Raw genomic sequence first — 143,384 nt, 5'->3', positions numbered from 1 at the left:
AAAAGTTTATATATCCGTTAGTCGAGTTACATTATTTTAAAAACATGCATGAAACATGTTCTATTATTCCCAATTGTCAAAACCCTAAATCATGCATAGAAATCTTAGTAGATGAAGTTGTTGCATGTTGAATCGGTGGGTTTGCATTTGATTAAATTTAGCATGGATGTTAGTGCTAATCTTATTTGTGAATGTTACTTTTATACTGTTATATCATGATAATAATGTTTTAGATTAAGAAATGTAAAAGTAGAATCAAATGGTATCACCGTATCAGTGCAGACCTCTCCCAGTACAGTGTGGTTCGGGGACGAACCAAGCGGAAGTTAGTGGGCATGTAACACCTAAGGCTGATGAGTGCGGGGAGTGGTCGTCGGTGCACAAGGCACGACAATGAGCGGTTCCCGACAACTTCTAGAACAGTCGAATCACACCGGAATGAGAGGGATCCTTAGGTCGTGTAGGTATGAGACTACATGGTTGAAGAAAGACTTATAAGAATTGTTTAGTACTACTTATATCAACAAGATGCATCTTCTTTTTGGTAGCTCATTCCATAAGAACTCCACAGTTAAGCGTGTTTGACTTGGAGTAGTCTTTGGATGGGTGACGTACCGGGAATTTTCTCGGTAAGTGTGCGAGTGAGGACAAAACACGCTGAAATGACTTGTGTTGGTTTGTAGGGTTAGAGGGCAATGTTTAAAGTCGTCTAGGATGTTACAATTATGCCTTTTTTTTCTTTTTAATTTTTTTTTATTCTTTTACCGGAATAAAATAGTAGTATCTAGACATGACAACAAAATCCGTATCCACTCAATTGCATCCCAATTGACGGATTTTCCCCATTTTGATTGAGTTTAAGTATGGGTATGAGTTTGCGTTTTCCCTATTTCGGAACACATGTATGGGATGGGTAACAGACATATAAGTATCCACCCCAAATCCGTACACTAACCCGTCTATAATGTAAAAATTACTTTGTTTTGATAGATAAAAAATAATTACTTTGTTAGTACTTTTTAAATAGAAACGCAAATTGTAAACCATTTCACTCACGCAGTCGGAGTGTCATACAACACTCAATCACTTTTCTGAGTTCTCTCTTCTCTTTATATAAATTTTCAATGAACAATGATGTGATTTGTACTTGTTTTGATAATTCAGATAGATCATCAGTTAATTTAGAAAATTGATATTTTGGTTATATGATAATATCCATGTTATTTGGTTTGATAATTATCATGTTATAAAATATGTCTTTAATATTTAAAGGAGCAGTCATATCATTTAGTCAATGAAATATTAAAGTAAACATATTGCTAGATAATGCATTACAACATTGCCTATGGGACTGGAAGAAACTTATTTTTTTCATTTAAATATAATAATTCATTGAGGAAATTATGATGAAGATAGGTAATGTAAAACTCTTCTCCGTCTCTCCATTGCCATGTTCAGTAGTCTCTGTTTATTAAAAAAAAAAGGAGTAATGCATATTTTCACACATTATCCTTTTTTCTTGAATAGTTTCACATATTATCTCATGTATACCTCTAACATGATAGGAGTAATGCATAATCATCATTCATCAATACATATGACAAAAAAAAACTCAAAACTGGAGCCTTACGGAAACCACGTGACAGGGTGTTAAACAAATTAAATGAATTGTATTTTTTCAGGCATGCATGTCCATTAATTTGGGTAGGAGAGATTATTAAACCTCAATGAATATATGTGAGATGTTACATGGTGTGGTACTACTCATAATCAGAGTCAACAAATAGCAGTGTAATGTGTCTGTCAAGAACAAAGGAATCCATAAATAAGAATGGAAACGTTTCAGAGGACAGGATCCCGATAGTGATATCTTGGTCTGGGACTTTGTTGGGCATGTCAAAAATGGCACAGAGACCCTTAGAAGTCGTGGTAGGGTCAAAATGTGATCATAATCATAATAGAAAGGAATTGAGGAAGGTAATTAACCAATTGGTTGTTGCAGGCTAGCTGCTATCCCTTGTCCCTCGCTGCAAATGTGCCACGTAGTACAAGACTATGTGGAGAAAACCTTTTAGTAACAACCAAGTTTTAATCTAAAAAATCAAGGTTTGAAAAAATGTCAAATTTACTAGTAGGAAAATTATTTTGTGGTGGAATTTGGGGACCAGTAATATCCATTACAATCGAATTGCCTCATCACAAAGTTTAGTGAGAAAATTAGGATCTCACATTTTTTTTCCGCTACTTTTCCTTTTTGAAATTTAAATGTGAGTGTTTAATGATACATTGACGACTATGAAAAGATGAAATATTAGATATATAAAATAAATAATTCATATATCTAACGTCTTATAATTTTGAATAAAGATTTGATGTCAGTATCTATTAGGAGTCATGACGTTTAGTTCTTTGTTGCTCTCGGCAGTTCTTGGTCTCCCTAACACAACGAAATTTGTAAACAATGAATTATTATGATATACACATCTTTTTTATATATATATAACAATTGAATGATTATATTCTATACATAAAAAATATATGAAAATATATTAGGAATCTGGAAAAGTCAATATTAACAAATAAAATAAAGATTTCTTTTTAACTCTTCTGCATACATGTATGGGTTAAATATGTTTTTCGTTCCTATAAATATATCAACTTTTCGTTTTAGCTATAAAATTTTCCTTCAACTTTTAGTCCCTATAAAATTTTCAATTATTATTTTTTGTCCCTCCTTTAAAGTAAACTCATATTTAGAATTCACATTTTTAAATAAAATTTTACAGAAAAATATATAATATTATAAGGATCTCTCCTAAAAATATTTAGAAGTTTTTACCAAAACATGAATTAAATATGAATTTTTATATTTTTGGAGGTAAAAAATTCATATTTGATTCATGTTTTGTTAACAAATTCTAAATTTTTTTGGGAGTGAATTTTACAATATTCTATACATTTATGCACAATTTCATTAAAAAAAATACAAAAATTTACTTAAAAATAGGGACCAAAAGTAGTGATTGAAAATTTTATAAGGTTTAAAAGTTGAAGGAAAATTTTAAAGAGACTAAAACAAAAAGTTGACATATTTATAGGGATAAAAACATAATTAACCCTACATGTATTAGGTTGCTATTTTTAAAATTGAGAGGGCGATTGAATGTGCTTTGCTGTACAATGGAATTAGGTCGAATTTTTGGCAAGGTCGAGTGTATTATGTATATAGTTTGAAAAGTTAGAATTGTGTGTGACAGATTGTACAATATGGATAAAATAAAACACCAAAGCTTGTCGGGGAATCAAAGCCTAAGAAAGCGACCAAGATCAGTAAAATTGTTTGTACGTATATAGGTAAAGGATTATTACTAAGTTTTACACATACCTGCATTTTACAGGGTTTAGCTAGGTCACACATGCAATGTTATGGTCTACTAGTACCTTTAGGAACAGAACCTTCTCCTCCTACTCTTAAAAATTTAAATTTTAGGTGTATAAGCTTAGGGTTGGGTTGAGTAGGGTTGGTGGATGGAGAGAATCAAATTAGGATTAGACAGTTGGTTTGTTTGTTTCATATGCCCTACAATATATTACATTACATGTGGTTTCCAAGATTTTTGTCTTGTAAGTTTTCATACCTATGTCCCACTACTCCATATATCAACTTTAATCTATATATTCTTTATAATTTAAGTTCATTTTTTTTTTTTCTTTCTTTGAAATAGTTATATCTACGACCATGTTGGAGTTTAAGTAAGAGTGATTAATTCGATGTTGAAATGAGATAAATAAAAGACATTTTAAAAGTGGTGACTCATATTATATCTTATGGTTTTAGAAAGAGATATAGTGTTTTGATCTTTTTGCGGTGCCAATTTTTTTATGTTTTACTGCTTCTTATGTTCTTAAGAATTTTTTTAATTGATTTTATTTTCTTCATACACATAAGTTAAAGATTTAAGGTTTGAGTCTCTTATCGCTTAAACCGGCCAAATTGATGTTTGTAAATGCACTTTTTATTAATTAGCAATAGTAGTTGTACATCATTTTCAACATTAATTATCGAATGATCTATAATTTTTTTTGTCATTAAGAAAAACCATCAGAAACTCGATCTATAAGCATTAATGCAACTTTGTCTTTAAATTTAAGCAAAAATAGACTTAGAATATTACGTGCAGAAATAAATTTTTACATTTAACTTTGTATAGATACATTTGTAGTTAATTATTAACAGTCCAATTGAAGTAATATTAAAATTTAGGTTCAACTCTTGAAAGCATGAACATGGATCTTGTGTGGGGTGGAAGGGAAGGGAGAAGAACTTGCCACACCAATACACCATCCCATAGAATAAATTTTGCCAGCCTAAAACAAATGGTGACCTTGACTTTCATAATTTATATCATTTTAGGCTAAAATTTGGTTTTGATCCCTGCAAATATGCCTCATTTTGGTTTTAGTCCCTGTAAAAAAAAATTATTGTTTTTTGTCCCTGCAAATATGCCTCATTTTGGTTTTGGTCCCTGGCTCTACTTTTGTGATGATTTGCACACGTGGCACATGATGACTGAACCCATTTATTAGAGAAATAGTCCCTGCAAAATCTTTTGATTTTGAAAAAGGTCCCTGCAAAATATTTTGTTTTTGAAAATAGTCCCCCTGCAAAATATTTTGTTTTTGAAAATAGTCCCTGCGCAGGGACTATTTTCAAAAACAAAATATTTTGCAGGGACCAAAAACAACAAAAAAATTTTACAGAGACTAAAACCAAAACGAAACATATTTGCAGGGATCAAAACCATATTTTAGCCATGATTTTAATAGGGCGATTGTCATGAATAGGGTTCGGGTTTAATGTCACAATCTGATTCTCTATGGTGAGAGTCCTTAGGTCAAAATATGGATGTTGGAATGACACTATGCCAATTGTCGTCCAAGAGAAGGATAACTGATGTAAGGTGTGTAGAGCTGGTATTAGTAGGACTTGGAGGTGGTTTTTAAGTGCAATGTTGATGGGTTGGTGCTGAATAGTAGCAGAGTCGCTTGTGTTGGGGTCTTAAGAGATAATAATCTTGGCCACGGATGGGTGGTTTTGTTCGCAGTGTAGAATCGTCTAACGCTCTTATGACATAAATATGGGGTTTGGTCACAATTGAGACCTAACTCACCTAAACTTTTTCCTATAAAATAAAATTGAAAGTTATTATATTATTTCTTGAAAAGTTCATCTTAATTATATTTTTCTGAATCCGTTGTAATGGAAAAAAGATTATGTCCGGTGCAATTTCCTCATGTTTTTCATGTGGTACAATATATACCATTAAGCCTATTTTTTGTATTTTTTTAAAAATTTATAATTTTAAATGTTCAAATTTCATTGGACTCTTTATTCACTTAAGAGGATCCAACTCGTTATTTTTAGACTATTGTGATGGTATATTTTTAGACCATTAGATCAATATTTTAACAATTATTTTTTCTTAAAATAGTGAACAATTAGCCAATATCCTCTCCAAAAAAAAAACTATTAGCTAATATCATTTGATCAATATTTTATAGTAAGTAACAACATGCACATCAAATTACTTAATTATTTACTACTAAGAAGAATTAATTTACTTGTATTTAAACCTTGAAAGAAGCTAGCACTATTGTCAAAGTCAAACTAACCTTTGACCAAAAGATTTAGTTCCACATCAATATAAATTCAAGAATACATAATGACTAATAAAAAAGAGTAATGATACATAGACATCCTTAGATGGCAATACATCATTTGACACCCACATAAAAATCTAATATGTGACCATGTGGACCCTGCACAAACACACTTTCTCTTTCCTATCCTCTTCTCTCTTCCTAGTTCATGAGATGTATAAGGATGTATGAGAATAAAAGGTGTATATGTAACATTTTCCAATAAAAAAATGTATTGATACCAACTTAAATTGAAGGTATAACTATTTATTTGACTTTTTTGGTTTTGTTTTTGACAGCCTCTATTTATTTGACTTATAAATTCCTAAACAATATAACTCCTAGGCAGTTGTGGCATCCGCATAGTATATATTGTAAAAAATACATTTAGATACTATAAAATACGCATCGAGTAAAAAATACAATTAGATAAATAACACTTTTTGTGTGTGGGTAATTTCATCATAAACATTTTTTATAATTAAGCTATTGTGTGTGAATATATATGTCTAATATAATTCTCAAATATTAATTCTCTTTAGCATTATGTATGTTTGTAGACAAGCATTACACATCACTAAGACTTTTAATGGGTTGACCTTGTTATTATGGATTCAAAAAGAAAAGAAAAAAGGTACATAAAAAAATAAAAAATAAAAAGTCAAACTTAATTGGCTTGGCAAGATGTATTTAAAATCTATCACTTCTTTTGAATGGCCATTATCATATAGGATTTGCTCTGCGGCACAAAATCTTCTCATTAAATGAAGTAACCAAAAATCCACTGTTTATGAAGTCGTTCACAAGTAGTTTTGATAATTAATTGAACAAGTTGACGCTATTTAAACACTGGCAGCTAATCCTCAAACTAAAAAACTTTGATCTTTTGGTTCCGATTTATATAGAATAATGCATTTGAAGATGTTCCTATGGCTCTAAGTTAAAATGAAAAGAGAAGCTCTCCTTGCGTTTGGCATGGACAAACACAAGATTTGTGCACCATGTAAAAGTTGTGCATTTTTAAGCTGAAAGCAATTTTGAATTATTGATATATTAATATTAAATTCGAACGGTCAGGATCTGTTGGAAAAGTGGGTATGAGATGGGTGAGCTAAAAGTAATTTTAAGTCATTGATATATTTAAGCTGAAGTTTTTTTTTTTCTTATAAAAAAATGATGGAAACGTTTCCATTTTTGTGCACAATAAATGTTAATAATCCTTAAATTGCTTTCATTGATATATTTTAATACCAAAACAAGATTATTAAGATGGGTTTGATTTTCACAAGAAGTCAATAAATTTTGAAACCTAAAAATATGAAAAAATGCGAAAATGAAATAATGAATTAAAATTTAGTAGAAGTTGTTTTAATAAATTGTACGCAGTTGAATTTTGTTTTTTTGGGGAAAATTAGAAGATGAATACATTGTGTATAATATTTGGCTAATAAATTCACAATATGAGTTAGGGTAAGAGTTGTGAGTTTCATCAATTGTTCTGAAATTTTGGAAATAGTTTAGGTCGAAGAATCTTGTCTTTAGGTTTAGAGTGGTAAGCTTGATTAGTTTGTGAACAATTTGATTATTCAATGAACTTTCATCTAAGTACTTTCACTGTAAGATTCTTTCAGTTAGGGTAAGAGTTGTGAGTTTGATCAGTCGTTCTGACACATTTGAAGTAGTTTATGCTGAAGAATGTTATCGTTAGGGTGAGAGTGGTAAGCTTGATTAGTCGGTGAACAATTTGATTATTCAATGAACTTTCATCTAAGTACTTTCACTGCAAGATTCTTTCAGTTAGGATAAGAGTTGTGAGTTTGATCAGTCGTTCTGACACGTTTGAAGTAGTTTATGCTGAAGAATGTTATCGTTAGGGTGAGAGTGGTAAGCTTGATTAGTCGGTGAACAATTTGATTATTCATTGAACGTTCATCCAAGTACTTTGACTACAAGATTCTTTCAGTTAGGGTAAGAGTTGCGAGTTTGATTAGTCGTTCTAACATGTTTGAAGTAGTTTAGGCCGAAGAGTCTTGTTGTTAGGGTGAGAGTTGTAAGCTTGATTAGTCGATAAAAAGTTTGATTAGTCATTGAACATTCATCCAAGTACTTTGACTGCAGGATTCTTTCAGTTAGGGTAAGAGTTCTGAGTCTGATGAGTCGTTCTGACATCTTGGAAGTAGTTTAGGTCGAAGAATCTTGTCATTAGGGCGAGAGTTGCAAGCTTGATTAGTCGATAAATAGTTTGATTAGTCATTGAACGTTCATCCAAATACTTTCACTACAAGGTTTGTTCAGTTAGGGTAAGAGTTGTGAGTCTGATGAGTAGTTATGACATCTTTGAAGTAGTTTAGGTCGAAGAATCTTATCATTAGGGTAAAAGTCCTTCTACTAGGGTTGGACTTTATTTGATCTTCCTTTTAATGTAAATAATTATAGGAGAGTAATATTGTTACTTGACCAACAAAACATATTTGGTCACATCCAATAAAAACTTGACAACTCATAAATACTTAATGTAAATAATTATAGTAAAGAGAGAAAATTTGTCTATAAAGTTAAAGAAAAATCTATAAGAAAAAAAAGTAAAGTGTGAGTAACTAGATCGTTGACCACATATCACGGTCGTGAACATGTTTTCCTCTGATAACCCTTTTTCTTTGACCACTTTCGGTTGTACAAGTTTAAAATTTGGTGATGTACCCAGAGCTAAAATCACGACTGCACTTACTTCTCTTTTGCCCACCAATGCAAGAAAGGTCATCGTCTTGATCCCTTCAAATTCCATTACTCCGACGAAGTATTTCCTGGTTACTGCCACAGAAATGACGATCTCGAAATCTCTCTCACCTTTTTTGATGGATTTCTCATTAATTTAATAGACAATTTTACTTTAGAAGTTTATGAGTTTGTCAAAATTGGATGTGAACAAATGTGATTTGTTGGTCAAGAGACCATGTAAGAATTACTCGCTTAAGCATGACTAGGTTTCACTCAATTAATTTTATATAAGTGTTGGCCTTTTGTCTTAAGAATAAAATTCCAACCTCAATTGGTATCATAATCTAATTTAGAATACGAATTATGATTGTTCTATATTGTATTCATTTTTAAGGCAACGGATCGTGTGTTCATTATTAAGAATATAATTACGTATTTTTATAATTAAACCCTGTTTTTATTTTATTTTATTGATTTGACTGTTTTTATTTATTTATTTATATAAGAAAATTCAGAGACAAGACTCTCCAAACCAATTAATTATTGGCTATTTTTGCAATATTTTGATCATTTCCTGATATGTCTTCAAAATAAATATATGAGTGAGGGGCCATTATTCAAGAGTCAGATAGATGAATGATGAATATTCAATCATACATTCAAATAGTAGAATATAAAAATTGGTATGATCTTATCAAAAGAAATAGTATGAACATTTGACACTTAGATTGAAAAAATGACATGAATCAAGGGAAAAAAAGTAAAACAAAATGGCGTAGTATTGGTCATGGTTGCGTAGCGTGGCTATAATGGATGCAAGAAAAGAAAGAAGGAAAAGACACCAGAAGATTTAGGTTAATTGGACCACTAATTAGTGCATTTTCACTTTTTCATTTCCTCACATGCGCTCTGTTTTTTCTCTCTTGAACGTCAATAGGTTCATATCATCCATTTTACAAGGAGAACAAAAAAAATTTGGTAAAGATATTTGAAACTAATATATCATAGTAATTTTTTCGATATAACATTAGACTCAGATTTATTAAGCAAAATCTCGTATTCGAGTTTTATGAAAGTAAAAAATAACCCCATTAAAAGTGATTTATCATAGTTTTCATGCATTATTAGTCACAAGCGAAGTTAGTAGATGTTTTACACCTCTAACATTTGTTAGCGAAATTTTTTATTTATATCAAGAAAAGACTATGAACAAACATACAAATGACGGTATTATATAAATTATGAATAATCATTTTTTTAATAAATATAAATTATGAATTATGAATAATCATTTTTTTTAATAATTATAAATTAAGCAACAACTCTCAAATTTACTAAAAAAACAAATAAATATTTTTTTTTTTTCCTTCAAAAAAAATTTGTTTGTTTTTTTAGTAAATGTGAGAGTTGTTGCAACAAAATAAAAATAGATAGGTAACATAACATACAACATTCAAAAATAACATAACCAAATTGAGTGAGACATCCACAATAGTTTTGACATCCAATTCAAAGATAATATTAAAAAATCTCATCTATATGTAGTTTTCTTTCTTTCTTATCACCACTCTGTTTTTCAAGAGAATATCCGCGTATAATTGAAATTTGATATGGATGCAAGTAAATAATAATTGTTTTTTATCATGATTTAAATTCAAATTCTTTTAAACGATTTGTATTTAACTAAATCTTATTAAACACTTAAGTTCGTAGTGTTACATATAACTCTTCTGAAATACATTTCTCCTTAATTGAACCAATGAGTTATAGTGAAGGTCCTTTGACTGTTGTGGGAGACAATTACATTATACAACTTTACTATGATGTTCCACTAACATTCAAAGAATTAGAAGTAAATCATTCATTGTTTGACAAAAGAAAAAAAAAGAGCTATTCAACCACATAAATAACAAATCCAACATTCAAAAAATCAATGTTATAATGAGAAAGACTTTTTTTCTTCCTTTTGAAAAAAGAATCAAGATGAGAAATGGACATTAAGCTGACCATAAGTTAAAAGAGCATGACCCCATAAGTTGAGTGGGAATAAGTGGATATGTTATGTAGATGTTTATGGCAAGAATGAATGATGGTTAAGATGCATGAATGATGATGACATACATAGATGGGTGATTATGGGCATGGGAAGCAAATCTCAAAAGGGAATCAAAAGAAATTGGCCTCTCTTTGACACCACTCTTCCCCACCTGCCTAAGATATGGTAAGCTCCACATGATTTCACACCTAAGAGGGAAAATAAAATAAAAAGGGCACATTGCTTACCTCACCTGTATCTCTTCAAAGGATTTTTATGGGTCCCACTGACAACTCTTTCTCTTTCTCTCTCTATCACATTCCTTTCTACTTTTGCTTTCACCTAAACTTTCTAATTTCACCATTCACATTATTTTCTCACTCTATCTCTTTTCATTTAAATGTAGACTTTAGACTTAGACTTATTATATATATATATATATATAAATAAAAGGTCACTACTCTCAACATCCTATAAAAATATTCACTAGGATTTATTTCTTTATTTTATTCATTCATATTATATATATAGTCTTTATCTTATAATAATTTTGCATTGCTTGCCATGTAATTCAAGATCAATTTGGAAAATTTGCAAGATTTGGGATGAAATCTGGTCGGATCTTGCTTTGTGGGATGTGGATTTTGGTGGGTCTTATTTTTCTACAAAGCTCATCTTCCAATCTCATATTCCTCCCATAAACACAAAAAATAAACCCATCTTTTCCTTCCTCAAGGGTCAAGAGAAGAACAAAAAAAAGAAAGTTCTTTCCATTTTCCATTTCTTTGCTTCTTTCACTTCATTTTCAAATTTCATTTACCTTCTTTTAGTCCTTAGTTGGAGAAAATGGGAATGGCTGCAGAGTCACAGTTTCATGTTTTGGCTGTTGATGACAGTATCATAGATAGGAAGCTTATTGAGAGACTTCTCAAAACCTCTTCATATCAAGGTAACCAAACATAGCATAATCTGATAAAAAAATTTGGATCTTTTCCTTTCTTAAACACATAATCCATTCTACTATGTTAATGTTTTTTTGGACACTAGTACTATGTTAATGTTTTTCTTTTGGACAAATACTATGTTAATGTTATTATAAGAGAATGAATGAAATTTTTGTTTTCTCAATGGCAGTTACTACAGTTGATTCTGGTAGCAAGGCTTTAGAGTTTTTGGGTTTGTGTGAGAATGATGAGACCAACCCAAATACACCATCTGTATTTCCTAACAATCATCAGGTATAATTTTGTTGTTGTACTCAAAAAAATGTGACAAAATTTTTATTTTTTTAATCACCTTGATGCAGTAACTTTTTCAACTTTATAATGTTAGATTGTTTTTTCTGGGATTCTGAAATTCCTTGGATTTTTGTGTTTTATAGGAAGTGGAGGTGAATCTTGTTATAACAGATTACTGTATGCCTGGCATGACAGGCTATGATTTGCTTAAGAAAATCAAGGTAAGCTTTGGTTTCCATTCTTGACTCATCCATATCTTTTTATTGTCCACTTTAATCACTCTTTCTAGCTACAAGATTGTTTTTCCCTTTTCTCAAACAACATAGTTAGATTCAAATGGTTAATAAGCTCTGGTATAAGTCAAATCGATCGGAAATATCCGAGTTTGGTCTATGCCTGAAACAATTATTGATCATGTGTTACTTATTTCTTAGCTGGAGTTCAAATTAGCAAATCCCTTTTGTCTGAGAACAAAATAATTACTTTTTGGTTTAACCATCTGGTTCTCATAGGAAATGAGTCTTTACAATCTGGAGTTCAGCCGGGAATTAAGTCTAGTTAAAAATTGGGCCAACTAGAATTCGAATTCGATTTCTCCTAGACAATATACGTCTTTAAATGGAACTTTGAGAACATAAAATTTAGAAAGGAAAAAAAAAAAAAACAATAGATTCATTCTAATTTGGCAATTTGTTATTGGTGAAAGTTGTCAACTTGGACTAGTTTTATTACATGTACTTCTTCAATAATTCACCTGAATGCTTTTCAGTTTTCCACCCAAAACAAATCAGGTTCAATAGATCATCAAAAGATTTTGTTTCTAAAAAGGGAATACTTTTGTAAATAGTAGTAACTAGATTTGTTTTTTATTGAAGAAACTGTTTGAGAATATCTGAAAATTCTGTGCAACACTTATTCAACCTGGAACCAAAGACTTATAAGATTCTCTATGATATTTCAGGAATCATCATCATTGAGAAACATACCAGTGGTGATTATGTCATCTGAGAATGTTCCTTCAAGGATTAATAGGTAATAAAAATTTCAGTACCTTATTTCATTCTATTTTTATTTTTCCACTTAGGTCATTTTAAATTTTAATTATATCAGAACTAAGTACTAATGAATCTGTCAAATGTAACAGATGCTTGGAGGAAGGAGCAGAAGAGTTTTTCTTGAAGCCTGTTAGGTTATCAGATTTAAACAGACTTAAACCTCACATGAAGAAAACCAAATTGAAAGATCAAAATCAAGAAACAGAACAAAAAATAGAAAATTCAGAAATTCTTGAAAATGAAGAACAGCATCAAGCATCAAAATCTCAACATTCACATTTAGAGTCAGAGTCACAAACACAGACACAGTTACAAGCACATTCAACTATAGATCAACAGCAACAGTCACTACAACAAGCCAACAATAACAAGAGAAAGAGTGTGGAACAAAGTCTTTCATCTGAGACTGACAGAACAAGACCAAGATACAGTGGCATTGCTACTGTTGTATGATTGTTAAATCATTTGGCAAATAATTTTCTTGAATTTCAAAGTGTAATTCTTATTTAACTTTCTTTAAAAATTAAATATTAACTTGGGTGTTGGTTTATATAGGCTCTATAGGAGTGTAGTGTAGAGTTGTTCACTGTAAACATTTCCTGGAAATATTCCCTTCCAATTTTGTTTCATATGAAAATGAAAAGAAAAAAAATTGAATGTGTAAGAGCATGGTTGTTTTCTGATTAATTTTGGTGCTAACCTTACATTGTCAACAGAAAATGAACTTTGATCATATATTTAATAGAGGTTTGAATTACCTGTGCCCGGTGAGTTTAGCGACATGATTTTATGAAACTCCAAAATGTAGCTTTTGCCAAAATCTCGGTGCTTCATTGTTTCTCTTTCAATGTCACCATCAATTTAAACATGCATTTGGTAAATTATTTTTAGTCTATTTATAATTATAATAGTAATTTTGTCTTCAAACTGAAGTGTTCCAGATTAGGCCTGAGCCCATTCCGTCAACGGACTAGATCAATAAGAAACATGCTATGGGGCTGCACTGCACTGACAGCATACATTAGCGGATCAGTTGATGTTATCAGCTCCATGCGATGAAGATCAAATGTTGATTCATAGATCACACCGGATTCCTTCAATTGGCTTACACCCTATAACCTTGAAGGTCACCTACACAGGAGAATGGTATATTCACTTCTAATCATAAAACCTTTCAGTCACTAGATCGTGAACTAAATTGATCATTAGACTGCTTGTAGGTACACCACTCCCGTCGAAGAGTTACCATCATCCTCTGCTGCATGACCTCAACTCCAATCGTTGGTCTAGATTCATTTTGAATCATTGGTGCCGTTTGAGGACAGATTCCTACAATCTCACCACAAAACCCTTTGTTATAGATCTGAGACGGCCGGTGCAAAGCGCGGTACTGTTCTACATAGAAAGGTTGTCCCGTCGTGGTTCATCTTCCCTTATGTTTGCTGAGGACACCACAACGTCGTCCTTGCCAATCGTCTCTCTGCTCAAGGATCAACGTGGTGGTCTAGAAGGCGAGTCTATACGCCACAACCTAATCACATTGGTTAAAAAACAATCACAAATGATAGCCAAACACAATCAACGGATTGCTTGCATTGAGGAAAACCAATAGCAGATATCTGCCATCATCACCACTCAGCTTGAATAGCAGCGACATCTCGACGAATGGCATCAGCCCCCGCAGAAACGGTTAGATATGCTCCTCAGTCCTCATCACAGAGAGGTCAAAAATCTACGCCTAAGCCATGAAATCCTAATAGGAAGAAACAGTTAGCCGACCTTGGGGGTACGTCGAGCTTCTGGTGACCTTTAGGAAGAAACAAATGAGGAAAACCGTGAAATCCATTCTTGGTGATTGATTTCAATTTGATCTTCAATTGTATCATCAACCGGCTCACACTCGCTGAATGTTGCAGTATCTTTGTCAGTTCATCTGAACATGAGCTACCATGCTGTGAATGATGAAGTAGCACAATTGATGGTGATCTCAAGGCATAACTGGTATGCTTTATGAACTATCTAAAAATCAAAAGATACAAGAAAAACTCAAGGTCATCAACAAGCCAAGTAGCTCGAGAATATCAGAAGTTGCACCTAAACCCCAAGGCGTTGTCAAAGTAAACTAAGGGGACTTCTACGCTCGCTTATAGCCAGAGCTTAGTGAGGAAGTCAACAATGACGAAGAGGTGTTAGGCCCTGAGGCAAGAATGAAGCTAAAATGACAAGTGCCAGACAACTGAAAAAGACTCTGAGAAGACTGAAAATTGGGGTCAATCTGGCTGACATCGTCAAACGACAGTTGACTTCCAGTCTCTAGGGAAACACATGCCTCTTTGCTGGGACAACCACTGATATATTGGGGATTGATTTAGTGATCGCTTGCGATCAGCTAGTCGTGAATCAGTGTGTTGGAAACAATCTCTGGACAAGGCAGATGCCACTAAGAATGGCACTAGTCAACCATATGGTAAATTGGAATTTCCTCAATAACCGCCTTTAGAGAGAGTCACCCTCCCTGCAAATGAAAGTTCGGATGTTTTCCAAAGAGAAAGCTTGGACTTAACTTTGTCGATAAGGTCTTGGTTGTTAGATCTCTTAGGATCTCGCCCGATAAGAGGGACTCCAAGATGCCTTCCCTAATAACGGACTTCGCAAAAACTAGATTGTCTAAACAAAATTAGCACTAAGATTATCAAATACTTGTTGATCAAGGGTGGTAAAAGTGAAGGGTGTTTGGAACCAATTCATATCATCTGAGAATAAACCTTTATAACGAGAGTTAACCATGTTCTTAAGATAAACTTCATCATAAGTCCAATCACCATCAGAATTCCTTAGCATTTGAATTTTATTTTTCCATTTGCCATTAACAATTCTCAAACAATTTTCAAATGATAATGCTTGGAATTCATGTCTCCATCAGTTAACCATATAGCTCTAGACTTTTGGAACCAAGTCAGTTCCTCCTTGTAAAGGACATTGGCTACGTTTTGCCTATAACCAAAAGTAGAAAATTTCCATTCCTGCATTATATTCTCCAAATTACTCAGATTCTTGGTCACCTGAACATCATTCCCCGAACAATTATGAACAACTTGATTACAAGATGAGTCAACCTGACCTAGTCACATAATTCGCAATTCTCGTTGATACACGCTACGGAACATCAGAAGAATTTGGAAGTATCACGTATAGAGATATGCATCGGTTCAGAGTATTAGTACTACGTATTTACGCATAGTAAACTATCAATAAATTTTTAAGAAAAATATTTCTTTTTAGAGCCATGCTAACATGTGTCTGCCCCGGCACAAGTTAATGAACTAAAAAAATAAAATAATAAATAAATTTTGTATTGAAAATAAAAATTATTGAATTTTTACAACATTCAATACACAAAATTTCAAGAAAATTCTTCTATCTTTAGTTTTTTAACTTGTGCCTTGATGACACAAGTTAGCATTTCCCTTCTTTTTATTAGAATTTTTAAACAAAACTTAAAATTTATTAGTAATCACAAAATATTTACATACTAACGAATCTTTCCAACTGCTCAACACCATCTCCGTCCTGGTACTCAAATCCTCTTAATATTTAATTAATTAAATTCATTAATAGTGCAAAAAAATTAAAAGGATTATAGTTGCTCGCTGCTGCAACAAACTGGTGTCTATTTTCAAAAACCTTTTTTTATATTCACTTTTTTTAATAGCGTTATTTTGCAAATGATGTTCTATTTCTTCAAGCTTCAAAAAGGTTTTCTGCGAAATTTATTTTCTCCGTTAGAGGGTTTTTCTTTCTCTTTCATCTCCCACTCAACTTCTTCTTCTTCCTCTTTCTTCCATCTTCACAAACTTGCATCAATTCATCGATTTCCACAAATTACAAGAGAATTTGTGTGAACCAATTTGCAAAAGTACCACCAACTGATACACACGTACCAATTCGCGGTTCAAAGCAAGTCAAAAGAATAATATGACTATGAACTAGACACATTCAAAGACAAAAAGAGAATGCATGTAAGAAAATGGAGAGCCATGAGAGCAAACTAAAATATGATGATAATAACAAAACAATGAAGAACATGATGAAATCATTAGGGAATAAGAGCCTTCAATCTAGTAATGAAAAACTCTATCAATTGGTGGGGTTGGGTTCGAACAGTAAGTCGTAACTTATTCACTTTAAAAAAAGTGAATTCTAACTACTAGGTTAATTTACAAAAAAAAAATAAAAATAGATTGTACATCCACTATGTTGTGATATTTTTTCTAAGGATGATAAAGCGGGCCAGCCCATCCCGTTTAGGCTCGCCCTGTCTAAATATGCGTAAAACGGGACAAGTCGAATCAAATTAGGTGACTGAGACCAAAATATCACCATACCTTGTTTAGTGGCGGACATACAAGTTGGAGGGCCGGCCCGCCAAACAAAAAACTTTTTTTTTTAGAAAAAACAATTTTTTTAATTGTTACAAAAAACTAAGTCACATTTACCTTAAAAAAATATAAAAGAATATGCCTCGAATAAATTTGTGGTAAAAACAATATAATTAACAAATTGTTGAACTCAACATCATATAATTAATAGCAAAAAAAGGAAAATCCGCCCACATAAAACAAAGAGAAATGATATTTTATACAACCATTTTATAACAACCTTTGTGATAACTTTCCCTCTCATATTCACATTATATTTCTCTCTCTCTCTCTCTCTCTATATATATATATATATATATATATATATATATATATATATATCCTTGATTTTCGTGTTATTACATACTTTTTTTTAAAAACATGGTTGTCTATTTGGTTGTCAAACAAGTAGATGTTAAAAAAACACTTCTCTAAAAGAAATCCTAAAATAAATCAAATAATCAAAAGAAATCAAAAGGATAAAATAAATTTAAAATAAACGGTCAAGAATATGTCCAAGCCAATGACATACCTCATCTTTAGTTGGGGCATTGAATAGTTTAGTGACTAATATTATACCTATTTTGATTATTTTCTTGCAAATAAGCGTTGTGAACCTGAGCATGGGTCGTGTGTACAAGTGCAGCTAGGAGGATATGAAAAATTACGGAGTATCCATTTTTTTTTTTTTATTGAAGATCACAATATTTAATGTATTTGTATTTTTTTTATGAGACACACTCACAATTAACTCTTAATAACACAAGTTTATCAACTAGTGTTCTTTAGCATTTGTTTGGGATTGTTTTTTATTCATTACTATTATTTTTATTTATTGATTGGTAATTTAATCCACTTATGTAAACACTCCTTCCATGTGTATATCTTAAAATTTACTATAATTTATAATAACATATAAGACCCGCGTGTCATACGGGTTGGCGAATTTAGTTATATACATAAATAGAGACCTTACATGTATCTTATTAATTATATATAATAAGTCATAAGGAAAAAAAAAAAAAAAAAAAAAAAAAAAACTGCTCAAAAAATAAAACAAAGTTATATGAAAAACCTTAATAATGCACGAAAGAATGATGATTAAGTTTAATTTAACCTATAGAGAGGGACTTACATGCATCTTGGTGAAGGCAAATGAAGGAGCATACCTTAAGAGTGTGTTTGGATGAGGTAATTGAAAATTTTTAAAGAATTTAGAATTCTAGGCAATTTAAATAATTCAATTAAATTACTTTCATTTCTCAATTCTTTTGTTTGGATGGAGTAATAAAAATATTCATTGTCATCATTTTTGGGCAACTTTTATAAATTTTAATTTTTTTGGGCCAAATTTGAAAATTGAAATTAGGGGTCAAAATGTAAATTTCAAAAAATTGAGGGGTCAAATTATAGTTTTCGAAAAATTTGAGGGACCAATTTGCAATTTTTTGGAAATTTATTGGGGTCAATTTGAAATTTTTGGAAAATTTGAGGACCAAAATGCAAAATATGAAAAATAACAACAATGAAGAAATTTGAAATTCTTAGCTTTTAGGTGTCATTTAAAATTCTCTAAATTTAACTTCAACAAAATACTTCATAAATTTCCATCATTTTGAAAATGCTTCAAATTATTATCCAAACAATGGAATTTACCCCAAAGTATTTGAATTCCCTTAAAACAATACATTCCCTCAAAACATTCCCCCATCCAAACACACTCTAAAGAGTTGCCACATCCGCTTAAAGTGCACACGCCCTACCTTGAAATACCTCTTACATGTGGCAAAAAATTGAATCAAAACCTACAAACAAACCTTACATGGAGAATTTAGAACACGGCTTCCTATTAATCTCCACATCCTACGGCGCCACATTGATTTAACATTTCGTACATATTTGTTATAAATATTGCATTGCTTCACTCATTTGGACAAACATATTCTCTACATCTCTGTCTCTTCACTCTCTTACTCCTCTGTTAATAACAATTCTAACAACAACAATTAATTAATTTAAATTAAATGATTAGTAACTAATAATTACCTATGTGTGTTTCTTTATGAAGTCTGTAATGTCGAGTTCGAGCCAATGACCATGTTTGTGAAATAATTCCTACCTTATGCTTATCAAAATGCTTTTAAATTGTAGTAATTAAATTTGCGAATTTAATGCAGAGATATAGTGCATTGCAAAGCCTCTTCAAATGCAACATGTCCACCACATTCCCATTTCCCAGTGTCCATGAGTTGGGCCAAGCCAACGATGCACCTCTGCTTCAGCTGTGGCATTAAATAGACATGTGACAATACAAGAAGGTGTATTTTGTAATTTTCCATATCCTCCTTGTTCCATGCTCATCATCTTGAACATCTTTTTGCAAAGCATATAAGAAGAAAAAGGATGATATTGTTACATTCCCATCATTGTCTTTGACATAGTTTTCTCATCCTTGCTAATTTACTCTGTGATTTCTATGTGCAATTAACTTTTCCATATCTGTATATATATGTAAATTCGTGTGATTACTTGTTAAGATGTTGCAATAAATATAAATTAATTTCAAGACATCCATTTCGTATCTAGCCCTGCTCTTTTTCCGATTTGGTTGCAATAAAAACGACAATAGATATATTAAATTTCATTATCTTGATGCTCCATCACCACCAAATTCTAATAGATCACGAATCCATGATTGTAAATTTCTTTATACTTTCTCATATTGAATGCAACTCTAATATAACATGACGTGCTCAAATGACAGAGACATTTCTTAACTTGTATGTATTATTGCCAAAATTCAAAATACATATTTACTGTTCTGGAGACTTAAAAAAGAAGAGAACTTATCTTCTTTATTATTTAAAGTTCAATTGTAATATTTTTTTTCCGACTGAACCAAGAAAATATTCTATAAGGTTTGGATTCCAGTTTACCTAATATATCAATAACGGTGGATTATCATTTGGTATGGTTGATAAGTCTGCTCATGGAGATATTTCAAGCATTCCCTTGTAATACTCATAACTCAAACATGGGTCTAAAAAAGGAAGCAGTGGGGCGATGAGCATATCAGAATTTTAATATTCAAGTTTTTCTCTCCTCACATGTTTGGTGTTGATGGAAATATCATAGAGGCCAGTCGAAACATCGATGTTGCTTCAGCGACACGAGTCACTTCTACAAACCCAACTCACAGTTTGTGAACGAAAGTAGTTCTGAAAGTTGCAGACACTGTACTTTCTAATGAACTTTTGAAACCTTTAGAGTTAAATGTTGACACTATTTGATCATTGTTAACTTAGATATGTGTTTTACTTTTAATTTTAGGATCCAAATAGGAACAGGCTTCTATAATATGTTGTTGATATTACTATGATTCTTCTATCATGCTTTAGAATAACTGTATCTTAGTATTTCTAATTATCCCATTTTGTTTCTCAATTAGCTAACTGTACTTGTGTAATCTTGTAGAGTGAAATTTAACCCATAGGTATTTAGTTTTTGCTGGATACACGTATAGTTTCAAAAATAGTAATTATTTTTTCATTGGCACAAAATTGACTTTACCTTTTTTCTTTTCTTTATAGTAGTAGTATTTTGCACATGAATAAAATATAGCCAATTTAAGATGTTGAATATGAGATATAGCCGAACAATGAGTCCCTTTTTTCCCAAAAACATTTTTTTTTATAAATATTTTGAGTACAAAGTAAAGAACAACTTTATTGATCAAGAGTACAAGAGATATACTAAACTCATTACAAAGATTAGAGCCTACAAGATTTGCGAGCAGTTCTGTCACAAAAAATAAAAAATAAAAAAAAACATTTACGACCCCTCTAATTTTATTGAGCCTCTTGTTATTCCCCCATATTTGCATCAAGCCGTGCTATGCTTAAAATGGTTAACATAGTCAACAAATTGAACAAATTCACCACCTACCCACATATAAACTTTTCCTCATACCGTATTATTAAAGATTGAAGTAAATATGACAAAAACTTAATGGCAACTCCGCATTCTCATAGAATTGGTCAAACATTGTCCTCACTCCATTCTTTAAGCAAAAAATATTCAACTACTTACTTATAATTATAGATAAAAGGTTCAACCGACTATTATTTAACATCTACTTTCAAACTCACCATGTCAGGAAGCATGGAGGGTTTGCCAATCAAACAACAAAATGTAGTACACAATAATAAATAATATAAACCCAAAATATATAATATTCTAAAAAAATATCTCTCAAACTCTAAAAATAAGAGATCAAACAAAACTAATTAACTAATATTATAACCAACAAAAAGGAGCAACAAACCAGATGAAACATCATAGAGAGGAGCATCGACCTATAAATTTGTCAAGTTTTTCATTTAGTTCTTATAAAAACAGTTGAATGTTTAATTCGTAATAAAAAATTTCAGCATGAAGTTTTAGTTCATGTTTGAATTTTTTAATGACTTTTTACAAACTTTTTTAGAACCTTATAAAAAGTCATTCCGCAAACAATTATTTTTAATATAAACGAATTAAATATAAATTTTTTAATTTCAAAGTTCAAGATAAAAGTAATGCAGTATGGACTAGAAATCACATGTTAAGTTTATTTTTTTACAAAGAGATATTTTTCATAATGTTATAAACATGTATGAAAAAAAAAGAGTCATTCAAAATTTTAAAAGTTTAAAGAGATTAAAAACTTATTACATTAAAGGAACTTAAATTACATGTCACTTTTTTTTTACGAGGACTAAAAACAAAATTTTATATATTTATAAAGATTAAAAACTTATTTCACCCTTTTTAAAATGTTGGGTAACTCAACTATGGATAAACCCTAAATTAAATTTGTTTTTACAAAACGCTAATTTACTTTAGAGAAATGATACTTGAACATCCATTTGGTGATAATTTTTGTGACAACTTTCTCTCTCATACTCACATAATTTTTTACTTTATCTCTCTATTGCTTTGATTTCCGTGCAAATACCTTCTTTTTCTTTATAAATTATGGTTGTCACACAAGTTGTCAACCAGATTGATTGTTCAAATAACACTTCTCTTTACTTTATGAATAAAAATTTAATCCGGTCTCTCACAAATTTCCCGCCACTCAATTTAGTCATCAACACCAAATAATAGAGCAAATTAGTAACTTTTCTATACGAGGAAAAATTAATCTCTATTATAAAATTATTATTATTTTAGGGTCTTCATATTAAAATATTACGTGGTAAATATTTGTTTTTGTTAAGGCCCTTAAAAAAAAGTTTTTTGTTTAGGATAAAAAATGGGCCGCTAAACAGGGGGGAAAAATAACTGCATATACCCTAAAAACCCTAACTAGGCACACAGCAAATAATTCTGTTCTCCCTCCTCTTCACAATTTTAAATTCAGCTCTCTCTCCCTCTCCCTCTGGTAGGTCACTATTTTCCCGCTTTTCAATATTATTCCGATTATAGGGTTCCTTACCGTCGTCTTTTGTTCTATTTTCATCGAATCTCACTCATGAATGCAGCTAAATATTTGAACTAATATGATCATAGGGTTCTTGATTATTACTATGTTTTCTTTTACTTTCATCGAATCTTTTTTCTTTTTGAAGGATACTTTCATCGAATCTTATTTATACACTTTAATTTATTTGAATGAATTTGTTTTATATATGTATATCGTTAGCTGTGTTTTACAGTGTTCTTTTCATATTCATCGGTATTCTTTATGATTGATTTCATGTTTTATTCATGTCATCAGTTTCAAGCGATATGGCAAGAAAATCCGTCAAGAATGTTACGTACAAAGATATTGAGCAGGTAATTAATTTGTCTCTTTTTAATGTTTTGAATATGTGGTTATCGTTCTTTGTTCATCTTTCTTCATTCTTTCTTGCTTTAGAAGTAATCTTTTTTATAAGTACGGCAATAAACATTATATTTATCTTTATCGGCTTTCTTTGCTATGTTCTTTTGATATTTGTTTTCATTATTAAAACTAACTAAAGGGAATGTTATTAGGTTTCATACCGTACCTAGTATTTTATAGGAATTAGGTTAATTTTGAGAAGTTGCTCAAAAAAAAAAAAAAGTTAATTTTGAGAAAAATACCTCTTAAATAATACATTATAATTTTTTTCCCTCATAAATGATGAGTGCGACACACATTAATTATGACTGTTAGGCTTAAGTTTGTTGGGGCTTTCTTATACACTGTACTATATACAACGACCACAACAAAACGGTATCAGCCGTAGTGCCGTTACCGTTTTAAAGGAATTAATGAAAAAAAAAATCACAAACTCAATTGATTTATGGGTTAAAAGAGTTGGAGGTTTTGGGTTCAAACTCAAACGAATGAGTAAATATTAATCTAACAACTAATTATTAACATTTGTCACTTAAAAAATACAAATAATTTTAATAAAATTCGTACAATGTTGTGATTAATTCACACCGCAACAATGGCAATCCGTAACAACCGAAATCACAAAATTCTTAACGCGACCTCGAGCGTTATTTAAAACCTATTTCATTAAGGTGTACTGATTTATTTAGTATTTTGATAAAAATGAAAAATTTGTATGGATTTAGCAATTGGTATGATGATTAGGCTATAAGTCGTTAGCTTTAACTGTTTGGGATTTTTATTGAATGAGGTTTTTATTTTTAATTAGTAGTTAGCATTGTGAAACTAGTTGCATCATTATTCATTACCTAAGGATTGCTATTAGTGTTGAGTTCTCTCTTTTCCCTCCTTCCCCTCTTCCAAGTTCTTGCAGTATTCCATCTTCTATTCAGCTGACCTTACATGTACTTGCTAACAATAATTTTTTTGCTTCATTACAGATGTGAAATCTCGTAGAACGATGCATACTTACATGGTTACATGTACTTGCTAACAATAATTTCTTTGACTCATTACAGGTGCGAAATCTCATAGAACGATGCATGCAATCGTATATGAGCCCGAAAGAAGTAGCGAACTCACTACTGAATGAAGCAAAAATAGAGCCTAAATTCACTGAACTAGGTAATGCAGTTTCTTTCTTCTGTTTTTTGTCTCATCTTTACTTGGCCTTGGCCTTGGCCTTAGACTTTTTATGTATTATGCTACAGTATCTAACTTGATTGAAATTTCAGTTGTTATATTTGTAATATTCATTTGATTCTTGATATTTTGTTCTGCTGAATAAAGAAATCAAAGATTCATGAATTATGATTAAGGTCTAGTTATAATTTAGCTATCCTTTTTCCATGTGCAGAGTTTAACCATACAGTTGTAGTACAAAATTGGGGAAATTAGTTTAGTTTGTGTCCTCCCCAAAACCCTTTATCAAAGATATGTTTTTTTCCTGAAGGTCTAGTTATAATTACTATGATCACTTATTAATTAAGTTGTTGCAGCAGTTAATAGATTCATTTCAAGCCTTCCATTCTCTATTACTAAGTTTCTTTTTCCCCTTCATCTTTTCAGTTTGGCAAAGGCTTGAAGAACAAAATCCAGAGTTCTTCCAAGCTTACTATACAAGATTGGCGTTGAAGAAGCAAATAGAGGAATTCAACAAATTAATGCATAAACAAAAGGAATTAATAGACTCAGAGCAAGCTAAAGTTGCATCACTACCTACCTCTAATGGATTTCATTATCATGATGTTTCATCGCTACCCACTTCTAATGGAACACCTACCCCCGCTAGTAAGTTTCTACCTCCAAAAATATTGTTTTCACCGTTTTCACTAGATTGTGTTTTTCATCGGTATCAAGTCCTTTTTTTTTTCACAAGTATAATAATTTCTGAACTGAATTTCATTAAAATTCTCTTTATTTATCTCTGGTTCTTATGTGCCACGGTGCGCCTACCATAAAAGAGTATGATGACTTTTTTCTGCTTGTATTCGTTTTAATTTCTATCATTCTGAAAATTTAAAATACATACTCAATATTCTATAGACATGATAAAAAGATGTAGTAGTTAACAAGATACACAAATGAAATGAGTGAAGTTACAATCGCAATCTTTATTATTCTAAACTTGATATTGAAAGCTCAATTGCAATCTATTTTGTTTTACAGCAACTGAGAATCCAGCATGCTATTATGTGTCTGTGCAACCTGCTGAAGGTCTGAACCCAAAAAATATGCAACATGGGTGGGAATCCAATTTATCTTATGAGTTGAATAATGGTGGATCATCGTTTGGTATGGTTGACGTGTCTGCTCAAGGAGATTGTTCAACCATGCATTATAGTCAGAACACGAACATGGGCTTTCAACAAGGAATTAATGAGGGAATAGCCATATCAGAACCTGAATATCCAAGTTCTTCTACTCGCATGTTTGGTATTGATGAAAATGTCCTGGAGGCCTGCCCAATTGTCGGCAATACATCAGCTACGCCAATCTTTAATAACGGTACTGGATCACCATTTCGTATGGTTGATATGTCTGCTCATGGAGATTTTTCAAGCATGCATTATAGTCAGAACTCGAACATGGGTTTTCAACAAGGAATTAATGGGGGGATGGCCATAACAGAACCTGAATATCCAAGTTCTTCTCCTAGCATGTTTGGTGTTGATGAAAATGTCATGGAGACCTGCCCAATTGTCAGGAATGCATCAGCTATGCCAATCTATAGTAATGGTGGATCATCATTTCATATGGTTGAGATGTCTGCTCACGGAGATATTTTAAGCATGCATCATAGTCAGAACTCAAACATGGATTTGCAGCAAGGAGTTAATGGGCAGATGGCCATAGTACAACCTGAATATTCAAGTTTTCCTCACATGTCTGGTGCTGATAGAAATGCCGTGGAGACCGGCTCAAATGTCCGCGATGCTTCAGCTATGCCAATCTCTGGTATCGAGTCCAACTCAGATTCTGACAATGAAGCAGTTATGGATTTTCTAAACACTTGTTCTAGCTTTCCGGATCTTGTTTCTCTGTTTTCTGGTATGTCCTCTCTCTTGTGTTTCTGTGGGTCAATGTGCATGTTTAAATAAAATGTTCAAAGCTTAGTTTGGATTAATCATAACCAGTACTGATTCTCATCTCCTTGTTTAACAGGTGAACCTGACGACGATCCTTTTGGTCTTTATAACATTCCTGAAACTCCTGATATGCTGACTTCTAAAGTCAATAGTTGACGGTCTTTGATCATCATTAACTTAGGTATGTTCTTTACTTCTATTGTTAGGACCAAATTAGGAAGCCACTTGCATGATATATGTGTTGCTATGGTTCTTCTATTATTACTATAGCATGGTTTGTAGCTTTGGTAACTTGTATTGGTATAATCATGTAGAGTGCAATTTAAGCTACGTGAGTTTTTAATTAGTTTTTACTACATGCACGAATTTTTTTAATTGTTTATCTTGGCTGCAGGTTTAACAAAATGCTAGAACAGTGTTGTACATAAAACCATAACTCATGGATGAACACATGCTTTGATATTTTAATAGTTTGCTACCTCCAAGTGAAGACAATGTAATTTGAACACTTCCGTGTGATGGTGTAGGTGATTATGGGATATTTTTTTTATCTCAGTTTCTTTCAGCAGAGATTAACCTTTTGTCATGTGTATTTGGTATTTTGGTACTTCGTTTTGAGGATGATTTTATTTTATTTATGTTCCATATTCCATAACTTTATTAGTATAGTACTCAAAATCTAATCATTTGATGTCATGTTACTTTATATATATTATCCATCAAAGTATTCTCCTTTACAACAAGTGATACATTCCCTCCAATACTTGTATGTTTCACAACAGGAAAATATATTTCAATGAAAGCAATGCATTCTCTTTGAGTGAGCCCCTTAGCCACAAGTCTTTATTGTCATTCAATCTTTATTTTTCAGGACTAGCTATGACTTTTTTGTAATTCATGCGATCATTGTCGTCATTATCGATTTCTATACTTCCTGTCAGATGCTTTGATCTGTTTCTTTTTTGTCCCTGACCAGGCTGTGATATAAGCTCTCAGAATCATCTTGTGTTGTTTGTTGCTTTATAGGTTTTGTATCATTTTTTTTTTTTTAAGTTGGCTGCTCCACCTCCAAATGAATTCTCTGATTAGTCTCAGCTTTCTCTTCAACTTTTACCAACATTTCCTCATCTGGTAGTATAACTCTTACAAACAATCCCTGGAGCGATTTCCTCGTGTAATTTGGTTATGTCAATGAGCAATTGCATGCGTTCTTCCTTCTGTTCAGGAGGTGGCAGTCGAGTCATCGTAGGAATGATTGTTCGTGATAGGGAAAAGGTTGGTGCTAGCGTTTCATGCAATGATGAAGCTGTTCTATGTTCTAACAATGACGCTCGCCAACGTATGAGATCACTTAGCTGCTATGGTTTTGATGATACTTCTAGGCATTTTTTTGCATTAGTTAGAAGGTAAAAGATGATTTGGGAAACCGAGGTTCTTAGAACTTCGTTCCCACAAAAGGCGCTATTAAATGTTCTTGCCGGAGAAAAGAAGTATCAGCCATAGGAGGTGCAAAGCAACTTTAACTCCAGTTGACGGATGTCCTTCCCCAATGTCAAGGGTGTACTTGCAAAGACACTCAAACACTCGAGTCACCAAGGTTTCAAGGTGATTTCTTGGAATAAGGGTGTGTGCCTGATTTCATTGTGGTCTGCTCTACTTATAGACCCTCGAAGTGGATAAGTCGATTATACCCTTATGACTCGATAATCGGGTGATGTTTGATCATATGGTGTGATCTGAGCACGTTCTCTAGTGCACGGGGGCTCTTCATCAATGCATGTTGTATGCAGCTGCAGATGATCATCTTACTAGGCCAAAACTGGAATAATGGATTACGGGTTGTTAGGATTATACTTTTAAACAATTTTTTCTATAATAAAGATTGTCGTTGGTAAAAATTTACTATTTTTTTTTGTTATATTGTTGGTGTCATTGAAATAAATTAATCATAGTTAGTTTGGTTTGTTATAATTTGAAAGTAACAAACATTTACATTTTTAGTTTTAATTAAAATCAAAATTTCACAAAAAAAAACATCGTTCATAATTTTAAAACGTTAGTGAAATAAAGAGCGGAATGACGGGCACGTGAGTGTCCGTCTTTTCGCTAGTATATATAACGAAAATTATAAACTAAAACAAATAAATATGATTTTGAGTTCTTTCAAAAAAAAAATTGATTTTGAGTTAATTAGGAACGATTTTTGTATATTTAAATTTTTTTAAGGAGTATATTTAATATTTAATTATTTGTAAGGCAAGTTTTTTTAAAAATAAATAAAATCTGATTCTATTTTTTTTTTTACCAAAACAATTATTAAAATCCGATTCTATTATATTAATTAAGGCAAGTATTTTGAAAATTAAATAAATCAGATTCTATTATCTTAATTAAGGCAAGTTTTTTAAAAATAAATCCAAAATTACTGATTTAATCTAATTAAAAATAATGCAAAGTTTTATTTCCTATAATATTAAACATGAATTATCATTATTTTTTTATTTTTTTTGGTACAATGAATTATCATTATAAATAGAGAGCTTGAGTGAATTGGCAGAAAAATCGGCAGAGAAGAGAGCTCGAGTGAGAGAAAAAAAGACTTCAAGACTTGGAAAATAGGTACACGTTTTTTCTTTTCTTTTTTCTTCTAGTTTTCTCATCGATTCATACTTATTACACAATTTTTATGTTTTTTTTTAAGGGACACAATTTTTATGTTTTTTTTTTGTTTTGTTGATATTTATATGTTGTTATGATTATAACATCTAATCTTTTTTTTTATCAAACTACTTATTTGAACATTTGTATTGTGATTTTTATTACTGTAACATTTTTGGAGAAAATTGATTATGATTATTGAATAGGAAAATGCTAGATATCAAGAATGATTTTATAAGAAAAATTCAAGAATGATATGACACAATAATCACCTTTAGATTTCAGTCTCATTTATTAATCTTTCATAAAAAAAAGATACATAACACCTAGGGGTGGCAAAAATACCCATGCCCATGGGTACCCGCGGGTAAAATCCATCACGGGCACGGACGGGTAGCTAAACGGGTATCCATGGGTATAATTAACGGGTATTTGACTACCCATTATTATATGAATACGGACACGGATTTGATGGTACCCATACCCACGGGTACCCATACCCAATAATAAATTAACTTAATTACTAAAATATCCTTATATATCTTATTATTAACCTATTTTTAATTTTTTTTAATTTATATTATTAAGTTGACAGATTAACTCATTCAATTTTGGAAGATATGGATGGTGATATTGACATAATTGGTGAATGACATTGTTAGTAAATGTTATAAATTTTATTTCAACTATCATTGTCATGTTGATTATTTGGATTTTTATTTAGAGATTTATATGTTTTTATTGCAGAAATTGGGAAGTCAAATGAAGTTATTGAAGTTTGGAATGCATGCAAAATTTAGATGTTTATTTGGATATTTTGATGTTTTTATTTTACTTCATGAATTTGTATGAATTATGTAAGAATTATGAATTTTCTATGGATTATGATTTATGAAATTTTGAATAGATTATGTATGGATGTTTAAAAGTAGTTGAAGTTTTTTGTTAATTAAAAAAAGTTATTCTTTGTTCCAAAAACTAAATAAATTCAAAAATCCATGGGTACCCACGAATACCCATGGATACTTCAATACCCATGGGTACCCACATAATGGGTACCCATGTGGGTACGGGGCGGGCATGGGTATCATGTTTATCCAACGGGGCGGGCACGGGTATCATACTATCCGTGTCCATGGGTATCCATTGACATCCCTAATAACACCCACCATCCCATGATTTTCGGCCAGGCTGAGATTTTATTGGTTAACATTAATTTCAGAACTATTTCTTGATAAAATCTAAGGGTGATTATTCTGCCATGTCATTCTTGAAATTTTCTTGAAAAAATCTTTCTTAATATATAGCATTGCTCTATTAAATAACATAGTAATGCACCTTATACGCTCTCCAACCTATATGTTTTTCGAGTGGATTAACTGCACTTTATTTTACTTCACATGATGATCGGATTAGCTGCACGTTTTACTTCACATTATGACTTTAAAATGAAATTGTTATTAATCGGGTTAAATATCACATAAAAAAGTTCACGTGAGCATGACTCGGACGGACGTCGCGTTATGCAAGAGTAGGGGTTCGAATTTTAGCTTATCTATTTATTTACTTAAAAATAAATTTTTGGTCACCAGACTTTTTAACAAAAATATATATATCATGTAAAAGTTTTCATGAGTTTAGCTCCGTTGATATGAACAATGCATAATAATATGCATGGTCGAGGGTTTGAACCCTGCCACCACCAAAAGAAAATATATCATGTAAAAAAAACAGCTAAATATTATATTTTTCATTCGAATATTTGATTTAAAAACTTAACTAATTTCTTTCGGTATTCAAAACTTAGCTAATTCAAATCTTTATTTTTTTTTTTTTGTAACAGTTCAAATCTTTATTTATTTACAAAGGAATCTCTATTTTTTATTTGAATAAGTAATTAAATAGATTTCTTAAAGATATTTTAGATTAAAAAATCAAGTTGGCTATTTTTTTTATTTGATTATGTGTTTACTAATTTTTGTTATTTGATTTAAATTTTGATAAATTTCAATATATTAGAGGCATAATAATATACTTTGATAAGTGCGTAAGTTATCGCATGAATCCGTGTCCATTCTCTAATTATCTGCACGTTTTTAATTCTCAAATCTATTTTTCTTCTTGTATAGTTTTCTGTCAGGTCTTAAGGACAAAAAACAATTAAAATTTTAAATTCATTAAATAATTGATGTATCTGACATATATTTCAGACTAGATACATCAATTATCTAATAAATCTAAAAAGTCAAACTGTGAATTAGAATATCTAAATAAAAATGTTATTTATTCAAAAAGTTAAATAATTTGATTTTGTACATTGAATATATAATTTTATAAAAAAACACTCTAAAATTTTCCTTATTATTTTACCTTTGAAATTTTGTAACACTTTAACTTTTCTTTATTTTGTTTGACGGAATTAACTTTTCTTTGTTATTAATATTTTTTATTTATGTCTCTAATTAGTTGTTAATATTATCTCTAATATTTGCGATACGTCAAGTGGATCCGCAATGCATACTCTTATTACTCGTCAAGATGTTGACCAGGTAATTAATTGACCTCTCTCTAATGATATGATACACTTCACTCATTGTTGATTTAGAATAGAATTTTGCGAAAATAAACAAAGGAATCACCTTTGTTCTTTACCTTTTTTTATGTTTGTTTTGATAATTGTTTTCAATATGAAAACTAATGGGATTTCTTTAGGATTTTGAAAAAAGTGTATATTTGTATAGATTGCATTTCTTCTCGTGGTTTTATGCAGTTGGAAATTTTGTATAGAATGAGGTTTTATTTTTTGATTAGTAAATAGTAGATAGGGTTTGTTTGGTTACAAAATGCTAAAAATACATATATTTATTTAAAATAAGTGGTTAAATAACATGTAGTTTTTTTATTAATGAAGTAGTCAAAGTGATTAATGAGATATATGTTAAATAAGTTGTTAATAACATATATTTTTGTGGTTAATGAAATAGTGAGAGTGGTTAAGAAACAATCTTGTTCTTTTGGCAGGCTGAAACAATTTTGTATTTGTGTTAGAAATATTGTTGGATACCCAAATGTCAAAAAATATGTTTGAGTAACATTTGTTTTTAACAACTACCTCACTAATTTCAGCTTACCAAATTAAATAGATATTTTGGAAACCAAATTCTTGTTTAATTATACGAAGTAGAACAAAATAAAGTAAATTCAAAGCCCTAATAACAAGTTCCTTCTCCATCCTCTGTTGAAAAAAGAAAGAGAAAAAAAAAACAGAGAGAATGTTCTTCATGTTGGTGTTGTAAAAATCAACACAATTTTGATCTCAACCATTAAATCAACTTATTCCATAAGATAATGGTTTGACAAAGTTATAAGAAAACTATGTGGAACTGTGTTATTTTTTTACATAAGCAAATCCTTGATGGTTTTCCCTCTCCCCTCTTCCAAATCTCTTCACTATTAGTCTATTACATGTTCAGTTCACATTTTACAACTATGAGATATTTACTAAAAATAACTTTTTTTGTTTTGGATTACTTGTCTTCTACAGGTACAGGATCTCATAGAACGATGCATATTGTTGTATATGACCCCGAAAGAAATAGTGAGCACACTGCATGAGAAAGCAAAAATAGAGCCTAAGTTTACTAAAATAGGTAACTTTGTTTTGATAAACATTCATTTTGATCCTTAAATATGTGAAATGCCGTCATTATAGTTTATGAATGTTCAAAATTGTAAATGCATCCTCCTCAAGTGGCTTTTTTTGTTAGTAATATTAATTAATTTTACACGAACATTCAATATAAATCAACTATTTATCCACGGCATACTAATAAAGTATGATATAACTGGGAAATTTAGCAAAATACATAGTTGTTATTGGATGATGGTGTAGAATTATTTTACACCGATAATGCATGTTCTATTTTCTCTTATAATTACTATGGTTTAATAATTTGAACTGACCTTCTAAGGAAGATAGTAAGTTTTTCCATTGATACGACGCAACTTGAGCTTAATAATATGTTGTGATAATTTTACCATTATCTTTAAAGATATTTGAACTTTGTATGTTATGGCCGCAAGGTTAAACTCTCACCAGTGATCTAACACCTTAAGCGTAATTATTTGTCAAGTTACTAATGCAGTTGATGGTTTTATTTCAAATCTTCCATTATTTCTTTTTCCAGTCACCTTACATAGTTACATGCACCCATCTTTTGGTGTTTTCAATTACCAAGTAATTTACCCTCTCATTTTTTCAGTTTGGCAAAAGCTTAATGAACAAAATCCTGAGTTCTTCAAAGCTTATTATACAAGATTGGCGTTGAAGCAACAAATAGAGAAATTCAATGAATTGTTGGAAAAACAAAAAGAATTAATGGACTCACAAACAAATGTTGCATCATTACCCAATTCTAATGAATCACATATCCCTGCTAGTAAGTTTCTATCTCCATTATTATCAATAATAGGACAAATTTCTACCTGTATTCTGTTTAACTTGTATCATTCTAAAAATTCAAAATACATAGTTACTATTCCAAAGACATGATAAAAAGATGTAGTTGCTTGTAAGGGATGATAAAATAATGTTGTTGTTGACGAATAAATATATGTTACATCACATTTATTTTTTTTTATTTTGGTTCTAAATGTCATTTTTATGTTACAGTACCTGAGAATCCAGCATATTCTCATGTTTCTGTGCAAACTCCAGAAGGCTTGAACTCAAAAAATCTGCAACATGGTGTGGTATCCAATTTTTCTGATCTGTTTAATAACAAAGGATCATCATTTGGTATGGTTGATACGTCTGCTCATGGAGATATTCCAAGCATGACTTTTACTCAGAACTCAAACATGGGTATGCAACAAGGAGTTAATGGGGGAATGACCATATCCAAACCTGATAATTCAAGTTTTTCTCCTCACATGTTTGGTGCTGATGGAAAAGTTGGTGGTTCTTCAGCTATGCCATTCCCTAACTTTCTTAATCGCGGTGGATCATCGTTCGGTAAGGCAGATATGTTTGTTCAAGGAGATATTCCAAGCATGGCTTATACTCATAACACAAACATGGGTGTGCAACAAGGAATCAATGGTGGGATGAACACATCAAAACCTGGATATTCAAGTTATTCTCCTCACATGTTTGGTGCTCATGGAAATGTTGTTAATGCTTCAGCTACTTCATTCACTAATGCCGAGTCCAGCTCACATCATGGGATTGAGGCAGTTCTAGGTCATCCTACTTCAATTTTTCCTAGAAAATTTAGCTTCCCAAATGTGTCTGATCTTTTTCCTATGGGTTTTGGTATTATATCCTCTCACTTGTGTTTATATGGGTTAATGTGTGTATTTTAATATATAAATGTTTTTCTACATCAATAAAGCTTAATTTGGATTAATCATTAGTGGTAATAATTCATCTACTTGTTTGACAGAAACACTTGACAAGTTTTATGGGTCACCCTTCATAAATTTGGGTGATAATAACTCCCCTCAAACAAGAGAACAAGGTAAGAAACTATCTCACTCTCCCATAATATAAAACTTTGCTTTGTGCCACAATTCTGACACTACTATTTTATTGGTCTTATAGGAAACAATGATAAGCCGAACTTTCAGAATTGATAGTTGATACTATTTGATCATCATTGACCTAAGTATGTTCTTTACTTATATTATATTGGTAGGGTCAAATTAGGAAGAGACTTGCATGATAAGTTATCTCGTTATGTTTCTAGATGGGCTACCTGTACTAATGCAATCATGTAGAGTACAATTTTATTGCATGTGTAAATAATTTTATAATAATAGTAATCATTTTAATTGCTTATATTGCCTACAGGTTGAATCATATGCTTAAAACAGTGTCATACTTGAAACCTTAACTCATAGATGAAAATATGCTTTGGCATTTTGAAAGTTCGCTCACCTTCTTCAGTGATGAGAAATGCAGTTTGGAACTCCTCTGTGGCAGGAATAATTAGTGGATTTTGTTGTTTTTATTTTTGGCATTTTGATACTTTTCTTTGTTAGGTGATTTTATTTATGGTGACAATTTCCTCCGTACTTATTGGTTCTTATGGTTATAGTACTCAACATCAGATCATTTTATAGTACACTACTTTATTATCTTCAAGTAAATTTAAATTATAGGTTAATTCTATGTTATGGATGCCAGTACCCCATATTTTTTTCGTGGATGATAAAATTTTTCTTTTTATTATTTCATTGTCTATCACCTTGATTTATTTGATTTTCAAGAGTTATACATACAATATTATAGGTAGACAATGACTATACATTCTTTCTTGTAAACCAAACCACTGAGTAAAAAATTTAAGAGACAAGCGATTGTGATAACTCATTTACCTATTAGGGTGGCTCTGTTTATGCCTATTTCTCGTTTATTGCATTTCATCCCCATTTGAATTGTATATGTCGATATACATTGAACTGCTTCTGTGGGGAAAAAAAATACAAAACACTCCAAAAGGTATGAATGACCAACCATACTCAAGAGACCGTGACAATATCATAAAATTGTAAGACAATGAAACACAAAAGCACGTACTCTGTTTGAAAGCCTTTCTTGCAAGACAACACACTGTTTGTCTAATTTTGAACTTATTATTATAGGTACCCTTGAAACAATATGTTTGTATGAATTTTTTAAGCAAGATCTAAAGATAGGAGATATTAGAGAATTAATGTGATCCAAGCAACCATATAATTATATCTATCTATCTATCCTAGTAGTTTGATGACGATTTATGAATGATGATGAAGATGATAATACCACAACAATGTAAACCAAACCTGTTCCAGTCACTTTAGGTACAAAAGCATGGAATTGAATGCAAACTCCAATTCAATCCTAATCTCTTATTTAATCACTTTAACATTTTAGAAGTATGGTTTATGTTTAAACGAAATAAAGCATAACTAACAAACAATAATGGATTTGTCCAAGTAGTAGGGGACTTCGGACGTTTAAGCAGTGGTCAGTGTTCGAACCCTAACTTTTGTATATGATTGGGAGGGGGAGAACACACCTTCTGCACCACACAAATTTCCCGACAGTGGAAACTTTCATACAATAAAATGGTAATCTAAAAAAACATAACTAATTGGATAAAACTGTACACCGGAAGTCTGGAACCCAGAATTAAACACAACTATGTTCCATTCCAGCTCAAGGATAGCTGGTTTATTATGTCCTCAGTATCAAACTGATAAACAGTAAACATCTATGAAATGAGTAGCTGTAGCAATAAAATGTGTATGACATTTACATACCTTGAATTTTGTAACCGTCGGCTAAATCAAAATGGTATGAGAGTTCAATGTTTTTATATAATTTCACACATAATACGTAATGGCATCCTTCAAATATCAGTTTATCCCTTTGTACTTCTTTTCCCCACTTAACATGGTTATCTTATCTTAACTCGTAGAAATAAATACCCTCAAAGCTCAACATTATATACAGAAAGTGAGAAAACCATTTTTATGATAGCTTATGGCCTAACTCAATGCAGCTAGTACTACACGACAATATTCATTTAAATGCTCAATGACTATCATATTTAACAATCTGCATAAAATAGGACCATTGGCATAAAAATGACTAAACTTAGTAAATCACCGCTCTGTTGCTATCCATTGACCATAGATGAATTTAAATTGCCAATTTGACTGAAATAACTCCATCACCTAATCAAATGAGAACCAAAGGATTGTGTTTGTAAATTGAGTTTATGAGTAAACCCCTTAACAGCATATACTACTAAGTAATCTGCTATTTCAAATAACCTTAAACAATTTACCTGATTAATTCCTCAATTTATGGAAATCCCACATAACAAACACATCCTCCACTAACCTAAAACACAATTTCCACCTTGAAACACACTAATCACACATAATGCATGAAAACAAGTATAGATTCCAGGATAGTTGTAAACTAGAAAACTTGGAGCATACCTAGTAAGTACCCATCTTGTGAGATTTATTAATGTTCTCATATCAATGTCATCTTTTATCTGTCATATTAACCTCTATTGCCACAATGTCATCTTTTATCTGTCATATTAACCTCTATTGCCACAATGTCACAGGGTCCCTATTTTCCAATGTTGGCTAGTAATTGGTTACTTATGTACAGAGGAGTTTTCAGGTGTCTTTATAAGCTGAAGACAGGATTTCAAATTCAAGCGGGAGACTCTAAATAAGTTGGTAACCATTACTAGTTTTAAAACTTGGAATCTATCTCTTGTTAAGCCCCATATTGAAGAAGTATTACAAAAAAATAATACAAAAGCTAGTAATAAAATAAAGGCTTAATTGCACTTTTGGACCCCTATCTTTCCAAAAGTTGCGGTTATGGACCCCTAACTAATTTAAATACAAAACAGCCCCCTATGTTTTGATTCTTTGGCAGTTTTGAACCCCCAAGGCAAAAAAAAAAAAAAAAAAAAAAAAAATTGACATGTGGCACCTCACTTAGGGTGCCACGTCAGCGTTGACCGAGTCAACAATGGACTGGGGGTCCAAAACTGCCAAAGAATCAAAACATAGGGGGCTGTTTTGTATTTAAATTAGTTAGGGGTCCATAACCGCAACTTTTGGAAAGATAGGGGTCCAAATGTGCAATTAAGCCTAAAATAAAATCAGCAGCACCTCTCAAATCATACCTTTCTAGGTCGTTAGGCAAAGATGAAATGCATTTAGTATTTGTGCTTATCAGTTTAACATATAGGTGAACAAACACAATATTAAATTTGCTTTTGTAGAGGGAGTACTCCTAACAATGAGTTGAGATTCTCTCTATATCTAGAAAGAATGATAGGACTCTATTTAGGCGAGAGAGCTAAACACAAAGCAATGTTGGCGAGGATTTTCTCGAGGTAACACATATGATGTATCGCTCATTCATTTTGTCAAACTAAAAAATGTAGCACCTATACTTTGTCTTACCTATGTTTGGTAGTTCAGTAAAAGATCTATGTTCTGTTTTTAGAAGTAATAATGATGCCATTAGTGCAGGGAATTACACTAGAGAAAAGTATCTAATATACACAATATGTCAAATACTATTCTGAAATATCAAAGCAGATTATTGATCAAGATATTTTCTGCCAAATCCTTTATTATTTTCAAATCAATTTGTAGGATTTCATTCTTTTGAAATCAATATCAGGATAGCTGTAAACCTGATATCTACAAATGACAAGTACAATTTCACACTTTAACAAAGCTGGTTAAATAAATACAAAGGACACTTCATTTAGATCATGTAAAGATTGCAACATTTTCCCTTTCTTTTGAAAAGGTCATGAGTAAAGCAACAAAGTAGATGAGCTGAGCCAGCTACTGTAGTCTTTAGCAGCTCATACCTGCTTAGCAATAATGGCCTTGTGGTGTGGTGGTCCTGCTTAGCACACACTAGATGAGTAAACTTAATAAACCACCACTCTGAATCTCTGATTATATCCATATACTCTAGTCACTATTATAAGTAAAAAACCACTTTTTAGGTTCATTGAATAATTGATGTATCTAGTATATAATATTGACCAGATACATAAGTTATTCAATGAACCTAAAAAAATGGATTTTTTGCTTATAATAATGATCGGTGTCTATGAATTTAAATTGCCAATTTGACTTACATAACTCTATCACCTAATCAAATATGAACTACTAACAAGTTAAGAGCTGAGAATAAAACAATTGCTTTTGTAATTGAATTTATGAGTAAACCCCATAACAATATACACTAACAAATAACCTAAAATGCTGTAACAAATAACCTTAAACAATTTACCCAACTAATTCCTCAATTTAAGGAAACCCCAAACAACAAACACATAAACTACCAACCTAAAGCAGAATTTCCAACTTAAAACACACAAATGACACACACCCAATACATGAAAACAAGTCTAGATTCAAGGGTAGTTGTAAATTAGAAAACTTGAAGCATACCCAGAAAGTGAAATTGATTGAATCAACCAACATGGAAGGGACCAATATCACCAGAGCGAAGAGAAGTAGCGAATTCATCAGCAATAGTTAAACAAGAAGTGATCCAACCACTGAGAGCAATCCAAGCCATCTTTGCGATATAGAGAGCAGAGTTAAGTGCCATTGCCATTGAAATAATTGGAGTGATTTCAAAAAATACGTGGAGGTTGAAGTTGAAGGGTACCCATTAATTGTTCAAGAACATGACCTTCCTAGAAGGAAAGTAGTTGCGTAGGTTGTGCTCAATTTATTTCCCTTTTCTTTCTAAATAAATAATTCTTAGGTACTCAGTTTTTTGGTGACGTGCCCTTTAAAACCAAACAAGGAGTAAGCAGTCAATTTTCCCCCGAAATTGTAAAGTTCGTCAATTACCCTTGAAATTAACAAAACTTAAATTACTCCCTTAAAATTGTATAACGTTAATCAATTTACCCCTCCGTCAAATTTTTCTGTTAACTGTTTATGGTTATGATCAAATATTCCCCTGAAATTTTACACTTATGTGCAAAATGTCCCCTAAATTTAAAAATTTAGATTTTTTTCTTACCAAAAATCATACATTTAGTTTTTCAAGTAGTATATTGTACTTATTGTCATAAAAATTCTATTCACAAGAAAATGAATGAATATATGCCAAAGAAATCATGGTTTTGTCATCTGCAGTCTTTTCATTCATATTTCATATTTATCAACAAGGAGTAAGGTAAATTTTTTACAAAGAAGGTAAAACTAAAAATCAAACATTAAAAAGATATCAAGCTGTTGAAATAAACCAAGACAAGAATGTCACAGCAGCGGAAAATTGATATCTATCACATAACTTTGTAGTACAATGTGATTTACCGGCTTCATGCATAATGTCTACGACATTATCTATTTAATATGTTGCAGCTAATAGATATGGCATTTTCTGCATTATAAAAATTATTACATTAATTAAGTTGCAAATTCACAAACCTAAGCCTTTCTTCATCCTTCTGCAGATATTAACCTATGAATTTTCTTTATGCACACACAATTATCAAAGATTTGTGTATTTTATGACTGCATACTCTAACATAATTACCAACTTGTGTAAAAAAAAGTCTTCTATATATGTATATATTTAAAACACATGAGAGTAACATATCTTCCATAAAGATTTATATGACCAATAGCTGCATAAACATACATTCCATAAAGATTTATATGATCAATAATTGTTAATTGTTTGCCTTTATTATCTGTTGAAACACTTCCTCCAAACAAAAAGGATATCGGTAGCAAATGGGTGTATCGGATTAAATACCATTCAGCTGAGGGGTTATCTTGAAACTTTGCTCTTGTTGTGAAAATGGCCAGTGACTGAGTAAAGCACTTTCGTAGAACCAAAGTATGGATGACGGAAAAAAAATATCACAAAAACTTTTAGTTTTTCCATTGCAATTTCGAGTTGTGTGGTAATGGAGTAGGCAACTTCTCCATTGGTTAAGAAAACTATGAAGAAGGAAACTCTGAGGAAAACATCTTTTGAAAATTAGTATTTTTATCTTGTTTGGAGAATTTCTTTATCCACCTTATGTTTTTCTCACGCATTCTATAAATTCTCATTTGTCCCATTGAGATTCTATAATCTGAAGTATTTTTATATTATTTCGGATTATATAGTTGAAAATGTCCATATAACAAAACATCTGCAGATTCGATTTATAGAGATGACAATTTAAATGCGGCAACAAAAAAAAAATTTGGATAAAAATGCGAGAACAAAATTTAAAATTAAGAACACAACACAATTTTATTAATTCAACAAGATTTCATAATCCATTTTCATTAACATCGTAATCTGATAAAATCTATACATATATCGAATAAATCCTATGATATCAACACAATAGAGAACTATTGCATAATTATTAAAGAACAACTGATGTTAAATATGTAGTACAAGAAGACGAAGGAAGAAGATGATAATGCAAAGTGAATGTGAAAACTAATCTGAACAATCTCAAATCCAAACTGATGACATGATGTGGGACAACACACTTTTGTCAATCATACGAACCCCGCAAGATGACATGATGGTCTTTGTTGATCGTCGTATTATCCCCACAAAACAGTTTTTGGCATAATGTGAGTGTGCATCAATGAAACCATGATATCATAACTATCCCAAAAGGAAAATAAGAAACACAACCAAAAATGAAAGAATGAGTTTTAGAATGAAAAATATGGATGAAGTATGAGATATTTTATGGCAACGTGCAAAACTTTTTAAATTGACCCAAATTTGTTGCTAGTCAAACCTCGTCTACAACGATGTCGTTTAAGTTTTGGGCATGTTTCAGATTATATAATCTAAAAATAGTAATTGAGTGGTTTGGATTATATATATCAAAATATGCCCAAACCGTGTAAAACCTTGTGTATTGAGGTGTGTGGCATGATTCGTATTATATAATCCGAACGAGACAAATACATCATTGTTTTGTTGTTTTATGTGGTCCACAATGCACATAATTTGTTATCAATTGGTGTGTTTTGTTCACTTCCGAACTACGCAATATAACCATGAACGCTTATCCAATAGATAGGACCATTAAGCTAGATGTAGTGTACTACAACAATGGAAAACCTAATCTGGTTGGGATCCATGTTGATGTTACATTGTTTGTTTGAAGGATCAGCTAGACCAAATTAATGATCGTCTCAACCACGGAGATGCAAGAAGGGTGGACAGTGTGGAGTATTGTCGTATGGTGATTGACTTAGATTGACGCGTTAGGTTCACCCAAATGAATCTTTAGAACAACGACGACGTGAGTACCATGTTCTCTATATTTGGTAAGTATAGTTTGAATCAACCGATCAAGTTAGACGCTTCCTTGGTGATGTCTTTTCATGATATTCCATAAAGTTTGATTCAATCCATGGCCTAGAAGAAAACTAGGCTTTCATGGATAGACGCGATGAGAAATTTAGTTTGCCTGATCTATGATCTCGTTTGTGTTTAATTATGTTGTTGCAAATATTATTGTTGTTTAACGTTGTTGTATTATGTTGTTGAAATTGTTGTGATTTAACTTGACATATTTTTCTCTTTTTTTGTTCTGAACACGTTCGAATTATATAATCTAAAATACTCGAAAAACATTTTGGAATATATGATCTAAACGGAGTAAAATGGTCAGATTAAAGGGCGTGCAGGTAAAGAGTATGATGGGAAAAGAAATTTACTATATGTTGCCTACTGGCCCAAAACCTGTCACAATGTTAAACTTAACTCTTAGATTTTTTATGTGCGTTATTCATTTTATAACCAATACTCCCTATACACCTATATATCGAGTATCAAAAGATTTTGCATTAAGTGATGCACTCTCTTCGTTTTAAATTATAAGTTATTTTGACCATTTCATACGTATTAAAAAAATACAATTAATTTTGTATGTGAAAGAGATATTATAATTTGTTTTACAAAATTATCCTTAATAGATGGTATGAAAAAATTAATTTAAATAATTGAAAGTCGATAGAGTAATAAATAATTAAAGGTACAGTAAAAATAATAACATCAATGTACATTGATATTGTAAAACAACTTATAATTTGTGACAAAAAAAATATTCAAAGAGACTTATAATTTGGAACCGTACTTAAACCAATCAATTTCTCGAACCCAACACCTCACATAATTATTAAATGGGTCCCAACAATTCCTCTTTATCATTAAATTTTAACAAGTATTTATCTATGAGAAATGAAGTTAAAGATAGTAATTTTTTCTTGAAAATTATTTAATCAATGTTTTAAAAGTTTAAAATATATTTTCAGTATAAAATTTATTAAGGCACAAGTTAGCATATCTAATTTTTAAATATTAAATTAATTCAATTATAAATTATAAAAAAGTGTGCAATTTTTTTTTTCCAATTTTATTAAAAAGTATTAAAAATCAAAAATTTAAAATGATGAAAATTTATACAATTTTAATAACAATCAATCTTGTCGACTATCACTCCCAAAACATTGTAAGATATGCCCTAGAAGATCCTGTTGAAGTTGAAGATAGATTGGTCTATCTTTGAATATGTGTTCTTCTTTTATAGGTATGGTGCAAAATTTGGATGAGGATCATTATTTATGTCCATTGTTGAGACATCATTATTGGAATGGTCATAGATTAAATTACCAGCATATATGTGCTCTCATTTTTTGCGAAAAGATGAACTATATATTGTAGTAAATGGTGAATTTCAAGACACTTGACGATTTGATCATTAATAAAAATGTAAGCACAAATGGTTTCATTATTTCATCCTCGTGAACATAACTCAATTTAAATGGATATTACATGTAATATATAAGGGTAAGGTTTGAACCTCGAAATATCATATTTATCCACCTTAAATGGTGAATTTCAAGACACTTGACGATTTGACAAAAAAAAAAACATTTACATTCATTCTTTAATTTACTTTTTTAGTATTAAAATAATATAACAATTGAGCACAAAAAATTACTTTTATAATTTATTATAGATGTGACCCACAAAAATTACTCTATAGTTTTCAATTTTTGTTTTTGATAAAAAAAAATTATAATTAATTCTAAATGTGACTCAAAAATAATACTTTATGGTTTTCAATGTTTGCTCATGATAAAATAAAATAAAAAATGATAAAATGGAAATGAAAAAAAGACGAATTTGTCATTAAATCCATCTCTTTTTTTTTTTTTGTGGTGTTTGAGGTTCAAACTCCATAACTTGCATATATTATGCATTGTCCTTACCAAGTGAGCAAATCTCAAGGGAACATTAAATCCATCTCTAATGTAATATACAAGGGTTGGGTTTGAACCCCATAATATCTCATTTATCCACCTTGAATGGTGAATTTTAAGACACTTGACGATTTGAAGAGGAAAAAAAACATTTACATTCATTCTTTAATTTAACTTTTTAGTATTAAAATAACATAACAATTGAGCAAAGAATAAAAAAAAATTGAGCAAAGAAAATTACTTTTATAATTTATTATAGATATGACTCACAAATACCTATAGTTTTCAATTTTTGCTTTTTTTATTTTATTTTTCAGTTTTTTTTTTTTTGAATAAGAAACGATATTATTAATTCAAATTATCTTGAAAGTACAAAGAAGAAATTGCTATAGGCACCTCCTCAATCCAAACCTTGTTAGGTTCAGAATGGGCTAGTTGGGCCAATCTATTAGCAACTTTGTTTCCTGATCTAAAAGTAAACTGAAATTGGCAGATGTCGAATCCTGATTTGGCTTTGTGGATTTCCTATAACATTAACCCAAGATAAGATCTATTTTGAACATAGTCTTCTCTAACCATTTTCATCAGCTTCTCATTATCTCCTTCGAAAACTACTTTTCTGAACCCACAATCCTTGGCGAAGCGCATCCCCGTAAGCAAAGCATAAGCTTCGGCCTCTAAAGCTCTATCATTGCCATCTGTTTCCCACGTGCTCGCCGCCATAACCAGCCCAACTTCGTCTCTGATGATGATGCCTAAACCCCATTTTCCATGGTTTTGCAAGTTCGCATCAGTGTTGACTTTTACCAGTCCTAGATTTGGACGCTTCCATTTGGTATTCTTAGCTGGACGATGCTGAGACCTGGGGTCATAGCCAGTTCGAGCCATAGATGGAGGAGCCTGGGTATTTGCTTGCTTATAATCAGATATACAATTCGAAGCTCGCTGAATGATGTCCATCTCAAGTATCGTTTGATCCTCCAAAACGCTTAAATTCCTAGCATGCCATAAATTGTATATGATTGCTGCTATTTAGATGGTGATACATTCATCCTTCTAAAGAATAGCCTCATATAATCAATTTATGAAATTGGGATTAGGTAAATTGTCAAAATTTATGCATAAGTTAGAGCCAAACCAAACTCTTTTTGAGAGAGGGCAAGACATGAATAAGTGAGTGATAGTTTCAGTTTTGGAGTGGCATCTAGGACAGAGAGGGTAACACTGAATTCCCCTTTTTCTTAGAGAACTTCTAACTGGGAGAGAGTCGTTTAAGATTCTCCAAAGCAGCACCTTGTGTCTGGGAATAGTGTGCAGTGACCAAATCTTTTTCCATATGAGGGTCTCATCACTACTAGTTGATGTATTATTGATTTGTTGAGTCTGCCAGGTTCTTAAAGTATTATATCCACTCTTAACAGAGTAAATCCCAGTTGGGTTATGCATCCACATGAGAGAATCAGGGTTGGTAGTGTTGACAAGTGGAATATGAGAGATTTGATCTATGTTAATACTTATAAACTGATCTTCAAGGATTACTTTGTTCCACAGAGACTCCTGATTGTTAATTAGGTCCTTAACTCTATTAACAAAGTGGTTAGGCCCTTTAGTTGTCATGACTTTGAGCCCCTTATAGGTAGGTACCCAGTTGTCTTCCCAAATATTGATTGAGCCTCCATCACCAATCCTCCAACAGCTTCCTTTAGAAATAACCCAGATAGCATTCTGAATACTTTTCCATGCATAACTAGGGTAATTTCCTACTTTGGCTTGGAGAATGTCAGTGTGTGGATAATAATTAGCTTTAAAACATTTGGCAATAAGAGAGTTAGGATTAGTGTAGAAACGCCGCACTTTTTTAGCCAGCATAGCTAGATTAAAATCCCTTAAGGTTTTGAAGCCTAAACCTCCTGAATGCTTAGATCTGAACAACTTCTTCTTGGACACCCAATGCATCTTTTTATTCTTGTCTGTTGTACCCCACCAGAAGGAGCATATGGCTTTTTCTATTTTAGTACATAAACCTTTAGGGAGCATAAAGCAGCTCATATAATATGTGGGTATAGCTTGAGCTACAGCCTTGATAAGAACCCCTCTCCCTTCAAAGGATAGGCACTTTTTCTTCCATCCTTTATGCTTTTTCCATATTCTCTCCATAATAAAATGAAAGTCTTGCTCCTTTGATCTTCCAAACTGTGTTGGCATGCCTAAGTACTTTTGAATACCATCACTGATTTTGACATGGAGGTGCTTTTGGATTTCCTCCTTGAATTCTTGAGAAATGTTGGGGCTAAAAACCATCTCAGAAAATAAGATTGAAGACGAATCTGTCGTTAATTCCATCAAATATAATCAATGGTATAATTAATGACACATCCTATCTTCTACCCTAACTATTGACGAAAAGTTGCTAATATATAAACAAATTATTTGTTTTGAGTCCCAACGGTGTGGGACTAAATTGTGTTTCAGTTGTGATGTGATACTCGCTTTCGGATTTATGTATGATAAACTTTTATTCCGACTCTTGATGCTATTCCACTTTTCTAACACATTCGGTATCTTTTATTGTAAAATCCTTTGATGCTCGATATATAGGTTTATATTGATTTCTTGGTTCCGGAACAAGAGGGACTGGATAAACACTTCCAAAAAAACCTCATAATATGCTTTAGTTGATCAACCTTCATATATTGTTATACATTCAATAAGCCCTTTCAATATATTTGGATTATATTATTACCCCCTTTGATATCCTAACAAAAGGTATAAAATCTAGATGAATTAAGCAAGTAGTTTGTTTTTGGCTAGATTAGTTTTATACTTAGAATTATGAATTCAATCGATTTACAATTTTCATCAAGTGTTTCTTAAACTGGAATTTTAGTGTATGAATTTCTGTGTCTGCAGTCTATGAATTCAATGGATTGTATTTGAAATTTATAGTAGTTGCACTTGAAATTGGTGGTTACCTATATGTTGTTGTTTACTTGGAAATTTAGGCGATCATAGTCTAGTTAGTGATTTGGGAGGAAAATGAGTGTGCTAGTGCTAGGTGTGTGTTCTGTTTTTGAAATTGGTGGTTACATTTATTGTGACTTTATTAATCGGTGAATTAATTGTTAAAATTTTGACAGGTACCTACCAACCCTTCATTACAAAGACAATGTAAAATTTTCAATCGGTTTTTGTTGGTCTACCCTGCCCTACTTTGGACAAATTTATGGTAGGCATGTTGTCTAGATTTTTCGTCCTTATCAATGTTTTACTCCCTCCGGTCCTATTTACAAGAGACAATTTACTTTTTAGATACATTAAATAATTTATGTATTTGGTTTATGTTTTTGACTATATACATACATTATTGAATGTATTTAAAAGATCAATTTTATCTTATAAATAGGACCGGAGGGAGTATAACACACTTAGACCAGTTGGTCAGATCAGAAACCATACATATTTGCGATCCAAGGAGATGAGAAAGTTGTCACAAAAATTGTTAAAAAATGGTTGTTTAAATATGATTTCTCATATTTAAATCTTGAAATTAAAAGGAAAAAAATTTAACTACAACAATTGAAGAGGGATAGTTATAAATTAAAAACAAATTAATTATATTCAGTGTCAAAAATCCAACTCGATCCTTGGAGTGTAAATGAGTTATATAAACAAATGATTTGATTTGAGTGCTAGCGGTGTGGGACTAGAAGGTGAAGGATGTTTCCGTTGTGATGTGAATGTGATACTCGCTTTAGGATTAATGTATAAAATGCTTCCATCTCTTGATGTTGTTCCAGTTTTCTAACAAATTCGGTTTCACTTAATGCAAAATCCGGAACAAGAGGGACTGGATAAACACTTTTGGAAAAAAAACCTCATATTCTTCATATCTTAACAAAAGGTATAAATCTAAGATTCTAGATGAATTAAGCAAGTAGTTTGTTTCTGGCTAGATAATGCACAATTATGAATTCAATCGATTTATTTTTTTCATTAAGTGTTTCTATTGATGAAATTGTTGCATTGTGACTTTTCTATTACTTCTAGCAATTGAAAAACAATTGAGGTTCAGGGTGCAGTCAATACCAACTGCTGCACTCAATCTACTGTTGCAATCTCACTGAATATAATATACTAATCAATCAGTCTTGCAATGCTTGTATCATTAAGTGGTGCCTACATAATTACATATACTAATCAATATCATGAAAATTGTTAAAGGATAATCTCCTTTATAAAGAAATGTTGTGAAACTAAATTGATGTCTTTTTTAACTCTACCTAGATCCTTGCAAAACTAAAAAAGTAGTGTATGTAAAAATCATGATAGTTGAGGGGCTTGAATGTGGCTGGCTATGTGTTAACTCCTCTAACTGTCTCAATAGGCCAATTTGCCAGAAACTGAAATAAAAACTTTAGATTTTTCCGCTGCAATATGGAGTATGCATCTTCTCTATTGGTTAAACTTTGAAAAAGGAAACTCCAAGGAAGTAGGAAACAAAGGGGACCTAGTCCCCCTTTTACTGTTTTATAAATCAAAACACATGGTCACGACCACACATCACAATCAACAAGAAGGGGAAATTCAAGTTAATCAATGCCATTCCTTTCTGTAAAAATTTGGTGTCTATTATAGTTGACTCTGTCAGACATCCCTGGCCGAGGCTGAGATCGATCCTCTACAGCACAGATGATGTCTCAAACAGATGCTCTCCGCGTTAATCACACGGAAATCAAAGATACACTTGTATGATCCTAAAAAACAGATTATGTTCAAGTAAGGTTGTGTTCATCGATCGACGCAAGTTATACAAAGACTTGAATTCTTTTGATTGTTAGAAATGTGGGATTAACTTCTTTATTTTTTGCTGTATTGTAACTCTCACTTTCGGATTTGGATTTATATGTAAAAATGCTAGACTCGTCTAATGTGGGATTAACATGTTATGTCGCATGCATGATCTAATTTTAATTTGGATTGGTTGTCTAATGTTTTACATCTTCTCTACATTGAAAATATTGTAGTTTCTCTGATTTTTTTTTTTTAGAATTTAAAATTTGATTTCTAATCTTGTCTTGATGTTATACATACAATGATGCACATCTTTAATCTTGTCTAGAAAGTTAAATTGTTCTGCATAATGAAGACTGAATGCTTGCTAAATGTTGACATTCTCTGACAAAAGGAGGACCAGGTCTCCACATCTGTTTTCTTGCAAATACAATGTCCTTTGCTTTTGTTTGGAATGAAGTGAGGGCTGAAACAACCAAAATATATCAAATATGAAATAATATTCTTACACTGGATTTTTATTTTTATTTTTATTTTTTGGCTCAAGACATATGCATTTACAATGTAAACTTTTTTACACAGGTTATCCAATCATTTCTCATTATAATGATACTTTGTTATAATACTTTATAAAATATATGATCAGATGACACTATCAGTGCATAGTTCTTAAACCCTGATATATTTTGATATTAAAATCATTGAGTATCCCAACCTATCATACATTCTTGAACACTAGTTACTAAGAACAAACCTTTCACATCTTGTCTCATACACTTTTGCTTTCTTGGGAGCATTAGTCCTATTTTGAAATGAACTTTTTAAAACACTTTCTGTAGACACTTTTGATGTAAGTGCTCTTAGCATAATTACAGGTCCCCTTTTTTTCTTTTTCTTTATTATGTGCTTGTCACCTTACTGGCCTTGTTATTTTCATTGTTGGCTTAGCGTGCCATGTAGAAACAAAACAACAGGTAACTTCTACTTATTTTAGATTAACATATGTAGTGTACATGAGTGATTTGAATTTTTTTGAATTCAACAATCTTTATATATTATACTCTTAAATACCAAATTTCATTATTTAAGTAACATATATACATATACTTTTTACGATTTATTTAGATAGATGTTAACCGGTGCTCTACAGACATTGGTTAAGCAACTAAAACAAACAAAAAAAAATTAATAAAAAGTAGTGTAGTCGTTACTTGGTCAAATGCCTAACTTACACTTTTCAAGACAAAATTTCTATTTATAAATTTCTTAACCAAGTCTCTGGAACACTGGTTAGCAAGAGTCCTATGAGTTTCTCGTGCGCCCTAATCGAATTCTAAAATCTGAAATATTTTAACATATTTTGGAGGTTTTTATGCGATGTTTATGCCGTTCAGATTCTATAATCCAAACTACATAGGACGCACGAGAAATTCATAAGATGATAAAAGAAGGTATCTTTATATATATATATGTTCGAAAAATCGATGCTTAGCTTCTCTGGGCTGGATAGGCCCACTATTTCTTTTGGACCTACAATGTGTGCTAACGTGTTGCTTAATCACTCTCCCAAATCTCTCAGTTGATCAATGAAACAAGTTAATTGGAGGAATGATATGAGATACAACAATCAGTTTCTGTACAAATTAAGGGAATATAATCAATAAGATCATGGAACATTTGTTGGATATCATAACACAAACGGTATGAAAGAGGAAGAGGCCATCACATGATACAAAAAAACTAATGTAATGGTGAAATTTGTTAATATTCTCTATCCTTGTCATCATTAATCTGTCATATTATTATATTCTATTGTCATTTGCCACATTTGTCACACTCAAAACAAATCCATAATTCTAACATGGTCCTTCCTTTCCACTGTTAATCTTGGCTATAATTATATTTTTGTGATGTTTTGCTTTTGGACATTATAGAGTTTTGAAGTCCATCTTCTTTATAAGATGAAGACAAGATTTCAAATTCTAGCGGGAGACATTAAAAAAGTTGGTAATCATTTCTAGTTTTAAAATTTTGAATTTCCCTTTTTTGTTAAGCCCCACATTGAAGAAGTATTACAAACAATAATACAAAAGTCAGGAATAGAACAGAACAATCAGCAACTCTCCATTCCTATCTTTGTCAAACTTTTTTTTTTTTTTTGAGGTACCTTTGTCAACCTTTTGGTTAAAGATTATATGCATGTGTATATTCTTATCAATTTAACATCTCATATATAAATCATTCGTTATATAAAGTTGAGATACTTTACATTTTATTCAAAAAAGATATACAGTTTCATTTATGAGAGGGAGAGATATATCTCACAAGATATACAACACTTTCTTGTTTTAAACTAAAAATATAGCACCATATATTATGTTTTTGATATTGGGTTTAACTCAAATTTATGTAACATATTTGCAAGATAAGATGTGTCACTTTTTATAAATTCATTTTTTTCAATACACCCTCTCCCACTCAGTATTATTGGTCTTAATGCATGGATATATAAATGGTGACATATCATGTTTTTATATTAGGTTTAACTCATCTTATAAAATCAACTTATAAGATTATAAATTGATCTGCGATTTTTTTTTATGTGTGACTTGAATCTTTTTTCCCCAAAATATCTTACCTTAAGTTTGGTAGATTAGTAGAAGATCAATCATCTATTTTAGGAAGTAATAATGGAATTTTTTTACTATCTTCCATCCCAAAATAGATGTGTTATTGCACATGGCCTCAAAATTTTGAGGGTCCAAATCTATTTATGCATGGATTACAATAGAAAAAAAAAAGTATATAATATACACATAAATGTCAAATACTATTCTGAAATATCAAAGCAATTATTGATCAAAGATATTTTCTGTCATACCCTTTATTTGAAAGCAATTATTAGGATTTCATTATTTTGAAATCAATATGAGGATAATTGTAAACCTGATATCTACAATGACAGGTATAAATGTAATGTCACCCTTTAACAAAGGTGGTTAAATACAAAGGGCACTTTATTTAGATCATGTAAAGATTGTAACATTTTCCCATTCTTTTGAAATTTTGAAAAGGGTTATGAGTAAAGCAACAGAGTAGATGAGATGAGACAGCTACTTTAGCAGCTCATAGCCATATAACAACAATGGAGTTAGATGCCTTGAGACGTGGTGGTCCTTAACATTTTATATGAAATGTCCATTTCAATCTATTTTGAGGTAAAATATTATTACAATATCTTACAAAATTCAGTTTGTTTCGATCATTTCTTAACACATCACATGGTTATTTTTTTGTCATTGGCCTCAAAAATATGTGTAACTCCTCACACCTTTTGCACTGTATCACGTTATTATTTTTATTTTATTAAGGTGACCTCATTCATTTTTTTATTTATCTATATATGTTTTGGTTGTGTATTTTTATGCAAGGCTTTATAATGTCATTAAGGTTAAAATTAGTTACTAGTTATATTAAATTGCTGAAATTCTCTTAATATGACATGTGATGTTGATAGATATTATTCCTTGGAAGATTATAATACTGATCTAAAAAAAGCTATGAGAATAACGTATATCGTTCAAAATTTAATAGGATGGGGAAGTTTAACGGTAATAAGGACTATGACAATTTGTTAATGACAAAACAATTCACATCATAATCTATCTGTATTCCCTTTAATCTCAACACATCATCGTCAAACTTATGATTTATGTAGTTCTTAAAAATCAATAAATCACAAATGTAACATATCTTCCAAGATAGGACTAACTTTCGGTTGCTTTTGTTGGCTTATGAACATATATTGGCTTTAAAGGTGAAGTTCCTGATGCCTGCACTTTCGGTTTTGTATATTAGTAGTAATTTAATATTATGCTTTTGTTTTTAGCAGTCTCCACCTAATTAGTGATAATATTTGCTAATGAATATGATAAATACTAACTTTGGACTAACCGATTGATGACTATAGTATTTGTGAATCCTTTCCCTTGAAACCAATTCGTTTTTGGCCTCGTATACAAATGTTAACATTTCACATGGGAGTCGAGTATAACTAGATAATGAGTGTACCCCACATAAAAAAGTGGATTGAGGGTTTAGGAGGGAAATAGAGTGGAGGGTTTACTTTTCTTTTTAAAATTACGGACATTATAAAATAATTTTTAGAAAATTGAATTAACAACATAATAAATAATCATATGATACTTCAAAAACACTTAATTTATTTTAAAAAAACATTTTACATTGTTTGTAATTTAAAAAATAAAAATAAGTCATCTTCTCCCTTCACCTCTTAAATCCTCAATCCAAACACACTTTTAGTGTTTTGAGAACACGGGTGAAGTTTCCAAACCACCCATAGTAGGTTGCAATTAACTTATGACATTACTCCCTCCGTCCCAAATTGTATGTCACTTTAGAAAAAATATTTGTCTCAAATTGTATGTCACTTTACAATACCAATGAAAAATTAATGTTACTTTTCCTATTATATCCTTAACTATTTATTACTCTCTCTTCTTTCAATTCCTTCATTTATCTTTTCCATATCACACAATATTAATTACATTTCTTAATATGTGTGAAATGTCCAAAACGTCATACAATTTGGGACGGAGGGAGTATTAAAATTTCTAACCGAACAAACAAAAAAAACTAACATTTATTGAACCTGAGCATGGGGCTTGGCCAACTACATTGTATTTCTACATGTAAATATATAGGTTACAATAATTACAACTTACAAAAAGGCTTAGCCATTGTGTTGATCCTGATATGAAAGTCTTTACCTCAAATAAAAAATATACTAGAAACTTTCAATGTTCATTGTCCCCTTTTACCTTTATCTCTTTCCCTAAACAAACAAATGGTCCCTTCCTTCCCAATTTAAAATTGGTCCTAAACCCCTTTTTTTTTCAACTCACTATTACACACACAGCATTGATGTTCATTATCAACTTCCCCTTCCAACCTACTTGAAAGCTCCCTTTCTACCACACCTCCTTATTTCCCTCTTTTTCTCATCCTTTCCATCTAAGCCTCTAAAAATTCCTCCAACAACATAATACCTATACATTCCTCTTCCTCATAAGAACAATCATTCATTAGTGCAAAATGGTCCTCTAAAATAGAAATTCACCCACCAAAAAATAAAAATATAAAAAGGTATCTTTTCTATTCTAGAGAGAGGTTGCAAAAGTAAACACAACCCAATTTTCTTAACTTAAACATGGGTTGTTCAGCCTCAAAAACAACAACAATAGTTGCTAACAGAAACACAGAAGATCCAACAACACCTTCTGTTTCTTTTCAATCTTCTTCTTCATCAACTTCTTCATCTTCTTATGCTTCAAATTACTTCAATTCTTCACCACCAGTTAGAAAAGCTTTGTCCCTTACAATGCCTCTTATCCATCACCCTCCAACCAAAAAAGGTGACACTCATCACCTTGTTTCACTCACTTCCACTACCTATGGTTCTCTTCTCCTAATTGACCAAAAAGTCCCTAGCTTTACCCCTCATTATCAACCCCATCTCACCAAAACTTGTCAAAATGAAGAACAATCTTTGTCACCAGATTCTGTCATCAACACTTGGGAACTCATGGATGGTTTAGATGAACATGAAGATTCTCATCATCACGATAGTGCTACTAATGTTCATAAACCTTCCATTTTTGACAATCCAATGAGTTTCTCGGATAAACACAGTTCATGCAGGTACACAACTTTTGATGGATCAGCAAAAAAGAAACTTCTTGATTCATTTGAATCATTGAAAGCTTCAGAAACAGTGATGGATGAAAAAAAATCTTCTTCCTCCAAAAAAAATCTCAAGAAACCACTTTGGCAGCATTTATCAGAAGAAGCTTTGCTTGCTAAGTTGGATCCAAGTGTTGCTTGGAGTTACAGAAGAGCATTGTCATCAAGACAACTAGGTGGTAGCAGTAACAACAATAATAAAAACCTTTTCAGATGTGTAAGGTCAATGGAATCAAGTCCTATGAACCCTTGTTCTTCTTTGTTTGACAAGAGTTTGTGTCTTTTACCTGGTACTGAAAACAGAATAGTTGTTTATTGCACAAGTTTGCGAGGAATTCGCAAGACTTACGAAGATTGTTGTGCAGTGAGGATGATTTTGAGGGGATATAGAGTTGCAGTTGATGAGAGAGATATTTCAATGGATTCATCTTATAGAAAGGAGTTGCAGAATGCACTTGGTGGAAAATCAGTAGTGACATTGCCACAGGTTTTTATCAGAGGGAAACATGTAGGAAATGCAGATGATTTGAAACAATTGAATGAATCTGGTGAATTGGCTAGAATGTTGAAAGGTTTTCCAACTCAAGATCCTTGGTTTGTTTGTGACAAATGTGGTGATGCAAGGTTTGTGCCTTGTAATAATTGCAATGGTAGCAGGAAAGTGTTTGAGGAAGAACAAGGTAAATTGAAAAGGTGTGTTCATTGTAATGAAAATGGATTGATTAGATGCTCAAGTTGTTGTTCATGAATAAGTGATGAACAAAATTATTGATTGTTATCTCTTTATTATTGTTATTATTTTTCTTGATTGAATCTGTTATTGATCAATTTAGCAGCTACTATGGATGAATATGCATATTTCAATTTGATTATTTGATTTTAGTCTTTTTTTTTTTTGTTGGTTTTTGTTTTTGTCTCTAACCCTCCAATTCACAAGAGAAAGTAGTTTACTAATCCAGAGTTTGGTCAAGATAGAAGTTAAGTATGACCGATAATTGTTTACGTTAGGTTAGGATTTAAATTCGGATTCTTCAAAACGATTACATCAACTAATTTATGCATACCAATTGTATTAATTTGTTTATGTCACACTTTTGCTTTATTATAATTATGGGTCATTACCAAATTATCATCACAAAATGAAACTGTCAAGTTTATTTGTACATGGTTGATTGCTAATTTCAAGTGTCTGAAACTCTGAAGAAATATATCATCAATGTACCTGTTTTATACAATTGTGAAAGAGGTTAAGAAAGTGACGATTGAAACTGAAACACATGATTTATCATAGCAGATATAAAGATCAGAAGTTGCAATTTGTGTTGTTACTGCCATGGCTTTGTTTTTGCCTTAGTGTTTGGTCAGTTTCAACTAAAATTGGAAATTTATTGGGAGGGTCAATATCATAAGATGGCCCATTTAGCTTTAGCATAGTACAGTTTCCACGTTCAAGCCAGCACATTATTTGTGTGTCTGTCACTCTTTCTTTGTGTGATGAATTTGATAAAATAATTTTACTGTGTCCTAGGCAAGGTTAAATATATAGGACACAATTATTTATACAGCATAAAAAAAGGACACAGTTGCCTCCTACTATATGACACTCACATTTCCACATGGTTCTACAGACCATGCTAATAAATGATTTATTGGATCAATGCTCTCGAGTGAGGTTGATAATAATGTTTCCATTTGCAAGATCAAGAAATAATAAATACTTGGAAAACGCTGCATGTGTTTGATTCAAAACCCATGCATGAAAATAGATTTATACTCCCTCCATGTTAAAATAAGTGGCCTAGTTAAAGCTCTCATTAGTAAAAAAAAAAAAAAAAAAATAGTTGATAAATTAACTTGTAAGTTACTTGTGATGGATAAACTAATTGATTAAACTTGTAGTGTTTTGGTAAATCAATCACTTTAAAATAATCTATCATACCATTATTCAAAATGATGGCGAAAAAACCATCTAAGTAAAGTTTTGATACAATGGTGTGATGGATTATTTTTAAAATCAACCATCATTTTGAAGTGTAGAAACAAAGAGAGGATATTTACAAACAGGGACAGATGTATGTATAATGGTTTGAAGGCATGTGCCTGCGTAAAGTTTTCATTAAAAAAAAATTAGTAGTATATTATATATATTTTTATACCATGAAGAAGGACCTGCCCTCATAGCCTTCACACGGAAAATACTTGGATGTTATGTAGTTGGTGACATTGGCCAACCACAATATCACACGTTTACAACAAAACAAATAAATTTGTAAAAGAAAAAGGAGAAAGTCACATGTGATATTGTGGTTGACCAATGTCATCAATGTTATCAACCACAATGTCATCCAAATACCACCCCTTCACGGTTCACACAACCTTACTTTCTTGACTTAACCAATTACAAGTTAAACTTTACAAGCTATTTCCCAATATAAAATGAGTCAATTACAATAAAAATAAAACATTAATTTAGTCTCTTAGTTATCACTCTTTTTCCAATTTAGTCCATACACTAGATAACTATTATAAGTTTTTGAAAGAATATAACTATAATGACAGATTTCATATGATTTAAGGATTATTTGGTATATTTACATAGTTACACACTAAATTAAAAATAGAATGAAATTTTATCAACCAAATAGATAAAAATGATCGTAGAACTCTTAAATAATTGTTTAAGTATTGAGAGAGAGCCTGCCCAAGGCATAGGTCGAGGGTGCGACGGCCTAAGGGGCCATGTCCGTAGGCGGCCTAAAATTTTATTTTTATAACAGGGGTGTATGTAGAAATACTTGTTTTTTAGGAATATATATAGCAAAATCGACAAATAGGCCCCAGCCATTTATTAGACTTCAGCCTAGTGACCCTTCAACCTTTTTATTTTACAACTCAGCAGTCTTTCATTTTCACACCCCAAACACTTACGTTTTTACTCCCTCAACATTGACCAAAATGCTAAACTTAGAATTATAACGTAAAATGTAGATACAACACATGAAAAGTAAAATCCCTACCGAAAGTAAATTTTGTTTTCTAAATACTGCATATAATATTGATAAGTATATATCTCTTTCTCTATATTATTTTTCTTACCCTTAACATTTTTTTATTATATTTTCTCTTTTTCTCTCAAAAAAAAAAAAATATATATATATATATATATTTTCTCTTTTCACCCCTTTTCTCTCTTACTTTTTCATTTTCTACTTCTCTCGCACACTCTTTTCAATTTTTTTATTATTTTATTTTCTTTTCAACTTTTATTATTTCCTTTTAAAATTTGAATTGTATCTTTTTTAATCTAATTTAAAACATCTCACTTTCTTTTCATTCTCATAGGAGAATATTCAACATTTTAACAAAATTTTCTACAATAACATAATATAACTGTTGTGCATGATTAGTGTAAATCCAAAGAGGTTGATTTAAATTTATATCGCTGTACATTAATAAATATTTTTAAAAAAATATTAAACAAATACTGTATTTATCAAGATGCAAATATTTAACAAATTTTCACATATAAAATGTTAAATTATTGTTGGTAATTTTGTTTTGACTTTAATAGTTGTTGGTATTTTAAAAATATGAATATATTTTTTCTTTTTCATTTTATAGTAATTTCGATTTTATATACAAAGTACAAAGGACATGTCTTTTAAGAGAGTTGAATACATTTTTGAAAGTTGAGACAAGAGTTAATAGGCAGAACAGAACAAAACATTAGAGAGAGAGAGAGAGAGGTATGGCGACTGAAAATGGAGGAGGACAAAACGGAACCACCGAAACTGCAATAACAACGATGGAGATCGAAAACGGAGATATAACAACACAACCACAATTACAAGAACAACCTCAGTGTTTGTTCACGAAGAAGGATAATGGAAGCATAGAGAGTCATCGTTACTACTTATCTCGCAGAACAGTTCTTGAGATGCTCAAAGACAGAGGGTACTCTATCCCCTCTGATGAAATCCAGCTTTCTCTTGATGATTTCCGCCAAATTCATGGCCAATCTCCTGATGTTGATCGTCTCCGTTTAACTGCTACTCATGCCACTAACCCCTCCAAAAGGGTATTAATTCAATGCTATATATTAGTATTTTTTTCATTTGAAAACTCGGTATCAGTGTTTTTATGATGTTGGGTTTTGCAGATTTTGGTGGTTTTTAGTGGGCCAGGGATAGTGAAAGTGAATGGAGTAAGAGACATAGCAGGACAGATTGTGAATAGAGAGAGTTTGACTGGTCTTATTTTGATTGTGCAAAATCAAATTACTAGTCAAGCTTTGAAAGCTGTTAATCTTCTCTCTTTTAAGGTTGAAATTTTTCAGGTTTGTTTCTCACTCCTCTTTTAACTCACTGTTTTTGGGTAATTAATTACAAAGATTTTGCATCTTTTGTTTCTGACTGGAATCTGATGCCAATTTTTTTTTCTATTTTTATTAATAGAAGAATTGATGTTTGAGTCTAACCCTAAGATTGCATGCAAGTACAACTTTACTAAAAAAAGTATAATTCTGTGTGTGTTTGTTTTGCTGTTACAAAATGGTAAACATGACTTTGGATCCTCAGTATCTATAGGTCTTCCTTTCTGAACCTACATTTGCAGGGAAATCTAATCATAAAACTTCTTTAAACAATCAAAAAGTTGAATTAGTTAGGCATGGAAGAACAAAAATGGAAATGATTACCTGTTCTCTTTAAAGTTGGAAATTTTTGAAGAATGTTTGGTATGAAGGCTGTCACTTGTCATGTCAAACTCAAGAGTCTACAAAAGCTTAGAATTTTCCGAATATAAACCCTAATATTAAGAAACCTATAATATAAATGTCAAATATACATTGATAATATAATACCATTGAAATTAGCACAAAAATAGTTCAATGTTCTAAACAAAGCATAGCGGCAAACCACAACATTAGCCTCTGACATAAAAGGAGCTAAGATGAAACCTCAATTCATGAGTCAGGAATGGATAAGAAAACTAAATGAGAGAAACATTGAGTTCAGTGGTGGAAGCTTGCCTTGTGCTGTGTGAAACCTCACAAGTATGCTTTGGTCTAATCGATTCTACCAAAAACCGAGTCTCTGCACGAGCGAATCTAAATCTGCTTCCTAGTGTAAACTTGAGTTTAGGAGTTTACCCGCAAGTTAGACACCCATGCTTGGAATGTTTGAATAACAGCATAGAGATATTTGGATAGTTCTCTTTAGTAATTGGTTTAGTAGGAAAAACAATCATTACATTAGAAAAAAGGATATAATCTTTACCATTTGAAAATCCCACCTTGTAAGAGAAAAGTCATGTACTTGACCTGTTAAGGTAATCTGAAAAACAGACATGATAAAGTGCAGATATTTATTTGAAGAAAAAAACAGAAATTGATTATGTACAAAATATAGGTATTCAAATGTCAAACTTCTGACGTAAAGAACTATTAAAAGTAATATAGAAATAAATAGTGCAAATGAAAGTAAACCAAATTAATATTTGAATACTCTGTTTGATTAACCAATGCTGATCTTTCCTCTGCTTTTACGCACCAGTCAACTATATCTGTTGTATTTATATTGTTATATAATCCAAGTTGCTGAAAATGTCATTGTTCCTATCTCTTTTTATCAACACATACAACAACTGGAAAATCTCAAGTAAATCTGAAGACTGGGCTGATTGTTTATACTTGATATATCCCTACGAAGATAAATTCGTATAGTCTACCAAACCAATGTAGATAAGCCGTGCATTGGGTTGTAAACCTGTACTATTTTACTAGTTTTGTGATCATTTGCGAGTTCAAGTTTATGCAAAATCGGTTTTTGGTGTGATCAGTGGAATCTCCGTGCAAACTTGTAGGAGCAGTTGAATTGGCACTTTTTGGTGATCCCAAATGTGCGGGTAGGATTTCAATTAAGGCATTTGCAGAGGGGCCAAAATATGGTTAAAATTTAAAACACTAAGCCATAGTCTCTAATCCCACAATATTCTGTTTTGATTTCTCCCAGCGACCGGTCCTTTAGCCTAAGCCATCTTACGACTGATATTCTCCATCTTGTGCTGCACTTCTATTGCTGTGACCCTTCTTTTGTGTTGGACTGCTGCCTCTGTGAACTCACCACATCTTATTTTCTTCGTTATTCAATGCACATACACACAAATTAGTTTTATGAATTTTGTAGGATTATGATTTACAATCTTGACTCCCTGATCCTATCAAGGATCTCGATTTTAACTACCTTGTATCAGATAACTTAAATTATATGTGTCCTGTTCTAGTGAATAATTAAGTAAGAAAGAGAACCCCTTTTTCAAAAAGGGTGCTTCGTTCTAGAGTGTGCTGGGATCACTACTGATCGATCCTTGAGTATATCGGTCATTCTTTAATGTTGAATTTGGGAAAGAAGTTATTAAGGAAGAAAACTTTGACATGCAAATTTCACTAAGGATACCGTCAAGTTTGAGATGTTTACAAGTTGTGAGCAACTACAACGTCTCATTCTGAATGGCCTGTCTTTGTATCCGGACTCCAGTGTGTTTTGATTCTGGTCCGTTAAGTACTTTTGAAATAATGATCCGTACAGCATCCCTATTCACTTGATAATTTAATAATCCTACATTAGTATTCCCCAACAAGAAACTTGTTGACTCTTTTTTTTATCTGTGCTGAGAAAAATATCAGTTTCAGGCACAAAAACTCATTGAAATCTTACTTTTCAGATCACAGACTTGCTTGTTAATGCTACAAAGCATGTATTGAAGCCAAAACATCAGGTGTTGACTGATAAGCAGAAAAAGAATCTCCTGAAGAAGTACGATATACAAGAAAAGCAGGTCAGTCTATATAACTTGGGAAGAGCCTATCTCGGGCATGAACAAAGTATTTTGTTTGTTTTGTTGTTTATGCTATGGGGAATGAATCACACACTATCACATGTATATTTGTTATTAAATTTTCCACGGTGCACTTCTGACGAAGTCCTTAAGATTGTTTGTTTAAGGTTTTGATTCTTAGGCAAATAAGGAAAATCATTTTTTAAGTAACAAAAACATATATATTTTGTCAGCAGCAATAATTCTGGGTTGAATTTCATCAGTTGAACATTTATTGATTTATAGTTGACAAAAAGATTGCCATGTACTAATTGGCTGTGTTATTTGCATAGCATGCATGTATAATATATCGCTTAATCATGGTAGTCAACTAGTTATATATGGATGCCATTGATAATTTAACATGATTTGGATATCTGAAATGGTGTAGAGTGAAAAAGTGCAAGTATCACACTTGAAAAGTTGATAATTACAATTTTGTGCTATAAACTTATTGAGATCCCACATTGATTAGTGATACAACCAAATAACTTTTTTCAATGTTTGAGTTAAATTTTGAGATTGAGTTAGCTAAGTCAAAATTCTAAGAAGACCATTTCAGTTTTGCAATTACTGAATTATATCTCACAGTAGCAGTATGAAATATATATATTTTGTATTTATTCTCTTTTTATGCATATAGGCATTATGTTATAATTTTCTTGTATTTCATGAATCTTAAATTTCAGCACTATTGTTCCTATTCCAATACGACCATTCTTATATTAAGTCTTGTTATTTGCAGCTTCCCCGAATGCTACAGACAGATGCGATTGCTCGATATTATGGACTTCAGAGGGGGCAGGTAGTTAAAGTTACCTACACCGGTGAAATCACCCAGATGCATGTTACCTATCGATGCGTTTGGTGATATTTCATTGGTCTCAGTTTCTCCTTCATTTTGGTGGTTGAATTCGCAGAATTCCGATGTTGTATCATGTAGTAATTTATGGCTGTAGAATTGTAACTTATAAGTATAAGTCCTAGGTGTACCTTTCCTAATGTTTTGAACTTGCTAAGTTTGGTCTTTTGGATTTCTCTCTTGAACTCTTGAAGAACTAATCTAATCTGAATTTTAAAAAATCTGTGTACAAACATGTCTTTCCTCAAGAAAAGAACTAGTGTTACTGCACAACACGTGGTTATAGTACATTTCCAATTTACCACATTAATATGTAAAGACAGACATAAAAATAAAAATTGTTTAAAAGTGGTTGTTCGAATATCATTTCTCTTTCTAATATACTAGATTAAAATTTAAGATCAAATTTTAAACAATGTTCTTATAAAATATAGTAGAGTTAAAAACCAATTATGATTAAAGTTTGATGTTTTTAACAATTTTACGGTTATGAATGATGTGTAATGTAAAAATTCTTTCAACAATGATACTTGTACATACTATTTTTAAAATTATTCAACATCTTATTTTCTCTATCTCTCTTTTTCGTTAACATTATCAACCTATCATATCACTATATATTTCTTTCTCAAGGTGTATACACTTCTGTGTGTGTCTATTAAACATTTTCCAAAATCTTTATATTAAAGTTTCTATGATTTGATAAAATTAATTTAAAATACATGTTAGAGTAAGGTTTGCGGATTAAAAATTTATTTTTAGTAAAAATTATATATTCAGATATTGTTTTAAAGGTTTTTTCTAAGGAAAGTAGAAGTTTTTATTTTTATTTTTACTTTTACTTTTGTTAGTACATGATTTTTTGTTGTTACACCCTTCAAACTCAATATTTAAAATACTTTTTACTGTAAATGTATTTGAACTAAATTTGTGCAAATGTACTTAAACTAAATCTATATAGAAGTGTTTGTATTGATTTTTTTTTAATTGTACTTAAACTAAGTTTGTATAAAAGTGTTTGCTTGAATTTTTTTAATCGAGTTTGTGTTAACATAGTTGAATTCAGTTCGCATAAATGCACTTAAAATGAGTTTGAGTAAGATATAAAAATTTAGAATGTACAACATGTGGCACATGTTTGAGTTGGACTTGAATTGAGTGTGTGTTAACATAGTTGAATTGAGTTTACATAGATGCATTTCAACTAAGTTTGAGTAAGACCTAAAAACTAAGAATGTACATGTGGCACGTAAATTTAGTTGTACTTGAATTGAGTTTGTGTTAACAGTTGAATTGAGTTTACATATGTACTTGAACTGAGTTTGAGTGAGATATAGAAACTAAGAATGTACATGTATGTGCCACATGAGTTGAGTTTATGTAAACAAACTTGAACTTGAGTTGAGTTTACATAAGATCTAAAAACTTCAAACCTTACATGTGGTGCAAAATTGATTTTGCATTAAGGGACTAGAACTGAGTTTACGTATACTAGATTGAGTTTACATACTATTTTAAGACATGAAAAAAAAAAAAAACAATCATTCAAGAGTAAGACTTATAAACTACAAAAATAATATGAACAGATAATTTTAGTTTAATGGCTATTATTAAATATTATCATTTCTCATAATAAACAAGCATTCTCACATTTGTTTTTTTACATACGGGAAAAATAAAGTATTTTCACTTATGTATGTGCGGTAAAAACTCTCCTAACAAATAAAAAAATATTAAAAACTGCAGTTGTCAAATAAGGATCATTTCCTGTTGACATCAAAATGTTTACTGATCAAAGTAAAATAAGCAAAGACCAATTATCCAAGCATGTATAGATTCAATTCTTTCGGGCCAATGCTGCAGCAATGACACCAACTAAAAGCCCCGCAGCTGTTGCAGTGATGCCAATTCCTATTACACCATCTGCATGAGCACACAAGCCATTAGTTAATGTTAATGCGATTTGAGATTAAGAAGGAAGTAACTTACCCTTTGCAATTCGTTCTTCGACTGTTTTCTTGAGGGACAGTGCCTGCCTCCAATCAGGTGCAATCTGCAAGGATAGGTCACCTCAAAATTTAGAGATAAAAGAAAAGTTGAGACTGAACCGTTCATGTTAGACAAAGGACTTATACTATACTTTAGATTTCACTCACTGTTAATGTAAGACTCTTCAAGTTATCAATAATCAAGAAAGTGCCAAGTCATCAATACAATAACTAAGATATTCACAAATATCAGTATAAGGTCATCAGTAGTGGATCAAAATAAAATCAATGGGCAAATAGCTCAATCATATAGTCCCACTCACATACAAATAATAATAAGAAAAAAACGGCTCTCTAATATGGTGAACATTTTCATATAATAGAACAAAAACAAAAATCATAGTGTTATCAGCTTTTCCATATGTAATAAGTAATAACAGGCTTGGACACCGAAGAATCATTGTGTTCTATAGGAAATGTAGAGAATCAGGCATGTCTTTGACAGATCTACTTCTAAAACAACTTCAAATTTGAGAAAATACTTAATTGACCTCTGTATATCATACTAATAGTCATTTTCAGATGAAATCCACATGTATCCTCCTGCTTTCGTAAACAATCACGTTCCAGACCGGACCTATCAACGATGTTAAAACCGTTTCTGAAGGAATTTGTTATCCACAAAGGATTGTCCAATAAACCTCTCACTAAGTATGTCCGTACACATTCTACCTACACGCAGACCTAGCATGTTTCTACTAAGCCAACCCCACTGGGTTTATTAAAAGTCCTTTTGTGACTGTTAATAACAAAGGAAAGGGTTCCTAACTGATAGCATCTTGAATAACAGGGAAAGAGATCCCAAATTATAGGAAACAACACAAAAATTTGATTACACTCTCTGATATTACTGCCCAACAAAAGCATCCACATCACATAGACAATGTATCAACTGAATGAAAATAAATGAACTAATTGTTGAAAAAACAGGTGATAGAAATTTCCAGTCTAGAGTCAACACAGTGGATATTGGATACTTCACAAGGATAACATTCTCAAAGAGAAAATCAAACCAAAACTAAAACAAAGCTTTTGTGTAACAATATGAACATACACTTGGCATCATATGAAGTGATGATCTGACACCAGAAAAAGCAAGAAATATATAGTTTCAAGCTTCAATCTATCTATAGGTGAGAAAGACAGACCTCCAAACATTGCTCCAGAAGCTGCCGACTCCTAGGATAATCAGTAGCCCTGTAGTACCCAACAGCAAGAAGATAAAGCTTCTCTCTTTGATGCAAAGGACTTCTATCATTGCCCAAAGAAGCTGTGAATCAGAATAATTAAGGATGTACAAGGTCAGCCATGCATATAATGGGCAGAATACTTCAACATCAATCATATCTCTTAAGGGCTATATAAAAAACACATAGCAAGAAAGGAGGGACTGCAGTGGCCCTAAGGCAAGGAAGTTATCTACATTCACGCCACAAGCATCTCAGGCTGGTCTTTTCTTAAAAGTAATTAAATTTGAAGCTCTGTAACAGAAGAAATCTGATTTGCATTGTTGGAGGAAGTTTAGACCATGGAACAACATTTTCTATTAGATTTTCCTCTCAGGCTGGTCCAATTATAATGGTGCCCTTCACACGCTAATTTAGTAAATCTACCGTCCTACATTAAAGTTTGTATGATAATGAAAGAAAAAGACACAATGACCCCATAGCCACTTTGGTGGCATTTTGAAGGTCCATCATCGTAGTAGTCTTGCATATGTTACTCTTGATGCAGTTTGAATTTTCGTTTCAGGCTGGCAGAATAATCAAACAACTAGCGATGAATACATTGGATATTTTATTTTCCAAGAGACGTTACATTAATTTGAGCACAACAGGCAGATAAATCTAAGTTAGCAGCTATATGTGAGAGAAGGAAAATGATTAAGCCTATGTTTGTTTATGCGGTACACGGCCACTAGACATACATCCAAAGAGAAGTTACTATTTTCAGCTTCTATTTTTCACGGTGCAAAGGCTTTTAAACACGTGGATGGCCTCTTAAACGCCAAAGCAAACACATGCAAAGACTATTATACCGAGTATGCAATATAGCATTGAAATGCTATGAATATGGGAAATTCATATGAGCATATGAAGATGATTAAGCTCAATCAATGAAAAACATAAATGCTAAAAAAAAAATATTTTAAACCAATGAACCTATACAGAATAGCTGAAAAATATTCGGCAAGTAATCATACTTTCAAGCATGGCGATCCCACGGTGAATATCTTCTTGTTGCCTTGAATGAACAAGTGCCCAAGACAACCTCATTATGCTCTCATTCTTCCGCTCATCAGAGTCACCATTAGAAGCCTCTCCAACTTCTCTTTCACAGCCCTTCAAAACATTGCAATGAAAAACAGATAGATAAGACTACCAAACAGTGTATTTACAATTCACAAAGCTAATATTACAGCAATAATTCCAGATAAAATTTTCAATCTGGTTATGAAGGTTCCCTAAACTTAAACAAATCAAAATTGAGGAAATGTGTTGGCCAAAATATGGATCAAACAAATCAAATCAATTACTTGATAAAGAAAACAAAAGCGTCGCAATGTTTTTATGTATTCGCCGTTATCGTAAAGATTCAAAAAAGCTATTGATTCCGGCATAATTGAAATTCTGAGTGCAAAACTATACAGAAAGAAAGAAATAACATGAATTGAGAGGGATGAGAGGAAGTTACAGAGATGACATCACGATCACACCAAGGGATCTGATCGCCGCCGGTAAAGAAGTTTCCGAGGGATTCAAAGATGCTTCCGATTTTAGCCTCCATCGACGGTTACTATCAGCCTGCAACTCAACGGAAAAGTTAACTGTATTTCTTGTTTTTTTGTAAGATTGTTTTTTTTTTTTTTTGTTGTTGTTGTGTGTTTTGGATATTCACACCATTTCTATACTTTTCTTTTTAGAGGTATTTTTAGTTGTTAAAAAAGAATTAAAAAGCTACAAAGTAATTTCTCTTTTTTGTTTTTTTATAGTAATTATCTTTTTCTTTTTGGCAAATGCATAAAATATCGTATTGAATTTATTAATAATCTATTTTAAAATGTCTTTTAATTTTCTATGCTATTGATATATATAACTAGTTTTTTTTTTTAAAACTTTGTATTTGATTTAAGGATCCATTAATCCGGAAATCAATTTAAGTTTTAAACCTGTCGAATTAGTGTATTTTCAGAAATAAAAGTTAAATTTCATATAAAAACGAAATGAATAAGTAGCAGGACTAAAATCCTTTAAAAAAAAGTAGTTTTTATTGGTAGTGCAACAAAAAAAAAAGTAGTTTGACTAAAATGTTTTTATTTAATCTCTTAATACTTATCATAAATAATAATTAATATATGAGATTCAAATTTGTTGGAATGAAGGTCTGAGAGACATTATTTGTTATATTCATTCCATGCATAATATTCATTTAATGAATCACGTTGATGCTTCCGCTCACCACTATGAAAATGAGAGATAGCTATTATTAGAAAGTACATGACTAAATATTGGATTTTTCAACTATGTCACACTCTCATGGAGAGTAATATGCAGGGCCGACCCATAGCCCGTCGGGGCTGGGCGACGACACTGGGCCTCAAATTTTTGAGGGCCCATATATTTTTTTATATGTAAGGTCCTATAGTAAGTGTTATATAGAGGTGAAAACGAGAACTTGATAGATTGTTAAGAATACTTCAGTGGTAGAGCGTTACGTATAAGACTGCATGGTCAGGGGTATCACTTTTATTTTAATCCGTAATAAACGGGCCCTTAATCTATGAATTATCTGTCACAACTAGAATTAGAAGTTAGAAACTCAGAAACCACCACACCCACCCATATCCTCAGACCTACCTCCGCCATCCAATCGCCACCGCCACTTCTCTCCTTCTTTCCACCGCCACCAGAAAGGTAAAAACTAAAACCCTTTTTATTTTTTATTGAATTTTCTTTGTTAAATTCATGAAATTTGAATGTTATTTCGTATTATGTTTACCATCTTTGTTTGGAAATTGAAATTGAAAAACACTAAAGAGCATAGATTTGAACCAATTTCAACCTATTGAAAAAGAGTACACTTTGAACATGGGTTATCAAAGCCAACATATTTGTTTTTAATCATATAAACTAATGGGTTCAATTTTTTTAATAACACTAGTACTTGCCTCAAAAGGAAGAATGAATTAATGGTTGAATTTTTTAATGCCACTTGAATTTCTTATTATCACTTAAACATGTTTTTGATTGTTTAATGTTGAAATTCCAGGTTTTTTTTTTAGAACAAAAAGCTATAGAACTTGGACAGAAGCATTGCTGACTGATCATAAGCTAACAAAACAGTGAGAAATTCCAGATTTTTACTATGCCTCCTAAAAAGTATGAATCTCGATGTGAAAAGCGTAAGAGAAAGAAAAGAATTGAAAAGTTCATTCAATCTCAAAAAGGAGCTCTTAATAAGTTTTTGATAAAAGAACCGCAACAAATTCCTATTGAAAATGAAAATGTTGATAATGTTGATGTTGGAGTTCTTGAAAATGTGGTTACTATTCAAAAAATGCTGGAAGAGTGGCTCGTTTTAAGTAGCTAGAAGAATGATAGTAGCTTAAAGTTGTATTTTGATGTTAGTGGTTTGAACATAAAATCACTTTTTGATGTTATTTACATTATTGGGATGTTATTATAATTTACTTTAAAAAATTGTTTTTTTCTTTCTATTTTTATCCGGGGGGCCAATTTATAAGATTAAAACGGGGCCAACGAATTGTTTAAAACGGCCCTGGTAACATGTGTGTTGACTTCTTAGCTAAGCTTGGAACAAGGTCTACGAATAATCTATTGATTGTGTTTAATCCACCAGCCGAGCTTTGTTTATTGCTTACGGCAGATAGTATGGGTGTTGTTTATCATCGCGGCTAATATTTTTTTTTTTTTTTTTTTTGCTTTACCTTTTTCTCATGTAACAAAAAACAATTGAAAAAAAATAGATTAATGCATTTCTGACCCAAGATCTAAAACCATCAACTTCTGACAAGCCAACAACTTTTATGCAGGCAATAGTAATCATGTCTAATAAATTAGTAAAAGACTATATTGGTGCATTCCCTACTTTCAAAATTCTCAAATAAATTGGAAACTTAGCAACTTTCTGACCATCATTACCCCAAGCAAACTTAAAATTTTCAACTATATTGCTTTGGCTTCTGTATTCCTCTCCATATAATCAAACAAAATCAACTACTATGAGATTGAAATCTATGCTGCATATAACCTCTTCCATCGTGTGAGTATTTTATATGTTGCAAAACTCTGTCCAATCAAAACCAACAACTTTGGAATTGAAATCTCAAGGAGCTTTTTATATCCTAAGGTCTTTTCTTCTATGAAACAAATATTTATAAAGTGATCAACTCATCATGTATTCATAAGAAAGTGCTATCAAGTTTCTTTTAAAGCAAACAATCATGAGATTTTATTTCTAACAAGTGAATAAACATGAGCAACTGAGCAATGCAGCATAAGAACTTCTTGCTTGTTCATTTTGGAGTTTGAGTCTGACAGAATAACGTTGCATCTTTCTTTTATTTTGATGTTGCACCTGCAATGTAAAAAACTAGCTAGAAAGTAAATTTCCACATATATTCAGACATTTCCAACTCTTCCAATTCTCAGATAAACTGGAAACTTGGCAGTTTTGTGGCCATCTTCACCCCAAGCAAGCTTAAATTTTTCAACTACGTCCTCACCAAGAAGCTCCACACCCTTCTCCTTTGCTGTCTGATAAGCTGACCATGATTTTATATAAGTTAACAAACCATCAAAACTCATCAATATCTCTGTCACAAACTCAAATGGTCCTCTATGATCAACTCCATCCACCGCCTCAAATGGAAAATCAATGCTTCTATAATTGTCCTCAACTAATTTACACGCTGAATCCCAATAAGGTTTTGAATCAATAAAATAGAATTGATCAACGACAGTGTCTACTTCATCACTAATTCTTGGCAAAGAGTAACACCAAGCAGCAATGACTCCATGAGGTTTTTTGAGTACCCATTTTACTTGTTGATAGAAATTTGGGAAGTCAAACCAATGAAGACCTTGAGCAATAGTCACAAGGTCTATGGTTCCTTGTGGTGTTACAATTTGTTCAAGCTCGGGAATGGACATTGTTGAAGGGGGTGTGTTTGTATTGCACATTAGGGAGTTTGGTTGCAAATTCAAGTTGTTGTTCACTCACATCTGTGGCTATGACATTTTTGTACAATGTAGCTAACTGAAATCATGAATTAAGTGTGTTAGAGTAAAAGTAAGGGTTAGACTAATGAGAGCCCTAAGGGCAGTTGTTAAGGAAATCAAAAGTAGTAGGTTTACATTAGATTCAACGATATTTTAACTTTTAAAAAGTTAAATTCATCATTTCCATAAGAAGAAGCATTCTAAAAAACATTCTTTATAACTAAGAAGAAGCTAGCTAGCATGCAGATGCAAATTCAATGTCAGTGTGCATTACCTATATCCGACAAAATTCAAGGTTCACTTAGAACCGGGAGAAGGTATGATAGAGTTTATAAAATTCTTATCTTATAAGTCAGTTTTACGAAACCATAACATAATACTAAAATCACCAATTTATATCAACGCACCAAACATAAAAGTATGAGACGTGAGAGGGTGTATTGAAAAAAAATAAAGTCCCGCATTAGGGATTATAAAACCAAACAACTAGCTCAATTCTCTTAATGATTTAATACACATATGTTAGAGAGGAGAAATAAATTATGAATAAAAACTAAAATAATGAAGTAACGATAAGAGACATGTTATTTAGACATACAAAAGTCGGATAACATATCTGACAACACCTATAAAATATAACTTGAATGTGTGTAATGTCGAAAAGGAGAGAAAAAACAATATAAAAGTCAGAAACTGTTGTGTGTGTACATATGTTGTTGGATTTTGTGTCCGAGAAACATTTTTGTTACTCTAGTAGTAATGGAGGAGTCATTTTAAATTTGACTAATACCTCAAATTCGTCCTTGAATTTTAAAAAATCGGCCAATTTCGTCCCTGAATTTTGCGAAATATCAAATTAGTCCCTGAATTTACAAAATGTCAATCAAATCAGTCCCTCCGTTAAATTGGTATGTTAACGGAGGTGACGTGTCACGTTAACCTCTGACAAAGCTTACCACGTCAGATGCCACGCAAGCAGGGACCAAACTGATTGGTTTACACAAAATTTCGAAGGACGAAATTGATGGATTTACACAAAATTTCCAAGGACCAAATTGATGGATTTTCAGAAAATTGGCAACGGCTTTTTCCCTTCTTTGTGAGTAACGGCTCTTTCTCCACTTCCTTATTAAGGGCTATTTCTTCCCCAAATATATAAATTTGGAACCCTAATGTTATAATTCCTTACATAGAGTTCAAAATCCCCAAAATTTCTTTCATGAATTGATGTAAAATTTCTTCCCCAATTCAAAAAACTTATAACCCTAACTTTTTTAATTAAATTCGAAATTCATAAATCAAGTGGTCTTCCTTGTAGAATCAATGTTTAGAATTGATGGGTGGTGCGCGAATGTCAATCCACATCTTCCACATTGAGAATTGGATGAGACATATAATCAAGAAGTTGTGCAAAGCAAGGTGTGGCTAGGAGACCAAAGAATTGGATTGACACTGAGTCTGAAGAACAAGTACAAAGTAATGTGGCAAGTGTGGAAACTGTTGTTGAGAATGTTGCTACTGAGGTGCAACAAGAGGATGTTGTTAGAGTTCCAAATTCAAATTACGGGTCATCCGCTTCTACTCAACCCCAATACATGGAGTTTATCCCAACTCCAGGATTTCTAAAACAGTGATGCATGTTTTAATTATGCTTTTGGACTAGTTTAATTAATGCTTTTTTGGCTATGTACTGTTGTCTTTTTGGCTATGTACTGTTGTTTTTTTGGCCATGTAATGACTTATTAACATCGAATATTGACTTATGATATAATGCAAATGTTTGTCTTTTTATAATCAAAGTGTTTATCTTTTACATTTTACTTTGTTCAGCAAATATATGCTCAAAGGATCACATTGATATCTGTTATGATAATTCAAGGACCAATTTGATGATATTTTCACTAATTTGAGGATCGAAATGATGGATTGAATATAATTCAAGGACCCATTCGCGCACCACCCATCAATTCTAAACACTGAATCTACAAGGCAGACCACTTGATTTATGAATTTCGAATTTAATAAAAAAAAATTAGGGTTCTAAGTTTTTTGAATTGGGGAAGAAATTTTACATCAATTCATGGAAGAAATTTTGGGGATTTTGAACTCTATGTAAGAAATTATAACATTAGGGTTCCAAATTTATATATTTGGGGAAGAAATAGCCTTTTAATGAGGAAGTGGAGAAAGAGTCGTTACTCACAAAGAAGGGAAAGAGCCGTTGCCAATTTTCTGAAAATCCATCAATTTAGTCCTTGAAAATTTTGTGTAAATCCATCAATTTCGTCCTTCGAAATTTTGTGTAAATTAATCAGTTTGGTCCCTGCTTACATGGCATCTGACGTGATAAGCTTTGTCAGAGGTTAACGTGACACGTCACCTCCGTTAACAGACCAATTTAACGGAGGGACTGATTTGATTGACATTTTGTAAATTCAGGGACTAATTTGATATTTCGCAAAATTCAGGGACGAAATTAGCCGATTTTTCAAAATTCAAGGACGAATTTGAGATATTAGTCTTTTAAATTTCTCATAATTATTCAAGGATAAGATAAAAAAAAAAAATTGTTTTGAGAATATAAGATACAGTAAGATTTTAGGAAGAGGTAAGGAGAGGGAGAAGAGAGAGAACTTACAGATTTGGCGGCTTGGCCACTTCCAGTAGCAACATCCCAAACAAGGTTGTGAGAGGGAGTTTTAGAAGCTATGAATTGAAAGAGTTGTGGTGGATAACTTGGCCTTGCATCTGCGTATTCCTTTCCCTGATTCACAAAAAGCTCTGCCATCTCTATAACTCTTTGATTTCTCCAATCACTACGTTGCACTGCAATATTTATAAATCACGGAGGGAATAGTTTTGGTCACAGGTCAACTTTTCTTTCTGTTAACTCCCTCTGTCTTACTTCAATTTAGTTCATTTTAATAATTGAAAAAAAAATACAATTTAGTCCCTATAATCTAAATTCTTGATTAAATATATCTTCTTCCTAAAAAACACATGAAACTCACAGCCATCAACATTGAGACATATTTAAACCAGCCTATTATATCATCTCAAATTTATCACTTTTGGCCATTTTTAGTTTTTTTAAATGGCAAATTTATTAACGCCATCCCCGTAAGACGCAAAGTATGGACGGCACAAAGAAACAATAGGTGCCGCATATAGACGGAACACCCACACCCTATACAACCACAAAAGCAACAACTCCTCCAAGGATCCTAAGGTTATGAAAATAGCAAGTTATGAGCCTGTAATCTGGTAAAACCGTCCCGAATTACAAAACCATAGTTACAACTAGTCACCTAACTGACCCAAAAACAAAAACAGATAATCCAAAAGGCTACCTAAACGCCCTAAACCACAACCGGGCCGAAACAGCAGGCAATGCTGTTACAGCATAGCAGCTGCGCAGCTTCAACAGCACAGGAAAAAAACAGCAGGTGCTGTTAAGACCTGATAGCCGCCCCAAAAGTAACAGAACACCAGACTAAACCCAGCAGAATGTCTGCACCAACCAAAAAAACCCCATGCCCCAACAGAAGATCAGAATTTACGCAACTCAAACCAAGCGCAAAATACACTCCCTTGGGTTCCAACACCATTCGTAATACATACACGGTGGCATAGAGATTCTATCCAAAGCCCATCTCCAAGACAAAACCTTGACATCATCCACCATTTCACCCACATACGGATTTCGGTTATTAAAAACCTTATCATTCCTCGCTTTCCACATCACTTTTGGCTTCTGTATTTCTCTTCATATAATCCAACAAAATCAACAATTTTGAGATTGAAATCTATGTTGCATATAACCTCCCCCATCATTTGAGTATTTACTATGTTACAAAACTGTGTCAAATCAAAACCAACAACATTGGAATTGAAATCTCACGGAGCTTTTTATATCCTAAGTTTTTTCTTCTATGAAACAAAATATTTATAAAGTGATCAACTCATCATGTATTCATAAGAAAGTGCTATCAAGTTTCTTTCAACGCAAATTCCATATGGTCTAATAAGATTGAAGTGATACAGGTGCTTTAATGGTAGTTCTGGTTCATGTGTTTGAGTAAGAAAATACAATTTAAGGATTAAAATCTAATACAGGAACTAAATTGTTTGCGAAAATACAATTTATATCAGCAAACAATCATGAGATTTTATTTCTAACAAGTGAATAAACATGAGCAACTGAGCAATGCAACATAAGAAATTCTTGCTTGTTCATTTTGGAGGTTGAGTCTGACACAATAACACTGCATCTTTCTTTTATTTTGATGTTGCACCTTCAAAGTAAGAACTAGCTGGACTTCCACATATTCAGACATTTCCAACTCTTCCAATTCTCAGATAAACTGGAAACTTGGCAGTTTTGTGGCCATCTTCACCCCAAGCAAGCTTAAATTTTTCAACTACGTCCTCACCAAGAAGCTCCACACCCTTCTTCTTTGCTGTCTGATAAGCTGACCATGATTTTATATATGTTAACAAACCATCAAAACTCATGAATGTTTCTGTCACAAACTCAAATGGTCCTGTATGATCAACTCCATCCACTGCCTGAAATGGAAAATCAATGCTTCTATAGTTTTTCTCAACCAATTTACGTGCGGAATCCCAGTAAGGTTGTGAATCAGTATAATAGAATTGATCAAAGACAGTGTCTACTTCATCACTAATTCTTGGCAAAAAGTAACACCAAGCAGCAATGACTCCATGAGGTTTCTTGAGTACCCATTTGACTTGTTGATAGAAATTTGGGAGGTCAAACCAATGAAGGCCTTGAGCAATAGTCACAAGGTCTATGGTTCCTTGTGGTGTTACAATTTGTTCAAGCTCGGGAATGGACATTGTTGAAGGGGTGTGTTTGTATTGCACATTAGGGAGCTTGGTTGCAAATTCAAGTTGTTGTTCACTAACATCTGTAGCAATGACATTCTTGTACAATGCAGCTAACTGAAATCATGAAATAGTTTTTCTTTGAGTAAAAGTGATTTTTTTGAAAAGAATTGTATTATGTGTATGCGCGTGTGTGAAATTTGACAAATTATAAGAAACATTCATTTAACTATGACGAAGCTAGCTAGCATGAAGATTAAATTCAATGTCACTATGCATTACATTAGGTGTATCCGGAGAAGCCCAAAAGTGTCTGGTTTATTGGAAAAAATTGAAACAACGCATTAGAGTATATCAAGCTAAACACCTAACTCAACTACATGATGATGAAATTGGAAATTGTATATACATATGGATGGTGTTGATGTCGCATTTTGTCTAATAATGGATGGATGAGTCATTTTTTAAGATAAATACTCGTATAAGATATAGAAAGATAAGGAAGAGAGAGAACTTACAGATTTGGCGGCTTGGCCACTTCCAGTAGCAACATCCCAAACAAGGTTGTGAGAGGGAGTTTTAGAAGCTATGAATTGAAAGAGTTGTGGTGGATAACTTGGCCTTGCATCTGCGTATTCCTTTCCCTGATTCACAAAAAGCTCTGCCATATATCTATAGCTCTATTTGATTTCTCCAATCACCACGCTGCACTAGTATTTATAAAAAAAAATCACTTAAATTGTAGTATCTTTATTCTATTATGACATATAGCATGAAATCATTCACTTGAGTTTGGGTGGCCAAAACCAATTTCGATTACAATAGTTTGTTTGTATTCTCATTTTCCAGGTTACATCCTGATAGGTGGCAGCAAATTGCGAATAATTTAACAATTGACACATAGGTCATAGATGCCAATTTAACATTCAAAAGGTTCAGTCCAGCTAGCTAGATGCATCACTACTTTTTTAGCGACAATTCTTTTCTATCATATACCCCACATCGTCCTCCAACCCTTCCGACTATATCTGGATGGATGAAATGTGATGGCAAGTAATTATCAATTTTTTTTTTTTGTTTATGCTTAATGGCACTTTTAGCCTTTATGTTTCAAGAAGTTGCGATTTTGGCCTCATAATAAAATAAAATAAAAAACCGCCCTTTAACTATTGCCCTTTTTGCCTAGGCCAATTTTGACCAAGTCAAACGTGGACACCACGGGTGGAATTTTTTAAATTATTAAAAAAGTATAATTTTTTTTAATTAAAAAATTAAAAAAAAGTATTTATTTTTAATTAAAAATAATAATAATTATTACACACGTAGGGTCCATGTGTGCATTGACTTTGTCAAAATTGGTCTGGGGTCAAAACTGCAAAAGGGGCAATACTTAGGGGACGGTTTTGTATTTTATTTTATTAGGGATTCAAAATTGCAACTTTTAAAACATAGGGGTCAAAACTGCTATTAAACTTTTTTTTTAAGATAGAAAGCCTACAATTTCGTTTTTTTTTTGGTTGAGCTAAAATTTATGGACCGTAATTATGTTCTATTATTTGAACTTATAAAAAATGAATGAATGTTATGAAATATGATAGAACTTATTTTGTCCAATCCTATTTTTTTTTTAAAGATATTTCATCCAATCTTTAAATTATAATTTCTTTTAATTTGGGGTGTATATAATAGAATGAAATTTCATAATTAAATAAATATTACTCTTTTACCTTTGTATTTATATTGTTATATCTCCCTCACCAATATAATCTTTTTCACTTTTTTTAGGCACGCCATTTATAAGTTTCTTCTTCAATGAAAGGAAAGCTTGCTTACGTCTCTAAAATCAAACCAATAGCTAGTGTAGCTGCAGGCGAAATATACATTCAGTTTAAAAAACACTTGAAAAAAACTGATAAGAGTCGTCATTTTTGTGTTGGCCAATGTGTGCAAGATAGTGTCGCTTTTGGTTGAAAATATACAATGTTAAGAAAGTCCGCATTGCTTACAATTGTAAAGGAAGAACTAGTTTAACACAAGCAAGGTTGTTTCATTAGACAAATAAGGTGGTTTCTTCACTTGTTTACTATCATGTTTGACAAGTTTCGTAGGCAAGAAGGTTGTTTCTTGAAGTGTAAGACAAGTAGAATGATGCCTATATATATAAACTCTCTTTCTTTATTATAAGATGCATCAGTCAGAAACATTTTAAGTTTATATGTGACATTTTCCTTTTCTCTTATACTATTGTCTTAGAGTGTTCTAACTCTAAGATGCAATTAGATATTTTCATTAAATCGTGGGAGTGTGTTTGACATAGTCTATGCGGTGTAAAAATTTACTTACTGGTGTAATTCTCTGGCTGTCATAAGACAACGATCGTGATTTCTTTATCTTGGGTTTCCACGTTATGTTCTTGTGTTCCTTTATTTTTTTTCTCTATTGTTTTTTCCAACAATTGATATTAAAGCTTTTAGTTGGAGCGATTTAGCTTAGAGTGAAGTATAATCCTTATGATGGAGTAGGATAGTTCTTTTGAACTGTGTATGTATTGGAGTCGGTGGGTCTTTGAGAATAGTCTATGTGTTGTAAACATTTGCATATAATGTAATTCTTTGGTTTTCATTAAACAACAATTGTGATTTTTCCTCCGATTTTGGAGTTTTGATGTTATGTTATTTTGTTATGATTGTGTTCCTTTATTTTCTTTAGGCCAATTTTTCTCAACTGGTAGTAAGTAGGGGTGCTTTTTGAGCAAAACTAAATCAAACCGCAATTCAAACAAATTTAAAGTATTTAGATTGGACAACTTTTTGACCGGACATAAAATTGAACCAAACCGTTTAAAACGATCATCTTGGGTTTAGACAAATGGTTTTTAAAATTCAACTAATGCTCAATCAAGACAAAACAACCGAGAATAACTTCTTTTTTTTTTTTTGTGGTGGCCGGATTTGAACCCCAAACGTTATATATTTTATGCATTATCCTTACCAATTGAGCTATGCTTACGAGGACCGAAAATAACTTACTCTTACATGACAATCATATCTCACTTTTTATTTTATTTTTTCCTACATTTCTATTCTTTTATATCCCCCCCTCACTATATTTTCTAAACTAAACAAGACCTTCATAGAAACAAACAAATTTAATGTCTCGAAAGCTTTACGGGCACCAAGCCATCAACAATTTTTTTATGGTTTTACTTATTTTATTTTATGATACCGACGGTCTAACTTTCGAACAATGCACACGTATTTTTCCTCAACGAGTCATTGTCACAAGGAGAGTGACGACAATGAGTCATACAAGCTTTTGGCTATGGATTGGTCCACTTGTTCTTGTTGCATTTGCATGTCATCGTATCATGTTGTTTAAAATATGTTTGGGAAATGTTAAGGGCCTTAACATTGTGTTTGGAAGAGAAGATTTATGCGAGAGAGAAATAAAGGAGAAAGATATTTAAGAAATGGGTAACTTCATAATAATTAACATTTCTTTCTTCTCTATTTCTCTTATCTTTCTCTTGTTCTAAACCATCCATCAAATCTACTCTATTTCTCATCTATTTCTTTCTTTTCATACTCTCTCACCTATTTCTCTCTTTACAATTTCTCTTCATAACCAAACACACCCTAAATATTAATTTTTCATGATAGTCTATGTAATCAATTATTAAAAATTAAAAACTTTGATATTTTTAAAAAATAATTACTTAATATAGAATACTTAAAGAATATTTTAGAGATACTCCTTAACAAGATCCAATATATTTTAGTCTACTAATTTTATTTTATGATCAATAACAAAACTAAATCTCTACACACACCACATTCAGTAATCAGAAAAAGTCACCATGGTTGTGTTCTCAAGAACTGCTTCTGCTTCTCTATTGTTCTTGTTCCTTCTCTTTGGTTTCTCTGCAGCTAAGGAACTATTGGTTGGAGGCAAGATAGATGCATGGAAGGTTCCATCTTCTGAAGCAGACTCACTCAATCAATGGGCAGAAAAGTCTCGTTTCAAAGTCAGTGATCATCTTGTATGGAAATATGATGGTGGGAAAGACTTAGTTTTGCAAGTAAACAAAGAAGATTATGCTAATTGCAACAGCTCAAACCCCCATTGAACAGTACAATGATGGGAACACGAAGGTGAAGCTAGACAGACCTGGACCATTTTATTTCATCAGTGGAGCAAAGGGTCACTGTGAGCAGGGACAAAAGCTCATTGTGGTGGTTATGTCTCCAAAGAAAAGATCCATTGGAGTTTCACCTGCACCATCTCCAGCAGAGTTGGAAGAAGGTCCGGCTGTTGCACCAACTAACAGTGCGCCAGTGTTGCGAACTGGATTGTGACTGTTGGCTATTTATGTGGGTTTTCTCACTGCACCTAATTAGGATGTAGTGAAGTTATTATTGTGATTCTTTTTTTTTTTTTTTAGCGATTCATAAAAAAAAAAAGGTGTACCGATACTTTTGCTCCATAAACTTATAAATTAACGATTATTTTATAAAATAAAAAATTATTTGTCAATATTTATATTTAAAAAAACATCATTTCATAAGAAAATACATCATTTAATTAGTTATAGGAATCATATTAAATTTCTATCATTTTCTCGTAAAAAATAACAAATATCCTTTATTATGAGTAATAAAATTTTAAAAAAGTAAATTTGATTTCGTCGAAGCTTTTAATAAATAAGATTTAATTATTATAATTATCTATGATAGAAAAGAATTCTTTATCATAAAAAAAAACAACTAATTTAATTATTAATCTAACGATTTAGTGTACGAGTACACTTAAATTTTTGAGTAAATAGTCAATTACCCTCCTGAAATTGTAACTTTCGTCAAAAACCCCCCTGAATTTTGCAAAATGTCAAAAACCCCCATGAAATTGTCAAGCATCTGTCAATTACCCCCCTCCGTTAATTTCCTCCATCCAACATGCTGATGTGGCCGTTAACTGCCACGTGGCACTGACACATGGTCAGAAAAGTCATGCCACGTCATAGGGGGGTAATTGACTATATTTAATTTTTTTTTTTGAAAAAAATCTGATTTTTTATTTATTTTTTTTAAATCTGATTTTTTTTTCTTTTCATAATTAACATTTGTGCCACCCACTGAACATGCAAATACCCCCTGAAATTAAACATTATGTGCAAATACCACCCTCAAATTTAAAATTTATGTAGCAAATATCCCCTCAAATTTATAACTTATATGCAAACATCCTCTCCAAATGTAAAACTTATATGCAAATTACACCTTGAATCATAAAACTTTAATGGTTAAGTAAAACTTATTCTTAATCTATAATTTACTATATCTCTAATAATAAAAAAGAAAAAAAATCACATCTTTAAAATAAAACAAAGGGGGAGAGGTTATTGGTGCATGAATGGATGGTTGTGTGTAGGCTCAGGTAGAATTGTTTTTTGGCCAAGAGCGTGGGAATATTTCTAGCTATGCTCCTTCAGGAGTTCCCACGGAACACACCACTAGTTCTCTATCTGTTAAGGCCTAAGGGTGTTGCTCGAAATGATGACAAATTATTGCCATTACACTTTTGCTGTTGGAGAAAATTTAACTTCCCGCTGTAATTACACTTTGCAATAACTACCAAATTTACCTTCATATATTATATATATGTCTTGGTCAAATCCTTGTTAATTTTTTTTCCTGTAGGATCTGCAATTATTTGCTCTCAAAACACAACATTTTGATGCATATGCATCTCTGTTTCCATGTTAGTTTTAAGTTGTTAAATGCAGACTTAAGTTTATGTATTTAAATACATTAACTAGGATGTATGAATATCATCATTGATGACCATTTTCATTTTAAACTTTTGTTGTAGACTTGTTTTCATCATCATGTAATCAATGCATAATTTTTATGGTGTGATTGAAATTGTGATTTTTATAATTGTTTTATTTTAAAGATGTGATTTTTTTTCTTTTTTATTGTTATAGATTAAGAATAAGTTTCATTAAAGTTTTATGATTCAAGGTGTAATTTGCATATAAGTTTTACATTTGGAGAGGATGTTTGCATATAAGTTATAAATTTGAGGGGATATTTGCTACATAAATTTTAAATTTGAGGGTGGTATTTGCACATAAATGTTTAATTTCAGGGGGTATTTGCTTGTTCAGTGGGTGACACAAATGTTAATTATGAAAAGAAAAAAAAATCAGATTTTAAAAATAAAAAATAAAAAAAAGATTTTTTTCAAAAAAAAAATAAAATAGTCAATTACCCCCCTATGACGTGGCATGACTTTTCTTACCATGTGTCAGTGCCACGTGGCAGTTAACAGCCACATCAGCATGTTGGATGGAGGAAATTAACGGAGGGGGATAATTGACAGACGCTTGACAATTTCAGGGGGTTTTTTGACATTTTGCAAAATTCAGGGGAATTTTTGACGAAAGTTACAATTTCAGGAGGGTAATTGACTATTTACTCTAAATTTTTAGATGTAGAGTAGAATTTGTCAATTTACTTGATAAAAAAAAGGATTTGTCTATTTATTATTTATAAATTACTTTGAAGTGGATTTTTTCCTTTCAAATTACACTCGCACAGATGACACTTGTTGAAAGATTTACTGTAAAGTATAAACAAAACAAAACAAAACTCCATCACTGTATCTGCGTGGGAACTCAACTACTTCACTGATTCATTCCTCTCTCTATCCCTTAAACCAAACATGGAAATCATTCCGATCCCCGCCGATTCCTACACACTCGGTTTCATCGGCGCCGGTAAAATGGCCGAAAGCATTGCCAAAGGCGCCGTCCGCTCTGGCGTCTTATCCCCTTCTCGCATCAAAACCGCCATCCACTCTAACCCCGCTCGCCGTACCGCCTTCGAGTCCATCGGCATCACCGTCCTTTCTTCAAACGACGACGTATTATTCATTCCCTCTCAATTGTTTCACTATTTATTACAACTGCGTTGCGTTTTCCTTTTATCATTTTCTCATTCTTTTTTTTTTTTCTTTTTGTAGGTTGTTCGTGATAGTAACGTCGTCGTCTTCTCGGTTAAACCGCAATTATGTATTTCTCTGTTTCAGAATTTCAGTGTCGTTTATGAAAGAAGCGTCGTCGTTTTACTGATGAGTTTTGTTGTTGTTGTTGTTGCAGTGAAGGATGTTGTTTTGAAATTGAAGCCACTTCTTACTAAGGATAAGCTTTTGGTTTCTGTTGCTGCTGGAATCAAGATGAAAGATCTTCAGGTAACGAAATCCAATCATTTTTCTCATTTTTTTTCTTCTAACGAGCTTATAGCTTTTCTTTACTAGCTTATGGAGTTTGTAGGTTATTTTATCAAATTTTGTTTCTGTTTTACCCGTTTTAATTTGATTGGAAAAATAAATCAAATATTAATTCAAGGTTGTAAATTCTCAATAAGTGGCATTTTTCGTCAAGTTGTATTCTGTTCATGCTGAAAAGTGTCCGTATAATTAAATTGATTATTGAATATCTCAACTTTTTTGCAAATATATTCTTTCAACAAGTGTAATTTGTGTGATTGTGCCATTTAATATTAGACGAGTCTGTATTTATGAAGACAGGGAGAATGTAATTTTGAACAAGTTAATATTCTCAGGTTCTATTCTCCTTGGTCAATTTTGGTGGGTTAGTTTAGCATGTCAAAAAAATACTAATATATTATGGGAATAATCTATGCATAAAACAATTGTAGCAGCCAAAGTAATATAAATTGTCAATTTCAGGAAATAAATTATTTCTCAACTCATTTATGTTGCTGTAAAAAAAAAAAATGGTTGATGGAAAATTGCTTCTTACCCACGGCTTAATATTTGGAAATTAATAAAACTAAACAAAGGGTTCTTGGTTTCTAAAAGCTAAATGAGTTAATGAATCAGAGGGCGAAATGCTCTATTCAACTTTAAACTCTTTTTTGGAAAAGTGTAAATTGTGCGCATACTTCACAAGTTTGTGCAAGTAGCCTTTCTCTTTGCAATCTTGTTTCCTTTTCTTTAGTTTTACAGATTTAGCTCGGTTATATATTTTTGTTGAAATTAGTTGTTTCATAAAATGTAGGAATGGGCTGGCCACGAAAGGTTTATAAGGGTAATGCCTAACACAGCTGCTACAGTTGGCGAGGCAGCGTCAGGTATTACCAATTTTTACTACACTTTAAGAACATATTGTATTTTCTTCAGATACTTTCTGTGCAGAGATTTGACTTATCTCAGATCACTTGGTTCTGTAGTTTACATTCTGAATTCTAAATTGTCAGAATGTCAGTTATGATTCATATTATTGCTTTATGTTCAAGAGAATTTCTTGAAAAGTTTGGTGCCAACTTCAAAGTGCAGATGTAATTGTTTATTGTTTACATTCCCATTCTCACTTTACTAGGAATATATTTGCATACTTGAAACAAATCCACTCCAAGATTTGGGTATGATGACTGCTGCTCTTTCATACTTTAGAAGTTACTCTTGGTTGATGGTAATAGTATGTGATAATGATTTTGTTCTTCACTTTTATGAAAGGTGGAATGTAGTCTTTGAATTAAAAATTTATAGAAGTTTTATCTTGTAGTGATGCGCAAATTGCATGGGTAAATAATCTCAATTGTGAAGATAACCTTCTTTCATAAATCACAAGATCCAGAACGCCTTCTCTTATGCATTATGTAATTCTATATATTGTGATTTTCTAGAATACAATGGCTATTTTCAGCCTTATTCGTTTACGTTATTGACAATTACAAAGTTGCATGGATAAATTAACTTATGCCAAACCATGACAGTTATGAGCTTGGGGGGAGCTGCAACAGAAGAAGATGCAAATCTTATATCTCAATTATTTGGGTCAATTGGCAAAATATGGAAAGCTGACGATAAGTATTTTGATGCAATAACTGGCCTGAGGTATGCAAATCTCATTTTACAAAATGATAGAATAATATTTGGGTATTATGTCAAATCCACAAGAAATTTAATTTTATCTTTAATGGACGAAAATTCTGAGGTAAGAGATGCTCCATGGACCATGATAGTGGTGTGATACAAGGATAGAGGAGAGAAGGAGAGGCTTGAGTCTAGTTTTGTCATACCCATACAATTCTTATTCTTAGCAATTCACATTTGAGAGAACAAAAGAAGAGTGTCTGGGACCTGAAATGTTTTGTTGGGTGATACTTGTCTTTTTTCTCTGTTTTGATCATGTGTCTACGTGGGATTTGAACTCAGGCCTACCTCTACCCGATTCTGCATTATTCCTGAAAACCCCCTTGGTAAAACAACTTTGGTAAATTTACTAAAAAATGTTCTATTTATGTGAATTGTGCAGTGGGAGTGGTCCTGCTTATATTTATTTAGCAATAGAAGCTCTGGCTGATGGAGGAGTAGCAGCTGGTCTACCACGTGATCTTGCATTAAGTCTAGCTTCTCAGACTGTAAGTGTAGTGTAATACTATCCTTTTGACCATTTAACTGTGTTCAAAATTTGGGCGATGCTTGCTTTGGAACTATCTTATACTCTTACCCATCTTGTTAAAATCCCAGATTTAAAGAAATGAAAAATTTAGATGCATTGAATAAATATGTTGCAAATCAATCTTTTTTAACATTTTGAAGAGTAAAATTATTTTGATATTCTATAGGAGGATGATATTCCCAGTTTGTCAAGATTAAAACTTCTTCTGGCTTTTAAGTAAGTTGAAAAGGGTGAAAACTTGGTGGGAGCTTCATGCACTGGGCTGCCCTTAAAATATTTATAATGTTTTCATCAGCTTCCCTGTGCACAAGTCCATGCTTGATAAAGGTATCCAACAATGAATAAGGAATTTAATTCAAGTAGTTTCAGCCATGTTGTTGTGTTTACTGGGCAGAGTGAGCAAGCAATCTGTAAAATGAATCTAAACAAACTAGTTGGCGAACTCGTATACCTGCTGATAGGCATATAGCAGTACTACTCCAAAGAAGCCCAATAAATCAAAAGACAAGGTTACAGGGTAAAAAAATTGCCGCTGCTTGAATATGTGGCAGCAAAAATCCCACTATGCAATATCTTTTAGGGGCTAGGCATCTGAATACCTCACTTATATTGGAACACTTTTGTTCCTACATATGGTTGTTCTCTTGACTTATGTACGTGTGTTTTCCAGGTATTAGGAGCAGCATCAATGGCCACCCAAAGTGGGAAGCACCCTGGACAGCTCAAGGATGACGTCACTTCTCCTGGTGGGACAACAATTGCAGGCGTTCATGAGTTGGAAAAAGCGGGTTTCCGTGGAATACTGATGAATGCTGTCGTTGCTGCTGCTAAACGCAGCCAAGAGCTTTCCTGAGTCTATAGATGAGGATCCTATGATTTCTAAGCGAAAATTCGATTTCTGTAGAATTTTATGCCTATAGTATGTCAAAGTAGGGTTCTTCTTTGAGATGAGTTAAACATGCGAGAATGTTTAGCCATAGCAACATTCTTCTTTTTACGAATGCTACTAGTTATGGACGAGCTTGGCCGATTAGCAGAGAATAACAGTCAGTTTCTCAAACATTATGAATAGGAACACAAGATGCTTTAGCAATCAACCCTGGCCGATTAGCAGGGGGTGATGTTTCTTTACAGAAGATGATTACTAAAGCATAGGAACACTTGGCCACTAGAGTTGCATCTACTTGTATATGCAATTATGCTTTTTATTTCTAATCCTCCAGCTTGTTTCGTTTAAATGCCAATCTTCATGCATTTGAAAGGTCATAAAGGTTCCACATCAAACCAGATATCATAATCTGTCAAGTGTTTCGAATAGGAGGTTAGAATGGTGCAACATTAGCCACAAAGTTAATTCACAATTTTTCTTTAAAAGTTTGCATGTTTTAGTTTGTTTATTCTGAGGTAAAAGTATAACAGTTCAACTGTCAGCCTTCTATGAGAGAATTGTTTCTCTTACCGAAACCATTCCATACAAAAATATACTCCCATCTCATGCAATAAACCAATCCTTACATGACAGCAGTACATTGCCTTTTAAGGCATGTGATTATATATATATATATATATATATATATATATATATATATATATATATATATATATATATATTTTATTCAACCAGCTTAAGTTCTGGGTCAAGATATAAAAAGAAAACTAGCTGAAGTTCATTTTCCTAAGAATAAGCATTTATAACTTGGTGCGTTTTTGGAACTGCTGTGGAACCGGATTCTGAGACTTAACTGCAGAATCCGAGACCTAGATAGAGTCTTCAGTTTTTTTAATTAATTTCCTGCTTGGCATAGCAAGATAACTTCTCTCGACCGAAAATTGATTAATTTTGCATTTGTAAATCATACTATTACTTAACACTCGGACAATATTAGGATTCGGATAGCTATCTTCCAATAATACTAAAGTATAAGCCTCTTTCAAACTAGCACTTTTTCTAATTGAATAGACAAGAGTATTTGATTTTGATCTCATTTAAAATATATTGCATCATAATGCATCGAGAATAAATAAACCATGACTTGTAGAAACATTAATTTTACATGCGTTATTCCTAAGAGGGATTTGACTTGTCTAGAGCGAAGAAATCAGTATATGATGTTTTTTAACAAGCCTATGATTTATTGCATGATTAACCAATGAAATGTTGCCAGTTGGTTCACTAATATCTTCTGCATGTGATTGTAATTGCTAATAAAGAACAACGACTTCTTTAAAATCCGTTAAGATTGGAGGCTACTTTTTAAAGTACCATTAGCCTGGGGAGGGGTTAGGATTTATGGTGAAACTTAAATTGCATGAGGGAAGTGTATATAACAATTTGCTTTGCAATCTCAAACCCAGACATCAAAAATAATGGAACTTTGAAAGAAATGCTATTAAACTAGTAGGATCAACATTTGGAACACAGATCATAGAATATATTGATCAAACTGAGTCTTAGTAATCCCACATTAAGGAACATTTCATTGATCACTATTATGGTTCACAGAAAAAATATATTTAACCATACAAAGAAGTTGTAATTTACTAGTCATGATGCCTTATCATTTGTCAACAGTCAACACCAAAGAATGACTTCATAAGATTTAGATGTGATGGATAAGAAAACATGGTAATGCTGGGATTGGAAAACCTCATCATCAGTTATTAATAGTTTTCCCCCAGCACTCTCTAAATGCTGCAGAAGAGTGAAATTCTTGGACAATATAGAGATTAACTAACATCGACATACCAATATTCTTTCCTCTTATACGTAGCAAATATCGACTAGTGAGTTTGAGTATTTATACTTTTGTCTCGGGGAATCACCACGAGAAAAGGAATATAAGGAATTAAACCAATGTAATAAACTTAATGGAAATCTATAATATCAGTAGTAAACTACAAGTGGAGCACATACAAAGTGGATGCGTGCATAACATACGTAGCATACAACAGAAAAGTAGAAAATAAACTTATTCTTTATCTTGTATCAAGTTGTTGACCATATTTACCAAAGGAAGAGTTCCCTTAGCCATTATCTCTAGCCTAGATGTATTTGAAGCATAAGAAAATAGAGACAATCCAAAAGTAAAGAGTTCAGGAAGATACAGTCTTGATGATAAGAATCCATGCCAATAGTGAGGTTCCAGATTAAAAAATGCATCGAAAAATCTCCTTGTGCCAGGTAAATCAAGCTTGAGTAAGACGTCCATACCAAAACAGAAGAACTCCCTTTGTCGTCTCCTTTCGATTGGCCATAAGTCTTTCCATACCCGTGCAGATACTTCGTCTCCTAAAAGACCTCTATCAGAACCAAGATACTGAACAATAGCATTGGCAACAATAGGAGCTGCAGCCAGGGTTCTTGCTACCATATACCCAGTTGAAGGATGCACCATCCCGGCCGTACCACCGATTCCAACAACTCTTTGAGGGAGAACTGGGAGAGGGCCACCCATGGGAATCACACACTGCTCATCTTCTTCAATGCTTTTCACATTAATCCCCAAATGTTTCAATCTAGCAACCATTCTGTCCTGTATATCATCCATCCGTAACCCAGGGCGCGCTACAAGAGAGGTTTCTTCGAGAAATATCTTGGTTGACGAAAAGGGCATTGCATACAGAAATGTAGGTATTTTACTATTTCTCTCCTTGAGCTTCAAGTCATTGTCTAGATGCGAATCTCTCCAGTCCATAAAAAGCATTTTATCAACATCAAAAGGGTGTTCTTCAACCTCAGCCAAAATCCCGTACGCAACCTGATAACCGGGATTATACGGTTTATCATACTGGACCAGACATCTCGAAAAGCCAGTGGCATCAAGAACAACAGTAGCCTGAACCGTGACACCATCATTACAAATCAACATCGATTTGGATTCCTCATGAATAACCTTGATAACCTTAGCTTGGTGAAACTTAACACCATTTGCTATGCATTTCTGCAGCATCTTCGACTTCAAAAGCTTCCTATTAACCCTTCCATAAGGTCTATCTAAATCCTTTTTCGTTTTATCATCGATATAAACAACAGCACCAGACCAAGTTTTATCAAGACAATCAAGCAAATCCATGGCCTCAAATTCATCCACCCAAACACCATAATTATTAGGCCAAATCAATCTAGGGTTTGGATCAATAGCACAAACAGAAAGCCCTGCCTCAGAAACTTGCTGTGCTACAGCAAGACCTGCAGGACCACCTCCCACAACTACAAGATCCACAACAGTTCCCTTTGTTGAATCATACAAAGGAAGTTCAAAATCCAAATTTTCCTTCTTGAATTCAGGAACAAGCTCCAAAAGGGCACTGCTACTAGCCCTCAAAACTGGTTTTTTCTTTGAACTAAATCTAACTACATGGTTTTGCAACTTATCTGAAGCTGAAAAATGACTCAATTTTTCTGAATAACCATGAAGTGGGTGTAAAAATTGAAGCTTGTTTGGTGTTTTGAGTAAAGTATCCATTTTAATCATATGATATTATAAATCCTTAATGAAAAATTCAAAAAGGACTCAAAACATCATCTGGGTCACACTAAAAAACATAAAGCAAGAATTATGTGCCTTAAAAATGTGAAATTTGTATAGTTTATTACACAAACTAGATGCAGCAATAAAATTAAACCGCGATATTCACTGCAAGCAATAATTGTTTAGGTAGAGTTTATGGCTTACCGTGGAGAAGAGAAAGAGGAGAAAACGAGGCATGCAATGAGTTGTTGCGTGAAGACATAGCCATAAGGGAAGTGGTAATGCTCGTGTGGCCACTAGACACACATGCAATCGACAATTCGAAGTGGATCATCTTTTATCTATTTTATTATTTAGTTGTTTCAATGTTTTTTAATGAAAAAATATTTAGAAATTTGTTTTTAGTGGAAAAATTATAAATTGTTAGTTAGTGTTGGATGATACTACCACCATATGGCCTTCCACTACATTCCTCAAATGCTAAGTGACTAATAATAGTTCACCAATCAACATCGTAATTAAACAATTTGTCTTCTCAATTTTCAATATAGGGAAGACTTAAATTTAACAGTGGGCTCCTCTTTAGTTTTTATCTTTGTTTTTCTTTGAAGTCAACAATTATTGTTGTGTTGGATCGGTTTATTAAAGAGTTTTACTCTGATTTTAATTGAATTCTTATTAATGGACGGTGAAATTGGTCTACTTAATTAATTGGTGTTTATACCAGATAAAAAAAATATTTATGGTATTTTTGTTTATAAAATTTAATGAAAATCATATTTTTGTTGGTGGACCTAAAACTAGGATTTGAGCGGTCTTATCCTTAAATTGATCCTGATGTTTGATGGTGTGACATCTCAACTGATTTGAGATGATCATGATAACAATGTTCGATTGACAACTTCTAGTTGAAACATATGTGGGGAGAGCTATAAAAGACACTTAAGTCAATATGTGAGCAAAGTAGTGTTTAATGTATTATGGTTGAAAGATCACATCTTAGAGGAATGAGAAAGCTCTCTTTTATAGGTGAGGAGTGGGAATCCTCAGATTGATGATTGATAGATGATGATTGACGGTTATAAACGGTGGGCTCTATAACCATCGATTGTTACACATTGATGTGTGAAGGTGGTGTTTCATAGTTTTTGGGGATCCGAATCTCCTTAACTATTACGAACACTCCTCCCTAGGGCATGAAAGTGTGAATATCATAGTTGGGACCTAAGTTGACAAGGCCTAGTTTTTGGGTCTTAGATTGGCAAGTAAGTGCCTTTTGGCAATTCAGAACAATTACCCCCAAATCATCAGTGATGACTTCAAGCATCTTATATTTGTGAGGGACTGATGTTTCATAAATACATGATAATTTTTTCGGGGAAGATCCCGAGCTTGCGGGGAGTGCTTAGGTTTCTTGAGGAAGAATGTTAAGCTCACGGGAAGCGTTATAGAGTATGTGATAATAGTTTTATTTTTGCATGTGTGAAGGTGAAATTTGGTTCAAAGAGAACTTATGATTTAGAGAAGAAACATTCCAGCTTTGATGCGGCAAGGACACATGTCTTGCTTGTGATCTTCGAGAGAAAGACTCCATTAAATCAATGTTTGGTCATATTGCCTTGAGTAGTGAGGCTTTTCTCATTTGTCACACCACACATTAAATTTGGACTTGATCCTTATCTCAAGGAAGAGATTGAGGGTACTTTTGGTTTTCTTTACCCTATTCTAACAAGTTCGTTTGTTTTCCATTCCCTTTTATGTATAATGCTTTGCTTGTGTTTATGCCATGGTTGTCTTAATATAGAATTGTTAGGCTATCTATAAATGTATGAAGGTGGTGAAATAGTTTTCACCGTCGATGTGGTGGAATGACATTTCCATCATTCTTTTTACATTTAAATGTTAGATTATTGTTGTAGGGGTGTATGTGAGTTTGCACCCCCACCCCCACCCCCTACACACAAACAACTTTGCCTTGTGCCACCATAGTGTTGGTGGTTTTGGCATATCCGATACCTTGTAGTAGATTTTATGCCGCTGTTGTAGTATGTTCGTTAGTAATGTGGTTTTAGTTAATTTGTGTTTCATTTTAAGTGTGGTGGCTATTTTTAGAAAGATACCACTGATTTGATTGTTCGGAGAGAACGTTCACTAGACTCTTCCTCACCATGAATTTGATTGAATGTCGAAATCATGCTTTCATCCACTTTTCAGGTGAAAAGACAAAGAAGAAGCAGAATCATATTTTTATTACAATGACTAAAAGTGCCCTTTATCTTAAAAAATGACTAAAAGATTATTGATAAATCAAATTGATTAATATTGATAAATTAAGAGCTTCCATATAAAATAAAATTACAATCGTGCATTTCAGCGGTAATTATTTCAATAATACATTTTGAAATCTTAAATAGCATAAATGTAAATTTTAGAGACCAAAAACTATGGGTGAACCATTGCCTTTTGTTGATGTGGAAGAAACTTTCACAGCTAAAACTTGAAGGAAAACCCCATTGATTAGTCACCCTTGGCTTGTGAGAATCTTTAGAGGTTGGAAACCATGACGAATACTTGCTTCCCAAACTTTCTCAGTGCTAAGTATAGTGTCACCACATTCATGAACATTCCATCCTTCTAAGGCATGAATTATTCCAGCAATACGCCATGCACTCATAACTCTTCTTGGAAGCCAATTCTGTTACATAAATACATTAATTAATGTAGTAACATTTTAAAATTTTAATGTATTTTATTATAATAGTATACCGAAGGATATAAAAATATGCTATTTACACACCTCACAAGAGTGTGAATTCATGAATGTAGCAGGAGTTATCATTGCTGGTGTAAAGTGGTAGAAGCAACATTTTCTCATTTTCTTTGGAGGGAAATGAGAAAATGGTATGAATAATGACCCTTCTGGTGCTTTCAATTGCTCATCTTCATCCCATTCATCCCCAACTAACCATATCTGTTAGGCTCATAATTAGTATTACAAAATGAAGTATTCCTTGATTCATCATCATTCAAAGTTTTGCTTTTTGGTACAATCATTTTTTAATGGTTTAATGGTACAAAATTAGGATTCAAGGACTAAGAAGGATGAAGAGGAGATAAACTAGTATTTATATTTTTTGAGAATTCATTGATTCATTTTTCTAAAATTAACTAGTGTGAATTCATTGATTCAAATTCAACAAGTGTGAATTCATAAATTAGTTATTAAATAAAATATATAATTATTTAGACAATTTCATATCTTAAAAATACTATATTGTTTTTAATTCAATACAAATAAACAAACCTAGCCTTTATAGAAAATAGCTAAAATATAAGAAAATATTGGATCAACCTTTGGAATATTAACTTGTGAAAGAGCTAAATTTCCTTTTGTGACGACCCTTTGTTCAAGCTCTTTAAGCTCATCCTTATACAATACAACCACCTGTTTGCAATTTAGATTAACTTTTTTTAACACATGTAATATATACTTTTACACAAAATTAAATTCCTTTGCATATATATGCTTAAGCTAGACTAAAATATAGCACACATACCTGCACATTTTTCTTGCATAAAGCATTAGCAATGGCAAACGCAACCTTATTGAACTTGCCTCGAAGAAGCACTTGATTTGTCCCTTTGGGAATGTTGTTCAACACAGTTGCAGCAGCTAGGCTACTTCCATCTACAACTTTTATCTTCAATTGTGGGAACCTTCGAATATAAAGTTCACAGTGTGCATTCAGCTGATGTTTCTGCACCCATCATGGTTATTCAAATCAAAAATCATCATTCTACTTCGAATTCCATAAAGCTATATATTATTTTGATTTTTAGCAAACTAGTATATACATGCCTAAAAAAAGCAAGTAATTTTTTTCTATGTTGGAAAGTTTAGGTGAGTTGGGTTCCAAAAATGTGAAGTTACCTGATTTAAAAGTCCTAGACTTATCACCTTTGCTCCATTTAACTCAGCTTCTATAATTGTCTCTTCAATCAAGTTGTTCCATGTTAGCTTCTGCCCTTTTGAAAAATACTACAAAGAAGGAAATCAAGCGGGTATATTACGTTGGTAATCACTAAATCATTCTCCATGGAGAATACAAAATTTGAAATGATAAATGAAAGAGAGAAAAAAATACTTGTGTTTTGAATCTTGGTAAAAGCCAACATTGTAACTTGAGATCATTGAAAGTGTTGCTTTCTAAGACAAAAGCACGTCTACTAATCCATGTCATAAGCATATAGCACATTGTAAAGGGCCACATTAAATATAGGTACCATTTAGATGTTTGAGGATTGGAGGCTAATGAAGTAAAGCCTAAACGTAATTGATAGATGGAACTAAGTGTAGTTAAATGTGTTAAGTGGACCACATCTGGTGACTCCTTTGGTCTCATCAATGAGGCTTCATATGTAGCATCTGTGGATTTATCTACGGTGCCATAAATGTAGTCATATATAGGCATGAAGAGTGAGTAATTAGACCTAAATTTGGTGTGATGCAATGAGTGAAACCTGTGGAAATATATCAAGAAGAAAATAATTAATTAGCATATGGACTTTGATTAGACACTATGAAGTTCATTAACAATAGTAACATTGTAAACTTACGATGGTGTGTATGAGAGATACTTTAAAATGGGAAAGTAAGAGAGGAGTTTCTTAGGAAAGAACTCAAAGTTGCAATGACCCATATTGTTCATGAAATCAATGTAAAATATATAACCATACAATGCAGCCACGGAAGATTTATTGATGAACAATGTTGTCAACATTGGGATAGCAAAAAGTGTAAAATATGACAAATGCTCCGCAAATGGGTGTGCGACAGCTGTCAAAGAAATGAAATTTTATGTTACTTTGACATAACAAGGTGTCATGGTTAGTTAATCAATAATATAATAAGGCGTCAAAACTCTTTAATTATTCATTAAACATAATTAACTATAATTTTGAATGTTATTTATCAAACTTTCATGTCTATATTATATAGGAATCGGATCCTCTCCTTCAGAATTCTCTCAATCTCTTTCCTTCACTAATTTCTAGCCATTGGATCAATCAGATGATAGATATATTAAAAGACAAAATAACATAAATAAATAAATAACCTAAAACTTCTGCACTAATTGGGCAGGATTTTTCTATAAATAAATAACATAAATAAATAAAGAGGAATGCTAGCTGCAGTTGCTTGGACAGTCACTCTTAAACACACGCTCAGCTAGTGGACCACGTTACAATGTTTTAAAAATTGGTGACCGGTTTACAGGTTCTCTAGGTTGTCTTTCTTACACTTTTTTTTTCATTTCTTTTCTTATTTCTTCAATTCTTAGTTTCCACCAAACAACTTCCACCGCCTTGTTATTCTTTCTCTTTTGTAGAGAACAGTCCACCATCAACCTGAAATAAAGCCACCACCATGAACTTCAAACTCCACTTTACATATGTAGCTATGGTGGAATTTTGATTTCTAGGTTGTATTATTTAAAAGTTAATTTTTTTAAGAGTTATCCTCATTACATTTTCTCTCGGTTGGGATCTGTTACCCTTCCTTCGATCCCCCAGGACACAGATTCATCAATCAAACCCATTTTCCTTCTCAAGTTTTGGGTTTAGATGTCTCTCTCAATCATCTTCATATGCTCAAAGATGAGGTCATTTAATCCTTTTCTGTTTGACCCTTTTAAATAAAGATTCAATTTTTGGATAAAAATTTGATTTTGACATTTTTGTTGCAGAGATTAGTTCATCACCAACCGACCCAACATCCCACTGCGGAGGAATTGAGTATTGGGAAGATCAAGTTTAAAACTTTTGATTTGGGTGGTCATCAAATCCCTCAAAGTCTTTCAACAAAAAAAATCCCTAAAAAAATAGAGATCCCAACATAAACGAATCAGAGCAAAATTGGAGAGGTTGTTGTGAATGTATGGCAACGACTGTGAGGATAATGTTTGAAAGTTGAGAAGATTATGGAGAAGAAGGATTGTTTAGAGTCATATAATTATTTGCTTCAGCTTCTAGGGGATAGCTCTACCAAATAATTAACAAATAAAAATAGTGTTAAAAAATTAAACTTAATTAGTCGGTAACCGATAAAATAACAAATAGGTGGCATATTAGTAGAGCGAGTTTCCGTTAGCAACTGCTAGAGCGCCTGACCTTAGCATCGCTCATAAATAAATAACCTTGTACCTGCTCCAAACTTAATTTGTGGTGTTGGAGTAGAAAAATCCCGCCCAATTAGTGCAGAAGTTTTAGGTTATTTATGTTATTTTGTCTTTTAATATATCCACCATCTGATTGATCTAATGGCCAAAAATTAGTGAAGGAGAGAGATGGAAAGAATTTTGAAGGAGAGGATCGATTCCATATTATATATACACAAATCAAGCATGCAAAAATGAAAGAAAAAAAGTTCATACAAGTGATAGGCTCAGTGACAATTGAAGAATGATGGTGAGAATGATAACGAGAGTATAGATAATGATGATGAAGTGCTCTATGAAGCCAATAGTATAAAAACTCGACTGGTCCAGCATGCAATATTGCTGTAAGAATCACACCATCTATTCTCCACCATGGTAAGTTAGAAGCCATAGGAAATATAAAGTATGCTATACAATATACGAGTACAGTGAACAACATTTGATCATCCCTGCAAATATTACAAAATATCAATAATTTGGTCAAATATTTAAAATAGATAATTTTTTTATTAGATTATCAAATAATTGGATAACCTCGTTTAAAGTGAACAACCCACTTTACTGAGTAATATATACCTTTGATAAATATATCAATGATTAAAATTATATGCACAATAATTTAGAGATTAATTTTTAGAATTTTATTTAAAAAATAAGAAGTTATTTTGTGTTTGTTTGTTATAATAAAAATCAATTTTAGAAAAAATCATAATAAAAGATGTTTTTCTTACTATGAGCTAGTTTGCTACAGCTTATTTTGGAATATATTTTTTTAAATAGCCATTTTCAAAGGTTTTTGCAAGCAAAAAAAAAATCAAAACAATAATTTGAAAAATAGGAATATTTATAGACAAAAGGTTTTCATCTATTCTTTAGTTTATTAGAGTAATATTTATAGTCATAAAATGTATAGTAGTAAATTTCATTTTATTTTGATTGTGTGTTGTCTATTGTTCACAAAAAGTTGTCCCGTACTTTGCTATATATAAATATAGACAAAAACACCTGAAAGGTGGCACCTAATACAAGCTTAGGAGGCCAATCCCTCACCGAGACCAACCAACAAAGCAACAAATCTATATAATCTTTAATTAAGAAAGAAAAATATTAAAAAGAAATTAAAAATTTAGGAACCAGTGAGTTTCTCTGTCGACTTGTTCGAATTCAAGGCCTTTGTCAACAATTCTGTTTTTGCCTTTAGCAGTTTGATAGCGTGAGACAGAAGTCCAAATTTGATTGTGTAGCATTCTGACCAATGCAAAAGGAAATATGATATAGTATACTGGGTCCCTTTCACCCCATATGAAAGTGTATATGCTATGAGCAATCCATGGGATTACAATCACGAACTTTAATTATGTCACATAGAAGACAAAGACAGAGAATAATATACTATGTTAGTCAACATGACATTAATATCAAAACATTATATCATATATTTAGAGAGTGAGTGAGAAAGAAAGAAGGAGAGGCATTTGTTTTTGTGAATATATAAGAGTAAATTAGAAGAACCTTGAAGCTCCCAAGAGGTTCCCAAGGCCAGTTTGTAAGGATGCCTGGTTTGGAAGCCATATTATGAATTTGCGAATGATGATATCTTAGCATATGGGAAAGCTCTTTATATATATATATATATGCTAGAATTTGCAAATGAATTTTATTCATAAATATGGACGGCTAGCTACTACACTTGCATGTTATATTGCATGTGCATGAATATGACCTACCAATAGATTTTTTATTGCTGTCGTTGGTTGTGGGGAAATAGTGTTTACCTAGCTCATTCAATAGTTACTGGGTTCAGTTCAGCATCTTTTTATTTTTATTTAATAGATAAATTAATTTCATTTTTACTTTTAGTCAGTAAAAGATATTTTTTTTATATAACTTTAGGTCTATTTGTTCAGGTGGAGTGGAGGAGGTAGTTGAATTGCCTATGAAAAATAATGTCATATTCCAATAACATATGATTGTATTGCTAAAAAAAAAAAACATATGATTGTAAAGCCAATAATATTAGTTTAAGGCATGAAAGCAAGATCTTTGTGTTGTCTCAAATCTTAGGGAGTGGTTCAATTTCTGATTTAAATTATTTGTGTGTTATTGTTCAATGCTTTGAGTTTACGTTGTTTTTGTTTGTGGGAATGTTTTTGTTCTTTTTGCCATATACTATTTTGTATTTAATTTTTATTCTTGAGACTCTTGTTATGTTTGAATAGTTTAAAAAGATCAAACTTTACCAATTTTACAAGGATAAAAAATGTTACTTACTTCATTGCCGTTGTAATAGTGGTTGACTGAATAAGACGTGCAACTCCAAACCAATTTCATCAACTAAATTCAGTCTGGTTCAAGGTCGAAAAGTTTGGTGTTATTGAGTATTTAAGTTATTATTGTTGAGAAGCCAATAGAATAAATTTTCACACAAGAGGAAATACACCTACACAAGAAGGAGAAAAAGACAGCTAACAATAAAAATATTTCACTATTTAAATTGGCAAAGTGTCAAAATTGTTAGGCCGGATGCCATGATCGGAGTTCAAACCCTGGTACCTCCATTTGTGTGTGAGAGTTTATAATGGCTTTGCCATTTCGTCTATCTACAAAAAAAAAAAAAAAAAATAGCAATTAATTTTTATAAAGGTAAAATTGCAAACTTTCTCATGCAATTTTTGTACGGTAAAATTGGAAACTCTAAAAGACACAGACACACAACTATTCAAGCCTTTAATGCACCTAATATAAAAGATTTGTTATGGTGGAAAAAACTCAAAATGTGAAGGAAAAAAAACTCAAACTATCTCTTTATATTTATAACAACTTCTCACTTTTTTCTTTCTTTGCAACTATGTAAATAGAGAATGCCATGTCATCAAATGCTAGCAAACTGTCATTGCAGTAAAGACACGTGGGCAAGTATTGGATGAAAGGTGTACATCAAGGAGAGAACAAGGCATATATAAGGGAAAGAAGACATTGAAAGAAGGCATTGAATATGTTAATGAAATTCTGATTCTCCTTCTCCTCCTCTGATAGTTCTTATTCCCCTTTCCCCTTTATCTTTCAATTTCACTTCTATCATGTACTTAAGGATTATTTCTCTTGTGTTGCTTAGTTCTCTGCAATAGATTATTTGATCCATTAATCTATATAGAAAGTTAGATGAGGAGAAAGTTTGACACAAAATATTCTCCCTTAATCTAAAATTTCAAATTTCTCAATCCATTCAAAATAAATTCTTTATAGGACAAAGCAAGCCCTCATTTCTTCATAGATTTTGGGTCGAATCAAACTTACCCGGATATCATGAAAATATCTCGCCAAGAAAGCGTCTTATTCGATTCGTACTTTCGAACTGTACTATCAAATATAGAGAACATGATCATCATGTCATCCTCATTACGAAGCTTCATTAGTGAACTGAACACATCTATTTGAGTCGATCTACGAACGATGATACTCAATTGCACACTCTTCTTGTGTCTTCATGGTTGAGACGACCATTAATTTGGTCCAACTTCATGCAGACAATATCGCCAACACGAACCATATACAGATTGAATTTCCCCATATTGTAGTACACTGCATCTAGTTTAGTGTTCATATCTACTGGATAATTGTTCATGATTTTGTGATGTGGTTTGCAAATGAACCAAACACACAAATTTATAGAAGGTTTTGTGCATTGTAGATCACAAAAAATGTTAGTGCAATGTGAAGAAGAAGAAAAATGCGTTTAACTAGTTTTAGAAAAGTGATTTAGTTCAGTTATTGGCCATGTCAGACAGGTGAACTAATTTCCGCATAATTTGTTCCATTAAGACTGGAGTTTAACATTGTTGCATATGTTTGTGTGTCTATGTTACACCCCGCCACTAATCTAATAACTCTCGATTATCATGATGAAGTACACTTCACATTTTAAGGATCTAGGTAGGGTTAAAAGAGACATTGACAACAATTATTGTTTTAAAAATCAAGTTGATGATAGATTTGGTAAAGTTGTTAGTCGAACAACTTAGCATGTGTTTAGTTGTGAGTTTCAAAACTATGACTACCCAAAAGCTATGTATGAATGAAACTTTTTAGCATTGAAATGGAGAAGCTACGATTTTCAACTTCATCCAAACGTGTGAATATTAACTCCAACCGTAGATCCAAACATGTCATTAGTCATTAATCGAACTGCATGATTTAATTGGTAATTGTGTGTAAGGGTTCCCTCAATTAACAATTTACTAGATGGTTTATTGCAAATTAACTTTGGAATGGATGGTAGTATATGAGAACCGAATTAAAGTTGATGTTCTTGGTGCATAAAAGCATTAAGGGGAAGATAGAAGAAAACTAACTCTATACTTAATCATTGCTCCCTTTAGTCCTTTTTATAAGAAACAAATCACTTTTTAGATGTATTGAATAACTGATGTATCTGATTTGATCTGATCTCAGATATATCTTGGCAAATTGGCCTACTGAAACAGGTAGAGAAGTTGCCACATAGCCACATTCAAGCCCCTCAACTATCATGATTTTTACATACACTACTTTTTTAGTTTTGTAGGGATCTAGGTAGAGTTAAAAAAGACATTAATTTTGTTTCACAATATTTTTTATGGTAAATTCCATGTCTTCATAAAGGGGATTATCCTTTAAAAAATTTCCTTGATATTGATTAGTCTATGTAATTATGTATGCACCACTTAATGATACAAGCATTGCAAGACTGATTGATCCGTCATCCATAGTGAAAAAGTTGAAGCTGATTGATCAGAATCTCATACTTCTTTTGGCACTGTAATCTTTTGGTATTGGTGTCTGTATATTATATTCAGTGAGATTGCAACAGTAGACTGATTTCAGCAGTTGGTATTGCTCATATTTTTGGTACAGTTGATGGCATGTTCAAGTTCTTTATAATACTTGCATTCAAGTAGCTAATGACTAGAACTCCAACCCTTGCATATTATATATGATATACATACTAATTGAGTATATTTATAGGGATTAAAAATATATTTAACTCATTTTATTTTTGATAAAAAATCTTTTTTATTTTTTACTCACATAGAGACTATGGTCCATCCTTCCTTAAAATAAAAAAGAGAACACATATATGCTAGTAATTTGATGTCTAATTATTTCAACAATGATGTCTCAACCATTGACATAAACAATCGTTCGTCATCCAAATCTTGCTCCATACCTACAAAAGAAGAGCACACATTCATTTGAGTTCAAATATGCTCAATTTAGTTCATCAAGTTTGCTTCTTGGATGAAAAATTTATACACAGGAATAATTTTCCTAGAAATTAAGAAGTAGAATCTTAATTCCGGGTACTTTTCAAAAAAAAGTGTATGGTTAATATTTACTACATTCTTAGGATTATTTGTAAACATGGGGAATATGGGTAGTTACTATGTGTGGTTACTTAAGTTTTATCCCCACCTTCATGGGAATATTTTATTCCCACCCATTTTGTTAAAAATAAAATCATGGAAAATTGGAAGTTATTTTATTCACACCTGTTAGAGTTGCTCCCTTCTATTTAGGAGCAATAATGTTGATCAAAATTTGAAAGAATTATGAGGAATTTGGAAGTTTGAGTGAGAGGGTTTCTCTGTGAAGAAGTTTTAAAATAGGTTAAAATATGTTAAGAACACTTAAATACCGGGGCAAACTAAATGCTCACACGATGATGTGACCTACTTCCACAATGTATTTTCTCCACATTGCTCCTTGCTTGGCGACCTACATGTGTCCTATGTCGAGGTGAAATCTATGGATTTGGTTCGAAAATTCCTTTGGCTCGCATGGCCAGCCTAACAAAGACATGAATCAAAATGAAATTGTTGGAATCACTAAGCTAACTCTCATGGCAATCAAAAATCTCCACTCGACGAACTTGTGCACAACAAAATTCACAAACAACAAATTGACACTACAAAATTTCAAAGAGACTAAAAATGAAAGAATATAAAATTTCAGGGACATTTTTTATTTTGAACACAAACTAAAATTGCTAGTTGCCTTATATAGAAATGTCGAAAAGTTATTGACAAAAATTAATCGATCAAGTAATATCGATAAATCGAGATATAAAATGAAAGTAACCATTCACTTTTAGTAGTAATTTCAAAACATCTTAAATTTAAATAGCATACATGGTTTTTTAGAACATACATGGAAATCTTAGAGTTCAAAAACTCCGGTCAACCTTCATGTTTTGATAATGAAAAACAAACTTTGATAACTCAAACAAGAAGAATGTATATCAATAATGTAAACCCATTTGTCACACTTGGTTAATTTGTGAGGATATTCTTCAGAGGTTGGAAACCATGACGAATACTTGCTTCCCAAACTTTCTCAGTGCTAAGTATAGTGTCACCACATTCATGAACATTCCATCCTTCTAAGGCATGAATTATTCCAGCAATACGCCATGCACTCATAACTCTTCTTGGAAGCCAATTCTGTTACATAAATACATTAATTAATGTAGTAACATTTTAAAATTTTAATGTATGTTATTATAATAGTATACTGAAGGATATAAAAATATGCTATTTACACACCTCACAAGAGTGTGAATTCATGAATGTAGTAGGAGTAATCATTGCTGGTGTATAGTGGTAGAAGCAATCTTTTCGCATTTTCTTTGGAGGGAAATGAGAAAATGGTATGAATAATGATCCTTTCGGTGCTTCCATTTGCTCATATTCATCCCATTCATCTCCAACTAGCCATATCTGCTAGGCTCATAATTAGTATTACAAAATGAAGTATCCTTGTTTTATCATTAAAAGGTTTTCTTTTTGTTTATGGTACAATATATAATTATTTTAAAAGTTTTATGAATTAGTTATGAAATAAATTTCGAATTATGTGGTGCATGCATAATTACTAGTTAAGATTGTGACGACTTTTAAAATAAAATAAAAAATGTTGGACCAACCTTTGGTGTATTGAATGGTGAAAGAGCCAAGTTTCCTTTTGACGTGTTGATCCTTTGTTCAAGCTCTTTAAGCTCATCCTTATATAACACAACTACCTGCTTGCAATTCATCCATAAATCATTCGAATAACTTAAACTTTAACAAGTCATACTACTTGGTAGTAGTAATATTTTTGAGTCTACATTTCAATTTTGAAGAGAATCAAATTGAAATATAACACTAATTTTGAAGGGATGTTATAATCATAGAATAAATCCGGTTTGCATATTTAAGCTTAAGCTTATATTCGAAGACAGTATGTTTTTTTTTGAATAAATATATTCAAAGACATAAACAATGTACACACATATAGCACTTGCACTTACCTGTACATTTTTCTTGCATAAAGCATTAGCGATGACAAACGCAACCTTATTGAACTTGCCTCGAAGAAGCACTTGATTTGTCCCTTTGGGAATGTTGTTCAACACAGTTGCAGCAGCTAGGCTACTTCCATCTACAACTTTTATCTTCAATTGTGGTAACCTTCCAATATAATGTTCATGGCGTTCATTAAGCTGATGATTCTGCATCCATCAAAGGTTATTCAAATAAAAAATCATTATTCTACTTCGAATTTGCTAGAGCTATATATAAAAGTTATTTTTGATTTTTAGTAAACATTAATATACACTCACCTATTGAAAACTATATAAATGAACTCTTATATTTAATACTGAAATATCTAGTTTGAGATCCCTTAATCATGAAATTTTATTTTAAATAATCTTCAACTTTTTCAATTTTAAATAATCTAACATTTTTGCTATAGATTTTCGGTGGTCTTTGGCGAACATGTGTGACAAACAATCAATTATTTTTTCTTTTAAACCGATTTTTTTTCATACCAAGAGTTAGGTATTAAACCTTTTCCTTAAAAATTAAAAAAAAAAAAAAAAAGGTTTAAACCTCTTATTCGAATTGTTTAAGCGGCTCAAATTCTTTACCATTGAATGAATCAATTGATTATTAGAGAAACCAAATCAATGTCCCACATTTACGAACAATACCACGTCAATTTTGGTGTGGGACAGGAGAATACTTGTTCCGCCGCATATCCATCCAAACAAGCCAATAGAAGAAAATGATTAATACTGTCCATATTTAGTGAGTGTGGTAAGACTAAAGACTTTGTGGTCTCAGAAAATAATTTCAAATCTTATCGTAAAATAGTTTTTGGTATCACAAATAATAATAATAAAATAAAATAAATATTTTCATTTTTTTTCTTCAGAAAAATAAGTGATACTAATAAATAAATTAATGGTAGGGGTGTGAGTAATGACCTTATTAAAAAGTCCTAGACTTATCACCTTTGCTCCATTTAACTCAGCCTCCACAATTGCCTCTTCAATCAAGTTGTTAAATGTTTTGCTCTGCCATTTGGAGAAATACTACGTACAAATGAAATCAGAAGGGTATTACATTGATTAAACAAAAAATTACAATGCAAAATCTAAAGTCACAAATAGAAAGAAAAAAGAAACCATACTTGTCTTTTAAATCTTGGTATAAGCCAACATTGCAACTTGAGATTCTTGAAGGAGTTGCTTTCTAAAACAAAGGCACGTCCACAAATCCAAGTCATAAGCATAGAGAACATTGTAAAGGGCCACATTAAATGTAGGTACCATTTAGATGTTTGAGGGTTGGATGCTAATGAAGCAAAGCCTAAACGTAATTGATAGATGGAATTAAATGTTGTTAAATGTGTTAAGTGGACCACATCTGGTGACTCCTTTGGTCTCATCAATGAGGTTTCATATATAACATCTGTGGATTTATCTACCGTACCATAAATGTAGTCATACATTGGCATAAAAAGTGAGTAATTTCTCCTGAATTTAGTGTGATGTAATGAGTGAAACCTATGGAAACCAAGAAGAAAATAAATTAGTATATGGACTTTGATTGTAGAAGTTATGAATTTCATTACAATATTAAACATTGTAAACTTACGATGGTGTGTAAGAGAGATACTTCAATTGGGGAAAGTATGAGAAGAGCTTCTTAGGAAAGAACTCAAAGTTGCAATGACCCATATTGTTCATGAAATCAATGAAAAAGACATAGCCATATAGTGCAGCCACAGATGATTTTTTGATGAACAATGTTGTTAACATTGGTATAGCAAAAAGTGTAAAATATGACAAATGCTCGGCAAATGGGTGTGCCACAGCTGTCCAAAAAAAAAAAAAAGAACGTTACTTCCAAATGAAATTTTGTTATGTAATGGACAAAAATGAATTAAAGTCCTTGCTTCCTATGATTTTTTTTCTTTCATCTCAACCAATAATAACAATATAATATTTTATATTATCTTAATGTTTGGAAAACAGATCTAGCATTTTAAATATTTTTGGAAGGATCAAAGTACTGTTTCATTAAATTCTTGAAAATGCATTATTCCTATTTTGCTTTTCACCTTTCTATATTACAAATATTGAGTACATGAATCTTTCATTTCCTTGTTAACAATTTAAAATAAACATAAACTTTTTAAAATATTTTTTGTTTTTGCGTCTAGAAAGTAAACAGAAGCATGCAAAAATGAAGAGAAAAAGAGTTCATACAAGTGACAGGCTCAGTGACAATTGAAGAATGATGGTGAGAATGATAACGAGAGTATAGATAATGATGATGAAGTGCTCTATGAAGCCAATAGTATAAAAACTCGACTGGTCCAGCATGCAATATTGCTGTAAGAATCACACCATCTATTCTCCACCATGGTAAGTTAGAAGCCATAGGAAATATCATGTATCCTATGTAGTATAACAGTGCAGTGAACAAAATTTGGTCATCCCTGCAAATGTCCACACACAATCAAAACCCTAATAGTTAGATAAAAAAAATTATAATTAATTTTGATCTATTTTAAGATAAAATCATCATTATATTATCAATGGAGATATATAATTTTTTTTTAATAAATCATCAATGGATCATATTTATATAGCCTCTATTTAATTAAGAAAGACAAATATTTAAAGGCAATTTAGAATTTGGAATTAACCAATTGGTTTCTCTATCGACTTGTTCAAATTCAAGGCTTTTGTCAACAATTTTGCTTTTGCCTCTAGCAGTTTCATATCGTGAGATAGAAATCCAAATCTGATTGTGTAGCATTCTGACCAATATAAAAGGACATATGAGATATTGTATTGGGTCCCTTTCAACCCATATGAAAGAGTATATGCTGTGGCCAATCCATGGGATTAGAATCACGAACTTAATTAGTGTCCATAACATGATACATGCAACACAAAGATAAATAATAATGTCAGTCAGAAATCAAAACTTGAAATGCTTCAAAAATAAACCGTAAAACTATGACCTATAAACTTTTTTTTTAGAGAGTGGAGAGATATATAGTTGTGAATGAGAGTAAATTAAAAGAACCTTGAAACTCCCAAGAGGTTTCCAAGGCCAGTTTGTAAGGATTCCTGGTTTGGAAGCCATATTATGAATTTGGGATGAAGATAATATAGTATATGGAACTCTTTATATACGGCATACATGAATTGACAAATCAAACAAACATAAAAAAATTACCAACTTTACGAGGGTAAAAACATGTTTAACTGTGGTTGTTTTTAGAGCGATCGAAATGGTGGTTGAGTCTCGTGAATAGTAAGATGTACGGTTAATTTCATCAACTAAATGCAATCTGGTCCAGAGGTGGAAACCAGATTTCTGCTACTCTGTTATATATATCATTCAATGCTATTGAATATTGATATGCAGGAAACAACGTTTGTATATATATGATCCTCTCAGAAAACATTGTATACATAATATCTTCGAACCGCGCCCACTTGCAAAATATCATCCAAGTACACTTTCTCTTTCATTTTCATTTGCTCTTCTTTCTTCTTAGTGTATAGAATGTACAAGGGTGTATAATCGTCTATGTAAAATTTTCCATATTCTTTTTTTATTTTTTTGGTCAGATAGCCCAGTGGCTAGAATTCACCTTATAAGGTGAATAAATGGGGTGTCCGGAGTTCGAACCACAGCCCCTAAATATAATAATGCAATGTCCTACCAACTGAGTTATTCTCAATGGACAACATTTTCCATATTCTATCATATACATGCACTTTTTTTTGTCTTCATGTGATTGAATATGCTATTTTTCGTTTTTTTACGTAAAAAAATTATTTTGACAACTTAAAAGTTATCACACACGGTATATATATATATTTTTTTTTGGTGAAGACACGGTATATTTTTTTTTTTTAAGGAAAAGACACGGTATTTTTATTTGGTTGTACTTTTATTATAGGATTAAATATGTTTTTGCTCCCTATAAATATGTCAATTTTTTGTTTTAGTCTCTCCAAAAAATTTCTTCGACATTTAGTGCTTCAAAAATTTTCATCTGCACTTTTAGTCCATCTTTTAAAGTAAACTCATATGTAAAATTCATATTTTTGAATAAAAAATTTCAGAAAAATTCATAATATTATAAGAATCTCTCCCAAAAAAATTAGAACTTTTTAACAAAACATGAATTTAATATGAGTTTTTATATTTTTTAAGGTTAAAAATTCATATTTAATTTGTGTTTTGTTACAAAAATTCTACTTTTTTTGGGATTTTTTTAGAATATTTTACACATTTCTGCACAATTTCATTAAAAAATATAAAAATTAAATTAAAAATATGGACCAAAAGTAGTGATTGAAAATTTTGTAGGGACTAAAAGTTAAAGAAAATTTTTAGAAGGACTAAAACGAAAAGTTGGTATATTTTTAGAAAAAAAAAAATAAAAAATTTAACTCTTTATTATATTTGTTTCACTCACTTGTAATCAAATTAACACTTGTTTTAGATGTATTTTTACACGGTCTCTCACAAGTTATCAAATTTTAGTTGTACAATGAAAGAAATCAACTTACTTTATTTCACACTAGCGAAAAAACGGGCACTCGCGTGTCAATCTTTCCGTTCTTTTTATTGAGCTAACGCAGTAAATTATGAACGGTGTAACGTTTCAATTTTATATAATTATTTTTAGTTGATTTAAAGTCTTTTATATGATTTTTAAATGATTCATGTTGATTTTGTGGTGTGGTGTATTTTATTAAATGGCTATTTTTATTATTTAATAGAATAAGTGAGAATTAGAACTATTTTGGAGTTTGGGGTTAAATTAGAATTAATAGAATTAAGAGGAGTTAAGGAATATTGGGAGGTTATATTTATTAAAGAATTAGAAAATAGAAGTCAGAAGCAGTTTTCACGTACAACAGAGAAAAGGGAGAAAAGTCAAGAAAAGGGAAGAGGACCTAGAAGGGCTGCGATTTCGATTATCTAAGGTAAGGGTGAGGCTAACTTGCAATGATTTTAGTTTATGTAATTATGATTCTATTTTAATAAAGGTTATGAATAAATTTGGAGAATTGGAAATTAGCCTTATGATGAGAATTGATGATTAAACGATGGAATTAGGATGAATTGATGTAGAAATGATGAACAGACCTTAGATGTTTCATGTATTGATGTTTAGAATCAGTTTTGGGGTTAGAACTATGGGATTGGGTGAATTTTTGAGAAAAACTGCAATCTGCCCGTACTGATATTCATCGCTCGCCTCCCGAGTGATGATCCGCGCCACAGTGAGTGATGAAGGTCATCGCTCGCCTCGCGAGCAGAAGTTACTCGCCTCGCGAGTTGCACCTCGTAGCTCGTCATGGCGAACAAGTTTACTCGCCGTAGCGAGTGTGACCAGAGAGCTTGCAAGATTTCGTGTTTTTAAGCTGTGAGTTTAACCTTGGATGTTTTTGAGGGCCTGAACATGTACTACAATGATTAGGCAAAGTTTTAGAATGAGATTGAACTTGGAATAGTGTCAGAATGGATTCTTGAGTGTTTTACCCTAACTCGCCGTGGCGAGTGAGGCTCTCGCCTCGCGAGCTAGTGCTTGACAGACTGCCTTGTGTAGGATTCATGTGGCTTTGTCGCACGAGTGGTTGTGAGTTGAACTTTGGGATAGCAATGAAAGATGTATAGGATATTAATGATGATCTGTGAAGTTGGTTATGATGAATTGAGGTTGTTTAATATGATAAAATTGTATACGTATTACTTGGATTACATGGAAATGTTAGACATCGTTGAATTGCATAAGATATTGTTATATCACGCTGTTGTATATTGTTGTGTTGCTGTTGATTGAATATGATTGTTGATGATTGCTGGTTTATGCTTAATTGCATTCAATTAGAATATACAAGGTGTTGGTTCGAGTTGTAAGTTTTGAGTTGTCGTTCTAAGTAACGGAGTCATAGGTTGTTGATGTTGACCAAGTTGGGGAGTAAGTCATAGTTATTATGCACAGTCGTTGTCGTAGTTGAGTTGTATGCTGATATACACAAGTTGAGTCCTTTTATGATTAGGAACTGTTGAGGGCTCATGCCCTGGAATGTTAATCATTCAACCGTTGAGGGGTTATGCCCTGGAATGCCTTGTCATTCAACTGGTGAGGGCTTATGCTCTGCAATGCTTAGTCATTCAACACGATGGAAATGGTATCACGTTGATGTAGTTGTTGTTGGTTGTGCTGTTGTCGTTGTTGTTGATGGAGATATTGTTGTTGTTGTTGAGTTGTTGTTGTCGTTGTTGTTGATGGAGATATTGTCGTTGTTGTTGGTTGTGTTGTTGTCGTTGTCGTTGATGGTGATATTGTCGTTGTTGTAGGTTGTGTTGTTGTCGTTGTTGTTGATGGAGAGATTGTTGTTGTTGTTGAGTTGTTGTTGTCGTTGTTGGTTGATTTAGTAAGAGTTATTAAAGTTGAAGAAGTAGGAATATTATTGTTGGAATATATGTTGTTAATTATGTTATTTAATTAAGTTGATGATTTATATATCTATTATTATTGTTTTGTGAATCTCACCCCTTCTGCTTGGAAATGTTGCTCTTCGTATGAGTAACTTGCAGGTGATCGAGAATAAGTTGTTAGAATGCTGTCGCGAGTGGACTATCTTCCACGTGTGTCTTAGGTGCTCTGATACGTAACGGGATGAGGTATTTTGATGCATGCTTCATTTCCTTTACGTGGTTGACTTATGATGTTGATGGATTAAGCTGTTTAACCGAAATTCTATGAGATATTTTGATGAGACCTACGTGCCAAGACTATGTTAGATGTTTAAATAAATTCCGCTGCAAGTTTTTGAATTAATATGTTGATGAATTTTGGAAAGATAATTAGTTAATTATCCTAATTATGATTCTTAGAAGTGTAGCATTCCGTTTATGTGAATTACTCTGATAAATGTTTTTGAAATTTTTAAGCTGGGAAAACGGGGTGTTACAAACGGTATTTTATATGAAATTTTGATTTTGATTAAAATTATAAGTACAAATATTTGTGACTTTTAAATTGTAACAAACCCAAAAAACCATGTTTATATTTTTCAATAAAAACAATAATTTAACAAATATTATATAAATCTTTTTTAATACCACCAATAATATAACATTAATATAAGAAAATTTGTTTGAAGATATAATTGGAATTATAAAAAATTTAGCCCAAAATCTATATCTCCTTCGTATATAGTATTTTTAACATTGTTTCTAATGCAGTGGGATATTTCCTATTCTATTTAAAATTTAAAGTAATATTTTTAAAGGATAAAATAGTAAATAAAATAGTTTAAATGAAGGGTAAAATAGGTAATGAAAAAGTCAGCTCAAACTCATGTATTTTAAGCTTATTTTCTTTATATATAGTATAGATAAAATAATAGGTTATTTTTGTGGTCACCCAAAAAACCAATAGGTAATAAATATAAAAAATTATTTATTATATAACAATTGAATTTTCTAATTTTTTTAATTATTTATTTTTTAAATTAATAGTATTAGCGATGGTGGGAGGCGGCTGCCAACTGTGGGGACGCCAAATCGTCGACCATCATGGGACCACCAGAGCTCCATCCAAACACCATTGAACTAATAGATATATCAATTATTCAATAAAATCGAAGAAGAAAAATAATATTTTCGTATATATAGAACCAGATCGATTATTATTCTATAATATAATTAATTAATTAAATAAGGTTTACGAAAAAAGCGAGAGTACTTCTGAAACCACTATTTTTCACAAACATCTATTTTTTTTTTTTAGCTAGATAGACGAAATGGCAAAGTTATTATAAACTCACACGCACAAGTGGATGTCATTACAAATTAAATATCAATTGTTAAATATGCAAATCGTCATTGCAAATTAAATATCAAATATTTTGGTTTGATGAATAAGGGGGGAGGTATTTAGAATATTACATACAATATTCCTAACAATTGATTTATGCTTACGAATATGATCTTAATTCCTCAAATTAAGGAGAAAAATGAATATTACAAAGATCAAATTAAATATGAATTGATTTGAGGAGCACTAAAGCAAAACACCAAAGGCCAAAACCAAAAATTATATTTGTAAGAACTGAAACTAATTTAATTATTTACAAAGACTAAATCCAATGCCCTTAATTCATAGTATTTGCATGGATCATTTACGTACTTAAGCTTTTACTCCTCAATAAAGGTGGACTACCCCATTGCCATATTTGAGTCTTAATGTATATTCTAGTACTGCTTTGTTCCCGATTGCTTCTGGTGCTTGGTCCCCGTTACATTTATATTTTATTTTCAGCTTTGATTGTGGTTGACAGTGACGGCGACCTCTCCTCTCCACCTACCGTCGTTTCTTTAATAAATTTTATGGGGATTTGAATGGGTGAAGTCTTGGTCATGATCACAACTCCACTTAAAAAAAAGTTTTGGTCTCAACAATTTTGTCATATTTTTTCTTTTTTGAAGACAACAATTTTGTCATATTATTTGCAGGGAGTTCGGGTACTCCATTTAGGATTTGGAGGTAAGATATGTGGCAAAAAAATATCTAATGGTTGAGATTTTAAATTAAAAAATAATAGAATGTTGTTGCGATATGAGAGAAAAAGGGAACATAATTTGTTTGTTATTATTATGTATTTTTATTAAACAAATACTTATTTTTTAATTTAAAATCTCAACCGTTATATTTTTTTTTGCCACATGTGTTGCATCTAAACTCTAAATGGAGTAAATGAAACTTAGCCTAAATGGAGCATACCCGAACTCATTTTAAGGGGTGCAGCTATCCACCTATGATTTTGTATTGGATAACTTTCGGAATCCTATTTTTTTTTATGTGAACAAGTATATTTTATCTTTAGATACCCTAAATAACTTTATTTGTCCTTAAAAGAAAAGTTTATTTGTCAAAAACTTTAGAGAATTATGATGATACTCTAACTCATTTTTCTTTTTCTTTTTATTGAAATAAATAATTTTTCATCTATTTCATTTTTTCTTTCATGATTTCGTCGTCTTATTGCGACGTTGGATTGTTCGTAGTCTTTATGCAACGTTGTTCGCAAATCAGCTTTGATCCAGTGCAAATACAATCAATGACTTTGATGTCGTCAACGTTGCAGATTCGAAGACATGGATATTTCGGAGACTTGAATATAATCATATGTGTAGCCTTTTGTACTTAGCCGTTTTTGCTATTAACATGGATTTTGTGAGTTTATTCGCAGATTCATCCTTTTTGTTTTTAGCGAATTTGCATTGTATCGATATACTCTATCAATTTAAATGAATGAATATCTTTAATTTTTGTCAACAACAAAAAAAAATTAGGTAAAAAAATACTTAAATAATTGTCACTTGTTTGATATATATTTATTTCGTTATTTTGACACTTCTGATTTCTTAAGCAACTGTAAAGAGGAATATACGTTAACAATAAAAATTGTAAAGGTAAAACTCAAATGAAAGAAACAATGACTTTCTTGCAAATGATTCTTAGTTGTGAATTTTCTATTTTATATAAGTAATTAAACTACATCTTAAATTTATATTTAATGTAAGTAAAATTATTGTGTTTGCTTTTTGCTTAAGGACTAAATTTTGATATATTAATTTAAAAATAAATTTTATTTTACTTTGTTATATTTGACCACCACGTAAAAAATTGGACAGCTTCACCACTCATTCATTATTTAGACATACACATATTTGGAAAAGAATTGTAAACAAGAGAATAGAATTAAAAAATGTATATTTTAAAATAATTAAATATATGTATTTTTTTGTGAGTGTGGTCAAATAATCTGCGTGATCATATACAAGTATTTTCCGTCAATGAGTATAATACTATAGTTATTGTCTCCATATAATATCGTTGCTCTATGGAAAATATAAGTATCCATGGCCTCTGGTTAAGAGCATGATGACATCAAAGAGAATAGAAGACATTCAAACTAGGTTGGCAAACTTTTGAGACTTTAATCCTTTGCCAACTGTTCATGTATTATTAAAAAAGGGAAGAAAAAAAATATACAAAAAAAATTGAGTAAATAAAACCTAAACTAGTAAATTCTCACAAAAGTGTAGGCCTGCCCATACGGATATTACAAACATTTTAAATTACACAGGTAGAACCAACCTTTAGTTTATCATAACAAGCACTAATTAGAGGTCCACAAACTGGTTTATTGATCGTCTGTTAACACGAGAGTCCAAGAACGAAATACTCCTTGCAACGATGACAATAAGAAATACTGACTCTTTTGAGTCCAATGTCAATCATACAAATGACTAGGATAGTAAAGCATTTCGAAGTCGGTAACAAGGACTAAGTGGATACTCAAACAACAACGACGCAAAACCTTGTCTATGGAAATAAGCAGAATTCAACATATTTGAAAAATATTCAGAGAATTCTAGGACATGAACACGCATAACATGTAGCACTGACGCAAGCTACCTTGCCTTCCAACGTGGAGGAGGCAATACCGAATATCAGAAGAGAGATCACAAAATCACCACCAACCATCAAAATCCAAAAAGATCTGGATGCGTCACCACATGACTAACCCTTTGCACACCTTGTAGAATGACAACAACCATAAGGAAGACGACGCGAGTGGTTGGGAAAACTGTATGGAGCTTGGACCTCTAAATTAGTGGGGTTTGAAATGCAAAATACATAAGAGTATTGTTTTACATTTTTAAGGTTTCAGAGGGGTCAATTGAAGTTGAACCCTAATGGCTTAAGATCTTATACTGTACTCATCTCAAGGTATTTGGTTCGATTATCTCTAATGTCAATTTCAATGGACTTGTTTGACTTATTGAAGAAAAAAAAATTGAACCCTCTCAAAACTCAAAAGACTAGCTTCTCCCTTGATTGTGTCAACAAGACCACATGAATCTTTATTTGCCACATAATTTTTATTTTTAAATGGTGTGTGTGATAAGTTTGGAGACTAAAAATGAAAGAACGTGAAATTTCAGGCATATAACCTTATATTTTTTCACATGAACTAAAAATGCTTGTTACTTTAAAAAAATTGACAAAATTATTGATAAATCAAATTCATCAATTATTATCGATAAATTGCGTTTGAGACCTTCTTACAAAATAAAATTAACAATGCATATTTTAAGTAGTAATTTCAACACATTTTGAAAATTGAAACATTATACATGGAAAATGTTTAGATTAGAAACTTTGGTGAAAATTTGCCTTGTATTCATGCAAAACAAACTTCGTCAAAGTTGAGGAATGTATATCGATAATGTAAACCCATTTGTCACACTTGGTTAATTTGTGAGAATATTCTTCAGAGGTTGGAAACCATGACGAATACTTGCTTCCCAAACTTTCTCAATGCTAAGTATAGTGTCACCACATTCATGAACATTCCATCCTTCTAAGGCATGAATTATTCCAGCAATACGCCATGCACTCATAACTCTTCTTGGAAGCCAATTCTGTTACATAAATACATTAATTAATGTAGTAACATTTTAAAATTTTAATGTATGTTATTATAATAGTATACCGAAGGATATAAAAATATGCTAATTACACACCTCACAAGAGTGTGAATTCATGAATGTAGTAGGAGTAATCATTGCTGGTGTATAGTGGTAGAAGCAATCTTTTCGCATTTTCTTTGGAGGAAAATGAGAAAATGGTATGAACAATGATCCTTTCGGTGCTTCCATTTGCTCATATTCATCCCATTCATCCCCAACTAACCATATCTATTAGACAAGATAAAAAAAACCATGTTTTTGTTAGACTCATAATATGATAAAATAACTTATTAATCAGTTATTAAATGAATTTTTTAGCATTATATATGTTGTGCAACTTACCAAAAAATATTGTAGAAATATGTTGCAACAATAACAAAGTTAAACAATATTTTGCCACTAAAAAACCTAATAGTGTGAATGTGTGTGCATGTGGGTTTTGTGTCAAACTTAAACAATGTTACTTTATAAATTATGCAGTTATTTGGACATGTTCATATGGAAAATACTCTTCAAAAAACTTTCAATATAAAATTGGAAAATAGATTCACTCTATTGAGAATCTCTCAATTTTTTCTTAAGTGGACTTTCAAAACATGAGAGAGAAAAGAGAGTTAAAATTATAAGGTGGATGGTGTGTTTAATGGTGGGGACTAAAAATGAAGAAAAAGCAAGTGAAAATTACAATATAGATGATCCAAATCCATAAAACTTTGACGGTTTTTTAAAATAAAAGAAAATGGATCAACCTTTGGAGTATTGATTGGTGAAACAACCAAGCTTTCTTTCGAGACCCTTTGTCTAAGATCCATAAGCTCATCCTTATATAATACAGCCACCTGCTTGCAATTTATCAACAAAAAAAAATTATTAAGCAAAAATGATATTGCCTCCAAAAAATCTCGTGTAATATATTTTAAGTCTATATTTGGATATTGAAAATAAAATATAATACTATTACTTTCTATTCCAATCACTCATAATTAATTCGTATGTTGTTCTTTCAAAAAAAAATTATTTGTTTTTTTTTTTTTTCTATATGTTTCCTCTACTTGAGTTAATCATATTTAAACATGTCAGACATTAAATATGAACGCCTAAGGGATACAAGATTGATTTGATGACTAGAACGAAGAGTTAAAAAAGTTTGTAATAAGAAGGTTGATGGTTCGATACAAACTGAGATTCAAACTTTGATTTTAATATGTTGACATAGTTTTTTAATATGTATTTACCCCTCTTAATTTAGGCGAGTTCCGGTTTATCCCCCTGTAAAAACAAAAGAGTTTAGATTCCAACCCTGTAAAATAAGATTCTTTGATTTTAGCCCCTGACCTATGTGACTGTGCATAATTGCTGACGTGGCGAGCTGATGTGGCATGCTGACTGTGCATATCTGATTATGTGGCGTGATGACTGTATTTTTTTTTTTAAATGGTACACGTGGCATTTGTATTTTTTTTTTAAAATAAAAAAAAATCTGGAAAAATTATTAAAAATAAAAAATAATGAAAAAAATAATTAAAATGAAAAAACAATTATGAAAAAAATATAGAAAATTTAATAAAAAAAATCTGAAAAAATTAAAAATCTAGAAAATTTAAGAAAAAATCACGAAAAATAAAAAAAATCTGGAAAAAGTTAAAACAAAATTTATATATATCAAAATTTTCAAAAAATATAAAAAAATTCTGAATTAAATTAAAATTATAAAAAAATAAAAAATATAATATTATATAGTTATTTTGATTATGAAAATTTATTTCTAGAATTTTATTTTATTCGAAAATATAATCTAGATGAATAACAAGATACAATGGATTTTGATTGACACCGGTATATAAGTCATGTTATACTATTGAATAAGAAGCCCTTAATTCTATTCTTCATGATCTAATGTTATGTGTTTTTAATTATTGAAATATTTTCCAATATTTTTATTTTTTGTATATAAAAAAAAACAAACTTTTTAATTTCGAAAGAAAAATCTGAACTTTTTTCTTCTAAAAAATAAAATGTATTTTCTTATTATATTCATGAATTTCGAAATATATTAAGTTCTTGAATTTTCCAGAAATATATATATTTTTTTCTCATATTTTTAACTTTTTCCAGATTTTTTATTATTTTTTAAAATTTTCTAAAACTTTTATTAATTTTTCAAAATTTTTGTCATTATTTTTCATTTTACCAGATTCTTTTTCATTTTTATTAAAATTTTCAGATTAATTTTTATTTTATTAAATTTTCCAGAATTTTTTAAATTTGTTTAATCATATTTTTTATTTTAATTAATTTTTTCGTTAATTTTTTTATTTTTCAGAATATTTTTCATTTTTATTAATTTTTGCAGAATTTATTTAATTTTTAATGGTTTTTTGCGTTTTTTATTTATTTTTTTAAAATCACAAATGCCACGTGTACCCTTTAAAAAAATAAAAAATAAAAATAAGGGAATTTCTACGGTACACTCACAAAATGAGGTGTACCGGTAGTCTTTCTTAATAATTTTATAAATTAAAGATCATTTTTTATGAAATAAATAACTATTTATCAATATTTATATTTTATAGAACATCATTTCATAAGAAAAAACATCAGTTCATTGTTTATAAGAATCATAGTAATTTTTTTACATATTATCCTAAAATATAATCAATATTCTCAATTATGAGTGCTAAAAATTTAAAAAAAAAATTAATTTTATTTCGTTAACACTTTTGATGAATAAGATTTAGTTATTATAAATATAAATGATAGAAAATAATATTTTTCTTCAAAAAACAACTCATTTAACCATTAATTTAAAGAGTGAGTGTACCGGTACACTCAAATATATTGGATGTACCATAGAATTTGCCTAAAAATAATTATACAGTCAGCGTCCATTACACATGTGTCAGGTTTTAAAAAAAAATTAAAATAATTACACAGTGGCGTGCCACATCAGCGTCTGGATGGGGTCAGAGGTGTTTTGTGGAGAATCTTAATATTATAGGGGTGTTTTGTGAAGAATCTTCATATTATAGGGTTAGAATCTAAACTTTTATTTTTACAGGGGGTAAACCGGAACTCGTCCAAATTATAGGGGGTAAAGACATATTAACTTTTTTTTTTATTACAATTCAAAAGTATGTTGACTTAGTTATACTCTTCTAGAACCCAACCTCAGATAAATTGTGTTCTAGTCTATTCAAGAGTAATAATCACTCATCTACCATAAAAAAAGAGTAATAATCACTCTTGTAGTGCCGCTCACAATTTTGCTATAGTGTCTGTATTTCAGTCTAGCCCATGTATTTTTCTCTCCCCTCCTCATTGTATTGACACTATTATTTTAAATGAAATGTTATGAGTTTACTTTGCATAAAAAAAAGAGTAATAATCACCATGTCTCCTAAAAAATGTGACAATTTACTTATTTCACACAAAGTAAGAACTGACTATATATGAAACAACTTAAATACTAATTAAATTAAATAAAAATTACCGTAGACACACACATACCGTTATTATAAATATAAAGTGAAATATACAGTGGAGTATTAGTTGTTTTGATGTGTATATAACTTTTTATTTTGTTGATGCATTGCATAAGTTAATTTTAAAATGCACCTATAGACACACATATACATTATGTGTGCACATACCTGTACATTTTTTCTGCATAAAGCATTAGCAATGGCAAACGCAACCTTATTGAACTTGCCTCGAAGAAGCACTTGATTTGTCCCTTTGGGGATGTTGTTCAACACAGTTGCAGCAGCTAGGCTACTTCCATCTACAACTTTTATCTTCAATTGTGGTAACCTTCCAATATAAAGTTCACAGTGTGCATTCAGCTGATGTTTCTGCACCCATCATGGTTATTCAAATCAAAAATCATCATTCTACTTCGAATTCCATAAAGCTATATTTCAGATTTATCCTATTTATCGGAACGTATTTTTTGATGACACAAATCTATCGAAACATATTTTCGGATTTCCTTTTTTGTGCTAATCTATCGGATTCCATCCTTCGAATGACTTTTTTTTTTTGGGTTGAACGATTTGAGCTCCCTAAACAAATAAGGTCGTTACTTTTCTCATCCTTTGAGTTTCTCGTGCGTCCTATTTGAATTCTAAAATCCGAAATGTTTTAACGTGTTTTGGAGGTTTTTATGGGGTTTTACGTCGTTCGGATTATATAATCCGAACTGCATAGGGCATGCGTGAAATCAATATAGGGTGGGAAAAAAAGGAGTCAACAAATAATCATGCAAGTATTATAGAAAACTGATATAGACACCTCAAAATTGCTCACTTGGTTGGAAATAAAATGATTTGGAAGTTATGATCGATTGAATTTTACACACAAAAACAGTCGATTAAGGTTACAACCTGATCGGATACACCGTTAACTTGGTGGTTTAGATGGATGAGTTAAGAGTGAAGTGATAAGAAGATCAAAAAAACGATCTTTATCGTCAGAATATATAATTCTTATTAGGTGACAACTAGGATACCCATGGAAGAATGGTGGGTAATTTACCCCAACCAATACACATTAGCCACATAAGCACATTTTTAAGTGGTATCTATGAACTATCTTGACCCCACCAACAAATTGCTCATTTTCATTGGTTGGTGGGTAAATTACCCACCATTCTTCAAAGATAATCTAGAAAAAACCTATTACCAACAATACTAATATTTTTCCTTTCAAAGAACAATAGAAAAAATATGATCCAGCCTAGTATGAAGTAACATTCTTAGAAGAAAATATTAATTCTAATGATCTAAATATTTACTAAATTAATAGAAGGGGAGTGTGAAAATACCTGATTTAAAAGTCCTAAACTTATCACCTTTGCTCCATTTAATTCAGCCTCCATAATTGTTTCTTCAATCAAGTTGTTCAATGTTATGTTCTGCCCTTTTGAGAAATACTACAAAATAGGAAACCAAAGGGATATTACATTGGTAATCACTAAATCATTCTCCAAGGAGAAAACAAAATCTGAAAAATCACAAATGAGAAGAAGAAGAAAAAAATACCTGTGTTTTAAATCTTGGTATAATCCAACTTTGTAACTTAAGATCATTGAAGGTGTTGCTTTCTAAAACAAAGGCACGTCCACAAATCCAAGTGATAAGCATAGAGAACATTGTAAATGGCCACATTAAGTGTAGATACCATTTAGATGTTTGAGGATTGGAAGCTAAGGAAGCAAAGCCTAAACGCATTTGATAAATTGAATCAAGTGTAGTTAAATGTGTTAAGTGGACCACATCTGGTGACTCCTTTGGTCTCATCAATGAGGTTTCATATGTAGCATCTGTGGATTTATGCACTGTACCATAAATGTAGTCATACATTGGCATGAAAAGTGAGTAGTTAGCCCTGAATTTGGTGTGATGCAGTGAGTGAAACCTGTGGAAATATATCACGGAGAAAATAAACAATTAGCATATGGAATGTGACTAGAAATTAGGAAGCTCGTTAGCATTGTTGAACTTACGATGGTGTGTATGAGAGATACTTCAAAATGGGAAAGTAAGAGAGGAGTTTCTTAGGAATGAACTCAAAGTTGCAATGACCCATGTTGTTCATGAAATCAATGAAAAAGACATAGCCATATAGTGCAGCCACAGAAGATTTTTTGATGAACAATGTTGTCAACATTGGTATAGCAAAAAGTGTAAAATATGACAAATGCTCCGCAAATGGGTGTGTCACAGCTGTCAAAATACATAAGAAAGTTGTGTTATTTTGACACCAAAATTTGGACACTCACAAATCAAGCATGCAAAAATGAAAGAAAAAAAGTTCATACAAGTGATAGGCTCAGTAACAATTGAAGAATGGTGATGAGAGTGATAACGAGAGTATAGATAATGATGATGAAGTGCTCTATGAAGCCAATAGTATAAAAACTCCACTGGTCCAGCATGCAATATTGCTGTAAGAATCACACCATCTATTCTCCACCATGGTAAGTTAGAAGCCATAGGAAATATCATGTATCCTATATAATATACTAGTGCAGTGAACAATATTTGATCATCCCTGCAAATGCCAAACAGTCAAAATCTTAACATAGATTAATGTTTAATAGAAAAAGTATTATTTAAAGGGAAAATAAAAAAAAAAAAAATTGGAACTAACCAATTGGTTTCTCTATCAACTTGTTCGAATTCAAGGCCTTTGTCAACAATCTTGCTTTTTCCTTTAGCAGTTTGGTAACGTGAAATAGAAATCCAAATCTGGTTGTGTAGCATTCTGATCAACATAAAAGGAAATATGACATGGTACACTGGATCCCTTTCACCCCATATGAAAGAGTACATGCTATGAGCAATCCACGGGCTTAGAATCATGAACTTAATTTATGTCCATAACCAAGTCACATCAAAGACAAAGACAGAGAATAATATGTTAGTCAATATCAAAACATTACTATATGTTTCAAAATTCATGCTAAATATATGAACTATAAGCGACAAACAAAAACTTTATCAAAAAATTAAAGTAAATAGTTATTTTTTCATAAAAATATTTTTGTAAAAATGACAAATGCAGTATCATATTTGAGTAAGTAAAAGAACCTTGAAGCTCCCAAGAGGTTTCCAAGGCCAGTCTGTAAGGATGCCTGGTTTGGAAGCCATATTATGAGTTTGTGATGATGATATCATAGCATATGGAAAGCTCTTTATATAGTGTTTGGATTTGCAATTTTTTTATTATTTTTTTAAAGGACTTGGATTTGCAAAATTGTTCACCTAAAAGGGAATATATTGATAGCGGCATTCATAAATATGGACAGCAAGCTAGTATTTTTTTTATACTGTGCTTGAATGATTGAATATGAACAATCATGTTTACTTCATTGGATTTTTTTGTTGACTTAAAAATAGTGTTTAGCTGGCTCATCGAGGATGGTTAGGTTCAGTATCTTTTCATTCCTGTTTGATCGATAAAATAATTTCACTTTTACTTTTGATATAAGAATTAAATATCAATAAAATTTGTAGTCGACATATCAGGTTCAAAATTTACCAATTTTATTTTGGGAGCTTCTAAGGTGCAGTCAGGAAACTGACTTTTTTGAAAAAGTTAATTTTGATCTTAATGTTCGATTCATTTTTAAATTGTTGATTGCTGATTAATGATCAATAGTGATTCATCTAGTAATGCTTGCAACATCTTGGACTTAAATGTACTATTTTATCGTTGACATCTTTAACATGCAAATATAGTTGATGATATTATGAGATAGTCTTAAGTGTTACATTTTCTGGGGTGTTACACTTAAAACAAGGTAAGTGTTACATCTAGTAATGCAGTCTTGTTAATCTGATGAATTGGTGATACTATGGGGACAGAAACTTTTGATTCCATCGTACAAACAATGGGGTGCTACTCACTACACTTTTGATGCTATAGTGTTGACTTCACCATAGAATTTTCCTTGTTAGAATCACGCTCAACCATGATTTTGTAAAAAATAAAAGGAAAATTCTATATGAAAATGATTTTTTTGCTGAAGTCAACACTATATAACAAAGCTGGTGTGATATCAAATGTGCATTTAATTGGAATCTTTATTTTAAAATTGGTTTTTGCATGCAAATTTATTGTTCAACTATTTTCTTTTTTGGATTACAAAGAGGAACAAAGCCTAATTTTTTTTAGTTCAACTGATTTTACTTGAATTTATATCCAAAAAAAAATTTCACTTTACCGTCGACTAATCATAATCAATTTTTATTACCACACAACTAAACATATACTCGATACATCAACTAAATTCAATGTGGTCAGAGGTGGAAAACAATTTGGTGCTATTTGTTATATAACTTGATTGATGGGAAGAGGTTCCTGCACTTGAAACATGGAAAGTTTAATGGTTAAGCATGTAAAACTCAAAGCGCATGGGGTTACCACACTAACCTTTAGGTTCAATTCGCCCCCACCAATAATTGTATATTGGATGCAATAGGAATGACCAGCGAATCCTCTTCAGGATACTATGAGTTCCATGATGTGTATTGCACAACCACATCAAGAGTAACTCCTAACAGTATTTTATAGATTTATGGTTCCAGCAATTCACTCATGCATTAGAGAATTGATGGATGGTTTATAGTAAGAGAATTATGTTGTTAATGTGACAAAATTCTTGTATTGTGTTGTGTCCAAATTAATGCCCAAATGTCAAGCATATATGGTGCATTATATGACCCTTCAAAATGAGAGAAAATGTCTCTTTGACTTGATTCAACGATTTGGTTCATTAAGCACCCATTTATCAAAGGTTATGATTATATACACTTGAATCAATGTTATGATTCATTAAATATCCATTTGTCAAAGATTCCAATATATATAAATAATTCTCATAAAAACCTATAACTTTTGATTCTAAAGTAATTTCATTATTTCGGAAATCACCAACATTCTTCGAGTAGTCCATTGTTTCTTTTCAATTGAAAGAATATACTCACAAGAAAGAAAAGGGTGATTAGTGTTTGAACTTTTTCTGTACCTCACTAGTTGATAACAAATATAAGTCCAATATTTAAAAGACACATGTGATAATATGTATTATGCAATGATTAATCATCATGATAAATATTTACTCAAAAAAAATCATCATCATGATTATTATACATTTTAGATAGAGAGAGAGGTCTTACCTTTTGTGTCACATGGATGAATTATGAATTGATGTTAATTAGCTAATTAATTTGCTTCAGTAAGAATAGAGGGAGTACTATGTAAGGGAATATGAGTTGGTATACGGGTCCCCTGCATGAGTGGACGAGTCTTCAAAGGGTGCATCCTCGTGTTGGGATACAAATTTACAATACTCCCTTTGAAGAAAATTTATAATTCCGCAACACACCTCAAAGAAATCCATACACCTAAGATGAGAGGGAGGGAGGTGGGAGGGAGGCATATTGAATGAATTTTACTTTGTCACAAAATAAGTGTTGCATTTGATCATATCATTATATGAGGATGAACTGCCAATTATTAAAATAAAAAAATAAATTAGGTTTATGAGCTTTCAGCCACCACTAAGAAAAAAGTTTAACATGATCAAGTAAATGCTCTTGAGACATATGATTCTTGTAAAAAGTCCAAGAACCGCGCTCCTTGCAAATATACAACCAACCAACTAGATCCCTTAAAAACAATGACTAATGTCCTTCCAAAATAAATGTGAACCGTCAAATTGCAAAGTATGCATACATACATCAAAAAACAACATACTACAAGTTTTCAACCATTGCAAAACATGAAGCCAAATGCTAACAAAAAAATCACATTTCAATAAAAGACGAACAATTCTTGTCGAAAAAAGAAAAAAAAAGACGAATAATAGATTTATCCCTCCCACACCCTCTTGAACTCACCATTGAACCTATGAGAGCAATTCCACTACGAATCAAGTTTTCTTTCGTTGTAATCCTCTTATTCAACAATCTTCACAAAAATAACAAATCTTTAAAAGGCACAACTTTGTTTCAAATAATATCCAAGAAATGAGCAAGAATATGTTACTCTGATTGAGTCAATAAGTGATAAACTCTTTTTAAGGAGTGATAAACTCCTTTTACCAAATAATCATCCTCTAAGTCATATTTCCATACATGTAAAACAAAGTTATCTAGCAAGGCAACACAATAACGATTACGAGTCTTTATTTTATTTTTATTTTTTACTAAAATAACAACGGGTTAAACTTTGTCATTAAGTAAAAAAGGAGTTAAACGGTGGAAAGCCTCAAACAATGCATAAATAATGATATGATTATGTTATGGATTATCTCGTATCTCAAGTCAATGAATCTAATATTGTAAAGAAAAATAATTCAATGAATTCAATTAATATGGCAGCAATATCTCTCAACTAATTGTAACATCAAGCTTCTACGACTTCACGTGCAAAATGGGCTGGTGCCCCTACAAACATGTACCCACGTCTGCCCGCCCCTGATTACTCTATTTTTATTTCCAACTATGAATTGATCATGTGAAAAAAATTTAATTGTGGGATTTCACAGCTCACGATTAATTTTGTTAGGAATTGGTCTAAGTCATTTTGTGATTTGAAAGTGATCGATGGTTTAACCTTGGTCCAAGATTTTGAAATTGTCTCATTCTAATTTGCATGCGTATTGGAGAGGTTCACGTCATTTCCTAAATTGGAATTTCTTATGTCAATGTGTTTGCTATTGTGTTTTTCTTCCTTTGGAATTATCGTAAGGTATTCATACTATTTAGTGTATGTTTTCTTTTAAAAAACTATAACCTAAATTGTTCCGTGAATTTAGCTTAACTAGATTACTAACCCGTGCGCCGCACGGGTTTTATGAGATGAAAAACATTCGTTAACAATTTAAAAAAAAATGAACATTGCATTATATAATATTGTCTCTCATTATTATAAATCTTTGTGAATGGAGTAAGATGATGAAATGACAAAAGAAGTCGAAAAACCAAAGATTATTATTTATAGGCCAAAATTACGTAAAGAATAAACAATAAACAACATAATAAAAACTCATGTTCAATGACATGATAATAATAATTTGAATCAAAACAAATACTTTAGTTACAACCAAACAAAATACTTACTAAGATATTTAAGAGAAAAGACTATTATTGATCAGAAGATAAAGAAAAACGATCGAGCCTCACTAAATTTATTTATATCAAGTACAATTTTTCTGTTTCTTATTCTCAATGTATAAATTACATATTTTAGCCATACAAACTCTCAAATTTAGCAGCACTACACACAATCCTTGACTACTTCTATCAGCTCATTTCTTGAGTTTCTAATACCACTTGTCAATTGCCAAACATTATCACTAATACAATCTATCTCTTAGGACAAAATCTGCTGCCACACTCTTGGAACTTTGATCAAACTTCAACCGCATTTTTCACTCATGATATCAAAGGCTTGTTGAACTGTTTCTCATTGTCATTTTTATGCAACGTCACTTTTACATGTGCCCTGCACCTTTGCATAAAGCATGGTTGCTAACAAAAGATCAAATAGGCACTATTGTTGTCATGATGCTTTGGTTTTTTATCTTCTACTTTCCGTTCTGCCTGTGAGCCTGGAAAGTTTTACTTTTGATATATAGTTTGACTGTGTTAGAAAAATCGTAACTTTGAGAGACAAATTATGGACTTCTAACTTTAATGATGGTTTTTTTTGTCTGCTCAGTTCCTAATTCTACTCTCAAAGTTACTCCACAGTCAATCATCATAAACCACTACTCCTAAGAAAAGTATTTCTCCAAGCTTGAAACACCTTAAATCCATCCTTTAATTATACTAACAACCATGGTGCCTATTTGAAGTTGTTAGCACCTGCTGGATATGTAAATTAATAAGCCTGCAACAATAAAAACATTAGGTAAGGAGACTGACAACAATAAATCATTATAAGGAGAGCTCTTAATGCTGAAATTAATAATTAGGAAGTTCTATACAGTAGGACAAATTTTCCGAAAGAAATTCTTCTTGTATTTGCTCTATTCTTCATGTTTACTTCACATAGTCCTGTTGCATAAAACTAATATTATTTCTAAATAGTTAATAGGACAAAAAAGAAAAAGAGACTAAACACACAAAAACAACACCAATATTCATGAAAACTTCAAAGCTTAGTTCCCTGAATTGTGCCCATGAGCAATTGCTATTTATGACTAATAGGTTATAATGAGTAAAAATTTAGACCATTGTTGGTGGCCATCATCAAATGGAGAGAACACTAAATGTCATAAGTTCTTCAAAAATCATGACTACTACCCACAATCACTTTTTTCTAGAGAAATACTTAGTCAACCCTCCTCTTTCATAAGTTCATAGGAAATATGTCTTAAAATGAGCACATGAAAAGGGTTTGTTTTAGTCAAGCTGAAAAATATTTAACCTGTGCAATTTGAGATATATTCATCAATTCATTACTGCAAGTTCAATGAAAATTTAAGTTTCATCTGAGGAGAAACAGAAAATCAATACATACAAAATAATTAAACTTTAACACACTTAGAAAGAAAGAGTGAGAATGGCTTTTATAAGTGAATGAAAGACCATGGTCAAACCATATATCCATCCGTTTAGAGAGAAAAAAAATCCTTCAGCCATCACAATTTTGATTGAAACTACATACCTAGATAGTGCCGGCACAACCAACTTTGAAAAAAATGAAATCATTTCTGCCAAAACAATATTCATAAGCTAAATATTCAGATCATATATTTTACCTATAAAAACAACTTTACTTTTTAATATTACACATAAGAATACAACTTTCTAAATGCAATGCTATACTTTTCAATACTAATTTTAAAATCACTACTATATACTACTTCACTCTCTGTTATGACACTATTTTATAGTTATTGTATTGCTTTCAATAACAATGATAAATAAATCAAGTGCTCCATTTATTTCATTTTTTTGAATTCATAGTCAATATACATAACTGATAAATTTGGTGATGAGTGTAAATTGCATAAGACCCTAAGAAAGGCAATTGAGTTGAAGTACATAACCACATACGTATATTTCAAGTCATCCTAAAATATAAGATGAATGAAAGTAAAGTAAATAAATTTTCCACTGATTCCATAAATATAAAATTAATAGGTAGTGACAAAATTTAAGAAGAACAAAAGGTATAAGAAAATAAAATAAAAACAAAAAAGGGAAGAACAATGCAATAGATTCACCTTGAAAAGTCACCTGCACACAAAACAGTAGCATGCAGAGACATAAAATTGGGATGAATTCAAGGTAAACAATTTCATTTTTGCCAACCATCAGAGCACCCGACTTGATTTGTGCAACTTCACAAATTCTGTGCGCAGCTATCATCTTTTTCCACTCACCAGCAATTTTCCTGTGACAGTACGATATAGATCCTAAAAAAAGAGTGCAGTTCCACTTGTTGCCACAATCGTCTATCAAAACCAAAGCCGTGGTCCTTTTATCCAGTGCAGATTCACAAAAACCATTGTAGACCAACTTCTATCAATCAAGAAAAAATAGAAATAATAAGTAAGTTTGTCTATAAAAGTTATAATAAAAAATGGGAGTTGACAGATGGTTATTCCAAACTGACCCAACCCAACATATACCATAGTGATCCAAGCACCGAAACGGATATCATAGAAATCACGCAAAGCGAACAATCCTTAGGTTTAGCATATATACTACCTTTTCCTTTTTCAACCGCAACATCAAATTGATTGTTACATGGATCAATCAATGTTGCATAGTGATTGATATCATTACCAAAATCAGCAACCAACAAAGGAGGCAATAACACAACATCCTATATGACAGTGAAATGTTAGCATCATTAAAAAAGAACAAAAATATAATGAAAGATCAAAGAGAAAGAAAGTACACACACACATCATTAACATGAAAACCAATGGCGTATGTTCGATATTTCACCCTGAGTTCGTTTACATATTTATCGAGATCAGTGAACGGATTTTGATCCAATGGAGTTGTGCATTAAAAAAAATATCGCATCAGTTAGCATGGTAGTAATACGGAGATATCATTAAACTAAAATAAGCATTACTAATTAAGATAACCTTCAAACAATGCAGTGCAAGAGCGATTCAGCACTTGTAATCGAATGGCAATCAGAGTGAAACAACTGATATGGGTTTTGACATAAATGAATGGGAGCTGAAGTGAGAAGCTTGTTAACATTTAAACAAATGAACAGTTTAATGTATTGATTCATTATTTTCTCGACCAACTTTTCATTATAAATTTCATTTCACATTCAACTAAAAAGATAGTTCTCTTGTACCAAAAAAAAAAAATAGTTCTCTTGCACACAAACATCGGAAAATCCACTACAATCAGATTCCAAACAACTATAGAGCTCAATTTTTGATTAATAAAATACAAACACAGAAAGAAAGCTTTCTCTTTGTAGGGTGACGGGCTAATTAGAAATTTCAAAAACATAAATGGTTCAAGAAATCTGATGTAATTAAAACAAAGTTCATGAATCATATACTTAAAAAAAAAAAAAAGGTTAAAAGTAGGTTAAAAGTAACTCCTTACATGTAAATCCTTTGAGAAAATAATGAACACAACATTCGCAACCCGCATACTGATTTTCTACATCGAACAGTCACCCTTTCACCACCGTCTTCAATCCGTCAGATTTTGAGTCCAAGAAATCAAGTCAACCAACACCCCTCACTAACATCTCCTTCATTACGATGCTGCTGCTGCATCAAAGTTTCCGAGAATTGAAAGCATATTAATGTTAGGATATGTATCACTGTAATTTAAAACACTGCAATAAAGAAAAGTGCAGACCAGACCTCAGATCATTAATGAAATGAAGAAAATGCCTTACTGTCATCACTTAAAAATAGGTATTTGATATTGTAGCCTTCAAGTAGAAATCGCCGTAACAAAAGAAAGAGAATAACAACAAATACTTTAAACATAATTTAATGTTTTAATTTCGCATTTGACTTACTTTATAGATTTAAAGAGTAAATATGATTATCCCTCGGTAAGAAATCACACTTCCCCTGTTTCTGCATCTGTCATTCAATCATCAAATGAGCATATATTCAAATGAGCAAGATATAATCAGGGCTTACAGGTTTAGGTTACCAAATGGGCATAAAATCAATTGAATGAAGCTTATTGCATAAACTACAACTAAACAAAACTCACCATGATGAAGCTATTCAATATTCTGCTCTCCACATTAGAACACATAAAATGGTTCATGGTTGTTATCAAGAACCAACTCTCAAATGGATTTACAGCTCCTAAAATCTCAGCAATTTGAGTATACTTTATAGTCACCATTAATTGTTGAAGGGTTTGATGTTGATTACCTAGAAATTTAGCAAATACACACAGAGAAAATAAATTAAATACATACAAATTTCTAAGGCTTATTTTTCCATACCTTTAAGTAGTTTATGCAAACAACTATCTGTCAATTTTCATATAGCAACATTTATACAAAACAGCACAATATATATATAATAAACATTTTCGTAGCTTTCCTTTCATGAAAACACAAATTTATGATGATAAAACACAAAATCAAAAGGCAAATTAGTGATTGCATAAGAAATTAGAGAGATAGAGAGATGAACCTATGAGAAGAACCTCGTTGCCGGAGGAGACAAAGTGGCGGCTGATACAGGAAGTGTTCGTTAAAAGTTCAGATCCGTGATGGAGGAGACGTCGGAGGAGTAAAACGGTGGAGATCGATGGAGTAGAATGACAGCGGAAACTGAACTCGACGGAGATGGAAGCGATAGAGATGACGTCGGAGATGGAAGCGATAGAGATGACGGCGGAGACGGAAGCAAGAAGCGATAGAGATGACGTCGGAGATGGAAGCGATAGAGATGACGGCGGAGACGGAAGCAAGAAGCGATAGGATTGAGTGGGAGATGAAAATTTTGGGGGTTAAGTTTAGACTGATTGGAAAAATCTGAGTGGAGTTGATCGGGTGTGAGAGAAAAGGGAGAGATGTGTGAGAAGATTAGGTGTGAGCTAGGGTTAAAACGGTAAAATTAAGGCATTAGGGTTAGGTTAAAATTAGGGCAACAATAAGCTTACTTGTCAACTTTAATATATAAGAAGATTGTTTAGGATAATACATAATATATGAAAAATTCAAAGTTCGAACAAAACACCACAAAAAAAAACTATATATAATTTGAATTTGATTTTATTATTAGTAAGTAATTTGAATTATTTAGGGTCCATTAAATCAAATGAGACTAGGGCTCTATATATCATAATGAATTGTTCATAAAATGGAGGTTGAATTTTATCGAGTAAAAAAAGAGACTTTATTCTCTTTGGTTTTTGCAAACCGTCTTAGAATTTATAGGTTTTCTATGGTGTTCACTCAAACTTATCAACTGAAGTATCCATATCGGTTGTGACGTGTTCGCAACTTAACAATAGATTGTGACATATTCAGCCATGCACCATCCCGACTTTCAGTTTGGTATTTAAGTGCCGTTTTTGAAATTTTGGTGGCCTAGAACGAACCTCCAATCAAAATAAACATTAAATAGAAACAAACCTCATTACCATCAGGCACACTTTCTTTTAAAAAGAGTGAACCATCAATTTAGTCCCCGAATTTTCACGGGTCAGCCAAATTCGTCCCTCAATTATGCGAAATATCAATTTAATCCCTGAATTTATAAGACGTCCATCAAAAAGGTCCCTCCGTTAACGGGCTCCGTTAGCCATGCTGACATGTTGCCTTGCATGCTGTGCTGTCTTGTACGCGTGGCAAGAAGGAAGCCACGTGTTCAGGGACGAATTTGATTGATTTGGAAAAAGTTCACTTTTCATTTTTCAATTTAATTTTTTCGTGCTTTTCCCATTTTGCCCCTGCATTACATATTCCTCCTTCTTCACATTTTACTCAGAAACATCAAAAACATCCTTAACTCTTCTCCTTCCCGCTAAAACGTTCTCCATTGTCACCCCTCCAAAATCATCATCATCTCCATTGATTGGGTTAGATGGATGCTTTCTTAAGGGGTATTATGGAGGACAACTTTTGTCTGCTGTGGGACAAGATGGAAATAACCAGATTTATGTCATTGCTTATGCCATTGTGGATGTGGAGAATAAAGATAACTGAAAATGGTTTTTGGAATTACTACATAAAGATCTTGAAAATTATAAGCATAATGGATGGAACTTCATCTCACACATGCAAAAGGTATGAATAACCATCTTAGTCTTTTTCTCATTCATGTTATGTCCCTTTTTTGCATGCATACTGATGTATAGTAATAGCTGAAAATGTTATAGTTTTAGAACTGATGTTATAGTAAGTAAAATAATGCAGGGACTATTTTGATATTTATTAATATAATTTAGGGACTATGTTGGTATTTAGAAATATCATTCATGGACTGTTTTGATAGTAAGTAGTATAATTCAGGAACTACTTTGATGGATAGTGATATAATTCAGGGAATATTGATTCTGTAATTGTTAAAATTGGCAGGGTTTGATTCCAGTCATGCAAGAAGTGATGTCAGGGGTGCCACATAGATATTGTGCAATGCATCTATGGATGAACTTCACAAAACAATGGAAGGATAATGAATTGAGAGGGGTGGTATGGGAGTGTGCAAGGGCAACAATTAGTATATTAATTGAAGGACTGATATGATTGAATCTGTTATGATTTTATGGACTAATTTGATTGAATTTGAAATTTCAGAGTGTTGCACCAAGGAGGTATGGCCTTAGAGGACCGATTCCTTCAGCTGATAGGCCTAAGAATACATCAATGAGGGGTCCTACAGCAGCTCATCCAACTCCTGCTTATGTAATTTCTCAGACTTATGACTTATTACCTATGACTTTTGCCTATGTAATATTTCAGTTTCAATTTGTGTGTTCTGTAATTTCAAGGATCAATTTGATATATGATTAAAATATTCAGGGACTTATTTGATGGTTTTTATTATGATGTGGGGATGTATTTGAAGGTTACATTTCTGAATCATCTTCAACCTCTTTTCATAACCATTAAATTTGCAGCTTGAAGATGAAGCTCGACTTTCCCATATTCCCACCCCCATCATTTCAGATTCAATTTCAAGCGTTTTGCTTCAAGAAATTTTAGGGATTTTAGCTTCAATACAAAAAAAATTAGGGTTTTAAGTTTTTTGAATTGGGGAAGAACTGGACTACTTATTATTGGAGGAAATTTAGGTGATATTAGAATGTAGATTATAGATTGTGTAATTAGGGTTCCAATTTTATACAATTGGGGAAGACAAAGTCGTTGGGGGAAGAAAAGAGTTGTTTGGGAAGAATTAAAAAAAAAATCTACAAATCAATCAATTTAGTCCTTCAAAATGTTTGGAATTATCGGCCAAATTAGTCCCTGCCTACGTGGCGTATGACATGTAAGAGGTTAACGACCACGTCAGCCCCGTTAACGGCCCGTTTGACCAGAAGGACTAAATTGATTGACAATTAACAAATTCAGGGATTAAATTGATATTTCGCATAATTGAGGGACAAATTTGGCCGACCCGTAATAATTCAGGGACTAAGTTGATGATTCACTCCTTTTAAAAACTAAGAAATGTTTTTAAGACCTAATAGACCCCTAAAAAAGAATTTGGTCCAAATTTTCGTACTTATATTTTAGGGTTAGGACAGTCGCCCTCTTCGTCATGTCTCATATACGGTCTTGGATACTTGCGACCCTTGAGGGCCGTCTAAGGAATATTTTACCCTTATCCTTGTATCCGTGGATCACCATAATTCTCATGAGAACCTAAAAAACATCTATTATTTTCAATCAAAACGGAAGTTACAAAGATTAGATTTAAGAAAGAAAAAAAAAAAAACAAATATAAATAAATTCATGAGCGGCATAATTCAAATGCCACGATTGCTACATGACTTGATTGCCAAAAACACAAGTCAAAGCGAATTAAATTATGAGCGGCATAATTCATCAATGATCAATGAATTAAATTCATGAGCGGCATAATTCATCAATGATCAATGAATTAAATTATAAGGAAGTCAAGCGAATCTTCACCAAATCAAAGCTATCGTAATAAAGGCCAAGCTGCTGTCAATTGCCAAATCAATTCCAATTTCCAAACTAAACTCCCAATAAAATACTGAAATGAATTCTCACAATAACGTGATATGCTGGCACCGTTTGTTAATCAATCGTACATCTTTGTCAAATAGAATAAGGATTTTAAGGAAAGAAATTAATAGACTAGAGTGAATAAAGTATTGTCCGTTCTTTACCGCTTTTTTTCGGATAACACTTATCTACCATAATGATATATATCATTGTCCAATTAGAATGTGTCACGTGGCACACCCTTTAAAAAAGTATATCAAATAAAACATTTATAAAGTAACATTGGTAGGTGGCACACTATAATTGGTCAATGGTATATATCATTGGTACCTTAATGGTACACAAGTGGAATCCCTTTTCTTCAGCATACTTTATGAACTCGTGCTCACATTAGACGGTGATACAACCCAACTGTTTGAGACCACCTGTATTTGATATTCGTAGTATCAATACTTCTTATTAAAGATGTATTAGATATCCGACATGTCTTGGTCTCAGACACATGTGATTATATTTAAATTAATTTATTTTCTCAAATTATTATAGTATTGACATTGTCTTTTTCAACAAATATATATGCTTTTGGCATTGTCAAGTGTCGGTCTATGAATCGGTGCTTCAGAGTCTTATGGCCACTTGATCTAAGCTCTCTCTACGTATATGATTTTTCCTCTCCGTGTGGTGCGATCTCTTCTCTCTATTGCTCTCTGTTTTCCATTATTTTGTTTCTTATATTATTATTGTTGTTGTTGTTTTGCTTTTTTTGAATTAGTTTTTTCTTCGCCAAATATTTCTTTTGATACTTTAAGTTTAAGGATCTATTTGAAACTTATGAACTTAAAAAATTTCAAATAGGTACTTTAAATTAACAATTTAAAGGTCTATTTGAAAGTCAAAAAACTTACAAGATCTATTTGAAACTTAAAAAACTCAAACGACTAACCCGGTATGTTTGTCAAACTTAAAGGACCAAAAGATGTATAAGGATACTGTTGAGAGTCCCCTTATATAGTGGAGATTGTAACCGTCGAGGCGAGTTTTAAGGGTATGTTTAAGGAGCCGTTACAAGGGTATTTGAACCAGACATCCAGGTGCTATGAGCACCTCCCTCGCGGAGAGGGGTGTGTTGCAAGTAATCCCCCAAATGCGAGATTTGAGTCTTTCTGGATTGGGCCTATGGAAATGGGCCTTTACATACCTTCGCTCGGACCGGAACATATAGGGAAAGGAATGGGTATGGTTATGATATAGTTAAGTTAGAGTTTTACTTGAATGAGTTTTTGTTTTGAAATTCAATCCCTATGCAAGCTAGTCATATCTTTAGCAGAGTTTTATTTCCTTTTGAGAGGGTTTAAAAGTTGATTTGATCATATGTATAAACGTGTGTGCGTGCGAGCGTGCATGCGTGTGTGTAGAATTACATGTACTAGTGTTAGTTTGTTTTTTTTATTATTGTTTCTGGTATTTTGTAGCTTGCTATGTGTATAAACTTTTTTATTTGTGTTTATCCTTTAAACAATATACTTAGAGGACCGATGACAAAGCTGACAATCCAAGAGAGAAACATAAATGCATGACACTGATGCTCATTTGATGGACAACTGAGCCTTTTCTTTATGTTTCTTGTGATTAGATAGTTAATCAACAAAGCAAATGAAGTGCAGTCTCTCTGAAACGAAATAATCTCTTGTATTTTGATAGCAGGTGGGAACTCCATTAAGAAAACTTGGAGCATTATAACTGCCTTAGTAAATGAAAGACTCAACAACTTCGCCCACTTTGCTTTAGTAGGGTTCATCCAAGACAACCGTTGTTGCACAGTACGTGCAGCTTCTGGTGCCAGATCAACGACAGCAACCGACGAGAGCATACATCCAATCATATGTTTCATCCTCTCCTCGCCCCTCTGCCTCCTCTCCCTCCGCGGTGCCAAAGCACCACTACTACGACTTTCCGGATGGCAAGGATGACTTCAACAAACCTCACCACTCACACCAAGTCTTGACGGCGGTCATCATAGTTGTGGCCGTCGTTTTTTTACTCGTGATCCTCTATATCGTTATCCGAAAGGTGGTGAAGAAATTCAGTGATGTTCCCAATCAAGGGGCGGATGGTTTTGAACTGGGAGGTTTGCCACAACAGGAAGAAAGAGAAGATCCATGTCCATCCTCTCCTGCCTCGCCTTAGTAGCTGGGACATTGTTGCTTCAAATTCGATCGTTTTATTGTGACAGTATAATTGTGGGTGGATCCCACAAAGATAAAGTTTAAGGTGATGAAGTTCAACAATTTTTTTGTGGTAGTATTATTGTATTAACCCTTCTCATGTCGGAGTTTCCTCTTTCTCTTAAACCGAAGAAAAAGATAGATTTTTCCAAAAGTATTTCCTCGTTTCTATTTATGATCACTTATTTAATCTCTCAGTATTTTAAGAAAATAGAAAACTTAGGTACAATTCCTTATGTACTTTTCGTATGGTTCTTAAATAAAAATACATATTTTTTGGATATAACAAACTTTGAGAAAATTATGGATTTGAAGAAATCATGATGAATTTAGTTAAGAACCATACGAAAAGCACCTAAGGAATTGTACCTAAGTTTTCTCCTTTAAGAAAAGTAGTTTCCCTAGGTTCACAATGTTATCTTGGTTGGCAATATTTGCAACTGGTTTTGGTTTTCTCCTGAACGTTGTTTTCCATCTTATATTTCATTAAATTAATACTAGTGTTATGAATTATTAATTTAGTGGATGTCCATCATTAGTCTTCCACCTTCCTATAACTCCCATAAGTGAATGGATGGTTAATGGTCCTTAATTACTTTGATATTTCACATGCTCATATTGTATCCTATAAATAGGATCTACATTGTCATGTAAAGAATACACTTGTGAAAGAATACAATATACTATCTTATTCTCTCTTTATCCCTTTAACTCTATTCTTATATACTTTACAATATCTTGCAATACTTTAAATCAATTTCATAACAACTAGTTTGTTTTCTAATTATATAGTCGATGGAATGTGTTTGTAATTTATATTATAAAATAAATAAAAATATATATACATTATTTCTTCTTCGCATTGTGTTATTTTATTTTAAGGATTCTTCGCATTGTGTTATGTTAGTGTGGTGTGAATACGTTTTTCATATTAGTGACTTTCTCAATGATTGAGGAGTAAGACTCTCTCATATCTAACATAACTCGACTAACAAAGATGGAGGAATACTAATTTTCTCAATCTCATCTAATTGGGCTTATGGATAATTAGGAATTCGAATTTTAACAAACTAGCATTTAGACCGACACTCCGTATCCGCCTATCCGCTTGTTGTATTGTGCTAATATAAACTACTAATAGTGGTTTTATGAAATTTTGTTAAAAATGAGACTTTGACTTTGATTAAAAGTATAGATATTTTGCATTTTCATATTGTAACAAATAATATAATAAATATAATAAATATAATATAAATTCTTATCTTTTTTAATGACACCAACAATATAACATTCTAACAGACAAATATGTTTAAGGGTCTATTTGAAAGTGAAAAAGTTAATTCAAAATTATGTATTCCCTTTATATATATAGTATGTGTGTGCGCGTGCACGCGTGCATGCGTGTGTACCATTATCGTCTAAGTATTCATATAAAAATATTTTTTATATTTTTATTTAAAATTAGGTGATACTAACTAGTATCTTAAGACATTTATTAAAGAAACAAAAAAAATGTACTAAAATAATATCTTTTGGACAAGTCCAAAATAGTTTATTATATTTCCTCTGGTCAATATATATATCATTTGGCTTTTTTTATGGTGACTAAGGTTTAAACTTCAGAATTTATATTTATTATCCATTGTCTCTATCGATTGATCTAAACTCACAGAGACATTATTATTATTATTATTTGGCTTTCTAATTGGTGTGTGTGGAGCAACTTTAATTAGAGATAAGGGAAAAAGATGGTCACGTGAAAAACCAAGACTCGCTTTCTAAGAGAGTTGGTTCAACAAAAAAATATGAGGGGGTTCAATGTTAAAAATAAAAAGGCAAAATTTCATTTTTCGCCTTTTAAGTTTCAAAATGTTACGATTTTGGTCCTCTATTAAAAAAATGGCAAAAGTGACCCCCTATGTTTAGGGAAATATGCTCTTTTGACCTCCTAACATAAGGGAAATATGCTTTTTGACCCCTTATCTTTACAAAAAGTTGCGATTATGACCCCTTTTTTGGGACACGTGGCGTCTTCTCAATAATTTTTTGATGAAAGGGGCCAAAATTGCTATTTTTTTAATAGGGGACCAAAACTGCAATATTTTAAAACATAAAGGGCGAAAAGTGCAATTTAGCCAAATAAAAACACATTAAAAATTGGTTCAAGAATGAAGGAAAACAGCTTGCTCTTATTCTTTTTTCCATTTGTTTTGCTTGTAAAGAACTCGCGGCGAATTTACGGATTTGAACTTATGGTCCACTGTATCAAATGTCTTTACTCTTTACAAATTTTCTCTTTACAAATCTTTACTCTTTGTAATGTCTATGTATTGACAATTGCCAACAATTTTATCTTACTACCTATTAGCTACAACTATTTGACTTTTGCCTTGAGAGCTGTTTGTTATTTTTTCCACAATGTCGATGTATACTTACATTAATCCAGATGCTGGAGTTAAGACCTTCAACCGCCTTCTACTCTTTACGTATTCACACATTGTTGCCTTGTACATACAACAAAAACCATCTAAATTCATATATGGTTTGCTTTTAACTAAATTCTGTGCAAGCTTGAATAAGTACATTATGTGGTTTATGCATAGCACTTTAAATCTGTTATGCGAAAATTGTGTACTCCTAAATTCAATTATTTTTTCTAATTTGCACGAATTCTCCTCCCTTTATGTTCCTGGCACCTTTTTCTTCCTTTAACCGGTTGTCTTCTACAAGTAGATCCATCATCCAAGATGATTCCACAGATAATGGTTTTGGTGATACCCTCCTCAACATGACACTTAACCGTTCTTTGAGGAGGGTCTTCTACATCATGGCTGGCATTTTGGTACCTATAAGCATTACGTACAATGCTTTCTAATTCTGACTTGGGTGATCTGATTGCTTTGGTGGTGGACGCATTTATTCTCATTCCTTTGTGTTCAGGACACCTCACTCTTTTTTCAACCGGTGGCCTTTTACAAATAGAACCGTCGGTCAACATCACTCCGCAAATTTTAGCATTCTCATTAGTGGCACTACCAACAGTGGTATCCTGAACTATCCTAGGACGTGACCTGTTGAATTTGAACACACGGGATAGGACATTATAGCTGCCACTGTCAGCTTCATCTAATTTGTCATCTGTCAGATGCAGTTTGCTTGATTTAATTGGTATCCCCACTTTTTTCTGGGTGAAGGGTAGAATCAATTTGGCTACATCTGAAAATGTTCTAGTGCCTGAGGCTAATTTGTTGAGCATTTGATGAATATCATCAGGCCGCCTTGTACCATTACTGATTGTGTTCCATGCATAATCAAATGTACTAAGCAGCTGTGATTCTGTTCTCAGGGCATCTCCCTCATTTTGCATCTGTTCAATAAACAACATTGCACAAATAAACCATTATAGTTCAAAAAAATTGCACTTTTATATATCTATTGTGTAAGATGCAAATGTATTTGGTGCCGAATTTCGTAAAATGCGACACTACACATCAACAGTAGATTTTGGATTCCATCAGAGACATCAGGTATAGACATAAATATGAATTCTCATAAATTAATAGACTAGAGGCAAGCAAGAGACAGGTTGGAGCAGGTTATACCTATCCCTAACCTTGTCCTAAATTTTGATTGTGTCACTTTTGGATCCTAACATCTCTCTAGAACTGAACAAACCCAATACACAGCAATATAGGCCAAAGCAAAACTGGACCCATTTAAAATGGAATTGGGTTAGCTCTAAGAACAATCTAGATACAATTATAAAATGATCATTCCATTATGACTAAGAATTAAATGAAATATGTTTAGTATTTCACTATATACTCAAATTCAAACATAACTCTTAAAATTACAACCGAAATTACATAGATTTCAGGCCTTTAAATGAGCACTGCTAATTCATAGCTTAAGAATGGAGGTCAAATTTTATCTGATTTATCCAAAACCTTTGAGTTATACCCTATACTATCATATGATAACGTGCATTTCCAATCAATGACTTTTTTGAAATGAACCTAAGATGCTGAGGCTAATAGTCATCTAGCTTAACTTCCGAAACCATTAATACATGTTTAGTTGCAATCATCTTGATATTAAAGCTGAAATGCAAATGAAATATCAGATATGTACTTACAGGAGCCCATCTATAAACAATTGGGAAGCCTTGTGAAAATATCTCCTGAAACAATGACCTTCCCGTTCGCAGAGAAGAGTCATCTGACATACAAGTGTTACTCAAATGAGCTCCATTCCTGCCATAACGCTGGAGTCTTGCTCTCACATTGTCAGCTTTTCCAAGGTAAACCACAACTATACGACGAGGGTCAGTGGAAAGCTTGTAAATTTCACGGCCCAGATTACTACGCGACACAGCTACTCCAAGCTCGTACACCCCCGGACCCAATTTCTGAGGAAGGTTGTGAATCCTGTATCTGGTAGATCCTTCCTTTTCTTTGGAATAGTCTTCCCAATCAGAAGGACCAATAAGAATCTGAAAACAGTTTATAACATGAGCAACCAAACCAAGGTAAGAAGGTAACCAGATTTGTACAGTTGAAAGAACTAGTTTTCGTCATTCTATTATGGATTTAGTTATTTAGTAATAACAACTTAGCTTAGCTGTTAACTTAACTATAATATGGAGTATATAAACTCAGTTTCATGAGGGATAACCTTGGCGCAACTGGTAAAGTTGTTGTCATGTGACTGGAAGGTCACGAGTTCAAGTCCTGGAAACAGTCTCGTGTAAAAAACAGGGTAAGACTGTGTACAATACACCGAATGGTGGGACCCCTTCCCGGACCCTGCGTATGCAGGAGCTTTAGTGCACCGGGTTTCCCTACTCAGTTTCATATAAAACTTATCCATTCAATTAATTTTTTGTCATCAATTCAATGACTTGGAGATGAATTCTTTTCATCCTTGTTATTACAGTCTAGTAGTTTGGCTTTGAGGACATTTTAAGTGGAATCCCCAGGTTTGATCCCGGGTCACCACACTTCCCCCTCTCGTGTATGTGTGTTTATTTGAGCATGTGTTGGCCGCTGGGCCAATAACCAAATAAAAAAAAATATCTTGTTCTTGAGATTTTTTAGTCTGCCACATTACATCCGCTTTAAGCACTACGCCATCATACAATCAATAGTTTTTTCTTCAAAGTATAAACTGAAAGCTATAAAAAGTGGCAGCCCAGAAAATGATCTAAATGGAAGGAGAATTAACACTAAGAATAATCACTAAAAGAATGAAAGCACTAGGCTTTAGGCATCACCGGCACATATTTTATAAATACAAGACTCTATTTACCACAGATTCGTAGAAACATTAACATAAGAAACACGACACATTATTATTAACAACAGAAAAGATATATAGATAATTGATATGAACCTTCCAGCGGGAGAAGCTAGAATCATGTTTTGTTCGGTCACATTGCTCCCGCTTCAATCTGTTGACGACCATTATTCACTTGAATTAGATTCTTCTTTATTCAAAACCTGAAGCAAGATGTGAAATGCCCTTCTATTGTATTCGAGTGACAATTCCTTCAAGTTTATGCTTATGTGCTAATACTGTGCAATCTGTCAAAAGAAATTGGATATAGTTTAAGAATTTAAATAAATGTTGCTGGTTTCCTTGAGCATGTCATGTGTTTTTGTAGATCCCAGATCCAGTTGTATCGTATACTATCGTATTACAGAAAGTAGTGTATAAGTGTTTGTTCAAATTCCGCTATGATATAACACTATTCAACAACAATTAATTCTAAATTGTGTATGGCGGAGCAATAACGGTTTGTTCAAATTGAAAATTTTGAAATAGGAGAATGTGAAGAAACTTACTTCTGATGTATAGCGGTTTGAAGTCAGAGGGTGCAATTGAATGAGTGAAGAGTGGCAGAAGAATTCATACATGGGGAAGAACAGTTTCGATACAAGAAAGAAAACGGCCTCGAGGAGAAACAAAATAACGGTCAGATATTCACGTTATCTTTTTAATGTTTCCTTGATTGATTAATTAATAAAGCTCACATGCTTCATTCATACTTCCACCACACACATATTCAAAGAGACTATATTATGATGTTGCATTAATTAGTCTATAAGATTATTTTCAAAAGCGGCTTTGGAGATATGTTTACAATTTTGATACATTTAAAAATTATAGCGGCAATATCTTCTATATAAATATACTGATAAGAAAATTCATATTCTTTGAACTTACCATTTTGCCCTTATAAATTAGCATTTTTTTCATAAAAATTTATAAAGTATTAAATATATTCAATATTAAAAAGACAAACATTAAATGAGGGTTAAAAAAATCTTTTACGCCATAAATACACCTAAAGTTGAATCGAGAAGAGAAAATTTGTGACCCAAAGATATACTGTTTTTAAAAAAAGTTTCTTACAAATAGAAACATAAAAAATTTAAACAAAGTTTCTTATACAATGGAGTGGAGGGATTAGTCGTTCAATGATTGTGTACGTATTTTTTAGAAATAGTTAATTGTGTTGATTTCAATTATATAATTAATATTATTTATTAAAATATTATTATTAATTGTAGTTAGTGGAGTAGTTAAGTTAGATGAAATTCAACAAATGACATAAGAACAAAGAAAAAAATATGACATTGATATTTTAAAATAACAATGACGTTAAGACCGACAAAAAATGTTAAAAGACAATTAAAATGAACATAATGGAGTGTTTTGAGATAATAAAATCCACGGTGAACCACATATAAAAAAATTGAATTAAAAAAATGTTAACGTGTGTCCTAAAGACATTCTTTAAGGACTTTATATAATAGGTTTTTTTTTTTTTTATAGAAACTTGTGTATTTAGTGAATCAGGAATTGAAGTATTGAATATTTTCAATTAATAGTTTTTTAATCAAGAATCCTTAAAATAGAGTTTTAAAACTTGGCTCGGACCGGCTGGTTCTACCGGTTGGATTGTGAACCGGTGATATAATCGGTTCGAGTTGTTTATCAAATCGTTCGTGCAATTGAACCGGTTAAAATCGGCGTGGCTCGATAAAATCGATGGAAACCGGTGAGTCGGCCGGTTTCAAAGTCAAACTGGTTTAATAATTTTTTTTCTTCTTTTTATCGTCATTAACTAGAGCCATTATGTGCATATTAATACTAATTAATGCTCGGTTTAATGCATTGCTCCTTATGGTTTCATCTGCTTTGACTTTTGATTTTTGTTGAAAAAATCAAAATTTGAAAAAATGGATGAATATATGAATCAAACCGTGCACATCAAAGTGTATTACTAAAACCAAACTACCGCATCCACATTTTTTTTGTGCTAGTAATTGAAATATATATATATATATATATATATATATATATATATATATATATATATATATATTTTGTCAGTAGTCTTCTGGCTAGAAATTTACTTTTAAAGTAAATAAGTGGAGTGTTCAAGGTTCGAACTCCGAACCCTATATATAAAATGCATTATCTCTATCAATTGAACTATGCTCACGAGGATATATTACATATGTATGTATATTACATCTTCATTCTTTCATTGGAAAGAACACATCGAATATTTTATTCAAAAAGAACACATCATTTTTAAATATGATATTTACACAATAATGATAATAATATACATATCATCTCTACACTAAAAACATTATTTCTTGTCAAAAACAAAATCTTTCCCCAAAAATAATATATTCATATAAGTTTTTGTAGAAAATTTACATTGTATATTAAAATTAAATAATATGCAAAATAAAATATATTTTTTTTGTCTCTTTCAACAAAAAAAAGAAAAAAAGTATATTTCATGTCAACAAAATATAGCCACACTCTTTAAACAATAATATATTAATATACATATTACATTTTAGTTTCTAAGTGTCGACGGACATTAATTCAATCAAATTTAATTTGGTTAAATCTTAATAAAAATTTAATCTTAAGATGGAGTCATTTAACCGAGTCGATGACCAAGCTGTTTTAAAACTATGCCTTAAATAATGCCCTTAGTTAGCAGAAAAAAAAAAAAAAAACTGGTGAACAGTAACAACAATCATTCACAAACCCCTATCCACAGCCACGCTGCACAGGAATAACACTGAAAAATAGCAAAGGCGGCGATGAGTTCATCGGAGGAATTCTCAGTGGTGGTCTTAGCATCGGATCTCGCCGTCGATGCCCGACCTTTCCTTCTCCATGAGCAGCAAGAAGAAGAAGAGAATTGGCACGATTGTTCTCAGTACCTCTCCCCCGACGAAGACTTCTCCGATCTCGAATTCTTACAGTTCTTCACTCTCCAAGGAACTGATAAAAATGGCACTCGCATTCTCCGCATCATTGGAAAGCAC

The 143,384-nt window shown here is 32.0% G+C and overlaps 15 protein-coding genes and 1 pseudogene across 32 annotated transcripts in view; 7 read left to right on the top strand and 9 right to left on the bottom strand.

The window, feature by feature from the left end:
- Positions 1-10,926: 10,926 nt before the first annotated feature.
- LOC25499969 (two-component response regulator ARR9) lies at positions 10,927-13,433 on the top strand. Its single transcript, XM_024770699.1, has 5 exons — positions 10,927-11,402; positions 11,588-11,691; positions 11,835-11,912; positions 12,653-12,723; positions 12,836-13,433. The coding sequence occupies exons 1-5, from the start codon at positions 11,300-11,302 to the stop codon at positions 13,197-13,199; spliced, it is 720 nt and encodes a 239-aa protein (XP_024626467.1). The 5' UTR covers positions 10,927-11,299; the 3' UTR covers positions 13,200-13,433.
- Positions 13,434-33,400: 19,967 nt separating this feature from the next.
- On the top strand, positions 33,401-35,021 carry LOC120577180 (uncharacterized). Its single transcript, XM_039828282.1, has 3 exons — positions 33,401-34,133; positions 34,264-34,338; positions 34,422-35,021. The coding sequence occupies exons 1-3, from the start codon at positions 33,620-33,622 to the stop codon at positions 34,451-34,453; spliced, it is 621 nt and encodes a 206-aa protein (XP_039684216.1). The 5' UTR covers positions 33,401-33,619; the 3' UTR covers positions 34,454-35,021.
- A 1,332-nt stretch (positions 35,022-36,353) lies between these two features.
- Positions 36,354-39,122, bottom strand: LOC11414817 (uncharacterized). Of its 3 annotated transcripts, none has more exons than XM_024769745.2 (2): positions 38,816-39,122; positions 36,354-36,541 (listed from the first exon to the last, which is right to left on the bottom strand). In XM_024769745.2, exon 1 carries the CDS (start codon positions 38,982-38,984, stop codon positions 38,838-38,840), a length of 147 nt encoding a protein of 48 aa, XP_024625513.1. In that variant the 5' UTR covers positions 38,985-39,122; the 3' UTR covers positions 36,354-36,541; positions 38,816-38,837. The 3 variants fall into 3 exon arrangements, with proteins under 3 accessions (XP_024625513.1, XP_024625512.1, XP_024625511.1); XM_024769744.2 differs by lacking the exon at positions 36,354-36,541 and adding an exon at positions 37,922-38,272; XM_024769743.2 differs by lacking the exon at positions 36,354-36,541 and adding an exon at positions 37,922-38,258.
- Positions 39,123-53,223: 14,101 nt separating this feature from the next.
- On the top strand, positions 53,224-55,044 carry LOC11433800 (uncharacterized protein At5g39865). Its single transcript, XM_003624986.3, has one exon. The coding sequence runs from the start codon at positions 53,640-53,642 to the stop codon at positions 54,918-54,920; it is 1,281 nt and encodes a 426-aa protein (XP_003625034.1). The 5' UTR covers positions 53,224-53,639; the 3' UTR covers positions 54,921-55,044.
- Positions 55,045-57,825: 2,781 nt separating this feature from the next.
- LOC11419143 (DNA-directed RNA polymerase V subunit 5A) lies at positions 57,826-62,143 on the top strand. The gene is made up of 4 exons (XM_003624985.3): positions 57,826-58,250; positions 58,332-58,508; positions 60,896-61,009; positions 61,794-62,143. Exons 1-4 carry the CDS (start codon positions 57,921-57,923, stop codon positions 61,917-61,919), a joined length of 747 nt encoding a protein of 248 aa, XP_003625033.1. The 5' UTR covers positions 57,826-57,920; the 3' UTR covers positions 61,920-62,143.
- A 1,346-nt stretch (positions 62,144-63,489) lies between these two features.
- On the bottom strand, positions 63,490-66,885 carry LOC11414042 (mitochondrial fission 1 protein A). Its single transcript, XM_003624983.4, has 5 exons — positions 66,653-66,885; positions 66,162-66,300; positions 65,107-65,228; positions 63,900-63,963; positions 63,490-63,833 (listed from the first exon to the last, which is right to left on the bottom strand). Exons 1-5 carry the CDS (start codon positions 66,743-66,745, stop codon positions 63,748-63,750), a joined length of 504 nt encoding a protein of 167 aa, XP_003625031.1. The 5' UTR covers positions 66,746-66,885; the 3' UTR covers positions 63,490-63,747.
- Positions 66,886-69,196: 2,311 nt separating this feature from the next.
- LOC11427819 (putative methyltransferase DDB_G0268948) lies at positions 69,197-73,045 on the bottom strand (annotated as a pseudogene).
- A 1,125-nt stretch (positions 73,046-74,170) lies between these two features.
- LOC11427818 (putative methyltransferase DDB_G0268948) lies at positions 74,171-75,969 on the bottom strand. The gene is made up of 2 exons (XM_003624980.4): positions 75,567-75,969; positions 74,171-75,165 (listed from the first exon to the last, which is right to left on the bottom strand). Exons 1-2 carry the CDS (start codon positions 75,714-75,716, stop codon positions 74,530-74,532), a joined length of 786 nt encoding a protein of 261 aa, XP_003625028.1. The 5' UTR covers positions 75,717-75,969; the 3' UTR covers positions 74,171-74,529.
- Positions 75,970-78,887: 2,918 nt separating this feature from the next.
- Positions 78,888-79,403, top strand: LOC11427817 (early nodulin-like protein 1). Its single transcript, XM_039828005.1, is given in 2 exon segments — positions 78,888-79,162; positions 79,164-79,403. Coding segments are annotated over 2 exon segments (498 nt in total). The 5' UTR covers positions 78,888-78,904.
- Positions 79,404-81,651: 2,248 nt separating this feature from the next.
- Positions 81,652-85,776, top strand: LOC11414041 (pyrroline-5-carboxylate reductase). Its single transcript, XM_003624978.4, has 7 exons — positions 81,652-81,972; positions 82,072-82,120; positions 82,208-82,299; positions 83,132-83,204; positions 83,850-83,970; positions 84,392-84,497; positions 85,209-85,776. Exons 1-7 carry the CDS (start codon positions 81,772-81,774, stop codon positions 85,389-85,391), a joined length of 825 nt encoding a protein of 274 aa, XP_003625026.1. The 5' UTR covers positions 81,652-81,771; the 3' UTR covers positions 85,392-85,776.
- A 1,601-nt stretch (positions 85,777-87,377) lies between these two features.
- On the bottom strand, positions 87,378-89,349 carry LOC11419142 (lycopene beta cyclase, chloroplastic/chromoplastic). The gene has a single exon (XM_003624977.3). The coding sequence runs from the start codon at positions 89,011-89,013 to the stop codon at positions 87,508-87,510; it is 1,506 nt and encodes a 501-aa protein (XP_003625025.2). The 5' UTR covers positions 89,014-89,349; the 3' UTR covers positions 87,378-87,507.
- A 1,973-nt stretch (positions 89,350-91,322) lies between these two features.
- LOC11414040 (very-long-chain aldehyde decarbonylase CER1) lies at positions 91,323-96,842 on the bottom strand. The gene is made up of 10 exons (XM_003624976.3): positions 96,741-96,842; positions 96,363-96,577; positions 95,445-95,677; positions 93,628-93,847; positions 93,156-93,531; positions 92,942-93,049; positions 92,568-92,768; positions 92,363-92,455; positions 91,808-91,981; positions 91,323-91,705 (listed from the first exon to the last, which is right to left on the bottom strand). The coding sequence occupies exons 1-10, from the start codon at positions 96,831-96,833 to the stop codon at positions 91,532-91,534; spliced, it is 1,887 nt and encodes a 628-aa protein (XP_003625024.2). The 5' UTR covers positions 96,834-96,842; the 3' UTR covers positions 91,323-91,531.
- A 4,522-nt stretch (positions 96,843-101,364) lies between these two features.
- Positions 101,365-120,813, bottom strand: LOC11414816 (very-long-chain aldehyde decarbonylase CER1). 2 transcript variants are annotated; one of them, XM_003624974.3, is made up of 10 exons: positions 105,632-105,789; positions 105,246-105,460; positions 104,803-105,035; positions 104,189-104,408; positions 103,722-104,097; positions 103,516-103,623; positions 102,556-102,756; positions 102,190-102,285; positions 101,810-101,983; positions 101,365-101,707 (listed from the first exon to the last, which is right to left on the bottom strand). In XM_003624974.3, the coding sequence occupies exons 1-10, from the start codon at positions 105,689-105,691 to the stop codon at positions 101,537-101,539; spliced, it is 1,854 nt and encodes a 617-aa protein (XP_003625022.1). In that variant the 5' UTR covers positions 105,692-105,789; the 3' UTR covers positions 101,365-101,536. The 2 variants fall into 2 exon arrangements, with proteins under 2 accessions (XP_003625022.1, XP_003625020.2); XM_003624972.4 differs by lacking the exons at positions 101,365-101,707; positions 101,810-101,983; positions 102,190-102,285; ... (5 more) ...; positions 105,246-105,460; positions 105,632-105,789 and adding exons at positions 113,718-114,076; positions 114,179-114,352; positions 114,874-114,963; ... (5 more) ...; positions 120,275-120,489; positions 120,715-120,813.
- Positions 120,814-124,791: 3,978 nt separating this feature from the next.
- LOC112416397 (uncharacterized) lies at positions 124,792-129,639 on the bottom strand. 13 transcript variants are annotated; one of them, XR_005643041.1, is made up of 9 exons: positions 129,291-129,638; positions 128,857-129,023; positions 128,654-128,720; positions 128,227-128,396; positions 127,259-127,471; positions 126,867-127,164; positions 126,305-126,350; positions 125,622-125,691; positions 124,792-125,524 (listed from the first exon to the last, which is right to left on the bottom strand). XR_005643041.1 is itself a non-coding variant. In XM_039827666.1 (8 exons), the coding sequence occupies exons 4-8, from the start codon at positions 128,272-128,274 to the stop codon at positions 125,464-125,466; spliced, it is 690 nt and encodes a 229-aa protein (XP_039683600.1). In that variant the 5' UTR covers positions 128,275-128,396; positions 128,654-128,720; positions 128,857-129,023; positions 129,291-129,638; the 3' UTR covers positions 124,792-125,463. The 13 variants fall into 13 exon arrangements, 8 of the variants coding, with proteins under 8 accessions (XP_039683600.1, XP_039683601.1, XP_039683603.1 ...); XM_039827666.1 differs by lacking the exon at positions 126,305-126,350; XM_039827667.1 differs by lacking the exon at positions 125,622-125,691 and having other exon boundaries at positions 129,291-129,637.
- A 7,593-nt stretch (positions 129,640-137,232) lies between these two features.
- On the bottom strand, positions 137,233-141,067 carry LOC11419140 (protein EFFECTOR OF TRANSCRIPTION 2). 3 transcript variants are annotated; one of them, XM_039827284.1, is made up of 5 exons: positions 140,868-141,059; positions 140,582-140,606; positions 140,416-140,502; positions 139,160-139,516; positions 137,234-138,391 (listed from the first exon to the last, which is right to left on the bottom strand). In XM_039827284.1, the coding sequence occupies exons 3-5, from the start codon at positions 140,485-140,487 to the stop codon at positions 137,681-137,683; spliced, it is 1,140 nt and encodes a 379-aa protein (XP_039683218.1). In that variant the 5' UTR covers positions 140,488-140,502; positions 140,582-140,606; positions 140,868-141,059; the 3' UTR covers positions 137,234-137,680. The 3 variants fall into 3 exon arrangements, with proteins under 3 accessions (XP_039683219.1, XP_039683218.1, XP_003625016.2); XM_003624968.4 differs by having other exon boundaries at positions 140,416-140,606; XM_039827285.1 differs by lacking the exons at positions 140,416-140,502; positions 140,582-140,606 and having other exon boundaries at positions 137,233-138,391; positions 140,868-141,067.
- A 1,984-nt stretch (positions 141,068-143,051) lies between these two features.
- LOC11422204 (ganglioside-induced differentiation-associated protein 2) overlaps positions 143,052-143,384 on the top strand; it is a 2,887-nt gene continuing 2,554 nt past the window's right edge. Inside the window, exon 1 of the mRNA XM_003624967.4 lies at positions 143,052-143,384. This exon is cut by the window's right edge and continues 7 nt beyond it. Coding sequence (XP_003625015.1) covers positions 143,157-143,384 — 228 coding nt within the window. The 5' untranslated portion in view covers positions 143,052-143,156.

This window comes from Medicago truncatula, chromosome 7 (genome assembly GCF_003473485.1).
Source record: "Medicago truncatula cultivar Jemalong A17 chromosome 7, MtrunA17r5.0-ANR, whole genome shotgun sequence".
Lineage (NCBI taxonomy): Eukaryota > Viridiplantae > Streptophyta > Magnoliopsida > Fabales > Fabaceae > Medicago > Medicago truncatula.
This window is presented reverse-complemented; position numbering and strand designations above follow the sequence as displayed.

Bases quoted from the DNA above. Each gene is read 5' to 3' on its own strand.
- LOC25499969 (XM_024770699.1), top strand. From the start codon at position 11,300: ATGGGAATGGCTGCAGAGTCACAGTTTCATGTTTTGGCTGTTGATGAC. The intron at 11,692-11,834 runs GTATAATTTTGT...TGTGTTTTATAG, and splicing joins TATTTCCTAACAATCATCAG to GAAGTGGAGGTGAATCTTGT. The intron at 11,913-12,652 runs GTAAGCTTTGGT...ATGATATTTCAG, and splicing joins ATTTGCTTAAGAAAATCAAG to GAATCATCATCATTGAGAAA.
- LOC120577180 (XM_039828282.1), top strand. From the start codon at position 33,620: ATGGTTGATACGTCTGCTCATGGAGATATTCCAAGCATGACTTTTACT. The intron at 34,134-34,263 runs GTATTATATCCT...CTTGTTTGACAG, and splicing joins TCTTTTTCCTATGGGTTTTG to AAACACTTGACAAGTTTTAT. The intron at 34,339-34,421 runs GTAAGAAACTAT...TTGGTCTTATAG, and splicing joins CCCTCAAACAAGAGAACAAG to GAAACAATGATAAGCCGAAC.
- LOC11414817 (XM_024769745.2), bottom strand. From the start codon at position 38,984: ATGGCAATGGCACTTAACTCTGCTCTCTATATCGCAAAGATGGCTTGG.
- LOC11433800 (XM_003624986.3), top strand. From the start codon at position 53,640: ATGGGTTGTTCAGCCTCAAAAACAACAACAATAGTTGCTAACAGAAAC.
- LOC11419143 (XM_003624985.3), top strand. From the start codon at position 57,921: ATGGCGACTGAAAATGGAGGAGGACAAAACGGAACCACCGAAACTGCA. The intron at 58,251-58,331 runs GTATTAATTCAA...TGGGTTTTGCAG, and splicing joins CCACTAACCCCTCCAAAAGG to ATTTTGGTGGTTTTTAGTGG. The intron at 58,509-60,895 runs GTTTGTTTCTCA...CTTACTTTTCAG, and splicing joins TTAAGGTTGAAATTTTTCAG to ATCACAGACTTGCTTGTTAA.
- LOC11414042 (XM_003624983.4), bottom strand. From the start codon at position 66,745: ATGGAGGCTAAAATCGGAAGCATCTTTGAATCCCTCGGAAACTTCTTT. The intron at 65,229-66,161 runs GTATGATTACTT...TCTGATTCACAG, and splicing joins TGGGATCGCCATGCTTGAAA to CTTCTTTGGGCAATGATAGA. The intron at 63,834-63,899 runs GTAAGTTACTTC...GTGCTCATGCAG, and splicing joins CGAAGAACGAATTGCAAAGG to ATGGTGTAATAGGAATTGGC.
- LOC11427818 (XM_003624980.4), bottom strand. From the start codon at position 75,716: ATGGCAGAGCTTTTTGTGAATCAGGGAAAGGAATACGCAGATGCAAGG. The intron at 75,166-75,566 runs GTAAGTTCTCTC...TCATGATTTCAG, and splicing joins GTGGCCAAGCCGCCAAATCT to TTAGCTGCATTGTACAAGAA.
- LOC11414041 (XM_003624978.4), top strand. From the start codon at position 81,772: ATGGAAATCATTCCGATCCCCGCCGATTCCTACACACTCGGTTTCATC. The intron at 82,121-82,207 runs GTATTTCTCTGT...TTGTTGTTGCAG, and splicing joins CTCGGTTAAACCGCAATTAT to TGAAGGATGTTGTTTTGAAA. The intron at 83,205-83,849 runs GTATTACCAATT...AAACCATGACAG, and splicing joins AGTTGGCGAGGCAGCGTCAG to TTATGAGCTTGGGGGGAGCT.
- LOC11419142 (XM_003624977.3), bottom strand. From the start codon at position 89,013: ATGATTAAAATGGATACTTTACTCAAAACACCAAACAAGCTTCAATTT.
- LOC11414040 (XM_003624976.3), bottom strand. From the start codon at position 96,833: ATGCTAAGATATCATCATTCGCAAATTCATAATATGGCTTCCAAACCA. The intron at 93,050-93,155 runs GTATTTTTTTCT...CCTTCTTTGTAG, and splicing joins TACCAAGATTCAAAACACAA to TATTTTTCAAAAGGGCAGAA. The intron at 91,982-92,362 runs GTTGATCCAATA...TGAGCCTAACAG, and splicing joins CACAAGTTAATATTCCAAAG to ATATGGTTAGTTGGGGATGA.
- LOC11414816 (XM_003624972.4), bottom strand. From the start codon at position 120,801: ATGATATCATCATCACAAACTCATAATATGGCTTCCAAACCAGGCATC. The intron at 120,490-120,714 runs GTTCTTTTACTT...ACATAAATTAAG, and splicing joins AACCTCTTGGGAGCTTCAAG to TTCATGATTCTAAGCCCGTG. The intron at 114,077-114,178 runs GTGTGTAATTAG...TTTATGTAACAG, and splicing joins TGAATTCACACTCTTGTGAG to AATTGGCTTCCAAGAAGAGT.
- LOC112416397 (XM_039827663.1), bottom strand. From the start codon at position 128,274: ATGCGGGTTGCGAATGTTGTGTTCATTATTTTCTCAAAGGATTTACAT. The intron at 127,472-128,226 runs GTAAGGAGTTAC...ACTGTCATATAG, and splicing joins TTTTCTCAAAGGATTTACAT to GATGTTGTGTTATTGCCTCC. The intron at 127,165-127,258 runs GTCAGTTTGGAA...CTTGATTGATAG, and splicing joins TATGGTATATGTTGGGTTGG to AAGTTGGTCTACAATGGTTT.
- LOC11419140 (XM_039827285.1), bottom strand. From the start codon at position 140,939: ATGTATGAATTCTTCTGCCACTCTTCACTCATTCAATTGCACCCTCTG. The intron at 139,517-140,867 runs GTAAGTTTCTTC...AACTGTTTTCAG, and splicing joins CAAACCGCTATACATCAGAA to ATTCTTATTGGTCCTTCTGA. The intron at 138,392-139,159 runs GTAAGTACATAT...TTTATTGAACAG, and splicing joins TTGTTTATAGATGGGCTCCT to ATGCAAAATGAGGGAGATGC.